Genomic DNA, 144,179 nt, shown 5'->3' with positions numbered 1-144,179 from the left:
GCATTGAATCCAGTCTGTAGGGGGAAGTCATGCGTATACTCCAAGACGATTCTGGTCTACGGGTGATGCGCCTGAAAAACTTGCCGCCCTGTTGCCATGGGTGGAAATCCAGGATGCTTGGTTTCTTCAGCCACAATCCATCAATTCGTCGGTTATTGAAGCCGCGACAGGCGCTGCGTAGGTTTCGGCAGTGACGCTGCGATGCGTGGAGATTAATCTTGCACGGTGGTGTTGCAAAGGGAAAACAGCCGCAAGAAGAGCGATGCTTCGATTTCTGTGGTTGTTCTTTTCTTCCAGCTCCCAGCAGCAGGGACAACCTCCAGAGGCCCACAACTGAAATAGGCACCTCCTGGCAGGTCAGAACTCTCAGCAACAGAGTTCAGGGTAGTTGGGGTGAAGTTTTTGTGTGTGTCTCTGAGACTTCAGAACAGGAGGCCAGCAACCACAGGCTCTTGGAACTTCTTCTTCAAGCAGGTTCACAGCAAAGTTCCAGTTTTTGTCCTTTCCTTGGCAGAAACAGCAACCCCACACAGCACACAATAAAGGCGCAGTACTCCTCCTCACAGCTCTCCAGCTCTTCTCCTTGGCAAATGTTTCTCTTGAGTCCAGAAGTGATTTTAAGTTCTCGGGTTTCAGGTATAATACTTATACCCCGAAATGTATTTGTTCTCTTTGCGCAAGGATCTCTGAGCCCAGTTCAAACCAGTTCTGTCCTCACTGGTGCAGTATAACCACAGGGGTTGGAGACACCGTTGTGCAAGGGACACTGGCCCTATTCTGGTGCAAGGAAAACTCCTCCTACTATTCTAAATTTAGCCTAGGTTGATTCAGCTCAGCTCTGAGTCATCTAGGAAGGCCAGGCAAACCTCCACCCCCTCAGTTGCTATCTACAGTCCCTGTCACTCCAAAACCAGACAGCCAATGTACAAACAGGTAGAGGCACACAGAATGGTTAAAGAAGAAAATGCTTATTTTCTAAAAGTTTCAAAACTATATGGTGCGCCGTCACACACCAGCTTCATGTTGCACTACCATTCGACTCAAGTTTAAAAAAGGTCAAGTAACTAAAATCCAGTGTTCATCCAGGTAATCCAGGTTTATTCAGTATTTTTCAATCAATTTTGAAACAGAGGCAATGTGCACAAACTCAAACTCAAGTTAACCATCATGCACTATGCCTAACTACACCAACATGCTATGTGCTCTATGTTAAAAAATCATCGCTATCAAAAAATATATATAAACTACAGCATGTGAATAAAACAAAGATAAAAATAAGGTGTCTTATATTCCGTGCTGAACTAAACTTTGTGCACAAGCTTAACAATAAACTCATGTGGTCACTGATGTAAAATATCAGCAAAGTTGTATGTGAAATAAACTGCTTGTTTAAAACCCAATGTGAACCCCCCAGGTACAACCAATCAAATTAAGTAACTCACGAAATGGCAAACCAAAAAGGTAGACATAGAAAAGTGAACTAAAAAAGGTAAACATAGAAAAGGTAGACGTGCAGAAACTACTCATTCCCATCGCATTCCTACAGAGAAAATTAATTAATGTATACAGTTAGAAATGTGGTGACAATGAACATCTCTACAAAGAATAAAAGATGGTAATATGTGTAAAAGTTTACAGTCCTCTACGATCGATAATTTGAGGTTGTCAAGCATTTCTTTCAGATGAAATTTGATGTAACCTCATGTTTCCAGGGAGCCTCCGTTGTAAGTGATGTTGTACTATTTGTTTAGTGAAACTTTGGGGACAAACTGTCTGAGGGACAATATTATGACAATAAGAAGAGGAAGTAGTGGAATGCACTCCAATTATACTCGACGTATACAGTTGAGAAAAATCTTCAAAGATACATTTTTGCGTGCAAGCTAGAAGTGTGCTATGTCCTAGTAGCAAATAATATGTTAGAACTATCTGGTGCGTCGTCACGCACCAGCTTCATGTTGCACTGTCATTCGACTCAAGTTTCAAAAATGTCAAGAAACTAAAATCCAGTATTCATCCAGGTAATCCATGTTTATTCAGTTTTTTTCAATCAATTTTGAAACAGAGGCAATGTAATTCTGAGCTTCAAATGCCAGAGAAATGTCCATCCAGGCACATGGTTCGGTTTAGTACGGGAAAGACAACTTTTTATTTCATCTTTGTTAGACCTGCCATCATTGTCGTGGGCCTCCTTTCCATTTTTTGCTGTTGCCTCCTGTGTTTTTGCTATTTTTTTGCTGGTCTAGATGCTTTGGGCACTTTGTCACGGCTGCTCAGTGCCAAAGTGCAAGTGCCCCCTATTGTAAATTGTTTTAATGTATTAGTGACTCTACGACTGGCTTATTTGATTTACTTGTCAGACCCTAGTACAGAGCTCATTGTTTGGCCATAGGAAGGGAGGCCTTTCCACATATAGCGCGCTAAATTCCATTGTTGAAGTAGTACCCTTGGCTTACAAGCTAGCTCCTCCAAATGCAATGCAAGCACTGTGACTGACATCTCGCAAGCAGGACAAAAAAGAGGACATAACCCTAATAAACTTCTATCTACACCCCAGGGAAAAAACCAAGGGAGCACAACAGCTGAAGGAAGATCTCACAAAATTAATAAAAACTGAGAAAACGACAGCTTGATCATTACAGGGGATTTTAACTTAAATATGCTCAGCAATCCAGTGTCTGATAGTATCGATGACGAGGTCCCCTTTGCTTGGAAGCCAAGCCACCAAGACAGCACCTAAGGAGGCAGAAGCTCGAAAACAGCTAGTTGTTTACTGGCAAAACTAGAAGAGCTGGGCTTCCGAGCACTCAATGGTAGATTCCAATCTGCTACATTTCACAGCACTATGGCTAGCTCTACAATCGATTTCACATTCTTCTCTCGCAGCCTGTATCAAAGGCCAAGAGATTTCCATATCGGTTCGATGGATTAGAGTGAGCTTCTCCCTCAGGAAATCACGATTGAGGCACCAACAATACTGAACCCTCCTGGCGCCAACAGACTAGGCTTAGATAAACGAAAAGCAGATAAATTGCAAAATTAATGACCCACAAAGCCTTTTATTTCAAGCGAAACAAGCATTAGGAGAGGCACAATCAGCATCCTCAGATTTAATTATATGCTGGGAGGCGTTCACAAAACTTTTAAGAGAGAAATCCGGAATAAATAAAAGCGCAAGGACTGATGGAATGGTCAAAGCTCCGAAACACAAGAACCATCAAAACTTTAGAAACGACATCCAGCCAAAAAAGTTAAAGACCCAGATCAACAATACTCTTCGAAGAGTAAGGACAGACCCTGCCGCCTGTCAAGCGCTGAGACAGTTAAAAGATAGCCGCAGGAAACTGATTTGGCGACTTAAAAAAGATGCTGATGAGGTCTTTTGGGGAAAACTCCTATACGACGCCAAAACGAATAACAGCGCTCAGTTGTGGCAAAAGATTGATAGTTTGATCAATGAGCGAAGCCAGGCGATCGAATCCCATGCCACTGAAGAGGCCTGGATAACTTTCCTCGGTACACACTTTAATCATGCCCAAGAACTGTGGAAAGAATCATGTAATCCTAAAAATGTTTCCGAAGCATGAAACTCTCAATATAAAGAAATACTCGCATGTGATGAGAAATTCCCAATCACGAACGCACAAATATGCAATAGAATCTCGAAAGGGAGGCATGAGGGAGCACCAGGCCCAAACGGCATACCCCCAGTCGTATTCAAACAAGAGCCAGAATATTGGGCCGTCGTTTTCAAACCAATGTTTGAAAAAATCTTGCAGACTTCAACAATCCCACGATCCTGGAGGGGAGCAATTATCTCCCAATCTTCAAAAAAGGAGATAGGAATGACCCAAGAAGCTATTGCCTTATAGCCTTACTTGAGAATGAAGCAAAATACTACGCTGGCCTCCTACTCCAGGAGTTAACATCTTGGGTGGAAGATACAACAGCAATCCCATACAATCAAACCGGCTTCCGGAAAAATATGGGGACGACCACTAATATACTAGCCCTATCGATTTTGATTGACTCAGCTCTTGTGGCAAAACAACCTCTATACCTGTGCTATATTGATTATAGCTCTGCCTTCGATCATGTAAACAGAAACATGTTGTGGCAAAAATTAAAGAAAATGAAAATTCCATCACTGCTGCTGAACCAACTAATTCTCTTGCACAGCAATACCTTGGTCCAGGTCAAACTAGGAGCAGGGGAATTTTTATCTAAGAAGATCCCCACAAACACAGGGGTAAAACAAGGATGCATGCTTGCACCAATGCTATTCAATCTTTTTATGGCTGAACTATAAATCTTGCTGAATGAAAGCAATTCCCATGCACCCAAGCTAGGAGGCACTCAGCTGTCCAACCTATACTACGCGGACGACCTGGTGCTGATCAGCGGGACTCCGATAGGCCTACAGTGGCTGTTAGGTATCACCTGGCAATATTCTAAAACAAACAAACTCAGTATCAGTCAAGAAAAAACGAAAGTCATGTGCATCACTTATAGTAAAAAGAAATCGACGTCCAGCTGGTTCTTGGATACAAGGAAGCTGGACGTCACAAGTAAATACAGATATCTGGGGGTCACCATAGACCCCAGTGGCAGCTTCAAGTCACAATGCGAGGAAATAAAAAAGAGAGGACTAATGACAGCGGTATCTCTAAGGAACTTAAAAAATAAGATCGCTGGACCAAACCTCGTTCCTCTAATAAAGGTTATTCAAGCAAAACTGATCCCATCCATCACCTATGAAAGCGAAGCGATCAGAGGAAGAGACGCTGAAACGGTAGATGGAACAATAACAAGAGCGCTGCGTATGATCTTTGGCTTGCCGAGGTACACTTCACCCGCACAGATTAGACTCGAATTTGGGCTGATAAAGGAAGAGTTGGCAAGTAAAGGAGTATACCTAAAAAGCTGGTATAAAATAAGCAGGGTAGAAGCAAACACACTCAATGCTCTCCTTTGGAAAGAACTGCAAATTAAAGAACCCCCCGGCAAGGCTTTTCCTGGAGGACGCAATAAAACAACTAGGGGTGCGTCAACTGTGGGATCTACAAGGTCCTCTGGCAGGCTTTAAAAAAGCAGTAAACAACATTGTCAGAAAAGAATCTCTCCTGCAGGACAAAGCTTTACTGACCGAGCGAGCACTTGGCTGGCTAACTATACAATCTTATACCAAACTTAGACCACAAACATATCTTCAGACCAGCTTCACCAAAAAAACAAGAGAAATTTTTGAAATACCGGCTAGGACTATTGCCCTCTGCAGACCACATGGCCCATTAGCTGCGTCCCTCAAAGCCAGCAAAGTGCCGCCTTTGCGAGAACGATGAGGAAAGCATTTTACACCTCATTACCATCTGCAAGGAGCTGCAGCAAGATCGCCGGAATCTTCTGAGACAATTGTTTAATAAAAAACGGATCAGGTCATGCAGGCAAGCGGTCCTGGCATGTTTTTCAGGTGATGAAGTACAAATGACCTGCCGACTGGTAAAATACATAGAAGTTGCAGAAGCCCGCCTCAACAAAAAGAAAGAACAAACAGAAAAAGCCAAGCTGATGGAACCCAGAGCATCACTTGCATCCTCAGAGCTAAAATAATCGGATTACACTGAGGCCCAGCAGGCACTTTGGAACGCACCGGGACTCATTACTACAAAGTATAAACTCACGGAGAGGAGAATGTTTTGCCACCCATATGGATTACGGACAGCAATACTCAAAAGTATTTTGAAGGGGAAAGTAGCCTAACTATGCAAAACTTTTCAATGGGAAAATAGAATTGACTCAGTAGTGGGCCAATTCTCGTTCCTACCTGCTTTTTTTAATAGTTTTAATTTAAGTATCTTTTAATTGTAGTTTTTTACAACCTACCACAGTATTAATATAATTTTCTATGGTGCTATAGACATACAAAACTGTTTTCTTTGATGTTGGTTTGTAATGGTTTTTATTAACTGTACAATAAAGTATTACCTTACCCTAGTACAGTGCACCATGTGTGCCCAGGGCTGTAAATAAAATGCTGGTGGTGGGCTTGCAGCCCTGGTTGTGCCACCCACAGAAGCAGCTTGTAAAATATGTCTCAAGCCTGCCATTGCAGAGCCTGTATGCAGTCTGGGACCACCATGTCGACTTGGCAAGTGCACACCCTTGCCATTCCCTAAAACCTCCCTTTTCTACATATTGGTCTCCCTTAAGGTAGTCCCAGGGTACCCCCATGGGCAGGGTGCATTGTATGTAAAAGGTAGGACATGCCCTGATGTGTGTGGCATGTCCTGATAGTGCATTACAGCCAAATCCTTTTTTCACTATTGCAAGGCTATCTGTTCCCATGGGCCAGAATGATCAGTTGAGAATTACGAAATAAACATGGATTACCTGGATGAACACTGAATTTTAGTTTCTTGACCCCTTTGAAACTTGAGTCCAATGGCAGTGCAACATGAAGCTGGTGCATGATGACTCACCAGATAGTTTTCACATATTTATGTACTACAGGGACATAGCAAAGTTCTGGCTTGCATGCAAAAATGTATCCTTCAAACCTAAACTGTATACAATGAGTATAATTGAAGTGCATTTTCAAACACACTGTTTAAAAACCATCTTTACTAAAAGATGTGTTATTACATTCTGAGTTCAGAGAGCCTAAACATTAAGTCTCTATCATGTCCCCATGGGAAGTTATACTTGTAAGATGTTACAAAGTATTTCCCATTCTATCCTATGGGACAGATAGCCTATTAATAGGGACTAACAAAATTGGCTATATGTCACTATCAGGATATGTCACACACACACCAGTACATGTCCTACCTTTCACATACACTGCACCCTGCCCAGGGGGGGTACCTTGGCCCTTCCATAGGGGTGCCTTACATGTGGGAAAACGGAAGATTAGGACCTGGTGTACATACCAGGTCGACATGGCAGTTACCAAACAGCACACAGACACTGCAGTGGCAGGTCTGAAATACCTTTTCAGGGCTACGTATGTGGGTGGCACAATCAGTGCTGCAGGGCCACTCATAGCATTTGATTCACAGGCCCTGGCACACTCAGTGCACTTTATTAGGTGCTTACCAGTAAATCGAATATACCAATCAGGGAAAACCAATTGTAAACACAATTTACTCCGGGAGCACTTGGACTTTGACACTGATCAGCAGTTGCAAAGTGCCCAAAACATCTAAGCCAGCAAAAACTAAATCCAGCACAGCTCAAAAATACAGGAGGTAGAGACAAAAAGTCAAGGAAAACCATGCCAAAGTAGCCAAGTCTAACAAGTGCCCCCTACAGCTGAAAGGTGGGGAGAACTACCCTCCCTCTTGCGAGTTCTCATCACTAAGGCAGAAGAATCAGGAGAGACCATCAGCATTTTTGTGTTCTGTACCAGGGCGGTGTTCCACTGCAAAGTCAATCCCTATAGGGAGATGGACCACCTCAACAGTTTTGGAATCTCACCCCTCATCTGCATCAACCGTATGAGGGGCCTGTGGTCTGTCTGAACCCTGAAGTGAGTCCCAAACAAGTAAGGTCTTAGCTTCTTCAGTGCCCAGACCACAGCAAAAGCTTCTCTCTCAATTGAACTCCACCTCGGTTCCATGGGAAGTAGCCTCCTACTAATGAAAGCTACAGGTTGGTCCAAGCCCCCATCATTTACTTGTGAGAGTACTGCTCCTGCACCATGCTCTGAAGCATCTGTCTGCACAACAAAGTCTTTGGAGAAGTTGGGTGCCTTGAGCAGGGTTGCCGTGCACATGGCTGATTTCAGGGCATCACAGGCGGTCTGACAGGCATCGGTCCAGATCACTTTTCCTGGCTGCTTCCTTGAAGTCAGCTCTGGCAAGGGGGCGATAATGGTGCCATATCCCTTGACAAACCATCTGTAGTACCCGGTGAGTCCTAAAAAGGCTCTCACCTCTGTCTGGGTCTTGGGAGGCTTCCAACCCAGAATGGTGTTGATCTTAGGCTGTAGGAGCGCCACCTAGTAACTTCCTATTTGGTTTCCTAAGTACACCACAGATCCCAACCCTACCTGGCACTTACTTACCGTGATAGTTAGGCCTGCCTTCTGCAGAGCCTTCAACACTGAACAGAGGTGTTGCAAGTGTCCTCCAAGCTGGAGCTGAACACAGCAATGTCATCCAGGATGGGGCGCTGAATTCCTCCAGCCAGGACAGTACCTGGTTGACTAGTCTCTGGAATGTGCTAAGGGTGTTCTTCAAACGAAAGGGCATGACATGGAACTGGCATTCCCCTCTGGCATTGAAAATGCAGACCTCTCTTGTGACCCATCAGACAAGGCAATCTGCCAGTACCCAGACATTAGATCAAAAGAACTACGGTAACGGAAAGCTCCAACCATATCATATGAGCTCATCAACTCTAGGGATGGGGTGCACGTTAGTCCTGGTGACGCATTGTTCCCACAGCAGTCCGCACAGAAGCAAAGTTCAGGGGTGGCACCGGGTGTAGCAGCTTTTAGAACCAGGGCCACTGGGCTAGCCCAGGGGCTGCTGGAGGGCTGTTTCATCCCTAACACCAATATTTTGGACACATCTTCCTTAATGCTGGCCCTGACTTCGTCAGTTACTCTGTAAATTTTATGTTTCACAGGTAAACTGTCCCCAGTGTCCACATCAAAGACACACCAATTGGTGATTCCTGGAGTCAGGTAGATCAGGGAGGCAAACTGTCCCAGCACCCGTCGACCGTCCCTCTGCTGCTCTGGGGTCAGGATGGGAGAGATGTTCACTCTAACCAGTAATCCATCATGTTCCTTGGCTGACAGGAGGTCAGGAAGAGGCTCACTCTCTTCTTCCATTTCATTTCATCATCTGTTGCCAGGAGCATTCTCTCTTCAGACCTCTCAAAGTGAGGTTCCTGGGAGTCTGCAAGTTGACCAAGTAGGTCGCATCACTCTTGCGCTCTGCCACTCCAAATGGATCAGTCCACTTGTCCTGGAGCGCACAGGGCTCCATTGGTGCCATCACTCACACTTTTAGGCCAGGCAGAAACTCAACCAAAGTGGTAATCTGGTCGTGCCAGCATTTCATCTCCTCGTGGCTGGCTTCCAGCTTCACCTGAGCGGTTTTCCTGCAGTGCAGAGTCGGAAGGCCAGCATGTAGCTGAACACATCTTGGGCTTCAGGAGTTTTCTCCCAGCCCTCCTTCACCAGACTCGAGGTCCTCTCTCAGTGTGCCCATCAGCAATTCAAAGGGATTGAACTCTAAGGATTTTTGCGATACCTCCCTGTAAGCAAATGACAGGCATTGTAGTAAGACGTTACACTTACGTCTCATGGGTTCTTCAAGACCCTTTATCATGCCTTTCAGGGCTTGGTTGAATATCTCAAACAACACTTTTCTTTGGGGATGATAAGGAGTGGTGAAGTTTTACATTACACCGCACTCCTCCCACAATGACTTCAGATACCCAGATATTAAGTTGGTATTATGGTCAGATGCCACATCTGTGGGGAACCCCACACGAGAAAAGATCCCCATCAATGCACAGCTTACGACAGGGGCCGTTATTGTCCTGAGAGGGACAGCTTCCGGGTACTGGGTAGCATGGTCCACCAAGACCAAGATAAATTTGTTGCCTAAGGCTGTCTTGTGTTCCAGTGGCTCCAAAATGTCGATGCCCACCCGCTCAAAAGGGGTACTCACCACAGGAAAGGGTTTAAGGGGAGCCTTACACTTCCCTCCACTCTTGCCACTTGCCTGGTAAGTCTGACAAGACCTACAATGTGTGTCAACGTGCCTCTGCATTTGGAGACAGAAAACGTGGGTGCCAAGCCTGTGATAGGTAATGTCACACCCCAAATGCCCTGACAAAGGCACATCATGAACCACACCCAGTAGAGAGGCCCTGTAGCACGCGGGCACTGAAGGAAATGACCCATATAGGGTAATTCGGGTTACTAAACAACCTCTCGGCCTTACCTATATTACAGAAGAGTTGGTCAGCCAGTAGAGAATGTAAACAAGCACTTTATTATCAATACTCTGCAGAGGAGCCCAAATACAACAAGTTGCATGCAATGCCTGCTACTGGACTGAATCAATAATCATGCGCAGCATAGTATAATACATCAAACACGTCATAAACCTCTAGAGCACGCCTGTAAGGGAAAGGTACAGGTTTGGGATGCGTATTCTAGGGAGGCAGAGGGGCGTACATCACCAGCCCCAGACGGGCACCCGGTATCTTTCAGTCAAGGTCAGCTAGCTGCATCCCTACTCCTCCCCATGTAGGAGAGGTGCTGTGGATAGCACATTGCTTACACACAGAGAAAGGGCCTATTCATAAGCGAGGGAGTGCCCTTTGCTCAATACACAAAACGAAACTGGACGTATTCTTATAAGGTGAACAACAAGTGTCATGGCGCAATATCTGGGCCTACCTCGTTCGCAGTTTAGAGCTTACCGTGTGCTTATATATAACTAAGATATAAAATGTCGGCCGGAATACAAAATGGATACAAGACTAACCTATACTATAAAACATCATCTTTATTATTATAGCTCAGTGCGTTGTAAATATAGATGCTTACCACTGTTATATTTAGCTATATAAGACTAATCTAAATGACGTAACATAAGGGACATAGCCCTATGATTATTTTGAAACCTACAGACCCTCCTTTTAGAGTTATAAGCTAAATATAAATATGCAGAGGCCATCAGACTTACTCTTTATCATTTATCAGCATGAAAACCCCTTAGGTTTTCTAAGGGGTATACAATGCAAAATTAGGGTGAGATTCAGTGGAATTTGGATCTTCTGTCCTCGAAAATACCTTAGTTGATATCCATCAATTCTATGGTGTTCTTTCAGCACCATAATCGCATCCCTGGCTTTAGACTCACTTATGGGAACAGAGGGGGTGAGTTTAGACATGCAATAAGTGCAACAGGATGGAAGAAAATTCACACAAAGGCAACAAGTGAAGATGATCCCTGCAAACCCTATTAAACCCATGAGAATCTTCCGTCCCATGCAGACATCAGACCCCAGAACCACTGTGTCAGAGACCCTGTACCATTATCTTCATGTTTGGCAGAGGCTAACCTATGGAGTTTCTGAATAGCTGAATACACAGAAGGGGAGTGGTCTGGAATGTAAAAGCAGCAGCTCCTGCTGATCTCACGACAGGCTGAACCACTATCTGCAAGGATGGCTTCAAGGACTATCCGATTTTGCAGAGCAATGAGCCTGGTAGCCTGAAGCTCAGATGTAATATTTGTGAGTATACCAGCTGTATTCTTAATAACAGCTTCCACTACTCTAGTAAGATGTCGAATTTGCCTACTATTATACATAGGTCCCCATAGAGGCAACAATCCCTCCATGGCATTAAAAAGTTGCTGCACTATAGTATCTGTCTGATCAACATCTTCAGTGTCGATAGTTCTCTTTACTCTTGTCAATGAGGTACCGTTTTTCTGCAACTGATGATCCTTATGATAATTGGATGGGGATAAATAAGCTGGGGGTAGAAGGAAAGAAACATAGCAGCGTCCTGCCCACCCCCTTGGGAGCCATACATAAGCATGTTCCCCACAAACAAAATATATATTTGGGGGTGTAAGCAAAGGTGGACTACTATTCGTGGTCACCGTAAACATGTAATTACAATGACCCTAACCCACAGGAATACTCCCAACTCCTACACAAAATAGGGATGATGTATCAATTATCGGTATGGGTATAGCCTCACTATCTGGGGTATTTATCTCATGGAAGGATCTAAAATACTCTGTGATATTGAACCCCTGGAACTCTGTAATTTCATCTTTTTCCCAGGAACTATTTGCACTTCACTCATAAACATTCATACAGGCATCTGGGTACACGGAGTGTGTCCCAGGTGCATCACTATGTATTCCAACACTGCTTCATAATCTTCCTTATTCAGGTTGGCAGTATCAGCGTGTGAGTGGGTATACACTACAGTAAGGAGGGGAACAGCGTTTACAACACAACTTTTACCACACAGTACCTTTACCACGCAACTTTTACAACGCAAGTCGTTACAACGACTTGCGCTGGGGGGCGCTGTAGGATAGGGAATAGTTTAATTTACTATCCAAAACCTTCCCTACTATCCATGGGGACTGGAGTTGGAATAGTAAATTAAACTATTCACTATCCAGCACCCCCCAACGCAAGTCGTTGTAACGACTTGCGTTGTAAAACCTGCGTGGTAAAGGCATGCGTTGTAAAAGCATGCTTAGTAACGACATACATCCCATTAAGGAGCTGGAACCATGCTTCATATGACAGAGGCAAGGATATAAGGAGATCATTCTTATGAGTCATAGAAGGGAGTACATCACAAATCCAACACTTTGTTGCATTAAGCGTTTGGTGTACTTTATGGAGCATCTGAAGAAAAGCATTTCCAAAAATATGTCTGCCTATGTCTTTCTTCATGCGGAGCTAGGGAAACAAACGAATGCTCAGGTGGATCAGGGTAGTCCCTATCAGAATATGCATTGGGTGCTTGTCTTCTAAATAAAATATAACACCAAACAATATAATCATTAAAATAAAAATACAAGTAAGACCACAACTTTAACACCAATTTTATACAATAGTACTGGAGTCACTTGCGACCTGCTTCAATCAGTTAGGCAACTACGCCAAAGTAAGTTCTAAGCCTCTTTGGTAGGCTTCTATTGTCCATCTAACTGTACCAGTTGTCTTCTTCCGCGTAGGGCCTCACAGTCTTAGTATCTGTCAGGATGCCCTCCTGGCAAGCACTCACAGCTCACTCGAAAGTCTAAGTGTTCAAAGTAGTGCACCAGTGTCTCTCTTTTGCGCAGGCACTCCAAATATCATGCTCCTACTATAAACTTAAATCCATGACTCTCTATTTCCCTCTGGTGCTCTTCGTCGGTCATGGGCGCATGCCATATCGTGCAGACCCAGGTACTGTTTGATCAGAAAAGAGCAATGGAGTTTCAGGCTTAGTAACACTCTCAGACTCCAATACTCGTTGTTCAGTGTCAGAAGACTCCCGGGCTGCCCTTATTTCAGGTGGGGCAGCTTCCAGAAGAACATTGTTATTTTCCTTTTCTGTCTCCGTCCAAGTTAGGTGGGCATCCGAAAAGGGAACAAACTGTGGTACGTACTCACATTCCTGATCTCTGATTCATTCTTGGACCCACAGATCATAAGGGGGTGGCAGCGGAATTCGTTTCGGGTGGTGGGCAATGATTCAGTGCTTTCTCCCATCCACTTTCAGCGCAGTTCTCGTGGCCAACAGCACTTGTTTCGGCTCGGGCCAGCGAGGCACAAAAGCCTTGGTCCTCGCAAAGTTTCAGATCAGGACCTAGTCTCCGGGCTGCAGCGTGTGCCCAGGACTCTCAGGAAGTTGTCGCAGTGACTCCTCGATATGCTGATAAATAGAACAAACATTTTTTGTTCACTCATACAGATAGTCTATCATCATCGGCTACTCAATGTCCCTGAACCTCTTGGACCTAAGGACACCCCAAATTTTGGCGGGGCACCCAAAAACTTACCTAGTAAGGAGATAGACCTGTCCTCGTGGGTGCAGTCATTCTTGTGGATTAAAGGGCTAATGGTAGCGCATCTGGCCACTTCAGACCTGTGCTCTCCTGTATTTTGGCCAGTTTTAACTTAATCGTTCCATTGTATTTCCCCATAAGACCTGCAGATTGGGGGTGATTTGAGGCATAACATTTCTGATTTATGTGCAACCCTTCACACACCAACTGCATAAGTCGGCATTAAAGCTGCTGTTGTTACTCCAGATCCCCCGAGGCAATCCGTAGCGAGGAAAGAACTCTTTAATGAGTGCTTTCTCCGTGCCACTAGCAGTATTTTCCTTCATAGGGTATGCCTCCACCCACTTACTGAAAGTACACACTACCACTAGGACCTACTTCCAATTATTCACTTGTTCTAGCTCAATGAAGTCCATTTGGAGAACCTCAAAGGGGAATGAGGGTGGTGCAAAATTCCCCAGAGGCACAGGAGTACCTTTTCCAGGATTATGCTTCAAGCAAATCATACAAGTCTTCACTAATTCTACAGCTACCTTGGGAATAAGTTAATTTCGCCACACTGGGTCTAGCAATTTACAGATCCCTTTTGCCCTAATATGAGCTGGACCATGGGCCATAGTAATGACTGGGAAACCATAAGCATTGGGCAGCAGCCATCTCTGGCTATCGGACAGATCAGCCCATCACCCATCTTCATCTAGAGTGCCTGTCCGTTCCTGCCATACAGCCACTTCATCTTCCGTGGCCTCATTCTGTATGTCCTTAACACTATCTACAGTGTTCTTGTACATTTTATGGTCAGGCACCCACCTAGCAGGTCCTGTCACAAAGATCTTACTTATTTCTAATCTACCAGCTTCTCTAGTTGTTTGGTCCGCAAATGCATCATCTGTAACTACCTTGTGGGCGCTGCATTTTATTATTGCCAGCTTTTTTAGGTAACAGCAACGCAGTCAGGAATCTGTGGACCAACGGACCATGCTGTATCTTCAACCCATGGGATGGTAGGAACCCCTATACAACAACAAAAGAGTGACAACAGAGGTACAAAATAAGAATTATCTAGTTGTGACCTACTTCTAAACTAAGCAAAGTATCATTAAGCATGGAAAAGTGTGAATTAGTGGAAAAACTTTAAGTTTTTAAAAGGAACCCTCACTCACCAACATAGTTGGTGACATGCTTCATCATAGGGTTCCACCAAGGAGACCGACTGTCTCCCTGGTGTGCTGCAACGCCTTGATTTACAGCAGAGCTGGTTTTTCTTAATTGAACTGGTGAATTAGTGCCCAAAAATGATAAAGTAAAAGTGAATTAAAAGAAGGCCAACTGTTCCCTCTACCAATTTTAATAATGGGACAGCCAACGATCATTAACAATCATTAAAAACAAGTGAAGCGCACACTTTAGTGGATGAATACATTTGAACCAATATGTCCTATACAACTATGGAGGTCAACATGTTTCTGTTGTTAGTGCTAATTGTACTCAGCATTTGTCAGGACCAGGATATATCCCCTGTGGTCTACGCACGTTAAGGCATACCCTATCTGTGGGGATATGTGAAACTGAAATACAAACTCACAAATTTTACTTGTGTGGGCTCTCCCTGTATTCCCAAGGGCCTGAAATGTTAGTTGTCATAAGTTTTACATCATGGGCATATCACTGCAGGGGAAACCTTCACTCTGAGTTATATTTTAAAACGGGCGACTCCCCACTGGTTACCTATTTTCAACACATCTGTGGCCCGAATCACAACTCCAGTTTCTCTAGCTGTTTGGTCCGCAAATGCATCATCTGTAACTACCTTGTGGGCGCTGCATTTTATTATTGCCATCTTTTTAGGTAACAGCAACGCCAACAGGAATCTGTGGACCAATGGACCATGCTGTATCTTCAACCCATGGGATGTCAGGAACCCCCTCTCCGCCCAGAGCCTCCCAAAATTATGAGCAACTCCGAACGCGTACTGTCTGTCGGTATAAATATTAACATCCATTCTCTCACTTAACTCACAAGCTCTCAACAGGGCTACCAAATCAGCAGCCTGCGCATATTAATATGGGACGCTGGAAGTCTCTAAGACTGTGCGCAATGTGGTGATGGCATATGCGGCAGAAGTAGTGCTATCTGGTAGCTTAATGCAGGAGCCATCAACATATAGTTCCCCTTGGGGTTCAGATAAGGGAACATCAGTCAGGTCTACTCATCCCCTCGTTTCTTCCTCTGTTCTGTACATACAGTCATGTGCATCTGCATCATGACTTGTCGAAGGGATGGGTAGTAATGTGGCTGGATACAGAGTGACACATCGTTTAATGGTGCCACCGCAGCAGCGGCTCTCAGACAGCTCGGGAGCGCTCTAGCAACATTGTCAAGGACTGCAGAAAAATAAGCACGGGGCCGGTACTTACCACCAAAAACCCTTGTCAACACATTCAACGCACAACCATCCACTTCGTGAACATACACTACAAAAGGCTTCCTTTAGTCAGGAGTACCAAGGACAGGAGCAGAACACAGCGCATGATTCAGCTGTTAGAAGGCATGCTGACACTCAAGCATCCACGGCAAGGGTTCACACACATCTTTTGTAGTTAAGAAAAGGAGAGGTTTCACAAACAAAGAATAATTAGGGATCCAATGTCGACAGTATGAGGTAATTCCAATGAAAGCTCGCACTTCTCTCTGTGTCTTTGGCATGCTCATATTATTGATTGCAGAAAGGCATTCAGGTGTCAATCTTCTACCCTCCTTCGATAGGAGGTGACCTAAATAGGTAACCTCCTGTTGACAAAACTGAAACTTTGAAAGGGATGCTTTATGTCCATTTTATGCCAAAATGCATTAACAATTTAACCGTTGCTTCCTTACATACTTCCTCAGTATCAGAAGCCACGAGGAGATCGCCAACATATTGCAACAATACATTACCAGCAGGAAGGACTAACAATTCCAATTGCGCTTTCAAGGCTTGACTATATATACTAGTACTTTCAGTATACCCCTGAAGAATGCAACAGAAAACAAAGGTTCTCCCAGATAGGTTGAAACCAAAAAGATACCTTGAATCTGAATGAATCGGAATGCTGAAAAACACATTCTTCAAATCTATCACTGGAAAATAATGGGCTGTTGGAGGGATCATTGTCAAAATCGAAGTAATATCGTGAACAACAGGAAATTGTGGTACGACTATCCTATTAATTACCCAAAGTTCTATAATAAAATGATACACATCTAGATGAGCATCAGAGGAATCTGTCGGGACCTTCTTACGAATCGGAAGAATAGGGCTGTTGCACACATTAGACACAGTTTCCTCAACTATTCCAGATACAATTAAATCATGTATTATTTTCAACAGAGCAGTCTCCCCTGCTTGCGATATTTTATACTGTGGAATACGGGGCAGAGAAACATTGTCCTTCATCTGAATAGACACTGGCAGTACCTGTAGCAGTCCTATGTCAGTGTCACCTGTAGCCCACAACGTACTAGGCACGTCCTTAAATTCATCAGGGAGAGGGGCACCATTTGCAAAGTGCTGTTTTGCCTGTGTCACATCGGGTCCAATCGTCATGTAAAAACCGTCTGGGGACCAATAAATGGTTGCATGCAGCTTTATCAACAGATCTAGTCCCATTAAATTTTCCCCAAAATTTGAAGTAAAAAGAAACGAAGATTTCACTGAAAACGGACCAATTGTCAAAGCAAGGCGCTTAGAGATCGGACTGACAACCGGCATGCCTGAAAATCCCACCGAAACATTATTCTTGCCAGACAGAGCTGCCCCAGGAACCAGCGAATGGGAAACAGAGCTGTTCGTAGCACCCGTGTCAATCAAACACTTTTGGAAGGTACCAAGCAAACCTGCAGCAACATAGTGTCCACTTTGATCTACATTCACCCGAAACTGGTCCCACACCCTGCCCGTCGCTGTCCTAGCTGTTGATAGACCTCTCTGTTCCGTCATCTATATCATAATCCCCACGACAATACTATCGTCCTCTAGGATCATTAAAATAATTCTGATCCTTTTCAACATTCTCAAATCATTCTGGTCTTCTTTCACCCTGTCCTTCTGTTCCTCTACCTCGTCCCCGAAAACCTCCTCTCCTTAGGATCCCACCAGCCTGTAACCATTCAGGGCACTCATTTCACCAATGCCCCCTCCTTCCTACAATGCGCACATTGATTAAATCCTACAGTAACATATGGAACACTCTTTTCACCACCTCGCGGTACAGACCATCGCTGTTGCACTTGCGGCTGACCCCTTCCTCTTTCACTACTTCCCTACACCTGCTGTAACAAACACCTTTGCTTTCAATTCCTTCCCTTTCTTCTCTACACTCTGTTTCTGTTCATTCTCTTACGTTCATAATATTGCGCCATACTCAATATTCCCGAAGGAGTGGATGTGGACCAGGTACTTTCTGCTGCCTCCATCCCGGCTGCAATCTCAGGAAGCAAATTATTAACAAACCTGTCGACAAACAGCCGGATTCCACCATCCACTGACAAATCCTGTCCACTGAAATCCAAAAACACTCCCTCATACCTAGTAAAGAAATCTGACACATTCTCATCTTTCTTTTGACAACATGCCGGAATCTTATCCCAATCCACTTTCTTTGGAGCAATAAATGAATGCATATACAAAATAATTTGGTCAGGTAAAGCTAACACTTCCGCTCTTGGCTTCTCACCTGGCTTACGTTCTTGATCCCATAACTTTATCTGATCCCAAGTCGCTCCTAACTCTAATACGTGATCCACCAAGTGCACCTGTCTCCATATATCAGTCGGCACCAAAAGTCCAAAAAACAACATTTTGTCAGCTAACGTCATAACTGTCAAGTCGGCCGCCTCAGCCAGTTCTTTATAGTGAGCAGTCAGATTCTTTCTAGGATCGGGCAATGGATTTTTAAGAGAAAGCACTTCACTTCTCTTCCAGGGGGTATAAACCCATTGTTCTTGAAATCGTGCCCCCAATGAGAAGTCAATGTACAACAGTGTCAGAGAAACTGTTAGCGATTCCCAATGTGGTCGCAAAATGCAAGGCTCATGAATATTAAGGATCCACTCGCAATTTGCGACTTCATTGGGAATGGCTGGCCCTCCCAGAGAAGGTGGCCTGCTGGGCTCAGCAAACCTCTAAGTCTGGGAATGCTTTTCAATAAAGCAGTTTTTTTAAATGCACCCCCTTTTCCTTAAAAGAAAAACAAAATAAATGTTTTCGCTTAATTCTTTGAGGGCAGGTAGTGGTCCCTGGGACCACTGCCTGCCCTTAAAAAATATTTTTAGTGCCAGTCACAAAGGGGAAGGGGTCCACTGGGCACCAGTTCCCATTTGCGACTCCATTACCACCCTCTTGAAAAGGGTGGTACATTGCATGTGTTTTGCAATCGCAACTGTGGCAAAACATTCATACATGGCTTGTGAGTTGCTATTAGGAAGGGAATGCCCCTTCCTAATATTGAGTCGGAAAACACTATTTTGCGAGTCGCAATTTTTTGCAACTCGCAAAATAGTGTTAGTACATTGGCCAAGTAGGTTTTTCAATGCACAAACGGGTCGCAAACCTGTTTGCACATGCAAAACCTGGTTGTACATCTGGCCCCTAGTCTGTTTAGTTAACCTTGGCCACCAATAGTGTTGTTTCAGTAAAGAAACTGTTGCAGTAACTCCTGCATGTGCAGAACCGAGGCCATCTTGTGCAGCTAGTATTAAGCCTAATCTGCGATCCTTGTTTGGTATTCATCTATCCCCCACTCCTGGAATTTGAACATACAGTACGTTATTTGCATCTAACTTGTATGAGTACTTGAGAGGAAATTTCTTTGGTATAGCAGAGCTGTTTTTGCGTGAAGCAATGACAGCTACCATTATGTCTCTGTCTATTCTCGTTCTAGAACAAGTGATTGCAGCTACGGCAGCTCATGGTAGTTCGTTTTTCAACTCAGCTACCTGTTCCCAAAGTAATTTAAGCTTAATTGTGCAACCTTTTGAGTCTTTAAACCCATTCTGACCCCTGTACTGAGATATTTATTGTATAACTGGACACAGTAAAACGAATCGCACACAATATGTGTGGGAAATTCTCGATCCGTATTTATTAGTGCCAGTAGCAGGGCCTTTAATTCTGCCAACTGTGCTTTGTAATCTCCTAGAGACTGTTCGACAAAATGGTTCAGCACACCATATAATATACAGTGACAATATCAATGTAGTCAAAAAATATCAATAAGCCATGATGTATTCTCTTCTTTCTTTATTTCAAATCTTCACAAAGTAGCCAACGCGTTTCGTCCGAAGGACTTCTTCAGGGCGAAATGATAAGATACTGTTTTGTATTCTGGACCTTAACAGTAAGAAAAATCTCCAGGTACTGTGATGGCACCAGTCTCCAGGAACTTGGATGGCAAATATCCTTTTGTTATGTAATGGATGGATAAAGTTTTATGAGATGAATATATTCCAGCAGAAAGGAAGGATGTCAAATACACATCCACGACAGGTGATAAAAGTATTCACCTTTTAAAACTTTATCCATCCATTACATAACAAAAGGATATTTGCCATCCAAGTTCCTGGAGGCTGGTGCCATTTTGTCGAATTGTACACAGTGCCTTTGGCATTGACTCTGGAGGCCTAGGGGTATAGGGCCTCAGGTTCTTGGCACCCACTTATAGGACTAGACCAGGATTCATTAGATTGAGTGCAGTCAAGTGTCTCACCCTATACCCCTGTTCTAGTATCACAAAATCTCCTAGAGACTGTGTCTTCGTACTGCTAGGCTGGAACTTGTCTTCTTGCATACAACCATTTACAATTGCACATGCAGCACTGTATTGTTGTTTACTTCCTATGACCAGCTGGGCAGATCCATCAGTGTAAATAATATACACATACTGATCTAGAGGCATTATTTCATTTGGGAGAGGATATTCTTGTTAATTTTACAGGAATGCTTGCGTTTTAAGTGTAGAATCAAATTTGTAGTCTACATCTGTTGCAGTGAGAGAATTAGCCCATTGTATCCACTGTGGGTGTAAAGCTTTAGCATTTGGAAAGCTTTCCTTTGTGACAGCCTCCAAGGCTGGTAGTGGAGTCACGACAATTATTTGTTTCCCCTGAGGGAGTGCTCTTTCTCTCACTACAGCAGTCTGCACTACTGTCAGAATTGTTTCTGTGGAAGCAAAACGCATTTCCGCGTTTGTGTACAAGTGTGATTTATATGCTATAGTTGCCGTTTCTCCTTCATTGAAGGTTAGGTAAGTGTTCCCTGATTGACCCGCTATAACCCAGATCACCAAATTTGTGGTGTTTACACGTGTGCGTAGGTGTGTGGAAGGTATCATGTCAGCTTATAAGGAACAAAGGATATCTGTGTGTTCCTGTATCCAATGTCAACCTGAAAAATCAGGTCTTATTAGGTAGTAAAACGGTTTTACTTTTTCTGCATAATCTAAAATGTAAGTTCTGCTAAAATTCAGGAATCCGAACATGGATTGTTAATTTTTAAGAGATTTTGGAGGTTGGAGCAGTGCACACTTTTCTAAAAATTTAGCTGCCAGGCTTTTCCCTTTACTTGAAAGTTCATATCTCAAAAAATAGGACATTAAGGTGGGCTATTTTTGATTTTTTACAGTTGAATTTGTAACCCTCAAAGGCGAACCCTAAAATGATGTTCAAGGTAAGAGGTGGCTGTAGGTCCGTATTAATTGAGTAGAATCTGGGTAAAGTACTTGTCCTTGACAATGGGAGACCCCCTCCCCATTTGAGACAATAGGTTTACAAGGAAGTCAGGACAAGTTAGGGTTTGTCTTGATTCGGGGCAAAAATTGCAATAATGCGATTGCTTAGAAAGGTTTTTGTCTGGGATGACTCATTTTTGAGTTTTCAGAGTAAAATAGAGAAAGGTGATGGCTAACACGTGTTTCGCACCTTACATGGCCGTACAGCCAGGGACTTCCTCAGGGCTGTACAGTGCATGCATAAAGTTTTAAGCATATATATTTACAGTGCAAAATGATAAATCAAACATATAATATACCCGTTTTCAGGATACAAATCAGTGCCACAATGGTGGTAGTCACAAAAGAATATTAAAAAAATGATGAGAATGTTATAGCGGCATTAGTAAGATGGAGAATGGGAGAAAAGATTTATGCAAGATCAGGAAAAAGAAAAAGAAAAAGAAACGGGAAAGAAAAGACCAATTGGCAGTCATTCCGGAAATGATGGGAGTCACACAGAATTTAATATTTGTGAAAAGTTATAAGATAGGTGTTGAAAAGTGACGAACAATGGAAAAAAGATTGTGATCAAGAGGGAAAAGATAATTAATAAGGAAAATAGTGAGTGAAGAACAAATCCGAATAGAATAATAATAATATTGTAACCAGGAGTAGTGCCATGGGTCCCAATTTACTTTGCCATAGTTAAATATCAATATTCATGTAAGAGCCATTTAAGCTAATGTATATATAAAGATAGACATATGAAAAGGAATATATTTACAATTTTGAAGTGATCATCCTGTCATACAGTCAGTGTTCACGGTACAGGATACAAAGAAATTAATGAGAGGTTTTTAGTGACAAATTTAAAAGTGGAATGAAAGGTGGACACAGGCAATAGCATGTACAATGATTGACATAGCCAGTCTCTCCAGTGTGCCTATGATAGCTAAAGTCTACAATGTGTGGAGGTATTTTTGGCACGTGTATCGTATAGTTCGGTGCTGTATATATACATGTTTTTAAATGGCTCTTACATAAATATTGATATTTAACTATGGCAACTACATTGGGACCCATGGCACTACCTCTTTAATCATCACAAGATAATTACTATTCATTCATACTATCTAACACTATTTTTAACCTTGACATTATGATGACCTTTCAATGAATTAGTTCTTTGGCATCATAATAGTTAATTTTACTTTCACGTTTTGCGTTTACACACTTTTCAACACTGCATATTGTTTTTCAGCACCACTGTATCTTCATTGTGGCTCTTTTACATCACTGGTGGATCCACACTAGGCTATCTCACGATAACAACTAGTGAGATACCTAGAAGAGATACCAGTTACAAAATCCCAGATGATGATGCTCCGCCACTGGGTGGGCTGATGGGTTTCTCTTTTTCCATGTTGTGTATATCATGAAGATACAAGACACCTTTTTTGCCACTGTGATTTCTTCTCTAGCCTCCTAGACCACTAGTATCCCTGTTTGTTATTAGTATAGTTGGATTGGGGGATAGAATACTAGAGGGTCGGTAATCTCATTTCCCCTCGGACCCTTTATCTAAGTTTATGTTTACAACTACCCCTGGTTACCCTATTATTCTATTCTGATTTGTTCTTCACTCACTATTTTCCTTATTAATGATCTTTTCCCTCTCGATCACTATCTTTTCCCCATTGTTCGTCACTTTTCAATACCTATCTTATAACTTTTCACAAATATTCAATTCTGTGTTACTCCCATCATTTCCGGGTTGACGGCCAATTGATATTTTCCTTCCCGTTTCTTTTTCTTTTTCCTGATCTTGCATGAATCTTTTGAATGCTCTTAATTCTCCCATTCTCTATCTTACTAATGCCACTATAATGTTCTCATTATTTTTTTGAATATTCTTTTGTGACTACCACCATTGTGACACTGATTTGTATACTGAAAACGGGTATTTTGTATGTTTGATTTATCATTTTGCACTGTAAATATATATGCTTAAAACTTTATACATGCACTGTACAGCCCTGAGGAAGTCCCAGGCTGGACTTCCATGTAAGGGGCGAAACACATGTTGGCTCTCACCTTTCTCTATTTGACTCTGAAAACTCGAATATGAGTCATACCAGATAAAAACCTTTCTAAGCAATCGTATTATCAGAATTTGTGTCGCGAATCAAGACAACACCTAACTTGTCCTGACTTCCTTGTAAACCTACAATTATGTTGCCTACCATGGTCAAATGATCCATTAAATCATCCATCAGATAAATATAATCTACATTGGACAATGCTTCCTCATCCAGATTTTAAAGTAACTCTGTTACCCTAACTGAGAACAACACAGGGCTATTCTTATACCCTTGGGGGAGTCTACAGATTTGGCTCTGAGAACCGAGCGCTGAAAATGCTGTCAAATATCTGTTTTCAGGTCCTATATTTTGGCAGAAAAATCCATTTGAGATATCTAGTGTTGTTTTGTATTTTTTCCGCACAATGGGGGTCATTAGGATCGCGGACGGACTTGAGTCCGTCCGCGACCCCTGAGTAGGAGGGAACCTCTGCATGGGCTGCGGAGTTGCCTCCTGTCCAATTAGGATGTGACCGCCACCCTGGCGGTCACATCCTCCATTTTTAACATTGCGGTGGGTGCGGCTTCAAGCTGCACCCGCAGCAATGTTAAAAATGCACGCATTGCATTTGTATGTAGAAAGCGGCAGGCACCGCGCGGTGCCTGCCGCTTACTGCATACAAATGCTGGGGGGTACCATAGGTACCCCCCATGTGCACCCCCCACCCCCCCTTCACTTAGGGGGCCCGCAACGGGCCCCCGCAGTGAAGTTACACATGCTTTTCCACGGCGGAAAAGCCGCCGCGGAAAAGCATGTTTCCGAGCACATCCTAATGTGGCTGACGGTGCCTGAGAGACACCGTCACCATATCAGTGCTTTTCCGCCGCGGTTGTAAGCCAACCGCGGCGGAAAAGCCGCTGGCGGAAACCAGGACCCACCAGCCATCCTAATGTGGCGGTGGGTCATGGTGGGTCCGCAGAGGATTTTCCGCATCCTCCAGGCCGGCGGTGGTTTCCGCTGGCCCTGAGGATGCGGAAAATCCTCCATCCTAATCAGCCCCAATGTTATTCTTTAATGCGGCACTGTGTGCATTATGTACAGCAAATGTTTTTGTGCATGTGCTCAGATGTCTGTAGTCTAAAACTAGATGGTATGAATTATTGAGTTTCATTACAATAAACAAAGGATTATACATTGGAGAGGTGTAAGTTTCTATTACACCCTGCGATTCAAGTTGATCTAAGATCTCCCTGACTTGTTTTTTTTTATTCTTTTTTTATTGGGTACTGTCTTTGTGGAGTTAGAGTATTTTTTACTGGGATTACATGGTGAGGTGACTCAGCACCCCGCTCTACATGGTTGCAATATAATGCTGGAGCAAGTGCTACTGCCCACTCCTGCACGTATTAATATTTTAAGTATACTGCAACGAGGTCAGAAAAAGCTAGTGAAATTACTGTTTCTCCCTTTGGGCAATCTCTAATGATTTCAGGTGCCCAATCATGTTCAGCCAAAAGGATGTCATATCCAAAAGTGAGGTTCTCCCAAAAGAGACTTTTCATTTTTCTGGGGTTGTCCCCCTCCATTTGGAGTGTTATCTCATGTAACATATGTGGGACACTTCAGGTTCAGGTGACCTATTGTTACTTCTGCTGCACTGTCTAGCATTGTTATAGCCCATTCCCCATCCAGACGTTAAGTCCTCAGTATCTGGGCATGTCTCCCTTTAAGACCTGCTTCTTTCTTCTTTTTAAATTGAGGTTTTATTTTTTGTTTATCTTCTTTTTTGGAAGTGTAGCCTGAAGCATGCTGCGTGTCTCTGGACTTTGTACTCTCTTCTTGTCTGTGTTCTGACCGTCCTTCCCTCTCTGAGGTTTTTGATGAACCCTGAAAGAACGAAAGGAACGTGTATCAGTATCCTGATACCTGTCCGTTTTTTTAATGTTATCAGGATTTCCAAGGTTATACCTCCTTTCGGAGTGCTCCTGTTGAAGAGACCACTCCTTGATTGTAATCTATTCTTTCTATTCTTTTATGTTTTATTATTATTATCCCATTTCTTTTTTAAAGAATCAGGTGCTTGCTTTGTGTTATCTTGTTCAGGACCACCCATTAATTGTGGTTTTGTTGCTCAAGCCCCCAAATTATCTCCACCTAATTCGGCATATGTGTCTTCAATACTTTTAGGTAATTCCCACTCCTGCTGAGCAGGATTGAAATCCCTCAAACGTTGGCGTATTGCCACCGCTGCTGCCTCCCCTTTTATGTTTGCTAACATAATCGTAGATACCTGGGCAAAATTGCCTAACAATTTCATCCCTAAGTTCAGAGCACGTTCTGCTCCATACTCATTCTGTATTTGTCTTAATACGTCTGGTATCACTTCTATTAAGGGAATACCATATGTTCGGATATATATGGCAGTAAAAACTGTACCCCATGTGGTATAATCTTCTGTCGGGGTAACTATCCCCATTGGCAAGCGCATTTGTAGCTTTCTGTGTTTTTCTCGTGGGTCTGTGTGTGGAACACTGCCTCTAGTTGTGTTATTTTTTGAGCTTTCCAAATTGGCATGTGTTCACATTTAATGGGCATTTTTCCCATAACTGCGTTCCGTGTTTGTGGATTTATTTTAGTTGCAGTACCTCGTATTTGTCCTGTAGGTGTAACCCTTGTAGGTTGAAGTGTGAGAGTTCTCATAACAAATTGTGTTAAATTTCTGTATAATTTTATTATTTCTTTATGAAGTGGAAGTAAGTCTGCTACTGGCATTGTGTCAATGTCTGGATGCGGTGTGTAAGCTGCTAGGAATGGCCAAGTTGTGCCATCTCTTCTGAGCGTTCCGAGTCCCACTTTTTCTTTTTTGTGTGGGAGGGCACCTTTTAACCAGTATATGTGCTCCTGGTAAATGAGCGGAACTTCAATGTCCTCATATGGACAGTATGCATGTATATGTGCGTGCATCTGCTTGTGGGAATTTGACCCATGAATAGAATACCTCTGTCTTGAATGATTCGTGTGCCTCTATCACAAATGTAACTGTCCCACCTAATGCTGAGGGTCCATAGTCTGCTATTTTAAGAGTAAGTGCATTCCTAACATTTTCCGAAATGTTTATTGTCTCTTCTAGCTCGCCTTCCTCCACTACATTCGCATGTTGTGCTTTTGCAGCGGCGACTTCGTCATCCATTATTGAAAATAGTTTCAAGGAAACTGAGATAAGGTTTTATACCCAACAGGGAACTACTTATCCTTCAAGCTTGATAAACCTACAGTTAATACATAGGATATGCCTACCCATCTGCAGCGTATTTTGTCCCTCCCCACCCCAGCTGTCTCTGGATAAATGTGAGTAGGGATCTCTGAGAACAGCATGACTGAACTACTCAGATTTGACTGTTAAGTAAGAAGCAAACCAACGTTGGGCTCCATGTTGTGTAGTTCCTATAAATCTATATAGGATCTGTGCATTTAGACAACTTAAACTATGGGATTGATATCCAGACTGACTCCAGATACCCCCACAGGATAGGTTAGTCTGTAGTCCTGCGAGCTCACAGTGCCTCTATGCGCTCCTCTTACCAAGGAGTGAATAGCCTCTGGCAAGTATCAAACATGACAACCCTGATCCCTCAGAATCGTGGAAACAGTGCAGTACTTTTTGTTCAGTCACTTGTGCACACTTCATCTCAGAGAAATACACAGACTAAATGGTGCGGACGTTTTCCAATAAGCATATATTGAACCAGCATCATTGTAATGTAAAATAGGTGTGCTGAAACAACCATAAGCAGAAATAGATATAAATGATTGTAAGCACCAATAGAGTAAAAGGATGGTAGATTCCTACCACAGTGCTAAAATAATGAATACTCGCAGCTATTAAAATACATGACAGTAAGAAGGTGCTCCCCTACGATGCAACCCTACCTAGATGTACCTACGGGTACCTAGCATGTATGTAGGTGTAGAGCCAAGAATCCCCATAGGATAAAGCCAACCCCAGTACCTGAAGTGAGAGATGGTGGGAACCTGTCCTAGTCTCGAGATGGACACCCTGCGAGGGATGTCAGACCACGGCAAGCTTGGAGCGACTGCGTGCAAGAACCTCAGCGTCTCAATTCAGTATGTCAGCATGGAAGTCCTTTTTCTCCTCTCTTTCTTTAGCAAAGATATGGTGTTTATATACCCAATGTGGTACCCTCAAGGGATTTACCTTGCTGTGTCAAGTCGGACTAGGATGACGGAAGGAATGACCCTAATACATAGTTATTATGCAGAAGATGGTAGTCCCGCTGAGATTCCAAGAATCCTCATGCATAATGTATGAAGCTAGTTTTTGTAGAAAACCCCACGTCATTTAAGCCTTACCGTAACTAGATAAAAGGTCAGTAACAAGAACCGTTATTTAGTGTAATGGCAGAGGAAATATAGGTGAAAGGTTTAGTTACTAACTGAGCATACATAGGGGTACCTGTATGAAACATAACACTACCTGGACAGACCTCTTTCCTGCTGCCAATGGGTCAGCTCAGGCAGGTGTCCCAATTCGGCCACTTGCTCCCCTGTAGGTTCCAGGGCATTCCCCTCAGGTTCTGCCTCCTCCTGGACCATGGGTTTCCCAGACCCCCTGCCCCTTCTCTTTCTAGAAGTTACCTGGGCCACTGTTTCAGGCTCCAGATCCTCTTGAGAACCTCTACTGGCTGACATTGACTGAATGGTCACACAGGTCCACTCAGGCAAACCCAATATCTTTAGAGGAGCCTGGACCTCCACTTCCTTCCAAAGGGAACTCTACAGGTCATTGCCAAGTAGACAGTCAACAGACATGGATGAGTTAGGCTAGAGCGGTCGACCTCGAAGCTTGGGGAACCGGGTTCAAGTCTTGACAATGACGCTCAACATCCAGTGATTCTGGGCAAACGACTTACTCTCCCCGTGCCTAACAAAGAAAAAGAAAAAATGAATGTGTCCTCATGTAACGAAACTGGTGCTCATGTAAAGTGCTCTGATACCCGATGTCTCTGGTCTAGTTCACGCTATATAAAACTCAAAAAACGACCTTCAAAGACCCTGAAACCCCCCACTCAAAGGGAACCTGCATCACTTTACACAGATGCTCGGAGTTGTCTGCAGCAACTATAGGGTGAAGCACATTGGGGATGACTTGCTCTTCAGACACCCATTTATACCTGACAGATGTCACACTGGCTCCTGTGTCTCTCAGAGCCACCATTCTTCTGCCTTTGATGGTCACTCACTGCATGTACTTTTTAGTGTTATCTGGCAGGCAGGTTTCCTGGACCATCTCTCTATCTCCTAATGAGATAAGGGTCATCACAGGTTGCTCCCCACCCTCATTAGGAACCAACTCCTCTCCCAGCACTACACAAACTAACCCTGGTGACGGTGCACCAGTGGGTGCTGGTGGTTTCTTGGGGCACTTGGGACCATTCTGCATGTCACCCTTCTGACCATATCTATAACACTTGCGGGGACCCCAGTTGTTTGGCCTACCCTTAGAGGGCCATGGCTTATTAGAACTGGGGGGCTGGGGATCTTTACCCTGGGAACTATTTTGGGGCCCTTTAGGGAACTCCTTCTGATTACCCTTGCACCCCCACTCTTCTGCTGGGGAAACTGCCCACCTTTGGCTGGGATTCTCCACATACCCCATGGGGACCCCGGAACTCGTTTAATGGTTCGCCTCCTGAGCAAGCTTCCTGGGGTCAGTCAGCATACTATCCATCAGATGCTGGTGCAACTCTGAGACACAAAGACTATTCAAGTGCTCCCTACCAATCAAATTGTATAACCCCTGGTAGTCAGTTACCTTGCTGCCCTTTATCCAACCATCCAGTGCTCTGCATACAGATTCACACACTCAACCCACATATTGGATTCAAGCTGTTTGAAAAACCTAAACTTTTCCAGGTGCTGCTCCGGTGTTAGCCCATACCTGAAGCATTAATCCTCCTTCATACTGGGATAGGTCAGAGCACCCTCCTTGTCCAAAGGTACCAGGGTGTTCGTCCCATTAGCCTCAAAGTGTCTTCATGGGCCCGCCCCCCCAATTTTTCTCAGGGACCTCATTCATTCTCAGTGCTGCCTCATAAGATGCTAACCATGCATAAATATCCGCCCCTTCTGGAAATTCTGTAGTAGGCCCTTGGGAATGTCAACCGTACTCCCTTGCACTGGCTGTACGCTGCCACCATTTGTACTGGACTCCACCTGTTTGGCCCTGATGTTGAGTTCTCTCATGCTCAACTCATGTGCCCAGATCAATTTCTTTTCCTCTAAGGCACAAGTGTACTTGCTCTCCTCTGCCTTGGTCTGGAGCCTTAAGATCTCCAACTCATGATCCCTAGCCCTGCACATTTATTCCATTTCCTCTGGAGCCCAATTCCTGGAAGAATGATTGCTTCCTGCCCCAGAGGCTGCTCTTCCAATAGGCAAATCCTGGGATCTGAAATCACCTTCTGGCACCCCCATCCACATCTGCATCATCTGTCTCCTCAGCTTGTCGGGCCTCCCACCAGGCCCCTAAGTCCTTCTGTACCTTCTCTTTCCTAGAGTTGCTCTTCATGGGACATCCAAAGCTTTTGCAGAACTGCTTGAGTTGCTCTATTTTGTAACTACTAACCATTCAATGACAAACACCAATCCTGCAGCCTGTCTTGCTGGTTTACCACTCAGAGACATGGCTCGTGGATACTTTGAGGGTCAGATCAAACATAGACCAAAAATAAAACACAGGATGTGGTTGCATAGTGGTCTACACTAAACTAGAGATGTACACCAATCACTGTGGGTCAAGTACAAATGCAAGTTCAAATCCTCACCACTGATCACCAATGTTAGAATTGGCAGTCTCTAGTTGGCAGAGGTAGGTACCTTTGTCCAAATATGGACCCTAGCTTCTAGTCAGGGTAAGGGAGATACACACTTTAGATAACTCCTGCTCACCCCCTGGGTAGCTTGCCACGAGCAGACAAAATTATCTCAAAGGCAATGTGTAAAGTATGTGTACTCAAAATACACAGTAATACTGTGTTAATACCACAAATTGACACCACACCAGTTTAGAAAAAGAAAGTATCTTTTATCTAAACTCAACAAGACCAAAACAACAATAATCCAACAAACATGTAATAAGAATATGACTTTAAAAAGGTTTCACACAACTTAGTCCATAAAACATTATGGATGTGTGATTTCTCACAAAGTACCTGTAAAAGCGTCAAAATTCACCTGGTCATACAGCCGCAAAGATGGGGGGCGTTGAGAAAGAAAGAGATGCGTCAATTCCTGAGAACTTGGGGAGGCAATGCAACAGTTTTGCGCCACCCAGGAGAAGTGATGCTTTGAATCCGGTCTGTAGGGGGAAGTGATACGTTGACTCCAAGACAATTCTGGTCCGCGGGTGATGCGTCCGGAAAACCTGCTCAGGTGCGATGCGTGGAAATCTGGGATGCGGCAGCGATCGATGCAGCAGCGCTATGTTGGTTTCTTCAGCCACGATCCCTCTATGCATCAGTTCTTGCAGCCACGACAGGCGCTTTGTCGTTTTTGGCAGTGGCGTGCGATGTGTGGAGATTCTTCTCGCATGGTGGTGCTGCGTTGGAAAAAACAGCCGCAAGAAGAGCGATGCGTCGATTTCTGTAGTTCTTATTTTCTTCCAGCTCCCAGCAGCAGGGACAACCTCCAGAGGCCAACAACTGGAATAGGAATGCATGATGTTACAACACATACATTCACAACGCAGTATTTTACATCACGTTTGTTACAACGCAAGTCGTTATCACGACTTGCGTTGGAGGGGCTTGACTTAGGAATAGTATGAGTTACTATTCCAACTCCAGCCTACGTAACAGTAGGGAAGGTGTTGGAATAGTAAATCATACTATTCCTTAGCTTAGAGCGCCATCCAGCGCAAGTTGTTGTACTGACCTGCATTGTAATGCCCTCGATGTAATCATACCGCGGTGTAACAACCGCGTTGTAAAGGTCGTTCTCTCTGGAATAGGCACCTCCTGGCAGATCAGAACTGAACTCTCAGCAACAGAGTTCAGGGGAGCTGGGGCTGAAATCTTTGTTTCCCTGAGACTTCAGAACTAGAGGCCAGCACACACAGGCCCTTGGAGATTCTTCTTTAAGCAGGTTCACAGTAAAGTTCCAGTCTTTGACCTTTCCTTGGCAGAAACAGCAACTGCAGGTCAACCCCACACAGCACACAGCAAAGGGGCAGTATTCCTCCTCGCAGCTCTTCAGCTCTTTTCCTTGGCAAAAGTTCCTCTTGAGTCCAGAAGTGATCAAAAGTTTTGGGGTTTCAGGTATAATACTTATACCCCAAAATGTCTTTGTTCTCTTTGTGCAAGGGCCTCTAAGCCCAGTCCAAACCAGTTCTGTCTTCACTGGTGCAGTATGCCCACAGGGGGTAGAGACAGCACTGTGCAAGGGAGACAGTTCCTATTTAGGTGGAAGGAAAACTCTTCCCACTACTCTAAGTTCAGCCAAGGTTTATTCAACTCAGCTCTGAGTCATCCAGGCAAGGCACATCTCAACCCCCCAGTGGCTGTCTACAGTGAATGCACATGGATCACTCCAAAACCAGACACCCAATACACAAACAGGCAGAGGCACACACAATGGGTAAACAAGAAAATGCCTACTTTCTAAAAGTACAACAAGGGGAAGACCAGGTGTCCTTATTAATTATGGATTATTTGAAACAACCACACTATATTCTTTTAGTGATTGGGTTATTTAATCACCCTATTCTTTCAACTCTTATTTATATATGAAAGGACTTTACATCCTTTTCTTGGAACATATAAACAGTAACATATACATATATACAACGATTTACACAACATTTATCACGATCTACAAAACCATTATTTTTCGACAAACATCAATTTGACGTAATTTTACATAAACATGAAAACAACACAATAACCAATGTGCCATTTACACTCCACTAGGACATATTATGAAGTTTCATTCAATATTCTGATAATTCAGTCCCAATTATTTTCCTGAATCAATTGAATTTCCTTTTTATTTCCGTTTCTGCCAACTAAATAGCAATTGCGGACGCATTTCGAGCCACACTGATTCTCAATGGGCTCTCATCAGGGCTTCTTACCCACAACACATTGATACAATCTATAATACAAATGAAAACAATCTGTCACTCATAAGTGTCGACCCCTGCCTTTTTCTTCTTGTCCCTTTTATTTACATATTTGATCATACCTGCCATTGTTCTGTACACCTTTTTCAATAGTCCTGCGTCTTTCACTCTTTAGAAAATGGACCGGTGTTCTCAATCCTACGTGAACAATAAAGTTCATTTTGAAAACAATGCTGAGGCAAATACTTTCCTTGCCCCCTTTGATATTATTATTATTAGATACTTATATGGTGCACAGCTACCTCCAACGGAAGTGTCCCGGTGCAAATTCCTAGAAAAAAAAAACTGTACTGTTTTTCAAAGCAACCAACATACCTTTCTTATCTCATTATGCTGAGGGTTCACTATATTGGGCAAATGACTATTTTAAGTTGTAAATCCAATCCTGAAAAAATCAACATGCTTTTGTCAAGTTCTAGACTACAAGTTATTAAACATATGAGTGTGCCAGGGGTTGGTTTAAAACCACATACCTCCATGTCCTGTAACTGGTGAATTGTTCCCCAAACGAATATTCCATGACCTCAGCTCCTCGACCAGTTTTTCGTATTCTAATTAAACAAATCACACAGCGGGGCTTGTTACTACCACACGCGTGAACAACCGTCCTTATTACATTAATCCCCCAAAGTTTGCATAGTCCTCACCTTCTTTTCTTTTTGACAACAATTTGCCATTTCTCCTCGCACTCTCCCGTAAGTTCATTAACGGAAGTCACTGTCCACTGTGATCTTCCGGTATTCATCTAATCGCGCTCATGATTCTGGGCAATGTAGTTGATTCTATCCTTTCCCATGTCATGTGACTTGATGGGGCTTTTTCCGATAGAGTCTCTTTACTTATTTTCATATGACAGGGAGTGTGGCACCGTCAATTTATAAGAATGGTATTATCACTCTGCTTACAACCTATGAACCCTTAGCCCTCCAGTATATTCTATGAACTAAATCTATAATTGTGCTTCGCATCTTGGTTATCCCTGATCTTCTGGTATAATCGAATCGCGCTCATGCTTCTGGGCAATGTAGTTGATTCTATCCCTTCCCATGTCATGTCACTTGATGAGGCTTTTGCCGTTCGAGTCTCTTGACTTATTTATATACGACAGATAGAGTGGCCCCCTCAATTTATAAGAATGGGAATATCACTCTGCTTACGACCTATGAACCATTAGCGCTCCAGTATTTTGTATGAGCTAAATCTCTATTTGTGCTTCACATCTTGATTTTCCTTGGTGTATAGCGTATGTGCACCCGGCCTTCTGGGAGTTGTGGTTGCTTTGAAAAACAGACAAGTCATATGTATATCATTCAATTGAAACATCCTACTGGCAATCAAATGTCATACTTGAACAACCTAGGGCATGATCATTAATTCCGGACAGTTTTATACATTGTTGAACACTTTGATGACACTTAATAGAATTGCATGCAGACCACTCTGCCGTTTCTACAAGTTGCGGTTTAAGCATTATATTCTTGACACTCTGACATTTCATTCAATCCTGAATGCACACTGTTAAATGTCATGATCAGATGGGCCTCTTTTGTCAACAATAAAGATTCCACATCTGTAGTTTTACTAGATGAATTCAGTGCACTCAAAACAGTCCATTTGAAATCATGTTCCAAATGCATTTCCTTCACAAAGTGATCCACTGTAGGGGCAGTGATCACCTTCTTTTTAATTCTGGATCTGTGTTGTGTTATCCGCTGGTTAATTTGTTGGTTTCTCTTGCCTATGTATAGCTTGGCACATGGACATACTATAGCATACACAACGTTTTTGGACTTACAGTTAGTAAACGTTGTGTATTTCCACCATAGGGGCAGTGATCACCTTTTTTTCAATTCTGGATCTGTGTTGTGTTATCCGCTGGTTAAGTTGTTGATTTGACTTGCATACTATAGCATACACGATGTTTTTGGACTTACAGTTAGTAAACGTCGTGTGTTTCCATTTCACCTCTCTATGTACAAATTCAGTTCCCTCTATCATGGATTCACAAGCAACACATGTTCCGCACTTGTGGTGGGCTTCCAAGGGTGTCATACCCCACTGGCTTCGCAAATCTTTTTTAGTTTCTTTTGGAAAAATGTCTGACCTAACAATCTCTTGGCCAAAACTTCTGTTCTTTTTCATCGCGAATAGTGGCCGAGGAAGAGGGCATTCCAGATTTTCCAATAGATGCTAGCTTGGTTCGTAACACGATCTGTTTCAATTTGTTAGTGTCTGACCCAAATGTTGAGACACATACCACCGATCTAATGGTAGTTTTATCTTTTTCTCTAATAATGTTTCACGCGGGGTGAACCATGCATGCTTTTTTGCATGTTTTAGCATTTTTTTAGTGTATCCTCTAGCTAACATTTGTTCACAAAAATTTCCTGCATGTTGTTCAAAATCGTTTTTGGTCGAACAGTTTCTACGGATGCGTAGTAGTTGGCCATAAGGGATATACTCATTTAAACTTCTCGGATGTGCGCTATTAAAATGTAATATCGTGTTCTTGTCGGTTTCTTTTTGATGTAATGAAACTGTGAGTACATTTTTGTTTTGGGATAACATCCACGTCCAGAACTGGTCTTACACTTAGTGTAACTGAATTTGATGTCATGATGCCTGGAGTTTATCCACCCGAAGAAACTCTCCAAAGTCTCAACTGGGCTGGACCACAGGCACCAGACATTGTCAATATAACAAAGCCATTACTTGATATTGTTCGAGAAGGGATTGTTATCAAAAATGAATTTAGGCTCATACTGGGCCTTCACGAGGACCGCCATCTCCGGTGCAAAAGGACATCCCATGGCAGTCCCCTTCATTTGCAGGTAAAAGGCATTATCAAACTTATATACCACTCAATGACTTCCAATGCTTCATCCTGTGGTATCTGGGTGTACAAGTCAAAGGTCACCATCCACTGCTTTGACTCATCAAACTCTACTGCTTCAATCTTCTTGATAAAAGCAGTTGTATCCCTCAGATATGACTGTACTTCCAAGAGAAATGGCTTTAAAAATATATCCATGTATTTGGATATAGGCTCCAGAACAGTCACAACCAGAGACGATTGGACATCCCGGTGGCTCTGTTATTCGTTTATGAATCTTGGGAAGAAAATAAGGAACTGGGACCCTAGGGTATTTTTTAGATAAAAATTCAAACTCTCTAGGGCCCAGCATCCCTTGTTCGAAACCTTCTTTGAGGATCCCCGCAATCTGCCCTTGTATAGCAGCTGTGGGATCATCCTTGATCATTCGATAACATTCCTGATTCATCAGTTGAGTTGTTCCCTCCTCCATATACATCTCACAAAGCCAAATAACAAGGGCTCCCCCTTTGTCCGCCTGTTTGATGATTACGGAAGCGTCATTTTTGAGGTCACTAAGAGCCTTTTGTTGGTTTAACGTAATGTTTCTCTTCCAATATTTCTTTCTCTTTTCTAGCTGTATCAAAGAAGACATGACAGCTTGTTCGAATGTAATAATCTCTTTTGGATGCCATATGAGGGTGGAATACATTTAGATTTGTTGGCAAGCCCTGTTACTTCAGTATTGCCCTTGTACTCTTTGTCTGCAAAAAACGCCTTAAGGAGTATTTTTCGGCAAAATTCGATTGTTTCCATTTTCAATTTGGTAAAGTCGGTTGCCCTATTGGGAACAAACATTAGACCAAATTCCAATACTGACTCTTCACTTTTAGATAAAAAAATTTGGGACAAATTAACTATAGAGCTTTTTTTCATGACTTGTAATATTGTCTCCTTGTTCGCATTTACCAAGGCTGTTGTTTGAATTGTACCTTTCCTTTCTGCTCGCCTTTGTCTAAAAAAGTATTCTGTCTATTCTGTGGTCCCGGTCGTGAATCAGACTCACTCGAAGATCCAGAAGAAGAGGTTTCAGAAAAGGTCATAAATCTATTTCGTGAGCAACCTTGGTAATTTGTCAGTGCTCGACGTGATTCTGTGGAAGTATAATGGTCTTCCTTTAAATAAGGGAAAGCTTGTTCCAAACTGAATGCTTTACTGTCTTTCTCGATCTTAGATGTCTTATAGTTAATTGTATTGTCTTTAAAAGTCAATATCTCCTTCTTGATTTTCTCAAGCAATGCCTTTGCTCCACTATCAGAATGATTATTTTTTAAGTCCTGTGTTAATTTCTACAATTCCTCTTCTTCTTTTCTACATAACCTCTGTGCTGTCTTTATTGTATGGAACATGAGGTCCCTACTGCATTTTGTACTTATGCAGCTGAACCCTTTCTTATATTCCGGATCATCTACAAAGTTGACCGGAGTGTTCTTAGCTTGCAACCCTCACGGGATTGTACCACCTTTAAGGTGCTTCAGAAGAAAATGCCCATGTAACTGTTCTAATATGTTTCTTGCTCAACCGTGTTAGACTATCCACCTCGCTCTGCTGTTGGACTTGAATACTCAACGTGACTGAAGAAAAGGGTGAAGGGGCCGTGACTCTGTACCATCACGAGTAAAAACCTGCTCAAATAATTTGAAAAAAGGGGGGTCAGGCCGGTTTGAACAGGACCCAGGTAGCGCCTATATATAAGTACAACAAGGGGAAGACCTGGGGCCCGATGTAGGTAGGGCTTTACCGATCGGTATTGGCCGAAAATACCGATTTTTGGCCCTTACCGATCGGTAAACAGCCATCGAGATGTAGGGAACCAAAAACAGAACGAATCGGATAGAAAACCGATTCGGAATGTGTACCGAATGTGAAAGAATCCGATACGTACATACCGAAAATCGGATATGTAACGAATCGGAAAAACACCGATTCGGTTACAAAGACCGAATCGGTCCATGTACCGAATCGTTAGTGACACCGAATCGGAAAATCACCGATTCGTTAGTGACACCGAATCGGAAAATCACCGATTCGGTCCCACTACCGAATCGTTAGTGACACCGAATCGGAAAATCACCGAATCGGTCCTACTACCGATTCGTTAGTGACACCGAATCGGAAAATCACCGATTCGGTCCATGTACCGAATCGGAAAAAATACCGATTCGGACATGATCCGAATCGGAAAACATGCCGATTCGTATGAATCTCCGATCGGGAAATTCCCCGATTCCGACAGTTGGGGAGATGTAGGGAGGCACAGAAACACCGAAATCGGCTCAAAATCGGTAGAATTCACTCGGTATTTACCATGGATTGCAATCAGGTGGTAACCAACTCCAACCCATATAAACAGTCCCAAAATGCATTGCAACTTGCAGGATGGCAGCTTTCTATGTCATTGCGAGGCGGCTACGGCTACAGCAGGAAGGACTGAGGGAATGGCTAAGAAATGAACAGGTCTACAGACAGAGGATAACCCTGTTCATGCTCACTGAGGCTGAGATCCTACAGAGATACAGGCTGGACTCTGACACCATACTTGAGCTCATCAGGGACCTTAAGCCATACTTGGACCACCACACCCCAAGGGCACACGCCATCCCTGCGCACGTCCAGGTGCTATGCAGCCTACACCTGGTAGCGTCTGGCAGCTATCAAAGTGGAGTAGCAGCAGCAGGAGGGGTGAGCCAGAGCAGCCTGTCAAGGTTCTTCCACATATTCCTTGACGCCATGATAGACAGGATGGACCAATACATCTCATTCCCTGCAACCCACGCAGAACTGCTACAAACCAAAGCGGACTTCTACCAGATGGCACACTTTCCCCAAGTCATCGGTTGCATAGATGGCACGCATATTCCGATTTGCCCACCAGCGGACACCGAATACATATACCGCAATCGGAAATCGACACACACCATCAACGTGCAGGTGATCTGCAATGCCAAGTGCACCATCACAGACCTGGTAGCAAAATTTCCAGGGAGTACCCATGACTCCTATATATTCCAACAGAGCGGCATATATGCACGGCTGATGGCTGGCGATTTTGGAGAAGGATACCTCCTAGGTGAGCCACATCATCAGACCCCCATAACACATAGTAGGTAGGTGTAATACATGTATGCATGTGTCTAATGTGACCCCTTTCTCTTCCAGGCGACAGTGCATATGCCCTCCGCTCATTCATACTCACCCCCTACCTCAACCCCTCCACACCCAGCCAAAGGAGGTATAACCGTGCCCACATACGCACCAGGAATGTTGTTGAACGGACCTTTGGCATCTGGAAAAGTAGATTCAGATGCCTGCACAAGAGTGGAGGTGCAAGGCAGTATACCCCCATCACCTGCTGCAAGATCATAGCTGTATGTGCAATGTTACACAACCTTGCGGTCAAGAAGGGCACTGAGGTGGAGTTGTCTGACTACGAGGACTATGACGACGACGAAGCTGTGCCACTGACACAGCCAGCTGGGGTGTGTACGCCATGTGATGGCAGATACAGACGTGAGGAGATCACTGAGAACTATTTCTGACTGAGTACAGATGCAAAGACAGCTAAATGTTGCTTGGAAAATAAAATTTTTAATAGTGATGCACCACAGTTACATCACTGAAGTGCATCAAAAAATGGAGTCTGTCAAAACAAATAAAGTCCAGGGTTCTGGTTTGATCATCCCCCCTTGCCAGCCTATTTTTTGGCCCGCTTTCCAGACCCACTGGGGTGTCCCTCGGCCCCCTCCGAATGGCCTGCAGCATCGGCGGATCGCCTGGTGCTCCTCCTTGGCTCTGATGCAGCGCTGGCCGGGCTGCTGCGGCTGCTGCTGTCTCCAGCATCACCCAGGTCCAGGGCAGGATTGGAGGCGGCGTTTGATATTAACATGGCCTCCATGGCCGTGGTGATCCTGGCCATCCCCCTGGTCAGCTCAGCCGTATGCTGACTCAGCACCGACTCCTGATTTGAGCTACGATGGCACAGCTGTGCGGTCGCCGCTGCAAGGCGGGCCATGGCCCGGTTGAGCACCCGGGCATCCCTCCTGCGCGCAACCTCATGCTCCTCCTGCCTGGCAGAGGAGTGGGTGATGGCAGTGGTCAGCCTGCCCAACCCTGCTGCCACCTCCTTGTTGCTGTCCACAACAGCCTGGAACCCCTTCACCAACTCCCCCATCTGCAGGTTGTGCTGCAGGAGCTGGCGTTGGCAGGCCATGGTGGATCTGGCCTGTTGGCGCTGGATTTTGACCATCTGGCCCTCCAGGCCCAGGAACACACTGCCCTCCCGTGCTGGTGCAGCAGTGGTGGTGGTGGTGGTGGTGGTGGTGGCACGGCGTCTGGCACTGCTGCCTCCGGCCTGCTGAGTGGGCTGGGGTGCCACTGGTGGTGGTGTGGTGCTGGCCGGTCCCGGAGCCCCTGCTCCCAGGACAGGTAGGACGGGTGGCAAGGCCACGGTTGTGGCAGGAGCTGTTGTCGGCGGAATGGTCTGCCTTGTTGGGGAGTTGTATGGTGAAAATTGCAAGGGGGGTGAGCTGGGCAGTACTGGGGAGTGCACTGCCTGGAAATCAATCACCAGGACTCCCTCCATTCCAAGCCCTGGGGTGTCTCCTTCCTCATCCTCTTCCTCCTCCTCCTGGCCAGGCTGGCTGGTGCTCGGCCCTGCCACTGCAGTATGTGATGTCGAAGCTCCCTCTGCTGCCACAGTGGTGCCGCCTGATGGTGCCCCTAGGTACAAAGAAGCATTTGTAAACTGAGTGCCGATGTATTACAGTCAGTACAATTATGGCATTCCACATGTCCTTGCATCTCCTTACACCGTGTCACACTGTTTCCTGTCTTGTGATTCTGCACTGACATATTTGGCTAACTTCTGCTGACTACATGTACCATGATGCTTGTCTCTTGTATGTTGGTGACAGTACAGTGCTGGTGTTTGCCTATGCATTGTGTCTAATGGGGAGGTGTCTGGTAGGGTGTGTCATGATGCGCATGCTTCTTACCTGTAGCTGTGGCCATCGCAGTGCTGTCCAGGGTCCCGATCCCTACGATGCTCTCCCTCTCGATGGTGCTGGAGACAATTTCCTCCAGCTCGGTGAGGGGTGGCGCCGGGTTCTTGCCTCCTCCGGTGAGTCCAGCCTGCCTTTGGAGGTCGGCCAGCTTCCTCTTCGTGAGGCTGCGGAGGTCATAAAACCTTTTCTTAAGTTCCTCAATGGACCTGGGGGTGACTCCAGCAGCATTGACCTTCTGGGCGATGTCTGCCCACAATCTCCTCTTGGTGCTGTCTGGCACGTTGAGGGACAGCTTGCCAAAGAGCTGGCGGTGCACCCTCACCACCTCCTCAACCAGCACCTGTAGTTCTGTGGTGGTGAATTTGGGCTTCCTCTTTTGGGAGGACTTCTGGCTTCCTGCCTGATCTGCCATATTCTCTTGCTCCTGCTCAGTCTGCAACCTCCTTCTCCCACTGCTGCTAACTGTGTGTTGGGCTCAGGCAGGCTTTCCAGAAACTTCTAGAAACTTCTTAATTGGCTGCACCTGCCAGGGTTGCCACTCCCTGTTTGGGTGGGGGAGGGGGAGCCACCTCATTGGCTGAATCGCCTATTGCCGAGTCTGCTTTTACCGATTCGGTAAAATCCGAATCGGTAAAATCCGATTCGGTATTATCCGATTCGGTAAAAGCCGAATCGGGTCATGCAATGCATTCCTATTGGCTTTTTCGCCATGGGTCTATGATTGCCGATTCGGTTTTTACCGAATCGGCTTTTACCGAATCGGTATTCGCCGAATCGGAAATATCCGATTCGGTGGTAGCCGATTCGGTATTTTCCGATTCGTTGTTGGCCGATTCGGTAATTTCCGATTCGGACCGAGCTGAATCGGAACGTACCGAATCTCATTACCGATGCCGACCGAATCGGTTTTCATTCGGTATTTTTTTCCTACATCTCGTTTTCCGATTTCAGAATACCGATTCGGCCCGCCTCGGTATTTTGAAATCGGAAAATCCCGTTTACCTACATCGGGCCCCTGGTGTCCTAATTAATTATGGATTATTTGAAACAACCACACTATATTCTTTTAGTGATTGGGTTATTTATTCACTCTATTTTTTCAACTCTTTTTTTATATATGAAAGGACTTTATATCCTTTTCTTGGAACATATAAACAGTAACATATACATATATAACGATTTACACAACATTTATCATGATGTACAATACCATTATTTTTCGACAAACATCAATTTGATGTAATTGCAAACTTTGGGGTATTAATGTAATAAGCAGACCCTCCAGTTTATCGCGATTTCGCGATTCACAAAAAAATCGCGAAATCGGCAAATTACTGCGATGGCCGCGATAATAACCATATTGGCCGCGATATTTACTAAGAAGTGTCTCTACCGGGAGACAACAAACAATGCCTTTTATTGGCTGTGCGCCGCCCCCCCCCCCCCCACTCGTGTGTGTCAGCAGCTGCCCGGGACGCACACAGACAGTCAGTTTTTAAGCTGCCAGCCGCACCCGAGTACTTCGCAGGTCATTAAAAGACCTTTCACTTGTTAAGAAGGCTTTGTTTTTCACGCCCCGACTGTTATCCTCGGCTCTGGCAGGTGACAAAGAGGGAAAGGGGCATCATAGAAGAGTAATATCTTCACCTCTTTTCCAATGGGCAACAGGGTTGGGGGGTGGTCCTGATGGATATAGGGATGTCGTTTTAGATTCTGGATGTATAAATGGAGGCCTGTTGCCTTATGTTTTAGCTTTGTAGCGCGTCTTCATTTTACGTGCTGGCAAGAAGAACGAGTCGAGTGCCTTTATTGTGGGCGTCATTTGGTAGTAGTTTCTTCTTGTCTCAGCAGTAAACACTTTTATTTGTGCTGCTATGTACAAATTTCGAGCAGACAACCATTTATTTTACTTCAGAAGTATAGAATCAATTTTCACTGAGTTACAGAAGTTGTGATAAAGAATTACAATGGTGCAGGAGCAAGTAGATGAACAATATACATTTTCTAGTACAAAAAGTTTACGATGTTACAGTTTCAAACATTCAATAAATCACTGGTGAAAGATTAAACAAATAATCCAATATTCTGTACCATGGTAGGAATAACACTCGTCAAAGTGACGTCTCCATAGACTGAAAGAACTCTAATTTGATTTAGTTCTGTCACGCGGTGTTTGAACTGCAACAGATGTTCACCATTGACGGCCACTTTGAAACTATCTGCCTCAAACAAAAACTGGATCTGGAATGATTTGCCGCATTCAAATGGAAACTTGGGAGCTTGTCTTTCTTCGGATCCCCAGCGATCTTTTATCAGGGAGTTACGCACAATAACTTTATGGGATTCATCAAAGCGAACATTGAAGTTGAAAGCAATGTCGTTTTGTCTTTTAAAATCAAAGGGGAACCTGCGAGTGTTCTTATTAACTGCACCATTACAAGTAATTAACAAACGTGGCATTATTCCTGATGTCAGTGGCAAGTCGAATGGTATTTTCAGTGGTGCTGCAGGCCCAGACTGTGGCGTAGGCCCACCTGGAACACCTGGTTGAGGGGCACTTGGTCCAGTTGGTGCTGGTGTAGGACCAGAAAATCCAGGGAAAGACTGTCCTGCACCAGGAAATAGAGGAAATGTCATCCCGCCACCAGGCGCTCCAGGGAATTGGCATCCATCACCAGGTGCTTCTGGGTATGGCTGCCCGGCTCCAGGTGCCCCTGGGTATTGCTGCCCGGCTCCAGGTGCCCCTGGGTCTGGCTGCCCGCCTCCAGGTGCCCCTGGGTATGCTCCAGGTGCCCCTGGGTATGGCTGCCAAGCTCCAGGTGCCTCTGGGTATGGCTGCCAAGCTCCAGGTGCTTCTGGGTATGGCTGCCAAGCTCCAGGTGCCCCTAGGTACTGCCCCCAAGGATTTGGAGAACAGTTAGGAGGTTGCTGTGGGTTGGTCCCTTGCACAGTAGGTGCTGCTCCTCCAGGCACTGCATCGGATAGATCAAAGTCGGACATCTTTCTGCCGCTGCGGAATTGCTTTAACCGTATCTGGAGCTGTGGGGAGGCCTGGAGGATGATCCGTGCAGCGCGAGCTCCGCAAGGAAACTTAGACGGCTCACTCATTTGGTAGTAATTACTGAAGCCTTTGCTGAGGCTGTGTAAAAGGCAGTTGTGTCTGGTTTCAAGGTGGAGCCATAGGATTTTGATTACATTTAGAACCCACTGATTCACAGATGTCCTTATAAAGGAGTTTGTAGATTTTGTCTCAGGCACGGGGCTTCCCTTTATCCACGGAGGACCAGCATCTTGAATTCCTGTTATTGAAGAGGGCCCATGTAGTCCAACTCTGTCTTTCAGAAGACTTTCAAGAAGAGAGGAGGCAGGGAGTGCCCATGTTTCCTCCTCACTCCAGACCTCTATTCAACCAATTCCAGGGCATGCACTCGAATCCCAACCCATAGAAAGGATCAGCTCACAAGAGTGGGCTGCTTGACCCCACTAAAGTCGTCAGGCTGAGATCAAGCTCCCAAGTGAAGAGATGTGTCAAAACTAGTAAAAGTTTTCCAGAAAGCTGGGGACTGCGCAGGGCAGCAAAGCTACTTGGCTAGCAGGCAAAAACGGAGGACAATTTGGTGTCAATCTGTCACCAGTAGGCAGTGAAATAGAAACACAGGATGGACCCGGGACAGGCATGCAGCAATAATACTACTGAAAAAGTCAGGGGGAAGCTGGAGACCTCGTAGGACTGCTGTGCCAAGAGTGAGTGTATGCTAGACAGACCCTCCAGTAATTCTGAGGCTGGCAGGTGTCAGGGGCTTGCAGTGGTTTTGGGGTCGGTGTGTGTCATTGCACGAGAAGCCAACCCCCTGAGTCCTCCCATTAGGGGCATATTTTTCTTTTATGGCTGGAAGGGGGGGCCGCATTCTTTTTATCCTTTCCAGGCCGGGCCCCCTGGTTACGACCTGTGAAGCGCCTCGTTGTGGGTGTCGTGAGTTGCACGGGGGGGCCCATCCGCAGTCTAGACTCGCAGCGGGGCTTCTAAGCCCTGGCACGGCCCTCCCTAGGAACAGGACTCATTTCCGCATCATTTGTAGTCTGCGCCTGCCCCTCGGATCCCAGGCAGGAGCCATGACTTCAGAGGCAGGAGAGCTTTGGGGCAGAAACCAGACATGCATGGGGGGGGTCAGGTGTGGGTGAGTGCCTGTCACTCAATCCCTGCATTGCATCCGCGCTGGGGCGGCCCTGATGGAGACAGGGATGTTCTCCCCGATTCTGGGTACACGGATGGAGGAGGCCTGTTGTCTTGTTTTGTCTTTATTTCACTTATTAGGAGGGCACAGGTCCTAAAAAACAGAAGTGGGGGAGTCTAACCAAGTTAGGCATCATAGCGCGTGACATCACATTGAGTGACATCATTGAGCGCGACATGGCACGTCGCATCACAGGAAGTGGCATCAAGACCCATGACCTCACAGGAATTGACAAACAAAACAGGTGATGGACAGAATGTGGATCAATGTCACACATTCACCCCAGTCCAAAGATCTGGGCCCAAATCCATCGTTTTTTTGCACTCCACACCACCCTGGGTTAGACAATGGCGATATGCAAATCAGCTCTGACCCTGTGCCCCATGGGAACAGTCCAGTCCGAACTACAAAAGCCATGTCCTTCCCAGAACGGAATCAAGCATCCGAGGACCGGACCGGTTTCGAGGTAACACCTCTCATCAGCCCGGCTAGCTTGACTCCAGTGGTGTGGAGTGCCTGGGACCCACGTCTGAGCATCCCAGCGCACTTATGGCGGAATTTGCAAACAAAACAGGTGATGGACAGAATGTGGATCAATGTCACACATTCACCCCAGTCCAAAGATCTGGGCCCAAATCCATCATTTTTTTGCACTCCACACCACCCTGGGTTAGACAATGGCGATATGCAAATCAGCTCTGACCCTGTGCCCCATGGGAACAGTCCAGTCCGAACTACAAAAGCCATGTCCTTCCCAGAACGGAATCATAAAGCCAATATCTAACCCAGGGTGGTGTGGAGTGCAAAAAACGATGGATTTAGGCCCAGATCCTTGTACTGGGGTGAATGTAAGACATTGATCTACATTCTGTCCATCAAATTGTTTTTTGTAATTTTCTCCCTGAGTGTACTGGGGTAGCTCAGACGTGGGTCCCAGAGCCTCCAAACCACTGGAGTCAAGCTAGCCGGGCTGATGAGAGGTGTTACCTCGAAACCGGTCCGGTCCTCGGATGCTTGATTCCGGTCTGGGAAAGATATGGCTGTTGTAGTTCGGACTGGACTGTTCCCATGGGGCACAGGGTCAGAGCTGATTTGCATAAAGCCATTATCTAACCCAGGGTGGTGTGGAGTGCAAAAAACGATGGATTTAGGCCCAGATCCTTTTACTGGGGTGAATGTAAGACATTGATATACATTCTGTCCATCAAATTGTTTTTTGTAATTTTCTCACAGGAATTGACATCATAAAATGTGTCACAAAATTTTAGACCTCACACTTCTGTTTAGCCCAATTGGCATATGAAGAATTGCAATTCCAAGGGATAACAGCCTTAACCTGTGGGCTGCTTCCTCTATTCCATATTCCAGATTGCCTAATCAAAGTGGAATACTCTGCTAAAACAGTTTCCATTGATTTAAGGCTGAAAATGAATGCTTATGAGTAAAATAAAGTGCCGCTAAAATGCCGCTAAATTTCCATATTTGTGCCGCTAAATTTCCATATTTGTGCCGCTTAATTTGCGAATCCATGCCACTATATCCTGGGGGGTCTGAATAAGGACGGTTGTTCACACGAGTGGTAGTAACAAGCCCCACTGTGTGATTTGTTTAATTAGAATATGAAAAGCTGGTCGAGGAGCTGAGGTCCTGGAATATTCGTTTGGGGAACAATTCACCAGTTACAGGACATGGAAGTACATGGTTTTTAACCAACCCCTGGCACACTCATTTATTTAATAACTTGTAGGCTGGAACTTGACAAAAGCGTGTTGATTTTTTCAACAGAGATGATTGGATATATAACTTAAAATAGTCATTTGCCCGATATAGTGCACCCTCAGCATAAGGAGATAAGAACGGTATGTTGGTTGCTTTGTAAAAACAGTATCAAAGGGTGCAAGGAAAGTATTTGCCTCAGCGTTGTTTTCAAAATGAACTTTATTGTTCACATAGGATTGAGAACACCGGTCCATTATCTAAAGAGTGAAAGAAGCATGGCTATTGAAAAAGGTGTACAGAACATTGGCAGGTATGATCAGATATGTAAATAAAGGGACAAGAAGAAAAAGGTAGGGGTCGACACTTATGAGTGACAGATTGTTTTCGTTTGTATTACAAATTGTACCAATGTGTTGTGAGTAAGAAACCCTGATGAGAGCCCATTGAGAATCTGTGTAGCTCGAAACACACCGGCAATTGCTATTTAGTTGACAGAAGCGGAAATAAAAAGGAAATTCAATTGATTCAGGAAAATAATTGGGACTGAATTATCAGAATATTGAATGAAACTTCAAGTCAAGTCAAGTCAAGTCAAAACCACTTTATTCGATTAGTTAAAATCATAAAAGTATTCTAGGCATATATAAGACAATTAAAACATATTAAAATCAATTAATACAGTATTAAACATGACGTAAATTTAAAAAACGGTTTAAAAAAGAGTATTTACACAAAATTCATTTCAGTTTGCGCTCAACAGTACAGTAGACAGGAATTGATTATCTATCCTCAATTGTGAATCCAATCTTGTCCTTAGTCTCTTACTTCTTACAGATGCAGCCAGGAAACTAGCAGTACAATACATAATTACAGGAGAATCCATCATCTGTAAATATAACAGTGCGGGCTTGTACTGCGTAAAACCCATCTCCTTCAGAATTGGTTTTAGGTATCGAATCCGAGGTTCACAATAAAAAGAGCAAAAAAACAAAAAGTGCGCATTATCCTGGGTGGAAAAACCGTCACATTTACATGGGGACGACTCCTCAAGCCTACACCAGTCTTTCTCGTCCCACAGGACCATATAAATTTGATTGAAGCGGAACTTGGTCAGTAGCCACCTATGAAAGAAATTTGTGACCACTACCAGGTAAGGAGCCAGCTCAAGGGATGAAGTTATCATTACATGTGCCCTCACAGAGGGTTTGCATAGCTCAACCGCTTCACGCTCGGCAACACATAGCCTAATAAAGTTAGTCTTCACCCACGTTAGATCAGCTTTACACAGGGATTCTGTGGTTAAGGCTAAGGTTCGGATTTAGCCAGAGATTGATCCACATCAGGAGCGGAGCTAGATTTATTGTGTCTAGAATGTAGCCCAGGCCTAGCTCAAGGTGTAGGGAATAGGTAGCAGTTGACTGAGGTAGGCCCAGCAAAGATCGAAGGAATTTATTTTCCTCTATTTGGATACGGTTAGAATTAGCATATCCCCAGACTGCAGCCCCGTATCTAGCAATAGCGCCAGTCTTGGCTTTGTAGATGGCCAAGATAGCCTAGATTGGTTTTCCCCCTAGTCTCTTTGCGAACCCCAGAATTGCAGAGGATGAGCTTCTCACCGCGTTTACTTTGGATGGTAACTGCGGTGACCAAGTACCCCTTCGATCAAAAATAACCCCTAAGTAGGTAAAAACGTTCACACTTGTGATAACCTCACCGTCACAGAAGAAGGTTTTTTCTTTTATTTTACTACAACCTGCTGTCATAGTGTGGGATTTACTCTTGTTAACCACCAAGTCAAGACTAGACATGAAATTTCCAAATGAATCAAGTAGCTTTTGCAGGGCAATTGGGGTCCTGGCTATTAGCATCGCATCATCGGCATAGAGGAGCACCGGAATTGGTGCGCCCCCCATGCTCGGGATATCCTGCGTGACTGCCGTTAGGTCATCCTCCAAAGAATTCATGTATAACGTGAATAACATTGGGGCCAGTATACAGCCCTGACGGACCCCTCTAGTTGATCTGAAGCTTGCCGTACATTTCCCGTCTGTTGTCATTCTAATGCAGGCTCTCAGATCTTTATGGAGCTCCTCCAGAAAATGTACCAAGGAGCAATCAAGGCCCAACTTCAGGAGCATTTCCCACAGCCTAGATCTATTGACAAGATCAAAGGCTGTGGACAAGTCCATGAAGCCTAGGAATATCATACCCCCTTTTGCCCTTGTATATTTGGAGATTATAAGGTGGAGATTGAGGCAGTGATCCTCTGTACTCCTCCCTGACCTGAATCCATATTGTGCCTCGGACAAAATATTGTTCCCTTTGGCCCAGGAAGCTATTCTCGCCAGGACAACCTTCCCTAGAATTTTAACCGAGGAGTCCAGCAGAGATATAGGTCTATAACATCTAGGGTCTCCTCTCTGCCCTTTTTAAAATATTGGTACTATCGTAGCTAGGGACCAGGTATAAGGAAATCCAACTGCTGCAGAAGCGTTAAAAACTTTCGTTAAGATATTAGCCCAAAACAGCGGATTTGCCTTGAACATATCCGCTGGTACCCCATCGGGACCCAGGGCCTTTCGTCCCGCAGTGTCCTCTATTGCTCTGAGCACTTCAATTATGTCAAAACTCACAGACTCCAGGGGGTTATCAGAAGAAGGGACTACAAAGGGTTCCAGCTCCATGTTGCTACCATAAATGTTTTCAAAATGGCTAAGCCAATCTGCCTCAGATATATTAAGTTCCAGCACAGAATTTTGGTCACCTGAAAGCAGAGGAGTATTAATAATTGACCAAAACTTTGCACTGTTTTTTAAGGTGGCTTTGTCCATAAGTTCTGCCCAGGCATCGCTCTTTAGTTCATTTTTACGCGTTTTAATTGCCATAGTAAAATCCTTTCTTAGTTGCGCAACTAGACCTTTGTCCCTTGGGCGAGTATTGAGTGCTTTCTTAAGGCGGTTATGGGCTTTACTGCAGTTGTTATCGAACCATCCCTTCACCGGTTTCTGTTTGCCCCCCTGACCTTTAGCTGTTAGGTTTATAGCCACAGACCGACAAACACCTTCAAAGGAGGATATAACCTCCTCGCTCCTAGCGAGGGGATTGGCACAAACATTCAAATCTTCAGCAGCCAAGGAGGTTAAGTTTAAGAAAAAATCATCAGGAACTACCTTTTCCCATTTAATTCTTCTCCCCTGGTCCTTAACCTTTAGTGGCAATATAGCCTGGGGGGCAACAAACGATTTTAGCAGCAAAGAGCTGTTTGCTAGCTCCAACCCCACAGGATTATGATCACTCATTGGCATAGCGATTGCATTATATGAAATCACATACTTAAGGAAACCTAATGAAACAAACATAAAATCAATTATCGAGTCACTGGCCCTTCCCGTGTAAGTAGCAACCCGTGTACTGTTATCATAAAACTCTGTCTCATACAATTCATTTTCCATTAATACATTTCCGAGGAGCAAACCCTTCTGAGTATGTTCTAGATGAGGGGGGGAAACACTATCAGGCCCATCTTCATCCGTTAGAGCACAATTTAAACATAGATGTACATTAAAATCGCCCATCAAAATCAAACGACAATAAGTGGTTTGCTTTTCCTTGTAGAGAGTTAAAAAGTCTGCTAACCATGTAAGGTGCACAGTTTCTGGGTATCCTTTCGGTGCATTGTAACAATTTACAAGAAGCAGTTTACAACCATCATCCAAATTTATCTCTAGGACAAGAAAATTGTGAGTGGCACAGTCAATCATAGTAATTTTGCCCTTGATATTCACCGATACCAACGTCAAAAGACCTCCTCTGTTCCGGCCTGCTGGGGAGGGCAAGGCAGGTACAAAAAAGGAAGTAAAGCCATCCAACCAATAATCACACTCCTTGTCCCAGGTCTCTTGGAAAGCGATAATGTCATAAAGCTTTACAAAGTTCGACCAGTTTGGGTCACCCTTCTTTGACCGTAAGCCAGCAATGTTCCAGGATAGCAGCCTAACCATGTCCCCTTTTACAGTACTGATCTCAGTTGAATTGTTACCATCCTCACCGGAAGAAGGTACAGGAGCCGTGGGGATAAAATCCACTATAACTTCATCCACTGTACCCTCTCCGGCGCCCCGTCAGTCGCAAAGATCAAGTCCTGAAAGAGCATCGAATCTATTGTGAGTTGCAATGGGGGGTCCAAAAATAAAGAGATTATCACTTCCCTGATTCTGGCTTTGACATACCGACCTGGGCCCAACCGGAGTAAAGGGACTTAGTCCTTGTCTAGGGGTAGAGGCTATAGTGAGATGGTTGTAGAAATACCCCAACGGACGCACTTGAATACCGTTGCCGTCATTCGTCAATGATGCTGCCCGTAATAGAACTGTGGCCACGTGTTGTGGGTATTTAAAGTTTACTACCACACAATCCCCTCTACATGTTTTTCTCGAGGGACCGATCCAATTTACCCTCCTGGTCGTGATGATTTCTCCGGCAAATTTTGTGGGAAAACCACAGTTTGAACTTAGCCAAGCTACCACTTTGTTTTTAAGAGAATCATGATATTCCTCGTGGGGCTCGGGTGTAGCCGGGTTATAGGCCGGGACGTTTGGCAACACAACTACATAGGGAGCACAGTCCGGGGGTAGGTTGATAAAATTACTTCGCCTACATGGTATGGCATTTGGGTTTTGTGCGATGCCTGGCTTAGGGTGTATAACAGAAGTGTCTACTGGCAAAGGACAAGAAGCTGAAGGGGCAATGAGACTATTATCGGCTCTGCTGACCTGTCGGGTTGTGTGGGATGGTTTAGAGCCCGTGACAACATTTTTCCCCACAGCCTCGGAGCTCACTGTACTAGTTGAAGGGAGGGGGGATTAACCTTAACCTTATCTGGGTGGGTCAGATGTAGCTCTAACAGGCCTCCTAATCTTTTTATCTCAGCATTAGCAGTATCCAGTTTGACCGCTAGGGAATTAAGGGATTCCTCAAGTTTTAGATCAATTTTGGCTTCTATAGTTTTAATTATCAAGCCAAACTGCTCAGGGCTCAGGGTAATACTTGACTCTTTTTTGCCCTCCAAGTTCGGGGTCGCCTTTGGGGAGATGTGGCTATCAGGCAAGTAAATGTCTCCCCTTCTCTTGTGGGTGATCCTACCCCCCTTTTTGCTTTGAATGAAACTTCATAGTGTCATAGTGGAGTGCATATGGCACATTGGTTATTGTGATTTTTTTCATGTTTATGTAAAATTACGTCAAATAGATGTTTGTCAAAAAATAAGGGTATTGTACATTGTGATAAATGTTGTGTAAATCGTTGTATATATGTATATGTTACTGTTTATATGTTCCAAGAAAAGGATATAAAGTCCTTTCATATATAAAAAAAAGTTGGAAAAATAGGGTGAATAAATAACCCAATCACTAAAAGAATATAGTGTGGTTGTTTCAAATAATCCATAATTAATTAGGACACCGGGTCTTCCCCTTGTTGTACTTATAAATAGGCCGTACCTGGGTCCTGTCCAAACGGGCCGAAGCCCCCTTTTTTCAAATTACTTTCTAAAAGTAGCATTTTCAAACACACAGTTTAAAACCCATCTATACTAAAAGATGTGTTATTGAATTCTAAGTTCAGAGAGTCTAAACTTAATTATTCTATTGTGTCCCCATGGGAAGTTATACTTGTCAGATGTTACAAAGTATCAGGACATGTCGCTCACACTAGTACATGTCCTACCTTTCACATACACTGCACCCTGCTCCGGGAGGAACCTTGAGACTCCCATAGGGGTGCCTTACATGTAAGAAAAGGGAAGGTTAGGGCCTGATAAATGGGTGTACTTGCCAGGTCGACATGGCAGTTAACATACTGCGCACAGACACTGCAGTGAAAGATTTGAGATACCTTTTCAGGGCTACTCCTGTGGTGGCACAATCAGCGCTGCAGGCCCACTAGTAGCATTTGATTCACAGGCCCTGGCACACTCAGTGGACTTCACTAAGGGCTTACCAGTAAATCAAATATGCCAATCAATGAGAACCAATTGTAAACACAATTTAGACAGGGAGCACTTGCACTTTGACACTTATCAGCAGTGGCCACGTGCCCAAAGCACCTAAGCCAGCAAAAACGAAATCCAGCACAGCGTCAAAAATATAGGAGGTCGAGGCAAAAAGTCAGGGGAAATCACGCCTAAGATGCCAAGTCTAACACCTCCCATGCATTCTCTGCTCCCTCCCAGGAGGAATAAAAGGGAACCTACCTCTGAGTGCTCCCTCTGTGCCATATGTACTATTCCGTGGGGGATCAGGGTTCACCAGTGTGGAGTCAGAAGACTCCCCCTGGTCATGCTCAGAATTAAGGTCTCTAGGGGGAACCCCTCCTGACCCATCTTTTGAGCATCCCCACCCACTTTGTCCGGCTCTTCTGACCTATTAGGATTCTGGAGGTCATCCAGCAGAAGCAGCTATAAGAGTTTCTTAGTGTTAGGGTTGCTACCTGTCTTTAACTTTCTAGTGGCACACAGGGTCCTTAGTACCTGAAACTTAAGACCCCTGTATCTAGAGGGTTGGGACGACCTCCTGGGATACACCATCAAAGACATAGTGACTATGTGTAGTGTGGTGTTGCACCTATCTACCCTACTGAAAACAAAACTTCCATAGATTGGAGAAAGGGTTGTGCTAGGCCTTTAACAACCAATCTAAAAGTTCAGTAGAACTTAATGCTACAAACATATTTTATATGTGCCTAATGATAGTGATGGTATTTTATTTAATCCACTCCTAGATTTGCTGGTAAAACAGTGCAGGCTTAAATCCCAACCACTGCACACCAATGTAGGAGGCTGGCTTAGTGTATGGTGCACACAATATTTAAGTGAAGCACCTTAACCTAATCCAGACATGCCTTATTGTGATTTTAGTGGTCTTAGACACCCATCGAAAGCCCTCTAAGTAGTAGCTGTGGCGAGCAGCCTTCAGGCTTAGCCCAGAAGGATTGTTAATCAGCTTGTTTTACCACAATTAATCATATATTGTAGGTTGAACGAAAGAGAACCTCACATTGTAGTTATAAAAATAAGTACATCAATTATACACATGCACTAACACATTTGTTTATCTCCTACCTGGAGATAGCAACACAATACACACATTATTTCAACTGTAAAAAGGTAAGTAAGCACAAATACACAGTGGTATCCAGGGGGAGGCCAAACCATATACTAATGAAGTAGAATGCGAACTGCGACAGAAGTCGGGACTTGGACTAGAAGACTCAGAAGAGCTGGGGACACAAGAAACAAGCCGAGGTAAATACCCAGGAACCTCACGGATGCTGTGTGCAGAGTGGAAACACAATGGCATACTCAATGCAAGTCACTGGGAAAGTTGTGATTGCAGTTTTCAAGAAGAAGGATCATTCACAGTGGACTATGAAGAAACCCCGTGAAAGATGGAAGGTTGGAGAGTCACCCCCCCCCCCCATGGATACCTCAGAAACCAGGATACCTGCACCAGGGAAGCCGGGTGCGTAGTTGCGAAATGACTTCAAAAACCACCATAGACTACAATGGAGGACATCAGAAAATATGCCGCTGGGGAAGAAGGTGAAAGAGTCCAGTGGAATCTAAGGATGGATTCTTGAAGAGAAGTACCTGCAAGCAGAGGGGACATAGTCTATGCCACTCTGAAGTGACCATGAGGCACAGAGGAACAATAGCCACAGATGACGGAAGATGAGGCAGTGATGAGGCTTGTTGCTGCAGCTGTGAGGACCAGGCGATGTTGTGGAAGACCAGAAGCCATTCACGAGCTGTCCCATGTTGGAAGTCAAGTACCAGGGGCTTGCTGTCTGGTGAGAGCACCAAAAAGCCTTGGCAGAAGAAACATAGGTGTAGCGTTGGGACCAGCAAGGTCCAAGGGACTCACCAAGTGCAGGAGAGTCAGAGCAGGACCCAGGCAAGTAGGGGAGCCTACTGAAGCCAAAGAAGACCCTCAAGAGGACCCACAGGCCGAAGGCACAGCAGTTGCAAGAGGACCTCGAGCAGCTCACAAAAGATGCAGGGCCACGTTGCAGAGGATGCAGTCAGGATGAAGAACTTAGCAGGAGAACATGCTGGAGGCTGGAGATTCTTATAGCCTGAAGGTCTCTGGAGGACAGAGTCAACAAGCCTTGGCAACGGCAAGTCGACACAGTGCATAGGAGTTCTGTTATAGCGGTACCGACAAGGGATACTGGCCTCAAACTTGCTGAGAGGACAGGTGATTCTCCCAGGTGGAGGTAAAGACAGCAATATCATCTAGATATTCTGCACTGCAGGCTTCCAAATCTGTGAGAACGTTATTCTCCAACCTCTGAAATGTGGCAGGTTCATTTTTCAGACCAAAGGGCATCACAATAAATTGATAATACCCACTGGGAGATGCAAATGCTGTTTTTGTCGTGACATCCTTGGCTAGTCCAGTGGCCAGCAGTCAGGGCAAATGTACTCAGATATTTGGCTGAGGCCAAAGTATCTATGAGCTCATCTGCCCTTGGAATAGAGTGGGCATCAGTCCTAGTGACTGCATTGAGGCCTCTGTAGTCCACACAAAACCTCATCTCTCTTTTTCCACTCTTGGTGTGAGGTTTTGGTACCAGGGCTACTGGACTAGCCCAGGGGCTATCTAAAGGCTCAATGACCCCCAATTCCAGCATCTTTAGGACCTCTGTCCTGATGCAGTCTCTGACATAGCCAGGCTGTCTGTAAAGGTTGTTTATTACTGGCAGACTGTTGCCTGTGTCCAGCAAGTGGTTTGACTGGGTGTCAGAAAAAACATGTGCTTGCACTGATAGAGGACCTTCCTGCAATCAGCTTGCTGCTGGTCAGCGAGGCTGCCTGCCAAGGCTACTTTTTCAACTGACCCATCAAGAGGGCCCTGAGACAGGAGATCAGGGAGAGGGTCACTCTCTTCCTCCTGCCCTCAGTGGTCATGAGCAAGTTCATGTCAGCCCTTACTACAAAGGCTTCAGGTGGGTCACATGACGTACCCTGTGGGGACTTCTTGGAGTGCCTAGGTCCACCAGATAGGTTACCTCACCTTTCTTTTCAGGATTGTGTAAGGGCCACTCCATTTGTCTTGGAGAGCTGATGGGGCCACAGGCTTCAATACCATCAAGATCTGGCCTGGCGTGTAAACTGTCAGGACAACCTTTTGGTCATGCCAAGCTTTCTGAAGCTCAGGGCTGGCCTCAAAGGCTTTCACTTGCCTTCTTTATATACTCAGGTATATGTGAACGCAGGCCAAGTACGCAGTCCACAATATCCTGTTTAGGAGGTTTGAGAGGTTTCTTCCAGCCCTCCTTAACTAGACAAAATGAACCCTTAACTGGATGTCCAAACAGAAGTTGAAATGGGCTGTAGCCAACCCCCTCCGGAGGAACCTTTCTGTAGGCAAGGAGAAGGCAGGGTAGTAAGACATCCAATCCCAAGTGTGGCTTTGCCCAAGATATCCTGCAAGGGGAATGTCATGTGTGAGAGAGAGAAGAAAACCCCTGAACTTCTAAGTTATTACCAACCTCCTGGTGGCACCTGGCTTGGGGTCTCTGGACTCGGAGAACAGGAGTCCATCTTCCAAATAGATCCTATGAGACCCACTGACACTCCCAGCTTGCTGTCTGAGCTGTTCAAGAGAGGGACAGGCTTTCCTCTCCAAACCCAAGCTGCCCTGGAAGGCCCCATGCCCCTAAGAACTCTGCCTGGTGAGGCCCAAGTTCTTCTGCACAGTTCCTTCACAGGAGCTAAAGTCATCTCCCTCAGGAGACTGACTGTCACTGGGAGTTTGGGAGGAGAAGAATTCCTAACCTTTCCTGCTCCTTCTCTTAGGAGCCAGCTGGTCCATTCTTCCAGGATCCATAGCTCTCTCATTGCCTAGCTGTATGGCCTGAGCCCTGGTGACAGGTAAGGCAGTGGCAGAGACTCCTATCATCTCTGCGTGTGTCCTGAACACCACTTAAGACCAGGATGATGTTTCTAAATCATTACCCAAAGGACAGTCTACAACTAGGTCTGTGAAACCATAACTCTTTTAGTGCCAGTTACACCTTCCCAGCTGAGATTAACAACTGCCAAGGAGTGATCAGTCCTGACATTGCTGCCGTTGGTCATTTGGTAAAGTTAACCAAGTAGGATTTGTTCAGGGAACACATGTTTTTCTGTCACCATTGTGACACTGGCCCCTGTTTCCCTGTAAGCCATAGCTTTGTGACCATTTATCAAAGACTGTTGTCTGTACTTGCCCAAGTTAGTGGGATATACAAGCAAAGTGGCAAGGACCAAGCAACTGTCACAAACATGGACAGCCTGAGTGTTAGATCTGACTAGGCCAGAACCCACTTCAGAACGTAAGGTTAACCCTACTAATCCCTTGCTGGCTGTACTACCACTTCTACTGGTGCTAGGGGGGCAAGTTGCCTTAGGGGCAGTGGTAGTAGTATCCTTGGTGTTGGCCTTAGAACAATTAGCAAACATTATTTATGCTTAAGTTTCCTCTATGTCTGTAGGCGGGATGGGGACGCGGGTAGCAGAAGGACACACCACATGTAAATAGTACAGGGATTTCAGGGGTTTTATTCTTTTATGTGACAATGGTTTCCAAGCTCTTTGGTATCTCAGTTCCATAAGGTCTAGATTGTCTTTTGAACAAAACAAAAGAAATGGTCCTTTTTTATGTCAGGTATTAACAAATTAAATGGAGTAAGGACTTTTGTAGGGTTTCTTCTTGGCCGTCCTCTCTGGCTTCTCAGGGCTTGGTCCTGGTCTGGTTGTTCCTGACACGTCTTCTCAGGGCATTCAGAGGCAAAAAAGGAGGGGAGAATAAAAAATTAACACGTTTTAATATCAAAGCTCCTTGCTTCTATATTATGGGTGTGCACCTGTTACAACGCATTTTTTACAACGCACTACTGTTACAACGCATCCATTACAACGCAGATACTGTTACAACTCATGTTTTTACAACGCATTTTTTTACAACGCAGGTACCTTTACAACGCATACCATTACAACGTAAGTATTGGTAAGTATATGGTTATATTTTAAATGTTATATGTTTGGGGTAAAGGGGTAATTTTAGGGTTTAGGGACAGTTTGGGGTTTTTGGGTAAAGGGGTATTTTTAGGGTTCAGGGTCAGTTTTCAGTTTTTGGGTAAAGGGGTATTTTTAGGGTTCAGGGTCAGTTTTCAGTTTTTGGGTAAAGGGGTATTGTTAGGGTTCAGGGTCAGTTTTTAGTTTTTGGGTAAAGGGGTATTTTTAGGGTTCAGGGTCAGTTTTCAGTTTTTGGGTAAAGGGGTATTTTTAGGGTTCAGGGTCAGTTTTCAGTTTTTGGGTAAAGGGGTATTTTTAGGGTTCAGGGTCAGTTTTTAGTTTTTGGGTAAAGAGGTATTTTTAGGGTTCAGGGTCAGTTTTCAGTTTTTGGGTAAAGGGGTATTTTTAGGGTTCAGGGTCAGTTTTCAGTTTTTGGGTAAAGGGGTATTTTTAGGGTTCAGGGTCAGTTTTCAGTTTTTGGGTAAAGGGGTATTTTTAGGGTTCAGAGCCAGTTTTTAGTTTTTGGGTAAAGGGGTATTTTTAGGGTTCAGGGTCAGTTTTCAGTTTTTGGGTAAAGGGGTATTTTTAGGGTTCAGGGTCAGTTTTCAGTTTTTGGGTAAAGGGGTATTTTTAGGGTTCAGGGACAGTTTTCAGTTTTTGGGTAAAGGGTTATTTTTAGGGTTCAGGGTCAGTTTTCAGTTTTTGGGGTACAGGGTAAAAATAAATTAAAATTATTTTTAAATTAAATTATTTAATAGAAAATAAATTAAATTAAATTACATTGCATTATTTTTGGGGTTGAGGGTCAGTTTTGAGTTTTTGGGGTACAGGGGTACAGGGTAAAAATAAAGTTTAATTTTTTTTAAATTTACAATAATTAATTTAAATTATATTTAATAAAATTACTTTAATTCATTTTTGGGGTTTAGGGTCAGTTTTGAGTTTCTGGGGTACAGGGGTACAGGGTAAAAATAAAGTAATATTAATTTAAATTTCAATTAATTAACGGAAATTAAATTATTTAAAATTACATTACATTATATTTTTAAAAATTAAGTTACTATTATATTATTAATTTTAATATATACTTACCAATACTTACGTTGTAATGGTCTGCGTTGTAAAGGTACCTGCGTTGTAAAAAAATGCGTTGTAAATACATGCGTTGTTACAGTATCCGCGTTGTAAAATCCGCGTTGTAACGGTATGCGTTGTAAAAGTCCGCGTTGTAACATCATATATCCATATTATGTGCCACCATCACCAGCCGTGGTGTGGGAAAGGGATAGGGTAAGCAGTCAGGGTTGGTCCGGTTACCGCTTTAGCCCAATAACGTGTCTTAGGACCCTGCACCTTCCCACCACCCCCAGCAGAATGCTCTTCCTAACGGTACTCGCCTGGAGCCATGACCCGTGCTCTGGGCCGTGGCTTAGGGACTCAAGCGTCCTCCCTTTTCTCTGGGCCGCCGGGTTCGTTCGCTGTATCCGGACCTCCTCTGTTCTCGTGCCTGCCGTCTCTTTCGTCCTCAAACTCCTCCGTCACTCCGCTCGCTTCTTCTCGCACCGCTGCCTCAATATCGGATTTCTCCGCTCCTTCCACTGTTGGCGCCCTGTCCTTCCGGATCTCCCTTTCTTTGTTTGTCCCCTGTGGATGATGTTATGGGCTCTTACGTCTTCTTCTCCAGAGCAGATAGACCGCTGACTGACTTTCCTGTTAGGTGCGTGTTCTGCTCGATTTTATTCCGCTTCCGGTCTTCCGGATCGTCCTTACAATGTCATACATACATATCAGTTTGCAGTACAGTAATGCAAATATCAGTATTCTTGTAAGAGACATCACATAATTTGCATATATTATACAGAACGGCCAAGAGGTGTTTGAGCAAGGCTGGTGACTATAGCTCTGTGTTAAAGTGCAGCGCCTATGTGGAACCCAGTTGACTCAGTTATCTTTTGATGTACGCCTGGTATTTCCATTGTGCTGTACACTGTTGCCTGGGAAGCTGACGGTGTGTTTGATTGTTGGATATCAGCCACAGTATCTCGCTTCCTCAAGTAATCCCTCTGGGCCAACAATATATATCTGGTCTGGACTTAGGGGGCTGTAGTTCTGCTGAAACTTGGCTAGTAGTGTCACAATGGATCATACTTTTGATCCATTTCTCCAAGTTGGGACCTCGTTTGCTGCCCCAGTGCAAGGCTATTTCTCTCTTCACTAGAAGGAGTGCCATCACCACAAATCTACATGACGCTTTAGGAACTTTGGCTACATGTTCCAGTAGTGCCACCAGTGGGGAAGGTGATAAGTGCAAAGATGCTGTTCCAATATGTAGCAATTCATGTGCGCAAAGTCCGCTGCATGCGTGTTACATTTGGGGCACCTCAAAAAATTAACATGGACTGTATGAATCATTAGCACTGGTGTGGTATATGTCCTCCACAGGAATATGTAGTGCAGTAGCTTATGCCTGTGATCACAAGACACCAATTTGGTTTCTGTGCAGCATTCTAACCAGACCTTATCTGTAAGTGGATGCCCCAGATCTGCCTCCTAAGCTGCCCTCAGTCTAATGTCATGTGCTGGCATAAGGGCTAAGCATGCCCAGTATAGCCTAGATATGAGGCGTCACCATTAGTATTGGTGATAGGTAGTGTGAGTGGTGGGAGACTGTCTGGCTCTATTGGATTTGTTGGTATTCTGTCCCTGAGGGCTGCCTGGAGCCGAGCCAAGGCAAAGTGATCAATGTAAGGGCCGTCCTGGAAACAAGATTTTTCTGTTTGGGAGAATGTGTGGCCCCCGGGAACAAGATCTCTGAACGTGTGTAGCGCATGTAATTGGCGGGTATGTTGCACTAGGGATTCCAATGTGATGGGTAGCTATGGATTAGCCATCAACGTAGATGCTGATGAGTATATGGTCATGCCATCTGTCTTTCTTAATAATTTCGTCCATGCCCATCAGATAATGAACACAGTTTGAATGCCGTTCCGGTCCACCTGCAGTCAAGCTGACAAGAGGGCCTCCATCAGCGTGGGGGCTACTAGATCCTTCTCCAGCTTGGCGTAAGGAATACAGGCGTCCAGATGGAACCAGTGCCATTAGTAACTATGCTGCAAACTATGTAGTAAAGATGTATTTCCGGAACTCCAAATCCCCCACATTCATATGGAAGGATGAGGGTGCTCCAACTGATGCAAGGCTGTTTATCTCCCCGAATGAGACGTGTCAAGATTGTGCATATTTGAGCAAAAATGGAGGAGAGTCGGAGCAGACCCGAGCAAGCAGGGGAGCCCACTGAAGTGAAATAAGACCCTCAAGAGGACCCACAGGCCGAAGCACAGGAGTTGCAAGAGGACCTTGAGCAGCTCACCAAAGACGCAGGCCCAGGGTGCAGAGGATGCGTTGGGGATGAAGATCTTGGCAGGAGGAGATTCAGGAGGCTGGAGTTTTCTTGTAACCCCAAGATCTCTGGAGGACAGAGTCAACAAGCCTTGGCAACTGCAAGTCAACATGGTGCACAGGAATTCTGTTAAAGTGGGTTCGACAAGGGACACTGGCCTCAAACTTGTTGAGAGGACAGGTCAGGCCTCAAGGGAGTTGCAGAACCACCATCTGTGTTTCTGAGCGTGTTGAGTCTGTTGGACGTTTGAAGCAGCAGACTGGTTGGCTTCGTTGTGGTGCCTCAGATACAGGGGAGTGACTCCTTCCTGGAAACAAGCATCCTGGGACCGGTTTCTGGGTATTACTCTTCATCGCCCTAAGTGGGATGGATATGCCCAGACGTGGGTCCCTTGCTCACTGTGCCACTTGATTAAAGCAAGCCCGGCTGATGAAGGGTGATATGCCCTGAAACCGGTCTCAGGATGCTTGTTTCCAGTCCAGGGAGGACCTAGCTTGGCAGTTCGGTTTGGACTGTTCCCATGTGGCACAGGATCAAGACTGATTTGCACATCACTGGGTCCAAACTGAGGTGGCATAGTGGGCACAAGAACAATGGATTTAACCCAGATCTCTTGACTGGGGTAGAATGTTTGAATCATTCAGCATTCCATCCATCATTTGTTGCAGTTACACTTTTTGCCCTAAGGGGTATGGGTATGCCCAGACGTCAGTCCCTTGCTCGCCGTGTCACTGGATTCAAACTAGCCTGGCTAATGAAGGGTGACATACCCTGAAACCGGTCCCAGGATGCTTGTTTCCAGTCGAGGGAGGACCTGGCTTGGCAGTTCGGTCTGGATTGTTCCCATGAGGCAGAGGGTGAAGACTGATTTGCATATCGCTGGGTCCAAACTGGGGTGGCATAGTGGGCAAAAGAACAATGGATTTAACACAGATCTCTTGACTGGGGGAGCATGTTTGAATCATTCAGCATTCCGTCCATCATTTCTTGCAGTTACATGGTTCTAAAATAAAACATAAGTATATATTTTGTATACTTACCTGATTGGTCTGGAATCTGTCTCTGAGTGTTTGTAATCAGTCCTTGATTGAGTGAATACAATAAATGTTTAACACACCCTCTGGATAAGCCTAACTGCTCGCCCCCACACAACCAGGAAGAGAGCTGTTGGTACTTACCTAATTTAGCCTCTGCTGTACCTCTGGGGACTCCCTGGACTCTGGGAATGCTTAAAACCAGGTAGCTAATCAAGCATGTCTTCTTCCTCATAGGTATTGAATAAGGGCCCTCTCTTACTTTCATCAGAGGGGCGCAAAAATAATCACTGAAAGATGCCAGACGCAATCTTCCCTTCCCTGTCAATCTTTTAACTAGACAGAGGTCCTCCCCTGCTTTCAGAGAGGCACACTTAATAGCGTATGTCTATATAAAAAATCCCACAATTTGTACTATTTCCTAACGTCACCTTTTTGGCTCAATGTCTGAACACACGTTTTCTTAATTTGAGATTGTTCGTTTATTAAGCGAGACCAGTTTAACAGGAAAAACTGAAACCCCGGACTCAGATATACCACAAGTGCCGTAACCGACGTTCGCAGACATAGCACATCAGGCAGTCAAAAAACTTACCCGTGCGCTGTTCTCTGTGGTTCTGTCAGGAAAGAGGCACGAAGGTCAATCTCAATCCGTGGTCACAGTGGTCTCCTGTCAGCTGGAACTGCATATCACAACTCTGTGCACACTATTCCTTACTTTTGTATAGTATATACAGAGCCAGCTTTCTACAATGCTTTGTTGTGATTTTTTCAATTTGACAATTACAGCACCCAAGATACCTTACAGCAGTGGTCTTCAAACTTTTTGATGTCGAGACCCCCTTGTCAAACCTTTTTAGGTGCAAGGACCCCTTTCTGACAAAATTTTCTAGAAATTGGTTCTTCTCGTCATGAACATATATCGATAACTATAAATGCCCCTGTTATACCTGCCATCTTTTGGCTTGTTTCTCTTGTTTTTTTTTCCTTTCTGACCTAGTTTTGACTCTGTTTTTGCTGGTTCAGTGTCTCTGTGCACTTCCTTTTTGCTGTTCAGTATTAAAGCACAAGTGCTCCTATTATAAATTGTATTATGGACTGGTGTTTCCATGATTTCATGTTTGACTTACTGGTAAGTCCCTAGTAAAGTACTCTGAGGGTGCCAGAACCTGCAACTCAAATGGTGCTGGTGGTCCTGCAGTACTGATTGTGCCACTCACCCAAGCAGCCCTTAAAAGGGTTATCAGCTCTGCCACGGCTGTGTCTGCGTGAAGTTTGTAACTGCCATGCCGACCTGGCAAGAGCACCCACTTGCCAAGTCTTCTTGCGGCGCTGCCTAATTCCAATGTGAAAGGGCAGGAATAAACTATAATTATGAAATGCGGTGCATTCGAGTTCTTTTCCCTTCACAAATTGCTGTCTAGCACTACCGTAGGCAGAATTGTTTTTGTACGGGAAGAGACACCTTCCTTCACGAAAAGAATACTGAGAGGTGTTTTCCTATTTCTATGAGACTGCAGAATGCAGCTGTCATAGAACATTTCTCCTTGTTACTCCTCTACTGGAGAGGTGTCAGTTTTTGGAGCTGCCCCAGGTTTACATGATTTTGTAAATATGGGGCAGCATCAAAATCCATAGGCTTTGCGTGGGAACCCCTCCTTGACGCAGAGTAAAGCAACGCCGTGACTTGCGCTGCTATGTCTTACTGATTACTCTATAGGAGGCAATGCAAAGCTATGCAGGGTGACTTTGCACTGCCTCATAGGTATGGTTGAGATGGTTGCGCCAGCAGAACATCAAAAAAAGGGATGCTCTGGCGATGCAAGCCTCTCATAAATAAGCCTAAAATATTCTTACGTTTTTTAGGTATTTCACCTTCAGGTATCTACATATAAAATAATGGGCAGTGTAAATGAAAAATAAATAAAATAAGTTATTGCTCAGTGGGAAATGCACTGTAGTACATTAGGAAAACATCTATTAGTTAAAGCACTGCAGAGGTCTGTGTGTAACCAGAGACCCACATAATTAAATCTTGATTGATGCAGTGGAGTATAGTGATGTATATGTTTAGTGCTACAAAGTCACAACCTGTGACAGAAAGCACTGTGAATATGCAAGTCAATTTTTTATACTTGCATTACACACAGGGTAAGATACAATGCTGCAAAATGTGTGAATAGTTTTACCATAAAATGGTGCTTTCAAAATGTAGGTTTTAATAATACCAGACCATATGTAATGCAGTTATTTCTTTTTGTTTTTACATAACTGTCCCTCCAACACCTCTTTAGGGGCACAAAGGACAGTGTAAATTCAGGCAAAATTAAAAGAAAGAACTTTCCAGCCCAGTAGTTAACTCTTTGCACTTCCACTCAAAACAACACACATCTTTGTCGTCACAAAGAGCCAGAACTGCTCCCAAGCATCCTTCACACTGGCAGATTACCAGCGCATTTGCTTTTCATTCAGGCAAACAGCTGATAACGATCTCAATTAGCCATCTCAAAACAGCAGACGGCTGTCTTTTTACAGGAACAAGTGAAGCTGGGGAATCTGCGAACCCCTTCCTAGGACTCCAGGACCCCCATGGGGGTCGGGCCCCACAGTTTGAAGACCTCTGCCTTACAGTGTTAGTGCGAGAAAGTTTTTACTCTCAATAGGCAAACTGAACATCACCAGGAACAGCAGCATACATGAAAACCATACCTTTTATTTTTTATTTATTTTCATCCTAATGAATGATAAGTATAACGTTGTTGTCTGCATGCAGGCAAAGGGTCCTGAGTATACGAATAGTCAGTAGAAAGAATACACACAGCATCTAGTAGTAGGGAGGACCTAGCTCCTGACATCAACATACCCACAATCCATTGCATAATGGTGTCATACATATACTGCTATGCAGATACTTTCAGATGGGCAGCGGTACAACTGTGCAGTGCTGTGCTCCTATTCTCGTGGATATGAAAAGATGTATCAGGAAACAAGCACAAAGTATCCCTTCTATACCTGGGGTGATTCTTAATATCAGTTCTTGCCACATATGCTCAAAGCCCAACTCCGACTCCATCCTAGCGCCTGTTTCAGAGAAAAGATATGCATCACCGATAAGCTTACACTGTGCTAAAAGTTGTCGAAAGGCTGCACTCACACTACAGTGCTTTACAAATTTGGATCAATCTTTGGCGTCAGACCCACTATTTGCTTTTTTAAAAAAGATAGGAGCATTTCAAATTAAGTTGTTAGAGCTGCATTGCCAAAACCAAGGAGGAGCACTTTACGGGATTTTATAGGCCTGCCTCCAGTGACTGGACATCATAATTTTGGGACATGCGTGTGCTAGAGGGATCATTGTTTTTCCACAACTCAATTCATTGGGAACATGACACATTTTTGAACTGTAAGCCAAAAAACGTTGCTTATGGGGTGATTTGCCCCTGTATGAAACTATACATAGGTAAAACAAACCAGAAAATCCAGTATAGAATTTCTCAACATAAATCAAGGATCAGCAAAAACGTCCAAACAGCACCATTAGTGAATCATTGGAGGTTAAATACACACACTGAGAAGGAACTGAAATGGACAGTAATCTCTAAGGTGGAACAAGACTGTAGAGGCGGAGACTTGGACCTAAAATTAACACGACAGGCAATGCTGATTGTGAAATTCAATACAGCAGTTGACAGATTGAATGAACTCTCAGAGATTTTTAAACTGTAAGGTATTCTTTTAATACAGCAGGGGACTGAACTGCTAGGTGCATTGAGACTCCATCATCAACGTTGATTATAGGCACCACGTCCGCGGATCTGGTTCTGTAATTTTCCACCAAGCTTGTGTAAATTCCAGAAGTGAGGAAATTGGCTACACTGCCATGCTCAGTAGATTCCGGTCGTTTTTTTAGTATAACCGAAAACATCACAAAATTCATCACGGTCTACTTAAACATTGCAAACAATGCCCAAAAGGTTTTTGGGGGATTGGTGATTTGCATACTACTCCACAGTACCGTGAAGTATTCGGGGAGTGAGAGTTATTCGAGCCCAGACTACAATTCCCAGAGGGGAGTAGGACAAATCAGGAATTGAGCTTGCATCAGCATTTAAATAACTTCCGCTTTCTCATGCGGTCACCACAAAGCTCCTTGTCGGCCCGCAACGACGTACTCCGCGGTTAGAAAAAGAGCCCAAATGAAGTATCGTGCAATTTAGAAGGAGAGGCTCAATGGGGCTGTGCCCTTCTCATCTTGGTTTAAACTAGACTGTTTTGGTCGACTCGAGCATAAAACAGGGTTGCGCTTTGCTCGCTTCTGTTTAAAAGACCGGCAAATGCGTTTGGGAGATCGTTAAGTTACTTTTGCACCTGAGTCCCTTTTTCACCTGAGACTTCTAAAATTGGTCTTTGTTGACCTTCTCTATTACAGGAAACACGTAGCGACACACACACAAGCGTTAACAAAATTTAATCAGACGGCGGAGGGCTGACTACTTTTTTTTAAAAACTGGTAGATGAACCAGTTTGTTGTAGCGCGTGTAAATTGTAGCCATCACATTTTCTTGAACTAATGTGTGATCCTCTTTCTGTTGTTCCCTCGTTTTGGATTCACCCCTAAAATCCACAACATCGTACCTGTGAGACTTCGGCTCTCGGTCTTGCCGGAATGCAGCAAAATATGTAAGAATCTTTTACATACACAGTTTAGGTATTTCGAGTGATAAAAAATCTTGTGTTCTGGGACATTGGTGTGCTGAGACTTTTTTATTGTGACTACAGGGTTGTTTTGGAGGCTGTTTTGTCTTAGTGAAGCAGGGATCAACTGTAAACTCTCACGAATTTACCGAAAATCCGCAAATTCGCACGCAGTGGATTTTTTTGCTTGGTGATACAATATTGCGGCGTGCGGCGTTCACTTACCGTCATTCAGCGTTTGCCAAGTTGTTTTTCTCGATATTTTGCGAGTGCTGCACAATTTTGGACCTTGCTGCGGGATCCCGCGGGAGTTTGGCGATGCATCACGAGAGTTCACAATTGCGTACATGTAGATGCGGCGGGCAGCAACAATCTCGCACTCGCGAAATTACAAAATTTGCAATTCTGCACAAGAAATCCACTAGCAAGCAGCATAAACTTTCTGAAAATGATGATTTTTATCAGAATAACTCCTCAGGTTGACATTTGCCTGCACTTTTTTGGATTTGAGGCCTTTTTGACTTTCTTTGGATCACTTTTGGATTAGAAATCAACTTTCACAAGTAAGTTTGTTTGGGGCATTACAGTTGCTGTTCTGCAGAAAAACAAGTTTTTCAAAACTGAAAGCACTCAGCAGGTGCAAAAGTTCACTCATCATTAGTAACCATTCCCTGTAGTGCTTCCTGAGGGGCCCCTCAAGAGTTCAGTTGCCTATGTTTGTTTGGGGCATTACAGTTGCTGTTCTGCAGAAAAATGAGTTTTGCAAAACTGAAAGCACTCAGTCAGCAAGTGCAAAAGTTCAAACTCATCATTAGTAACCATTCCCTGTAGTGCTTCCTCCAGAGTTCAGTTGCCTACTTGCAACCATTCTATGACCCTGCTCTGACCCTCACAGCAGGCTCATAGAATAGCTACAAGTAGGCCACAAAGGTCCTGGGAAAACAAAATTGCACTGCAACAGAAAGCAAATTACAGATAAGGAAGCAGGTGCCAGACAGGTAGTTTAAATTCAGTGACACATTAATCAACCCCAAATTAATTCATGTCAGTTGAAGCAGGGCAGGTGTGCTTGCTTTTCCCCCCATAATCTACAGTGATGAATCAGAGGGTGGCAGTGATGTACCAGAGGGTGGCATGGGTGAATCAGAGGGTGGCAGTGGTGAAACAGAGGGTGCTGTGATTGAACCTGTGATGATGAACCAGACGTAGAAACAACAAAGTCGCGACCGTTGCAAGCCGACAAGTAAATTCGTAATTGCGAACTGGTACAAAACCCTCGCGTACTGGCAGAAACCCTTGCGAACACAAAAAAAATCCCCAAATTTGTGAGAATTCGCGGATTTTGCGAATTGCGAGTTCGCAAATATGCAAATTTGCGAATGCCAGATTCGCAAAATTCGCCCATGCTTAATCAGCTGATCCTGCAGCATAAAACAATGTAAGTAGACTCTTGGAGTTGTGGCAGATTTGAAGGAGTGAGGCTTCTAGATAGGAGGGCAAAAGTTTAAGACTAAGGGGCCGATTCCGATCTAGGTCGGAAAGCACTCCCACTGAGCAGGATCCGGGGTGTTTTTCGACCGATCCAGACTCCTGCAGTCCGACTGAGCGAGTACAATGCGGTCGTATGCTGTCTGACTCGGTTCGGTCGGACTCCCATAGAAGTAAATAAGAGCTGGTCGTACGACGTGTACATTGTATTGTAGTGTAATTGCATTTATATAGCGCTTACTACCCCTGGCGAGGCATCAAATCGCTTTTTTGGCGAGTAGCAAGCTACACTGGGACCCATAGAGGATTAGTATTGAATTAGTATAGTGGAACATGCAAGTACATATTAAGTGGTGGATAGGTTAGTCAGTTATTTAGATTTGGAATTATAGCAGAAGGATAAAGGAGGAAAAAGGTTTGTATTTATATAGCAATTGTTACCCCTGATGGGGTGTTGACGCACGCTATTCAGGAAACCCATAAAGGATTAGTGGTGAATTAATATGGTGAAATATGAAGTTATTTCAGTGGTGGATATTAGTCAGTTATTTGGAGTGAGAAGGATAGCGGAGGGATAATAGTGGGAGAAAGGTTTGCATTCATATAGCACTTGTTACCCCTGATGGGTGTTGAAGCGCTTTTTTCTGGCGAGCAGCACGCCACTCCAGAACCCATAAAGGATTAGTGGTGAATTAGTATAGTTGAATATGGAATTTGAGAAGTGAACATGTTAGTCTGTTAATTTTGATTGAAAAGGATAGTGGAGGGATACAAGAGTGAAAGATGTTTGTTTTTTTTGGTATTTTTTGTTTTTAGCAATAGGAGGAGGCTTTTGGATGAGTAAAAAGGAGTTTTGGAGGGGAGGAGTCAGAGGGAAGAGCTTCGAAAGGTTTATTTTAGGGGATCGGTATAGTAAAAGAGGTGTCAGATGATGCAAGAAGGGGTAGAGTAGGAGAGAATCTAGAAAGGGTATTTTGGGGATCATACTAGTTGTATAGGGTTTGGGATAAATGATAGTGGATGTAGAGGATATATTGATAGAAGTATAGGATGAGAGATAGGGTAGTGCATTGGAAAGAGTAGTAAAATGATGTTTGAGATGAGTCAGAAGGTTGGGCTAGAAGATATATTGAGAGAAATATAGGCTGAGGAATAGGGTAGGGCATTGGAAATGCTACATTAGAAGAAAGTGATAAATATATAGATCCATAACTACCATAAGTACCTCTCTCGCTGACGTTTTTCAGGGCCGGGACCATATCACAGGTGCGGCATTGCTCCTTCGTTTCTTGACTTGGGTCACTACCTGACCCTTTGCTGTTACGCTACGTTAGCGGTACACACACTTTGGACCTCTTAAATTTTGGACCGTTTACACCGGCCGCCGTTTTAATACGAGAACTCTTGCTGAAGACTTCACGATTCTTCCGTATTGACTGTTTCCTAACTTGGGGCCATCAATAGCACTTGCAACATATTCGACTTCACCGCACCGACTGGGACTACTCGAGTTCATCTCTACTAGGGCTGATATATATATATATATATATCTATGAATGTGCATATCCTGTTCCTTCGGTTAGGTGCTCCTGGTTCCTGTTGCCAATTTCATATATACCCGGAAATTAGTGCTTCTTAGTCCATATTTTTTACAAAATCCTTTGAAGCCCGTTAAACGACCATCTCACTATTGACTTAACAGCGTGAGTGGGGCTGGTCTGATCTCATCCCACAGTCTCATTTTCCTCACAAACACAATATGCCCAACAGGAAAGGGCTGCGTGAAGACAGCAGCTTTATCATCTCCGTGGGTTCCTTCTCCGGCACTAGGACGATCCAGAATATAGTGGAAGTTGGTGGTCATGTTAGACCTGGCTTCTGTGTTTAAGCTGCACCCAACTTGGAACTAATATTAGTCCTCACATCTTTCTGGAGGTAGTGGTCACGCCTGAAACCACTCACTTGGAATATTTTCCATTCCAAAGTTTAAAGCCAACAAGACGACCAAATAGTTGTATGGAACATTTCCGTCATCTTGGCATCCTCTTGATGGTGCCTGTGAAGGCAAAATTCAACAAGGTTAGTCGTGCTATGAGCGACCAACATGAAAAACATTCACAATAGTGTTGTGGTACAAATCAAACTTACATTTGACTCTAGAAGACATCTGTTTCTGCCTCTCGTTCAGTTCTGTGAAAAGAATGAGATGCTGTGTAAGTGTTACTCTGTTCAGTACAATAGGCCTGCAGTTGTGAATGAGTTCACTTGGTGGGGCAAACAGTGATGCAAACATATGAACAGTTGAACACTACGACTTAAGGAGTTGCAAAGAGAGCAACAGTGTAATAATTGTTTCTTTGCTACACAGTATAGTTGATGAACATAGTGACTCTTTGTGAACGCATAAGAGTAAAGAGAATATGGACTAAGTAGAACCTCTTGCACTAACACATTTATGGAAGAGTAGAGGTGAATAGAGAATACAGACGTATTACAACTGAACGGCATATTTGGATTTGTCAAGTCCCTAATGATCTTGTTCTGTTATTTCTAATTTGAATAAGGTTGACAAATAAGTGCCAGACTTGAGCAGGAGACAAAGGGGCTGATTTAAATTTAGGCGACTGGAGTAATTACCATTGCCAAGGCAGAGTACTTTACTCCCTCTATGGCGAGGGTATTCCGCCTGCCATATTTAGAGATGCCCTCTGCCCCTACGGACATCTCTTGCATTTTCAGGAAACCCCATTATGGCAGTTCCTGGAAATGCATTGTAAGTTGGATGGACGGCTCCATCAACATGACGGAGCCTCCATCAAACTTAACATGTTTTTTTTATTTAAAAATAAAAATGCCAAAGCGTGATTTTCTTTTTAAAAGTAAAACAAATAAATGACCATCCTCACCATGGAGGCATTCTCCCATGGCGTGGGGCTCATTTAAATATTTTCACTGCCCCTCTACTGACATATTCTTCATGGCAGTGATAGGCAGTGAAAACGGGGCATGTGTCGGACAGCTGAGATGGAGTAGTTCCCGCATTGTACACACTGAAGGCCTGCCACACTTTAAATGTGGCAGGTGGATTCAGGTTGGTGGAAAAAGTACTAATGTAACAGAGTATCCTTTCCACTAACATCTAAATCAGCCTCAAAGTCGGTACAAAAGCCGTCGTGCATTCAAAGAGCAGATATCACTATCGATGTTCTCTCTGTCACCACATTCCTTTTCCCCCACTTGTCACTGCCCGGCTATCTGTTCCTGCTACTAGGCGGTCAATGAATTCCTGCTCAGGTTTAGATATTGGTTTTTGCACGCAGTTTTGATAATTATGACCCTCTGTTTTCAGAACTTTGATCCACACTGACCTACTAGAGAGACACCATGGTAAAGTAAAATATTGTTTTTGTTAAACATTCTATTTGGTATATACTCTCTAATTAAAACGAGTCACATTGTACTGATCCACAAATATTAGTTGTCTCTGCACTGACCCACAAATATTAGTTGTCTTTAAACATAGCCCGTAACTCTGACCATCATATCTCCCTGCTTCCAGGATCACCTGAGTATGGTTAATGCTATTCTCGTTAACCTCTCTCCCCATTGTAATATCTTCTAAATCGAACCTAGGGGCATATTAGCAAGGCCGGCGATATGAAAATATCGCCGCTTTTGAAACCGTTTTCGGCCAAGAAGCGGCGATAATTTCATTGCCCTATTAGCAAGCTGTCGCTAACAGCAGTTAGCAACAGTTTGTAGGCGATAGCGAGCGGTTTGGGGTCCGCTTTGCATGTCAGCGATTTTTTTTGCTAATGACCTGCAAAGTGGGGGTACCCGACCTGTTAGCGACTAAAAGCAGTCGCTAACATCGCTATCGCCTATTATCAACGCAGGCGTATCGATTAAAAAATGTGCGCCAAGCTCGAATATCGCTGAAAACTAACGCCTGCTCAGACCACTTCTTAACCTGTATATCCAATGGGAGGTGGATATTCAGGTTAAGACCCTATTGGCGTTAATGCCTGAATATCGCTGGATTTCCAGCAAAATTCATGCATTGAGCTGCTATCTCCGGATATTTGATCGCATTTGAGATAAACGTTGCTAATAGCACGTTATCTCTGCGATAATATCCGGCGATGCACGGCAATAGAAAAAATGTTGCTAAGCTTATTTAGCGATAAATATCGCTAGTTGTTGATAATATGCCCCTTAATCTTTTAAAACAGTCTCCAGGGATCAGCACGGGCATATATTGTAGGTTGTATAGTACTCTTGGTGTCGTAATCTTTTTAGAGAGCAAAATGCACTCCACCTAAGACATCAAGTATAGCCTTCCCTCTACTGTTCCTTTATCTTATACATCATTCCCATTTTTTTCTGTACTATACATACATACAGGCTAGGCATCTGATATTGTATTTGTCATCTTCATCCCGGGAAAACTTCAATGTATAGCAGCGTAATCCATTTTATGAATGTCTGGCCTGGTATGTACCTGAAAAGTTCCTCTATCATATAATTCCATTACAATTAATCAAATTCCATGTGGGCATCCACACTGTATATGGAGTCTCTTATATGTTCAAGTAGCATGCAGGCCCTTCTAATATTGCAAATTGTGTCTCTCAGTTCTATGAATCCCATCTCGTTTTCTCTCACCAGAGTATACATGATCTTAGAAAGTTCCCTGCTAGAATGTTCCCCAGGATTTTATTATCACCATTTATTATTGAGATGGGGGAAAAGGAATCACACATGAATGGATCCATTCGTAGTTTAGGGGGTGTGTGGCAATTATTTAATAATAATATGCTTCAGAATACATCTACAGCAGTGAATTGACCAGTAGTTGACTGCATGTATTATATAATTCTACTGTCGATCCATCACCATGCTGGGTCTTTGCTACTTTCAATTGTGTGATTACACATTTAATGTTGTAATAGTTCTGTTCAATACCTCATGTTGGTTGTCATCTACTACCAGTGCAGTTCTTATACATTTACCTCTGATGATTACCTTAAGACCTCCCAAATTAGTCCTGCTGAGTCTATAGAACCTTTATTGATCTTAAAGAAATCTTGTATTGCCTCCTTTATGTAACCCCAACATGGTGCAACTTATTGTGCTGTAGCCTGCTATTTCCCTCGCATAGAAATTAGGTCATCTCCAGTAGAGCATGGTCTGATTTAGATCAAGGTGTGAATACGAATTATGTGGAAGAGAATAGACTGAATATCCTTTAATATTTCCATGAGCCCTGTAGAACAACTCTATTAAATTAATTTTAGCCTGAGGGAGCTGAATGTTCCTCCTGCCAGTCTACTGGTAGCCCCAGAACTATCCAACTCCAAGAAAAAATTATGCTTCATCACCAACCTACGCCCCAAATCTCGATCTTCGGTGTCAACCTCCCAAATGCAGAGGGCGCAGCAATCATCAGGACGGGCGGTGACATATGTCCCGCAGGGAGCCAACTCATCCGCAATAGAAAGTGCTGATCCACAGAGAACATTGCCCGGGCATGACCTGATTAGATCAATCACTAACGATCACCTCCCCTCTGTTCATACTCACAACTAAGGCCAAATAAAAAAGTGTGCAGGTGAGAACCGACCAACTAAGCTGGCCCTCATCCCTCATTATCCTTTCTGAAGGAAGCCACAATGTATAGAACCACTCTAATATATTAAGGTTGGCCAGGCCATTCCCATTCAGTCGAAGATAACGTCTGAGGACATTTTGAGTGTGGAATTCAAACCCACCCCAGGGTAAAGTAATGGGAGAGAAGTCACACTCTTAACATTGAAAACAAATTCACTTGCAGAAGTTATATTAGACTGCAAGGTTATCCTTGAGGAATGGGGCATAGGCGCGCCTAAATATGCAGCGCCTCTAAAAGAGCTACTTGACCCATCCAATCCAAAAGCTCGCTCCTACAGCATACTAAGGGGGGCCGGTTACTCACTGCATCACCAATAATTAGATGACATATACATAGCTTGCTACTCATCAACAAGGGACCCCTCAAGAACATTGCAACAGGACAAATTGGGGAGAACATCAATCCGACTGGAACTGGGTGCCTCATATCTTGTCTGGTGAAGCCACATCTTATTCCTAGCAATGAATAGTGTTTATCAGAACTAAAACAATGTATAACTCTTCTATCATGGAATGTAGCTGGGCTTTCAAGACTTTTAAGCTTAAACACAGCAAAATCACTGTAAACTGCATCCGTCGTTCTCTGCCTACAAGAAACATGGTCACTAACTCCATTAACAATTGCTGGCTTTCAAGGGGTCAACCAAGCAGCAAAGAAAAAAACATCTTTGGGAGGCCCTCTGGAGGATTGTCAATTTACCTTAACCTGAACATGAAAATAACAATAAACTCAATTCCAACTCAAGATGAGATGCTCCAAACCCTCGTATTGGAGAGTCTCAAGACACCTGCCTCGCGAACCAAGATCCTCCTGATTAACGTCTACTCTAACAGCTTTGGCTCAGTACGAGCTACAAGACTGAACCAGCTGAGCAACAATCTGGATCAAATTCTTTGTGATCACGTCAACCTTGAAATAATAATCTGTGATGACTTTAACCTGAGACACCTAGTATCACCCAATACCATCTGTTCAATTTTAAATTCCTGAAATACTCAATTAAACAAAACACTAAGAAAACATGGACTTAAGTCCGCACAGAGTATAGATAATAACTTTGAGCTATCAACACAGCTTTTGAAAACCTTTAGGGGGATAAGCACCATTGTTTACATTTTTGCTTCTGAAAAACTCATGAACCATCTTGTGAGTTTTAAAGTGCATCCCTCGAATGATAGCGATCACCTTAATCTCTGTACAATTTTTAATTTTCAGCTACCTAAACGCAAGAGCCATAAGGTTCTGGGACCTCCTGAAATGACGAATTAGTACATTTAATCCGTAAAATAAAATGGGGTCACGTCAATCCACAGAAACTGGTAACATGGAAAGTCATCACTGGAGAGTCTCTGCAGGCCAAGGTGGCAAATATTTATTAACCCCCTGGGCATCTATAACCAGGGGCATCCAAGAATCACTGAACTCCCGCCCAGGCCGTGGGCGCCTTCAGTATAACATTTCTAATAAAAATCAATCTATATTGACTAGCTCAATACTTATTCGAAAGTTGGCAAAGGCACGCAAGAAAACCCAGAATGAACAAGTCTATACTGAGCTGCAACTGGAACTTTGAGGCGCAAGAAAACAAAATAAGCAATTGATATGGCAGGGAAAAAATCAGCAGAGGGTAAAGAGATTGACAATATGTTTACTTGACAAGGAGTAAGCATAACCAGCGGATTTAGTGAGGCACATAAAAAACACAACATGTCAGGAAGTTATAAGGAGTAATGCCATCAATGAAGCCAGGTTGTCCTTGCATGTAAATAGAGCTATATGTAGTTGAACAACCAAAAGTTTTTCCACTCGAACTTTATGACCCCGTAGACGACTCAGAGGGCTGTGTCCCTATGAATACAATCAACAGCATTCAAAAAGTAAGTAAAACACGAGCCTCAGGTGCACCTGGCTCAAATGGCCTCCCTGGCCAACTGTTCAAAGAAGATTTAGCACTTTGGCCTGCAATACATTCCCCACTGTTTACCATCTGCTTTAAGTTCCATCAAGTGCCTGACAGCTGGAGAGGTTCAATACTGTACCCAATTTTTTAAAAGGGCGACAGAGAGAAACCCAGCAACTAATGCCATATAGCCTGATTAGATAATGAGGCCAAAATCTATGAAGCTGCAATTCTAAATGATATTGAGACCTGGGCAACAACAAACGCCATAATCGCCATAATCCCTTTCTGTCAAACAGATTTTAGACCCAATTCCTCCATACTGGATAACATAATTACTCTATCCTAACTTGTCCATCAGGCAAACAGCCAGAAATCCTTAGCTCTTTATGCATGCTTTGTGAACTATTCATCAGCATTCGACCTGGTGGACATAGGTATTCTATAGAACAAACTCCATGAGTGGGGCATTCCAAATGACATTATATCTCTTTATTCATCAATGTGGGTGAGGGTCAAGTTGTCAGATACTGCGTTAACCAGGAAGATCAATACCAACCAAGGGCTAAAGCAAGGGTGTGTCCTTGCTCCAATGTTGTTCAATCTATACACGGCAGACATGTCCCGGACACTTAACAATGCTAATCTAATCCCTCCAAAAATAGGTAAAAATAAGATCACAATACTGCAGTATGCGGATGACATTATTCTGCTCGACAACTCAAAAATCGGAATCCAAAGAGCATTAAACTCCCTTCACACATACAATATAGCAAATAAGATGATAGTAAACGCCTCCAAAACAAAGGTGTTATCTTTCGGAAGGACCCCAAAGCAAACAAGCTGCAACTGGTCTCTGGATCCCTTAAAAACTCTCAGGAGCCAAATCATACAACTACCTGGGTACATGGTTCTCAGCAAATTGTGCACCTACAACACACATGCGTCACTTAAAGGATACTCCAGCATTAATTACCACCAGACTCTGCCAATTACACACAGCCCTTGAAAGCCCTACCTCAGCCCCAATCATAAAAGTGCTGTGGGACGAATTACCATCTGAAAATCACTTACAGCAGCGAGGCCTTTCCGGGTCAACTCACTAAAATTATTGAAAAATTACATCTTAAAGTCTACAAAAGAGTCTTCAAGTTGCCCTATTACACCAGGGGTCCCCTGGTGAGACTCAAATTTAGCATGGAGGGCATTGAATGGTCTAGTATGGGGGCATTTCTAAAGTATTACCATAAATGCACTACGGTGATGCCAGGCACCCTGAAATGTAAAAACAACCCTTAGTCCATTTATTTTTTGGGGAATTTTATATAGTGCTAGACCCGGAGGTATCGGAGCGCTTTACAACATTTGTCCATAACAGTCTAGTATACCAAGAGTGCCCAGGAAAACAGTGATTCCAAGGAGGTTCATTAATCAGTATACGTCTAGTAGCATTCAATGCAGAGTTGAAAGTTTGTGGTAAAAGTAGGGGGGAGTACTATGCGGGACAGGGGGAAGGTGTTGTAAGGAGTGATCTTTTCATATTCACTGGGTCCTCTGTCTTGAGGTAGAAAATTCAAGTAGGTCCGTTGTCACTTCGTGAGGTCTCGATTGAGGAAGAGCGCTTTGAGCTGGATCATGAATGCTTTGAAGGAAGGGTTCATCCTGATATGTATAGGGATGGCATTACAAATACTGGGTGCATTTCCGGTGAAGAACCTGAATAAGGTCTTTTGTTTGCAGGTTTTCGGGGGGATGAGTATTAGAGAGTTGGTGCTTCTGAGGTTTCTTGTCTGTCCCGCTTTTTTGAGTTTGGAAGCTAGATAGGTGGGTTTGCCAGTGTGCAGAGCTTTGTGTGTGAGACAAGCAGTTCTGAAATTGTCCCGCATTTCTATTGGGAGCCACTTAAGCTCTTTTAGGGGGGGGTAGATGTGTTCGTATTTCTTTGCTCCCGTCACCATTCTGGCTGCTGCATTTAGGGATGTTCTGAGAGGGCCAAGGTGTAGTTTAGCGGTGCCTGTGAGGGTGGCGATCCCATGGTCTAATCTGGATAGAACGAGGGATTGCGTGATTTGCTTAAGGTCAGTTGGTGGGATGAAGGGCTTGATTTTGTTCAGTAGTTTTAAGTTGAAGAAGGCACCTCTTGCGGTGTTCTTGATGTGTTGATCATATCCAGGTTGGGGTCTAGAGTGATACCCAATTACTTCACTGAGTCTGCTGGGATGAGGGTACAGTCGAGAGCATCAATAGACTTTATGCATTCCATGATTTGGGGGGGTCTGTTCTTTGTTGGCTATGAGGAGGATTTCTGTTTTGTCTTGGTTTAGTTTCAGATGGTTTAGGGACAGCCACTTTTGGACTTCTATTAGGGTATTGTTTAGTCTTTGCATGTCTACTATGGAGGAGGTTTCTAGGTAGATCTGGGTGTCGTCGGCATAGAGGTGGAAGGGAATATTGGCTTTTTTGAGGATGATGGTGAGTGGCTCTATGTTAATGTTGAACAGTGCGGGTGAAAGAACTGAGCCTTGGGGAACACCTCTGATTAATGGGTGTAGGTTGGACATGAAGTTTCCGATTTTTATTCTTTGTGAGCGGTTTTGTAAGAAGGAGGTGAACCATTGTGAGACCACCCTTTTTGCTCCTACCCTTTCTTGGAGAATGTTGATGAGTAGTTTGTGGTCGACCGTGTCAAAGGCCGCCGAAAGGTCAAGAAGTATGAGTAGACAGCAGCGGTTCTTGTCCAGTGATTTGTGCACGTCATCTATGACATTTAAGATGGCAGTCTCTGTGCTACATCATTTTCTGAAGCCTGATTGGTGAGGGTTGAGAAGGTTGTTAATGTCCATGTGGTGGGTGAGTTGACGGAGAACACATTTTTCTAGTAATTTTGCTAGGAAAGGAAGATTGGAGAAAGGCCTGTAGTTGTTGAGATCGTTAGGGTCGGCACCTGCTTTTTTTAATGGTGTTACATGACCTATTTTGAGGCAGTCAGGCATGATTCCTGTTTCCAGGGAGCTGTTTATAATCTGAGTCCAGAGAGGGGCTAAGGAGTGTTTGAGTTTTTTTGCGCACATTATAGTAAAAAGTATATAGAAAAAACAGATAAAAACCCTCTCAAAGAGCACGGACATGGAAAATATCAAGTCCAAACAGCTGCTAAGGGCCCTGGTAGCCTCACAAGACAACGACAGCAATGATGGACTTCAGCACGATCTTATCTTACTTGCACAATCGGGAAAGCTTGCCTAACCCAAATTTTGGCAGTAAGGATGTTGGCATTACAAATGAAAGACTTCAACCCAAACTGGCCACTGCTCTCTAAGATTGTTAAGTGCAGACTATGCGGCTACAAATCTGAAACTTTTATACACTTACTTTGCTGCTGCCCAATGTTGCTTGACTTTCGGCGAATGCTATTAAAGCTACTCCTTTTACTTCATGGTATAACAACACGTAACAACGAAATAAACTGGATTTTTAGTACCATTGTTCCCCTTCAACTGGCAAGAATAGGTAAATTGTTTTAAGTAGTGCAGGACCTACTTAAAAATACACAACAAATCACAGAGATGACCCCAGATTGATAACTCTAGGTGCTACATTACTGACATTAGGCATTGTAAAGTCTGATCCTTTTGTAATTTAGTGTTAATAATTGCCATGCAATTAATCCAATTTGAGGCTGATTTAAACCATGTCTACTTTTATTTCTGGTTTATTTATTAACGACCTTAAATAGCCAAAGTACCCTAATCTTAACCAAGGTCAACTGTACGCAGTGAGTTTTATCTATCGGCACAATGTGACAGTCACACTAGGGGGTATTGCAAGAACCCATCGATTAGATGGTCATTTGTATAACATGTCTTTTAAAAGTTTTATATATTGTTATGGTTTTAAGTAACTACACAGTAATTTTGTATTGACTTGACAATCCAGCATTCCTATAGCATACAGTGGAAACCGCCCAAACCGGAAACTCGGCACTCCACCAGTTGGAGTGGAAAATACACTATTTGTTTATTGTCAATGTTAGGAGTATAAGACCCTGATTTAGAATGTGGCGGATGGTTCTCTGTCGCAAACGTGACCGATATCTTGTCTGACTTATTACAAGTGCATTTGTTATGTTCTTGGCGGGATAATGGTGACGTTTGTCAGAGCCTTAGTGTTCAAGTGCAGTATCCCATTTCCATGCAATGACCCTATGATCTTTACATACCTCCTTCCTGAACCTTTGAGGGACGTTTGGACATCTGTTCTCAGACACAGAAGCACTCCTCTGGCAGATGATTCAAATGAGCAGTGCCTGTAAGAAATTGGGTTATTGGTTGAGGGAGATGGGGGGGTTGAAGTCCACCTCTGGCAACAAACACAATCCTTGTCAGGCTGAACCCCAAAAGTCACTACGTTTTTTTTTGTTTTAGCGCATATCTATACGCATCTATAATTTTATTTTTATTGTTTATATATATATTTTTATTGATTTTAAATGTTCAAACACAACGCTCTGAATTAGCCATCCGTTTCATGTACAAATATACATACACAGTATCTTCGAAGGGAAAATATACCATCTTAAAAGTGCAAGGAAAACAATGCAAATCCCCGACATATTATCGAATGTATAGTGCCGTAGTAGAATGTATACTGATCACTCTTTTCTAGAAAGAACATGGCATCTTAACACTAACTGTCCCTGTCCCATCCATCCACCCCTTAGTCACACATAGAAGAACTCCATCCTGTTAGTACAATGACAGGCCAGATACTGAATAAAAATAGTAATGTCTTACACTGCGCCCTGGGTATGCAAGGCCTGAGGACAAGCATCTTCCACAGAGGCATCCTCTCCAAAAGTCACTAAGTTAACCCATGTTTAACCCTATGGAAGTGTAACACAAAAGCATTCAGGCTAAACTTAGAGGCAATATATGAAGTATTTATGAAGCACACAAAGAGTAAGAATGTGAAAAAACACAAGAACAATCCCATACCAATTTAGAAATATAGGGCACATTTTAATAAATAAATAATACCAGAACAACAAAAATCAAACCAGTAGAACTGGAGATAATCAGTTTTAAGTAAAAATAGCACCAAGAAGCACACAGCTACAACTGTGGGCATCTGGACGCACTGGAATGGGACAAAGCCACAAGTTTAGTCTGATCGTGATGGAGCATGAGACAGATACAAGGACCAGGTTAGTCCAGCTGAGAAATGTACCTTATGTCCTTGATGAGTGACTTCATGTTTCTCGGCGTTGGTTCCCATCAAAAGCTGCTCAGTGCTGCAATGTGAAGTCCTAAGTCAGGTTGTGTCGTGTTGCCTCCATTCCAGTCAGGAGCAGCGAGAGCTGAGATACAAAGTTGTGTGTTGAGGTGCATCATGTTGCATCGGTTTTGGACATTAGCTGCGAGAGATGAGATGTGAGGGAACCACATCAAGTTGCATCATACTGCATCTGTTCTGATGAGGCCATCAATCAGGAGCTGCAAGGTGCTGCAATGCAAGTTCCTGCATCGGCTAATGTCGCTCTGTGTCTGATTTGATGGAACCCACGGTTAGACAAGGAGGAGTACACTCTGAAGCCAGCTAAGGGTCCAGGACCTGGGGGCACCTCTTGGGGTTCAGGACTCACACAAGGCTGAGGCTAGCGGCAGGAGTCAGGCTGGTCCAGTTGTAGGTCCGGTCAGGTCCAGTGCAGCGGGTCAGCTGGGCAGTTGAAGGAAGGCCTCTGAATCTTGTTGTTTCTGTGTAGCTCACACAGGAAGTAAGCCAACTGACCCTTGGAATCGCTCCTGTTAGCATGGGATGAAAACACGCAGATCCAGTATTACTTAGACAGCAAGGCAGTCCTTCAAACAGCAAGGCAGTCCTTCAAACAGCAGGGCAGTCTTCTGACAGCAGGGCAGTCCTTCTTCTGTAACTTGTACAAGTCCAAGGATGTATACATGGTGACAGTATTTGTGTGTGGGGGGAAACTATGTCCTACTCCCACATGTGATGGTGGAAAGTTCTTCTCCTCCCCAGTCAAGGTTCTAAACTGTCTGAGAGGACAATAGACTGGGGTCAAGTTCCTTTGTGTGTGCTGGAGGCAAGCACTTTGAAATGTAAGTCAGGTAGAGCACAGCTCCGCCCCAGCCATTCTGGCAGGATGGCTCACCCTTCCCACACCTGGTCTCCTTTGTGTCACTGCCTGGGTGGAATACACACATCCCAGCAGAAGAGCAATTCACAGTCATGTGACTCAGTATTCTGGAAGAAGGCACAAATGGCTAGGACAAGAAAATGCCAAATTTCTAAAAGTGACTTTTTCAAAATTGGGACTTAAAATATGACCTCACCATTAAGGAGGGTTTTAAATTACAATTCATTTGAATATAAACAGCATATCTCTATCTGCTCCCAATCCAAGGTTGCACTTACTAAATGTAATAAGATAACCCAGTGTTTGTCAATGGGAGAGATGGCCAGTGAAGAACGATTTTAAGATGTTTTCACTGCCAGGACATGTTAAACTCAAACCCACACATACTACATTTTAAATACCATGCACACTACCCTATGAGCCTTTAAAGCCTAACTTAAGGGTGACATAAGTAATAAAAACGAAGGTTTAGGCATTCAAACGGTCGAAATTGCAGTCTAAAACTGCACTATAGGCTGCAATGGCAGGCCTGAGCATGTTTTAATGTATTGCTTTTCTAGTTAGCACAATGAGTGCTGCAGGCACACTAGTATCATTGAATTTTCCAGCCATGGGTACATGTAGTACCATATACTAGGGACTTATAAATAAATGGAATGTGTCACTCAGGTGTAGGCCAATTTTACCATGTTTTGGGGAGAGTGCACAAGCTCTTTAACACTGGTTAGCAGTGATAAAGTGCACAAAGTCCTAAAGCCCACAAAAATCTAATTCAGAAAATCCGGAAGGGAGAAGGCAAAACGGTTTGGGGAAATACTGCGTCATGGATGTCAGGGCTAACAGTGCGTATATTGACCTCCTCATTTAGTGCCTAATTTAACATGTTCCCTATATATCAGATGTGTTTTATATAACATCACAATCTACCACCCTTCTGGACAATCTCACCGACCTCGGACTCAAACAACTTGTTAATACCCCCACTCACTACGCAGGCCACACACTCGACCCCATCTTCACCTCCAGCAAACATATCTCCTTCAGTCACACCACAGTTCTCCATTGGACGGACCACAGCTGCGTTCACTTTTCCTACAAAAAGACCACAACCCACAACCATCCTCAACCTACTCTGCGAAGAAACTGGAACAAAATCACCATTGACCAGATCTCCTCATCGCTTCTTCAAAACCCCCCGGCCCACTCTCCAAACCCCAACCAAGCAGCCATTAACCTCACTCAATGGCTAACCAACAGCGCCGACAACCTAGCACCTTTGAAAAAACGTCAAATCAAACTAGGCAGCAAAAACGTTCCCTGGTTCAACGATGATCTTAAGAAATCCAAGAAACTCTGTCGCTCCCTTGAGAAGGGCTGGAAAAAAGACCCAAACACCAGCACCAGGGACGCCTTCAAAAACGCCACCCGCATACACCACCAACTGATCCGGACTGCCAAGAAAGCCGCATTCAAAGACCGACTAGACAACAACGCCCACAACAGCAAGGAACTATTCAACATCATCAAAGATTTTACCAACCCCTCAGCCAACTCCAACGACATCACTCCCTCTCAAACCCTTTGCGACTCCCTAGCTTCGTTCTTCCACAACAAAATCGCAGACATCCACAACAGCTTCAACAACCAACCCGGAGACCAACCCACCCAACCTTCTACCGCACCTTCACCCCCCTTGAACATCCTTAATGACTGGAACCCAATCTCCACTGAGGATACCATCCGCCTGATGAACTCCATCCACTCAGGATCCCCCACAGACCAATGCCCTCACCACATCTTCAACAAAGCAGACTCCATCATTGCACCACACCTCCGAGACGTCATCAACTGCTCCCTAAACTCCGCCACCTTCCCGGAAAGCTGGAAACACGCCGAACTCAGCGCCCTTCTGAAAAAACCCACAGCAGACCCCACCGAACTCAAAAACTACCGCCCCATCTCTCTCCTTCCTTTCCCGGCCAAAGTCATCGAGAAAGCTGTCAACAACCAGCTCGCCGCCTTTCTCGAAACCAACAAATCACTCGACTCTTCACAGTCCGGATTCCGAGCAAAACACAGCACTGAGACCGCACTCATCGCAGCTACCGACGACATTAGAACTCTACTGGATAATGGAGACACAGTCGCCCTCATCCTCCTTGACCTCTCCGCAGCCTTCGGCACAGTCTGTCACAGCACCCTGTTACAACGCCTCAGAAACATCGGAATCCAAGGAAAAGCACTGGAATGGATCACCTCGTTCCTTACCGGAAGAACTCAGAGAGTCCGCCTTCCACCATTCAAATCAGAGGCCACTGAAGTCATATGCGGCGTGCCACAAGGATCTTCACTCAGCCCCACCCTCTTCAATGTATACATTAGCCCCCTCGCGGCCATTACACGCCAACACAACCTCAACATCATCTCCTACGCTGATGACACTCAACTGATCCTCTCACTCACCAAAGACCCGAACACAGCCAAAACCAACCTACATGAAGGAATGAAAGAAGTAGCCGAGTGGATGAAGCACAGCCGTCTGAAACTGAACTCAGACAAAACAGAAGTCCTTATCTTAGGTACCTCCCCCTCCGCCTGGGATGACTCTTGGTGGCCAGAGGCCCTTGGAAAAGCACCAATCCCGACGGACCACGCACGGAACCTGGGCGTCATTCTGGACTCAGTCTCGATGAACAGACAAGTCAAGGCTGTTTCATCATCTTGCTTCAACATTCTTCGCATGCTCAAAAAAACATTTCGCTGGCTTTCCACCGAAACTAGAAAAACGGTCACCCACGCACTGGTCACGAGCCGCCTGGACTACGGAAACACCCTTTACGCCGGTACCACCGCAAAACTTCAGAAAAAACTCCAACGCATCCAGAATGCATCAGCCAGACTCATACTAGACATCCTGCGTAAAGACCACATTTCTAGTCACCTGAAAAACCTCCACTGGCTCCCCGTTAATAAGAGGATAACATTCCGCCTCCTAACCCACGCTCACAAAGCACTTTACGAACTTGGACCCGAATGCCTCAACACACGACTTTCCTTCTACACCCCCTCCCGCCAGCTACGCTCCTGCAACCAAGCCCTTGCTTCTGTACCTCGCATCAACAAAACCACCATGGGAGGAAGATCCTTCTCCCACCTGGCAGCTAAAACCTGGAACTCACTTCCCACTCACCTTCGCCTCACTCAGAACCACCTAGCATTCAGAAAGCAACTTAAAACATGGATTTTCGACCAGTAATTCCCCACCCTTCTTCAAGCGCCTTGAGACCCTCTGGGTATGTAGCGCGCTATATAAATTATCTGACTTGACTTGACTTGACTTGATGTTTCTTCTATGTATATAAGAACAAATCCTATGTCTAATGACTACCACATTAATAACCTTCTATGACAATGTTGCGTAACTAACCATTCTCTTTAGTTTTTAACCTCAGACCTGCCACTACTCAATGCAGTTCAGTGTCTGTTATACTGAATAGTGTTGTTGCCTTGTACAAAGCTTTCTGACATTCTGACCTTATACCCACCCATGTGATTTAACCCCAAACTCTGTTAAAATACACCATTGATGTTGGACATGTGTGATCTGTTAGCAAGGAACATCCCTTAGCAAAAAAGTACAGTTGAACACAGTATTCAATGAACATGTTCCTCTTTATAGTTCTGACCTTGCCCCACCTCAACCATCAGGGAGATCTGGGAAGCAATATCAGAACCTGCTTGTAATACCAAAGGAACGAATCAATATTAGTTATTAACCATATACCTACTTTGTGACTACTTTCACACCATCATACATATTCTGTGTAACACACAACTGATGTTTCAGAAGCCCCTTCCACATTTAAACATGTAATAAGCATTAAGCACATGTTCACTTAATCCTCTAGCATGTTTCATGAAATAGTCACAGCTATTCCACATCTTTAGGTTTCTCATCTGAGTGATCAAAGACATTTCATTTACCCTGTATGTTTATTTTCAACTTAGCATGAGGGAGTAATGCATAAACAATGTTTTTAATTTACAGTTTACATCGCACCTCATCAGACGTTTTATGCCTGTTCTGTGTTCCTATTTCAAAATCAGGGTAAAAAGACAGTTTGTTGCTGTTGTAGGGAATGTCTTTTTGTTGATGTGTTACTGTCAATATCTATCTTTGTATCACTACAAGCGGATCATTTTCTGTGAACTTCCAGGTGGTGGTCTTTGGGTATGAGTCCTTTGCACTCTGTCCTCTTGGAAGCCACTCAGTGTTTTCTGATCTGCAAAATGTTTTGGCAAGTGGTGTTTCCTCAAAAATATGTACATTGGGTGCTATTATGTGTGCTCTGGCACTCCTAGGAGTCTTACATTGTTCCTCCTATGACCTACACTCTAGGTCCGCAAGTTGATGTTCTTGTCTCTAGACCATATGTTGTAATTTACTTCTATATATTGTGTAGGTTATAGTTGTATATAGTTTATGCATATCGTGCCTCAGTATGTAATGTTTATGGCCATGTTATCAATCTTTTCTGTAATCTGCTTGTCACCATCTAAGATTGCTTTAATTGATTTATCAGTCAGTAGGATGTGGCTTGTTACACCATTCCCAGCTGCTATTGTCCTGCTCCTCGAGGGTGTCTGAGCCATCCCTGCTTCATCTTTCTTTATGGTGTTGTGAGTGCACCTTCAATCAATCAGGTGGTTTATAAAGCGCACAACTCACCCATAAGAGTCTCAGGGCGCTGGGGGGAGGAGGGGGTTAAGGGCACAGCTCTGGTTCAGTCAAAGAATCAATCAATCGGGGGTTTATAAAGCGTGCTACTCACCGTAGCTTATCTAATCAGCTTCATGAAACCTCATCTTGAGAATTTCACCATCTCACAGTGCTGATATCTCCGTTCCCTGTGATCTGCGTAATGCCCTGTTAGGCTGTCCCAGCAAGCTGTGATACTCCTCCAGGCTATCGCCCATCAGTCATTGCCCAGAATAACTACACACACGCCAGGGAACACAACTCACATGGACTGTCTCATCTTCCCTGGAATGTCCTCTCCAATGTTTCTCTGCCTTACTTCTTCCAGCTCTTTCTTCAATGCCTCTCGGGTCTGCACAGTCTTTTGGGTGTCAGGAGATGTTGTAGAGAACTATGGGAATACTCTGTTTCAGAGGGTCACTCCTGCGACTGCTGGGCATATGTGCCTTGTTTATATTTCAGCAGTGCAGTGGAGCTGTCACAAGGGATATCCATCCTCTCACACAGACAGTCTTAAATCCAACCATACAAGTGGTCCTGGATGCTGAACCTCGTCCTCTTCAGAATCATCAGGTCATAATCAAGACTAAATTATGTCATACAACCTCAAAATGAATATTATTATGCTATGCAAATGATGCTGTCAGTCCTGCCCTACCTACCCTCGCCTTCAACACATCCCCCTCCTGTCCATTGGTTCCCTTCCTCTTCTTCCCAGCTATTCCTTGCATCTCATTGTCACTTAATTTACATCAGTTTTTCCTTGCCTACCTCCCTCTCTACTTTCCTACTACTCAAACTCTCCCTCTACCACACTCTTACCCTGCTGTTCCCAACTAGTCTAGACTGTTTCACCAACTCTCTCCTTGCCCACCTGACTAAACACCATTTCCAATTACTCTCTGCTTTCTCCCTTCTTTCCATCACTCATTCTCCCTCCTCTGATTTCTTCTGCATTCACTCCATACTTACCTGAAAATCCTCTTGTGGTTTCCCCAACTCCCATCACCCAGCTCCATTCCCCCATATGCATTGCCCTGTGCAGACATATCTCAACATTCTATTTATTTATTTTTTATTTAATTCATTTCTTTAAATTGAATTTTATTATGTGTGTGGTTAGTTAAAACCATTACATCTATTTGCAAAAAACCACCAAGATTATATAAAATGTTTTGGGTTGTAAAACACGCACTGATTACTACACACATATTGAATGTAACGATAAGCCAAAGTGGCCTTTGGACTTATGACAGTGAGAAGTCCTACTTGTGTCGACTGTTATGGTACTATGTCAAATTGACAAGAAAGTCAGAGTAGTTGTGCAAAAACCAAATAGCAGTAATATCGCAATCAACACAGCTGCACAGCTGAAATAGCAGAACTACCTGATTTGGGAAGACAACCATGATAATATAGATGCTTTTCAAGCGAGTAAAACGATCATTGGATAAAAAGTTAAAAATGACATGAAGCAGGGGCGGCCTTAGGCATGTGCAAGCTGTGCACCTGCGCAGGGACGGCAAACCACAGGGGCCACCACGCCAATATATATCCTTAATATAATAATCCTCTGAGGATGGATACATATTTGCGTGGCGGCCTCAGGCAGGGATTTGATGGCCTCCGGCTCTGTTCCACTTCCAAACACCCCCCCCCTCTTCACGGGCCTCCGGGCCTGTGTTCCTCCAGGGGCCCCCTACCTACGCTCCCTTCCCAGGGCCGCCATGAGCCTAGAGCTGCCCCTGCATGAAGGCACCTGGGTCCACAACTAAGTGCTTGTGCAAAACCGATGATAGCAGCAGTTCCTCTGGTTAAAAGGTGCAGCCAAACAGGTTTACATAACATAAGAATTATTGACCCTTATTGGAGAACACACAACGTTCAATAGTTGACAACTAGTCTTCGAATGCGAGAAACCATCTTGCAGCATTTGATAACAAAGGAGTCACCTTGTATGATAGCGGACGGGCAAAGAGGTGTCTTCTCACAGTGATTGAGGCAAAACGACATATACTCGTTTTGGTGAATATGCTAAAGACTAAAAGAAAGGACTACTGTTCGTCAGGCGAGAAGTGCAGTATTACAGAGTGATCAAAGAAAATAGGGTTGAGGAACAAGTTGATAGACACTCCAGAGCTCCGGACAGGCAGGAGCGTCCAAGTGAAACTAGATGTCGGGTCCTCCCGGCTAGATGGAGCCTGGCAAAGGAGGGCCGGGGTGGGGAAGCGGGCCCCCCAACGAGGCCCTTGGGGCATCTAAGCCAATTTAGGGCGAGGGAAGCAAATTTAGTCAACACAATGTTTAAAGAGGTATTGTCTGGATTAAGGAGGCTTGCTGACATGAGCGGACCCCCAGATTGTTACACTCTCTCCTTACTCTGGCTTTGCACTCATCCAACAGAGCAGGGCTGAGGCAGAGGACGTGTTTGAGGGATTTCTCACACTGGCCACAGCCCCTGCAGGTTGTTCCTTCCATAGGTCGGTGTCAACTGGTGAGGTGTTTCAAGAATGGCCACTCGCCGATCATAAATCTTGCATTAAGATGGTTGGAGTAGGTACAGGCAAAGTAGGATGAAGATGATGCTGGCTGATAAGTAATAATGACTGCCAAGGTGTGCTTACGCTTGGCCAGTGTAGCCCTGGCAGAGTGGTATGACCGGACACAGTTTTTGACAGAGGAGCACTGGCATTGTGGCCCTCATAACTTCCAGGAGAGGAGAAAGGCTTGGCCCCAACAACAAGTTTGATAGTTTTGATTAGGTCACCTGGAGGACCAGGGCCTTTGCTTCGATTTCTTTCCATTGCCTTGCAAAGGAACCTATTGAATCAAAATAGACCCCCAAGTACTTGTACGATTTGTCTTTCATGAGCCCATTGCCATTGTAGAGCCTGCCACCTCCCCTTTCACTTTCCTTCCAAATGTTACTACTTTGTTTTTTTCAAGTTGACCTTCAGGTTATTGGTAGTTGTGTAGGAGTGCAATTGGTTCATCAAACACTGTAGCCCTACTTACGTGTAGCTGAATAGATCAAGATTATCAGCATATAACAGGTTACCGATCCATTCCCCACCAACCTTTGGTGGGTGACAGTTAATGGAGTTAAGGACTTTTGGGACAGATTGGCAATGAACAAATTAAAGTGAAGGGGGCTATCACGCACACCTGCTTTACACCCCACGTGGTGGCGATTTTTCTTGACACACAGGAATCATCACCTAGTTTGATGTGAATCCAGGTGTTGGAGTTCAGATTAAATATGGGCTCCAAGAGCTTTGGGGGGATACCCCATTTTGTTAGTTTGGACCAGAGTGCACCCCTTGGTACACAGTTGAACAGCGTTTTGAAGTCCACAAAGTACACGTGCAGCACAGAGTGCAAGATGGTTGCTTTATCCACTAGAGTTGATATTGCTAGTAAGTTGAATTATGTGCCAGATTTAACAGTGAAGTATTAGAACAATGGTCCTTAAAAGAACTGTATGGTCTTCAGGATAAATATAGACTCCAGTCAGTGCTATATGAAGAGTGTCCAGCTGGACAAACAATGTAATCATTCAAAAATGTAAAAACCAAAAGTATAAACACATCAATACAGTAGGACACAATCCTGCATCCTACATAAACACATGACAAGTACACTTTAGGACAGGAGCATATCAGGCAAGAGAGGGTAGCTTGTGGAATATTGAACACAATTTCTAACAAGCTAGAGGAAACAGTAAATACACTTTTTTATCGGATTCGATTAATATGCAAACTGTTTACACTAATGTAAACAGTTTGCACATTAATCGAATCTGATATTGCCCAATATGTTCCTGTCCTAAAGTGTACTTGTCATGTGTTTTTGTAGGATGCAGGATTGTGTCCCACTGTGTTGATGTGTTTATACTTTTTGTTTTTGACATTTTTGAATGAGTCTATATTTATCCTGATGACCATACTGTTATTTTAACCCGTTGCGTGCTCGTGACGGAACCGTTCCGTCACGAGCCTCGGGTGGGCTGTGCTGGTGACGGAACGGTTCCGTCACGGATTTCACGCCAGCGCGGCGCGTTCTATTAAGCGGGTGGGGCCGTGACGGAACTGTTCAGTCACAAGCACAGCCCATCCGAGGCTCGTGACGGAGCGGTTCCGTCACGAGCACGGGAGCGCCGCATGGCCCCCTCCCCCTTAGCACTGCGGCGGAATAGCCGCCGCAGCTAAGGGGTTAAGGACCTTTCTAATACTAAACTGTTACCCAAGGTCCTTATCTACCTTTCGGGTTCCCTTGTGTTTCTGAAAATAGGATTTTGCTGTGAAGCCTGTTTGGTTTTTTGGAATAAGCCCCTTCGAATCCACCCACTGCTGTAGGTCCTACAAGAGTAGACCAGGTTAGAATCTGGCTTTGTTGTCAAGAAGTGCAATTAGTCTGTAGTTGCTTGGATCTGAAGTAGTGCCCCCTTTATTAATAGGATGTGTTATGGCCCCACGCCATGATTCTGGTATTTTCAGGCTCCTCAGGCAGTAGTCAAAGAGTGACAAGAGCCTGCCTGCTCAAAAGGGAATGTCTGGTTTTAAGAGGGACTAGGAAAGGCCGTTAGTCACAGAAGCCCCGTCCGACCTTGCCTTCAGTATTACATGTTACAGCTTGCTTCCAAGGGGGTGAAGGTCCCCGAGAGGGGAGAGTGAGTGTTCTTGATCTTGGGACAAGGCTAAGATAACAAGGGCTAGGAAGGTTCCTGTGTGGTGTGCAAATAATATCCCCACTAGACAAGTGCTTGGAATGAAAATATGCCCATTCCGGTTTAGTGATGTTCGTGCTGCCAGGCCTACTGGCTCCATTCTTTTGCCTGTGAAGTTCCTGGAATTCGCTTTCTTCCTCCCACATAGGAGAGTCGCCCAGAAATGGTGTTAGCATCTTAATTTCTCTGTGTAGACTGCTTGCCTGTAGTTTTTCTGCTCCAAACTAAAAGCGATGATTGATTCTTTCGTCCCAGGATTCTTACAAACACATCTCTCATAACATAGTTGTGCACTTTCTTTAGGCGCTGAATCATTAGCAAGGTGATAGCTGGCTTGGTGAAACCGTGCAGCTAGGCTGGTCATGAGAATTTAGCGAGGAGCCGGGCGATGAGGTTTGTCCACTCGGTGGTCAGCGACACTTCACCCAGGTTCGCTTCTGCAGTAGGTTTAGTATATTTAGATTTGATGTTGCAACTGAGAGTGTTGCTCCATCCATGGCGCTTGAAGTTATCTGTGTTTGCGGCTTTGCATTAGATGCCCGGTGGGGCATGACATCAAATTGACCTCATCTACCCAGCTCATTTCAGCCTTACTACTCATTTTTCTAAGTCACCTAACCAGTCCACTCTTTCAGCTCCCCTCACCATTAGTTCCAATTGCACTCACCTACTAATTTCAGCTACACTGTACTCCCAGTCTCTCTCCACTTTTACCAAACCCTGTGCAGTCACTACATAGCTTGCTTGAATCAGACACTGACATTAATTTCCCCCTGAACCTGTGCCCCTATTCTCTATTCATCACCTCTCTTGCATCATTTTAAAAGAAAGTTCAATGAACAAGAAATATCTAAACATACAAGAAACAATATCTGACTGAGTCCCTGTCTTTCTTATCCATCACTAAAACCTTGTTAAATGACAATGCAGCACCTATCCTACGTGTATTTCAACCAGAGATTATGGAATGCTTATCAAAACCTGCCACATCAAGAATCTCAGGGGAGGACAAGCCATTTCCACGAAACATGTCAGCCTCCCCAGATTCATATATGAGTACTCTGCTCTAGAATGTGAATCCCTACATATCCAGTGCTCACATCCTCTATCCTTATTTACAAACATCCCCATCTATTCCCCCACTCTATGAACCTCTACTTGGTTAAGTATCTGATATCACAGTAATCGCTTAAGTATGAAGCCATAGGCTCCGACCTATTTCAATTACATCTGTACTTGTGGGGCATAACTTAGCTTAAAGCAGGACAAGTACAGATCAAAGCATGACAGGTGCCTGTGGAAAGAGCCGCCTAATATGCATTTTCCTGCCTGGGTCTTTCCTGAAAGTCATGGCAGTTCCAGTGAAAAAAAGAAGAACATATCCACAAGTTGCAGGGAGAAAACCATTATGCATCAGGGACATTTGTTTTTTCCGTTTAGAGGATTTGTTTATAAAATAGGAAAACACGTCAAGAATGCACTTTGCTCGGCATGCCCTTTACTGTTAGTGCTCTCTCCATTGTTCACTGCCGCGGCGACCATCCACAACACTCGGACTGCTGTTCAAACTACAGCAACAAACATTTGCAGTGCTCTCTCCGCTCCTCGCGGACTCCTCCACCGCAAACGTAATTCTTCGTGCTGGACTTTAGAAGGTAACTTTTTCAGCTGGACTGACTGGTCCCTGTATCTGGCCTGTGCTCTATCGTGGTTGGCCTAAACTTGTGACTTTCACCTGGTCTTGCATGACTAGATGAGCGCAAGTGACGCTTTGTGCGCTTAGGTGATCTACTTACCTTAAATCTTTGATATTGCACATCTCCAGTTCTAATTATTGGATTTCTGTTCTTTTGGTGTCAAATCATTATTTTATTTTTACTCTATTTTTAATAATTTGTGTAGTATTTTTCTTGTGTCGTGTTTTTACCTATTTACGGTACGTGTGCACGGGTTAATTTAGTAACTTTTTGTGGTTCACCCTGACAGGGATTGTGGCTGTTGCTTGAGAAGGGCTCACAACCCCCTCAACCAACAACCCAATTTCTCACAGGTCCCAGCAGGTTATTTAATTTCAATGGCCACAGATTTGTGAAGCAAAGATGGTGTACAAATGGACTCAACCTCACTTCTTTTATACCAGAGCATTTAATAACACAGTCTATACTTTTTCAGCCCCCAATCTTGGGAGGAATGATTCAAACCAATGAAAGCACATGGTTTATCTGAAAGACTGTTAGACCTGGCATCATTGACATGAGTCTCCCTTCCATTTTTTTATGGATTGCCTCCTCTGTTTGATATGTTTTTGCTGGTTATATGCATTGGGCACTGTGCCAGTGCTAATCAGTGCCACAGTGCAAGTGCTCCCTATGTTAAATTGATGTACTAATTAGTGATTCCATGATTGGGTTATTTGATTAGTCTGTCAGCCCATAGTTCAGTGCACCATGTGTGCCCAGGGCTTGTAAATCAAATGCTACTGGTGGACTGTCAGCACTGGTTGTGCCACCCACAGAAGCAGCTTGTAAAGTGTGTCTCAGGCCTGCCATTGCAAGGTTAATGGGCAGTCTAGGACTGCCATGTCGACTTGGCCAAGTGCACCCACTTGCCAGTCCCTAAACCTTCCCTTTGTTTCATATCAGTCACCCCCTATGGTAGGTTCAAGGGCAGGGTGCATTGTAAGTATAAGGTAGGACATGCTCTGGTGTGTATAGCATGTCCTAACAGCGAATTACAGCCATTTTCGTTTTTCACTATTGGAAGGCTACCTGTTCTCCATAGGCAGGAATGGGCAGTTAGATTATTACATTCTTATAATTCTAACTGACCCAGGGAACATGGTAGAAATTCGAATTTAGTATGCCTGAACTCAGAATGATCAAATACATCTTTTAGTAAAGTTGTTTTCAATATTCTGTGTTTGAAAATACCACTTTTAGAAAGTAGGTATTTTCTTGCCTTACTGTCCATGCCTGCCTCTGCTAGGTTGTGTATTTCTTGTCTGGGTTTGTGAGTGACAGGGCTCGGGTATTCCAGGAGACAGGCTGGGACAGCCCAGTGGTGAATAGAGAGTTCTGCATCTAAATGGGAGGGAGGAGCTGCACCAGGGACCTGAATAGGGCTGGGCCTTCCCTCTACAATGCTGGTTCCACCTCCTGTGGTGTGTCTGATGTCTCTGCCCTGCACTGTGAAAGGAGAGAAGGAATCATGTCAACAAAGTGCTCCAGAGCTGTGCCTTTCCTCCCCTGTGCTGGCTCCACCTACTGTGGGGCGGCTGATGTCTCTGCCCTGCACAGTGAAAGGAAGAAGAGAGTCATGTAAACGAAGTGCTCAGGAACTGGTTTGGACTAGGCAGAGGCCTCTCTGCCTTCAGACAACAAAGGGTTTGGGGTATAAATATTGGGACCCAGTCCCAAGAACTTTAGATCACTTCTGGAACTAGAAACCTTTTACCAAGGAAGCTGCAGGAGTTTTACTGCCCCTCTGCCAGAGTGTTCTTTTCTGGGTTGGCCTGCTGTGGTTGCTTCATTGCCAAAGAAAGGAAAAGGAACATTTTAAGGACTTTCATCATTTACAGTATATTGTCCAAGGGCTTGAACTGTGCTTGCCTCCTGCTGAAGTTTTAGGGACAAAAGACTTCATCTCCAGCTCCCCTCTGAATTACCTTCCTGGGAATTCTCAACTCCAGATATTTGCGTGTCCCTCAGAGCTGGAAGCACGACGCATCGAGAGAAAGTGTGTTGCCGCCACCTCTGAAATCGTCGCATCGCCGGAGAAGGGAGCCTTCGCCGCATCTCCCTGGAAACGTGTGTTCATCGAAGCTGCCTACTGTCACATCACCGGGAGAAGCGTGACGCCATCGAGAGAGTCACCATCGCATCACCGGAGAAGCGTTTTGCAGGGCCTGTCATGGCTCCAAAGTACAGAGTTGTTGCAAGGCTGCCAGGGCGTCTACGCATCGTCATCGCATCGTCGAATCAAGGGCGCCATCTTCTCGCATCGCAAATGGATCATCGCATCGCATCACATCAAAGGGCCATCTTGCGCACCGCAACAGGCCAGCAGGCTGAGAATCTACGCATCACCTCTGCACCGGTAAGGATCACGATGCATCCCCTACTCTGCGCAAGCATTGAGGCACGACGTATCATCTCCCCCGGATCACGGAACCGACGCATATCCCCTTTTGCAAGCCTTTTGGTACACTTTGCGTTACGCATCCAGATACTTTGTTGAGAACTTTGTCGCATTGATCATCAACTTGAACTAAGCAATGTTTTATCATCTTTAAGCAATCTTAAGTGTAGTATTGTGGATTTTTGGCGTTTGTGGTCTTGTGTTAAGTCTATATAAAGCATACTTATTTTTATAAAACCTGTGTTGGGTCCATCTGTAGTGTTTTCATTGTATTACTGTGTATATTCACAAATGCTTAACACACTGCCTCTGAGATAAGCCTGTCTGCTCGTGTAAAGCTACCAAGGGGGTGATCAGGGGTTATTAAGGAGTGTGGGATTTGGACTTTGCATTTGTGTTTCATATACAGTGATTGGTGTACACTACTAGTGAGTGCAGACCAACGCGACCACATACTTTTTTAAAATTCTTTTTCCTTGGACTGTTAGGTTTTCCTGAAAACTCCCAATTTTTACTACCATGAGTAAACCAGTATCTGTTGCATCTATGGATCTTGAATTTGAGGAAGAGAGGTTGGAAACCTACACTGTGAAACAGCTCAAGCATCTGTGCAGGAAATTGAAAGTTGCTACACCAGGCATTTTTAAAAAGCATGACTACCAGAAGGTGCTGAGGGCCTGGGTAGAGCAAGAAATGTCCCTGATCTTGTGGTGGAGCCAGTGGGGGATGCAGATGGGCCCATTGAGAGGGCAGTGTTTTCAGCTAGGGGAGGAGGACTCTCTCCACCTGGCAGCAGTATCTCTTTCAAAGACCTGTCCCCCAGAGAGTTGGAAGACAGGGAGAGAAATAGGGCACTCAAGCTGGAATTGGCTAAGCTTAAAATGGAGAGTCAGAGGGAAACAGAGAATAATAGGTTGTCTTTGGAAAGAGAGAGAATGAGAATGGAATATGAGAGGATTTTGAGGGAGTTAGAGATCAAGGCCAAGGGCTTAGAAATCAATCCCTCTGGTGGCAGCGCACCATCTGTGCCTTTAGAAGGCAGGGTACATATTCCCAAGGATGTCATCAAAGATTTCCACAAAAGTGAAGATATTGGACAGTGGTTTGCAACCTATGAGATAGCAATGTTGGCCCACCGGGTCCCTGAGAAGGATTGGGGAGCGGAGTAGTGGGGCAACTTTTTAACTGAAGTTAGGGATACTGTGTTAGACTTGCCCAGTGATCATAGGATGTCTTATGCCCACATGAAAGAAGCACTGATGAGAAGGTATGGGTTAACTCCAGAACTCTATAGACAGAGGTTCAGGAATTGTAAGAAGTTGGAGGGAACCACTTGGGTAGAATATGTGTCTTTCTTTTGCAGAGCTATGGATGGTTGGGTGAGGGGTAGCAATGTGGATAATTTTCAAGTGCTCTATGATTTGATTGCTAGGGAGCAATTGTCTGCTAATTGTTTTCCAGAGCTACACCAGCACATTATTGATAGCAAGTTGACTAACCCTAGAAAGCTTGCTTAAGAGGTGGACCGCTGGGTCAGATCCAGGGTCCACAAGGGTCTTGTGGGAGACTCCGCCATAGGTGGGCAGGGACCCCTGCAGAAGAGTGGGGGGACAAGGGTAAACAGAGGGAGTTCCAGAAAGGTCCCCAAAGTAATTTCCAAGGGAACCAAGGTAAGGGTTCCCAGCCTCTCCCTGAGAAGAAGTCAGGTCCCCCGACAGGTAAACCTGTTCCGAGGGGGCCTGTTACCTGCTTTCAGTGTAAGCAGGTGGGACACCGTTGGTATGATCTCCAGTGTCCTCAAAAGGGTCTGTATGTATGGAACAAGAAACCTTTTACCAAGGAAGCTGCAGGAGTTTTACTACCCCTCTGCCACTGTGCTCTTTTCTGGGTTGGCCTGCAGTGGTTGCTTAAGTGCCAAGGAAAGGAGAAGGAACTTTTTGAGGACTTTCATCATTTACAGAATATTCTCCAAGGGCTTGAACTGTGCTTGCCTCCTGCTGAAGTCTCAGGGACAAAAGACTTAATCTCCAGCTCCCCTCTGAATGTCCTTGCTGGGAATTCTCAACTCCAGACATTTGCGTGTCGCTGGGAGCTGGAAGCGTGACGCATTGGGAGGAAGCGTGTCGCCGCTGCAGCGGAAATCGTCTCATCCCCGGAGAAGCGAGCCTTCGCTGCATGTCCCTGGAAGCGTGTGTTCATCGAAGCTGCCTGCTGTCACATCACCGGAAAAGCGTGACGCCATCAAGAGAGTCGCCCTCGCATCACCGGAGAAGCATGTTGTGGTGCCTGTCGCGGCTCCAAAGTACAGTGTCGTCGCAAGGCTACCAGGGCGTCTACGCATCGCCATTGCATCGTCGCATTAAGGGCGCCATCTTCTCGCATCGCAACCGGATCATAGCATCGCATCAAGGTGCCACCTTGCGCACCACAACGGGCCCGCTGGCAGAGAATCTACGCATCACCTCCGCACCGGTAAGTATCACGACGCATCCCTTACTCAAGCATTGCGGCACGACGCATCATCTCCCCCGGATCATGGAACTGACGCATCTCCCCTTTTGCGAGCCTTTTGTTTAGTTTGCATTACACATCCAGGTACTTTGTTGAGAACTTTGTCGCATTGATCATCAACTTGAACTAAGCAACGTTTTATCATCTTTAAGCAATCTTAAGTGTAGTATTGTGGATTTTTGTCGTTTGCGGTTTTGTGTTAAGTCTATATGAAGCATACTTATTTTTATAAAGCCTGTGTTGGGTCTATCTGTAGTGTTTTCACTGTATTGCTGTGTATATTCACAAATGCTTAACACCCTGCCTCTTAGATAAGCCTGTCTGCCCATGCCAAGCTACCAAGGGGGTGAGCAGGGGTTTTTAAGGAGTGTAATCCCCTTATCCTGACTTAGAAGTAAGGGTCCCTATCTGGACAAAGGTGAATACCATTGCCAACTAGAGATCCCCAGATCTAACAAACACCAACAGAACCATGCCCAGCAAATATACTCAAGGACAATTTCTTCATTGGCCAGCCCAGACAGAGCTATCACCAACTACTCTTTGGAATCATTAATATTGTCAAATGAACTGAAGACTTCCTATATCAAATCTGTTTAAAAAAGAAAGACAGGACTCTATTAATCTTTCCAATTACTTGCCAGTATGTAATGACATGTTATTATTTAAACTCATTGAAACATCAAATTTCTTTGGATAACATCAAAACTGCTATTGGCCCAATTAAAATCACAACACTACTGTCACACCCATTAAAGCAATGTCGTAGACTTGTTTGCTTCCTTCCACTCTAACAGATGCTTCCTTATTCCACCTTACTCCTCAGCATCTTACCCCCCTACACGGGGAGTCCCTCAATGCTAAACCATTGCCCCTTTCTATTTATCGTATATTTAGTCCCGTGCATGACCACATCTCTTCCTTCAAAAATTGGTACTGAAAATCAATCAGATCTGAATCTTGCCTTTTTAGTCAGTGCTTTCAAGCACGTAAACACTGGATGTTAACTAACATTCTCAAGGTGAATCCATCAAATGATTAGAATGCAGCAGATAATCAACCTGTTCAAATGTCTTTGGTCCATTACCACCCCAATAATCCAGGGGCCTGATTTAGAGTTTGGTGGGTGGGTTACTCCATCACAAACATGGCAGATATCCCCCCGCAATATTACAAGAGCTTTAAATCATATGGCACTTGTGATACAGTGGACAGGATAAGAGTTACTTTTGTTATGGAATAACCTGTCTGCCAAACTCTAAATCTGACCCCGATTAAGCAACCTTGGGGTCATTATGGGCACTAATTTCTCCACTGAGGCAGACGTTAATGAAGACCAAAAATATTGTTTCACATAATGTGATGCCTACAACACCCAACGGTCTCACCAAGACTTTGGCCTTGGCAAAGACATATCTTTCCTGGGTTTTGAAGAGAGGATTGACTAAGCATGCATGTTACAGCTGTTCACTCGCACATGTTTCTGAGCCTGTTTGATTTTTAATGGCTTAAAAAGTATTTATATCCCTTCCTTTTCACCATCATACCATGGTTGTCTGTAATGTGTCAGGAAATAGCGTTATTAAGCCTATGCCAGCTGCATTATATGGTGGACAACATTATTCCCTGCATTCCCCCAGTATTTAATGAAATACCGGTTTAATGAATTGGCCAGGATAATATCAGGTGTTGGTCCCATGGGTGACCACATTATGTCAAGAATTACAACCATTGTGCCAAGGATGTCTATAACATGCGAGGAACTACCACCATTGTGTCAGGGTTTACATAATACCAGGGGTTGGTACCATCATGCAATGGATGTCCACAATATGCCAAAAATTGCTATGATTAAAACTCCCAGAATTGCATGGAAAAAGCTTAGGAGAGGTCTCAAGGTGGGAGGACTTGCTTTACCTGATCTCCTCACTTACTGTCACGCTTTCCATTTAGAAAATTTTTGATTGAATTCTGGCCAACAAAACTGATTCTTACTCATTAGATTTACTATTTCAGGCAATGTTACAGGACGTTCGGCAGGGGCAGGATTTTTTTCTCTAAAAGTTTGGAGATCGCAAGTTCTTCAAAAAAGTGAGACTTAAGATCTTGGAAACAGCATTAAAGAACTGGATTCATGTTAGAAGGGGTTTGAAAATTCCATACTATACAGCACAGGCTCCAATCTGGGACTCTCCCAGTACTCCTGAATGCCTCCAGGATCAACACTGTCAACCGCTTAAGTCAGCTGGTATTAGATTTTGATTAGATTTTGGGGAGACCTCCAGGAGGACTCGCAGTTGATTGGTTGGGAGTCACTCTTCAGTTTAACTTGTGGGACACTGACAAGATTTAAGTTTTATCAGCTATCTGCGTGGTGGGCAACGAAGTCCTGGGGCAGTCCTGGGGCAATGAGGATTCAAGTCTGAAGTCTGAAATTCCATTCAGTCTCTAGAACGGGCAGTTGAAAACGGGAAGTCTCGTTTTGGTACGGGCCCTTTTGGAAGCGGGTGAAGCGGTGGAATCGGAAGTCAGAAACTCTGGGGTAGGGATTTTGGAGGCAATGATCAGGAAGTGTGTAACCTCCGGTGTGACTCTTTTTCTATGTTGCAGGCAGTAGTTAAACCAGCTGCACTTCGGAAGATCATCTTTATACTGCCTACAGAGTTTATTTGACTCGAAGGAAACTATCTAAAGTGACCGGGAGGGTGTACAACTGTCCCAGGTGTAAGTATCCAGCAGCAGACGATTTCCACATGCTTGCGGATTGCCCGAGAATCAAACTTTTTTGGACCGAGGTACGTGGCTTCTTAGAAGACGTGTTGCATCAGCAGGTTGAAGTTTGTCCTAGGTCCATATTTTTTAGTCTTTTGACGGATTATCGTATGAATGCTCCGGCTTCTAAATTTGTTTTTTATGTAATAATCCTTGCAAGGAGGGAACTTTTTAGGGCTTGGAAATCCGAAATCCCTCCATCCTTTGCGGAATGTCTGAAGCATGTTATCTTTACCAGCGAATCTGACATGGCCTGCGTCAATACTGGTATACACAAGATATGGGCAGCTCTAGTAGCCTGGAAGGAGAAGTGAAGCCGGTCCTATGATTATGCCAGGGTACTGTCGGTCCTGTTCTCCCCAGTAACATACGGTCTTCTAGATGCTGTGAACCAGGGTGGGAAAAGGAAACAGTATTATCTTGAGGGAGAACTCCTTTTTTCATTCCATTGGCTTTACACAAGGGTTGAAATAGAATTGGCCTACATGGAATGGTTGGAGGTATCCCATCAAGAGCGTCCTTTAAGGCATGTAAGAGGACTAAAAAAAAAAAGAATTGCTATGATAATGACACTATTATGCCATGCGTCGATATCACTGTGCCATGCATGCACAGAATGACCACCCTTCCATCAGAGCCAGCATTATGCCAGAGATAGGCACCATTAAGCCATGGATGCCAAAAATATGCAAAGGATGTCCACCATCGAGTTAGGGACAGCATTTATAAAGTGTGGGCAATTTACTATAGATGACCACAAGTTCCCAAAATGTTCTAGCCTTATGCAAGGGCCACTATTTCATCAGAGCTCGGCACAAGGTCATGGACGTCGATCAATTCTCAATTATTTCTTTCATGTCGGCACAGGACCAGCATTTTTCTCAGAAGCAAGCAACAAGTGATAAATGTTGCAAAAAATACATATTCAGGTTTTAGATGATAATTTAATGATATAATATTTTTATAAGAGCTGTTGTTTCAAAGACTGTGGTCTAAATAAACCTTCTTTTTGACTAACTGACTGAGAGAGCCAGCATTTTACAAATGGATGCCTACAAATTGTCAATACTTGCCATAAATATTTGAGGGCAAGGAGTTATCACAAGTGTGCAATGGGCATCTCTCCGAGGATGGCAAGAAGTTGACAAGAATTACCTCTATTGTGCCTGGGTCCATATTTCACCAGGATAGGGAATGTGCTCCATCCCACAATATTACCTAGAATTACCAACATTTTACCAGGATGGGCAATAGCATCATCCCACGGGTGCCCACAAGATGCAAACCATTATCACCATTGTGTGAGGGTAACATTTTAACAGGTTGGGCAGTGTACACTACACAATCCACAAACATGAATGGGCACACACACTCTCTCGCTCTCTATCTCTCTCCCATGCGCAGACATGGGAAAAGGGACATGCATGTCCACACGCAGAAATCCACACACTGCCCAACTTCAGCTACTGTAATATGTCATCGCTCTTCACCTTCACAATGTCAATTGCTTCTCCCAATCTGTGTGCCTAAAGAGCAGAGAAGGACAGATGGGTGTGTCTCACGTAGCTTAGGGAGGGGCATACGGGAATACCAGCGGGGAGGGGGGAGGGGGGGGCAAGAAAAGGCATTTTGAGGATTGGGCAAATAGTGTTCTGGGTAAGTGAGAGTGTATCAGGAGACAGTGTTGTAAGGAAGCTAGCTTAGGACCTGAGGTTCAGTATAAGAAATTGGAATATTAATTGGAGTGGGTGACTACCCACATCAAGGAATAATCACAATCCTTGCCGGGGTTAACCCTTAAAGTCACTAAATTAACCTCAGCTTCAACTTAGGGCAATGTGTAAAGTATTATGTAGTACCAAAACAGTAATAAAGTTGAAATGCAAAACAATACAAATATAAAACTAAATTAGGAAAATAGTCTAAAATGTAATAAACCAAAAGACACCAAAATGACAATAATTCGATCGGGAACCAGAGATTTGAGTTTTTAAAGTGTTAAGTAGAAATAACGTCAAGAAATACAAATTGACAATTATTGTGAATTTGACTTTGAGCACAGTGGCGCACAGGTCAGATACACCTGCTAGGTTCATCCTGATAAAATATTTTACCATATGAATTTAGTCTTTTATGTCCCAAGCCACCACAGAAGTTCACTTCTAAAGCCCCCTAGGACCTCAGGGAAGCTAATTAGACACTCAGGATATCAGGCGGCATCCAACAGCAGGGTGCAGCCATTCCTGTTGACGCTGGTCAGCTGGGCATTTGCAGGAAAGCCCTCTTGTAGCTTTTTGAATACCTGGAGCTTGAATAGGATGTCAGCCTTATGAATCTTGGAATCCATGTCTTCGTCCTGGGTACAAGGAGCCGGCCCAGTACTTCATGGCTCCATTCAGGTCACAGATGACAGTTTAAGTCCTCTTTTGTTCTTCTTGAGGTCGAGGAGTGTTGAGAAGTTGGTGCCTCTTGGTGCTACATTTATGCTTGGCACAAGCTAGTGGGTGAGAATGACATCTGGGCACACCTTAATCAATGGGGTAAAGGTTTCTGGGGACAATCCTACCCACTTTGGGAATTTTCAAGATGGTGAATGTCTTTAGCCATACTAACCTTTGGTTCTGCGTGTGTGGGATGAGGGTACCATGGTAATAAAAGTGTTCCCCCGCACCTAACACTATAATCCAGTGTATGTAGGAAGCTGACTTTATATGTAGTGCTGCCAAGGTAAGGGTACAAAATGCAAAAAGTCCAGATGGCCCTTATATGGTTCACAGGGCTTACTTTAATAATCCCAAGAGCTCTATTTGTGGTAGTGTGGTCGAGCAATTTAGGCTTATCAAAGTGGAGTGTTAGGCATTTGTTGTACACGCACAGTCACTCAATGGTTCACACACTCAAGAAATCTAAGACCAATTTATAAAAATAAAGTTGATTATTATATGAATTTACACACCAAGATCTTTAGAATAGCTGTAGTACATTTGAAGATATCGATTTTAGAAGAAAAACAGGAAAATATTTCAAATAACAGTTTTGAGGCATGCGCCTCGAACTCTACCATGTTAACGTATGGGATGAAAAACACATTTTGCGAAATGATACTTGAAGTCGGAGATCAGAGGTGTGCTTTGGGACTTAAGGTACTAGGGGACCAAGATCCAAAGTACCACCAGCAGTTTCTCTTTACTTGCCTGGGTGTGTCTGAGTGCAGATTTGGATAGCAGCCTCAAACGATACTCTTGGTACAGTCAATGGGACCTAGAACAAAAGCTGCAAATGGGGGACTTGGGGACAAGTCTGGCTGAGACCAAAATATGTATCATAAATACATTTTTTTAAAATTCAGCTCCTTCTATATTCATTGCATTAGAGAAGCCGACAATGGTGGCATGGAAATATTTACGATAGCCTCCAGTTTTGTGGACCCTAAAGTAAAGGTCCCTCTTCCAGTATCCAATAAGTCTATTTACACATGGTAAAGTGTTTTTATTGTAGAAAGGATCTTGAAAATTCAAGTAAATATGGGAAGTTCCAACTCTATGTCTGCTGCTATAGCATTTAGTTACACTATCAGACCTACAGTGGTGAATAAGCTGTCACTCTTTGTACCCCCGACAATAGAGTACATGAGGAATGAGCTGTCATTATGCAAGTCGGGGTCACCCGAAGACCAATTTCTGAGGTTGCACAGTATATTGCCCCAATTTATCTAGAGTTGTTCTCTATGTCACTTCAGTTATGTGTGTGTGTGGGATACTTGTATAGCGCACAGTTACTCTACCCGAGTGTCCCGGCGCTGTAGACCGCTGGGGAACCCGTCCTGGTTTTCCCTGTGAGATGGTCCCTTTTGGGTATCTCCAGGGTGAAGCCAGGCATCCCTGGCGTCTGTGGGGGGCCGTTGTAGAGATGAGGCAAGCTAATGCCCAGAGTTGCCGAGTGTGCTCCCTGGTCGGAGTGGGCACCGATGCAAGAATTATCAGTCCGCTGATCCTGGTCCAAGACCCTGCCACGTCGGGAATCGAACCCTGGTCCCGGGCCGTTCTCTGCACTCGGGTCTGCCGCCTCTAGCCAGTGAGCCACACCTCAGGTGTTATTCCTGATGCCGGGAAGAGAACAAATATGATTCCCCTTCTTAAAAAGGTAAATGCAGACCCAGAAGAATCAGCCAATATTTGACCTGTTTCATTATTGCCTGCAGCTGCTAAAATCATGGAAAAATTTGAAAATCGTAAGTTAAATAAAATATGGGCCAAATACAAGCTGCTACACCCTTCTCAGGCCAGTTTCTGCACTCAACACAACACAGAAACAGCGCTGCTAGAAATCGATGAAGCGACTAGGTTGGTTTAGACACCGGTTTTAATGTGGCATTGGGGCTGTTGGACCTGTCAGCAGCATTTGACACGGTGGACCAGAGCATCTTGCTAAACAGACAAGAACATCTTAGTGTGGCTGACATGGCCCTTGACTGGATGGGATCATTTCTGGGAGAAAGGGAGCGGAGCAGGTGGTATGGATGAAACCTTTCTCATCCAAAGCTAAACAGCTGAAATGGGGGTACCTTAGGGTTCTGCCCTCAGCTCCACCCACACCCTTTTTAATATTTACCTGTCTCCCTTGGCACACTTGGTTAAATCATTCAGCATGAAAAATATTTCTTATGCAGACGATCCACAGCTCCTATTAACCTATATAGGAGTCTCAACAAGTGCCAAATAAACTTTTGCTCTATGCCTAAAAGTGCGCTTGGACTGGCTTAGGTAGAATAAACTTCAATGCAACCCAGAAAAGACTGAGGTCCTGTTGTTTGCATAACAAGGATTTTTGGTTGGCGCACAGGCTTCAATGTTTTGGTTTTGCGCTATTGTAGCGTGCTCCAGAGGTATCACTCTCTACCTCTTAGAGTTTTGTAAACATGAATGGTTAAAGCATCCTCTGAATAGGGGATGACCCGCTGGGCACAGCTTGCGATCCGCTATACAGCGTTCAAATTTCAAATGTAGTAATCCAATGGAAATTTACTTTTCAGAATATGTTTATTTCGAAGATAATTGTATTCATTAACTTCAAAGTTGGCTTCATATAGATGAATTTTACATGACTTTGTTTTTCGTTTTTCCACAAATATTTGCAAAGCGTTCCCAATGCATTTCGTGCACTAGGTGCACTTCATCAAGAGAATCTAAAGAAAAAGATCAATGAACTCAATGTGAGGATAATCTCCTACAAACATGTAGGTAAACATGGTTATACTATATCATCTACCTTAAAATGATATTCAGTGTGAATGAAGAGATTAGTTTGTTAATGTGCTGCGGTGTTTTAGCACAACACCTGAAGGGTGAAAATAATAATAAAATAAAATATGACGTGATGAGGATATTTGCGGTGGTGGGTAAATTATCAAAATGGGTTAACTAAAGTGATTATTATTCTAGAGGGCGTGAATTATGCGTTGTTAATTGGTGAGTATTGAAAAATGTGCAAGTTATCGAAGAAAGGTATCTCTGAACTCAGTGAATCTATTGATGATCTGGGTCTAAACGTTTAGGTGCTCAGTGATTCCGTGGTTCGTTACGAAAAATAATAAACTTGAAGAGTGTTTTACCTGCAAGGGTTCTAGTTCGTATAAAGTGTTCCTCTACGGTCCGGCATGACCATAGAGGAACACTTTATACGAACTAGAACCCTTGCATGACTGCAGGTAAGACACTCTTCGAGTTTATTATTTTTCGTATTTGAACAAAAGAATTAAGGATTACAGTCCTGGGAGATTGTTGCGCTCCAGTCCGGCTGGGCTATTGACAGTTTCCCTCTTTTTTCATTTATAGTCCTAGTCAAGGGCCTGTGGAACCAGTAGCCAAGACGTTTGCGATTAATGTCAGATGAGGGTGGTTTAAGAAAAGCGCTGACATCCCATCTTTTTCATAGGTATGGATGCTGGACTCTGGCTAGGTCTGCGCTATGATAGATCTTGGCTGTTTATGTTTAAGCGCTGGGGGACTTCTGGAGTTGCTGTGCACTATATAAATGATCATCATCTTTCATTAAATAAATGAACATTTTATTTTTTGCCCACATCGAATTTTGCTTTGACTTCTGTAGTCTGTTTTCTGTTTCCAAGCGAGGTGGCAAGTTTTCAGATGTTGATTGGAATTCCTGGGGCCGGTAGAGACTGTGGGCCATATGTAGGTAAATGGCATTTACCGAATCGTAAATACCGAATTTTACCGATTTTACCGATAGGCAATAACAGGCAGATGCATCAAAGAAAATACCGGGAGCAAACGGGCAGATTCTCAGAATCTGCCCGTTTGCTCCCGGTATTTTTGCATTTGGGATGCATCATCCCAAATGCAGAAATCGCAATTTAAGGAATCGCTAAATAGAGATTCCTTAAATTGCTCTTGCATTTAAGGAATCCCAAAATGAGATTCCTTAAATGCAATGCATGAAACCCAAAAAAATAGCGATTTCGCTAATAGGGGGAGCAAATTACCATGAAGTTGAACTTCGTGGTAATTTGCTAAAACTTTGAAAAATGCACTTTAGTGCATTTTTCAAAGTTACATGTTGCGCGCACACATGCCCTTAGGGCATGTGTGTGTGTAACATTTGTGCACAGGTCCATTTCAGGGGTGCAACAGGGTGTCCTTTGGACACCCTGGCACCCTTGAAATAGCGGAACATTAGCGATTCGGTAATAGCTAATCGCTAATAAGGAATGGCTTCCCCATTCATTCCTATGGGCCTAAAGGCCCATAGGAATGAATGGGGAAGCCATTCCTTATTAGCGATTAGCTATTACCGAATCGCTAATAAGGAAGCTTAAGGAATCGCTAATAACATTGAGATTCCTACATGCATCCCGTTTTGCGAGTCTTTAATAGCGATTCCTTAAAATTCGCTATTAAGGACTCGCAAAACATTACTTTGATGCATCTGCCAGTAATTCTTTTAAAATTACCGAATCGGTAATATTCGGTAAGGCCCATAGGAATCAATGGCAATTACCAAATCGGTAAATACCGATTCGGTAATTTTACCAATTTGTCAAGGGGGACAGGGTGTCACTTTGACACCCTGTTGCACCCTTGATTCTGGCTTGTGTGCAATGTGACACACATACATGGAAGTACAAATACCGGTCGGTAACGGCCGAAAACGGCCGTTACCGACCGGTATTTTGCCACCTACATATGGCCCTGTGTGTTTATAGATGACATCTTCTAACCCCTGGGTCCAGGTGCAGCCACTGTATAAATGCTGACTGAGTGCATCAGGTAAGATGTTTTAAGCCAAGTGCATAAATGCCTCAATACCCAGATCTCAGTTCAGCCTGTGTAACCACTGGGAGCATGCAGGCTCAGTGACATAGTGTGACAATGCCTCAAGGCATCTGGGACACGTCATGCCTAGGCGATTCTCAAAGAAATGGTGTTCCATCTTTCTCGCCACTAGAATATATACAGCTCTGGATGATACATAGTTGTATTGCTATTAAAGGACATTGTTTTGTTGATCTAGGACTGCCAAAGAACTTATCTTATAAACAATAAACAGTGTATTTGGGTCAGTTGCCTTCAACCATTGGCTGCTTTACATTTTTGATTAACGCACAGTAACAGTGTACAGATTCGCATTTGTTTTTACACCAATGACTGGAAAAGGAATTGCCCCATGTAAGAAATTGTAGTAGTAATAGAGTGGGGTGAGAACCCACCTAAATGTACCTGGCTCAAGGACTTCGTTATTTACAACATGATCAGGGTGAATCACAAAAGTTACTAAATAAACCTGTGCTCAACTTCCTGGTAGTTATGATACAGAGCAGCCAGTCTTAACTTAAAGGCAATGTGTAAATTATGTATGCAGTACTCAAACAGTAATACAGTGAAAACACAACACAAGAAAATTCCTAAACTACATGATGTGGTTGTGTCCCCACATGTCTGCATACTGGCGAGAAATTTAGACTGTTCTCGGACCTTACTAGCTCAGACCAATGGAGTAATCCGGCCCAGTGCCTCCTGGGTCTCCACCCTTGCCCCGGAGACTCGAAGATAATCCTGTGTTTTACGAACTTATCACTGATATTAGCGAAGCTCCACATCACGAGACAGTGGAAGTCTGAATTAGCTCTGCGATTGGAGTGTTGGGGTGAGGAGTTGGCTCACTGGGGCCTCACTGAGAATGTAGCTCTCTGGCGAGAGGAATACAGCGGGTTTCTGTAAAAATAAATCTCCCTAAAGTGGGATGCACCAATTGAAGGCTGCAAAACACAAGATATGTCACCAAAATAAGTATTGGTTATACCCTCCATTCGGCGTAGGGTGCAGTCGTGGGTCCCTATTCTCTGCACTTACAGTGTCCCGGTTGGATGGTCTCCTGTTCTTTACACTAGGAGCGCTGTCACTTCCTTTTGTCCCATCTTGACCCCCACACATTCCAGACAGACACTGCTATGTATACTCAGCTAAAAACATGTGCTACAGTTCATAAGTTGGGGAGTGGGATGGGTATAGCTGGAGTTTGTTTTATATTCATGTGTATTTGTAATAGCAGATTGATTACCTCATGTGTGTACCAAGTACAACTGATTTCTGTTATTTAATGCTCCATGTGCTGTACATGAGGACTCATGTAATCTTGTTTGCAATTTACTATGTACTACTGTTATTGAAAATACAATACAATGTGTGTAAAAAAGGTAAAATAGAAAAAAAGTTTTTTATAAATGAGACCAAAAAAATCAATAAGTTATGGATAAAATATGAATTTTTTTAATTTGAGGTAAAAATAGCATCGAAAAGCTGTTTGGGTCAAAGACAAAAGTTAAGGCCAATCACAATAGATCACTCGTTGGGTGCAGTGACAAGGTTCATTCCGGTGGAAAGTTTTTGTGCTGACTTAGAAGGTTTTGTGGAGAAAAAGTGGTTGTCAACGAGTCACTGAAAAGGCAAGCTGCAAGCTGGATCTGAACAATGGCTCATTGATGACAGGGATTTTTTTTTTAAACTTTATTTGATTTGTTAAAACCTTAAAAGTACATTTCCCACATTCCGTGATAAGAGAAAGAACAACCGCAAAACATGACAATATTCAGCAAAGAGAAAGAGCAGCAGCATAACATGATAATATTAAAACCACAATTACACCTCAAGATACATGTAGTTTAACTTCTCTTATTCCTTTTAAAATGGAGTATTATAACATTTATTTGTTAAAATCGCAAACATTTTGCCTATACATAACTTCTTCAGAATGCAGTTTTTACTTCTGTTATACCTTGGTATCTCTACCTTTATTCAAAGGTAAGGGCTGCACTATACATGTTCTTCTGCGCATTTGAGGAACAACTTAACTTTATTCATATATTTCCCCAACGCACAGGCTATATCTAAGTTCTCCATTTCCACCAAAAGAGTAGCAGCTTGCATTCTGTTCGTAATCTTATATTTTTTAAAAATCGGACATAAAAACTCCTTTCGAAAGTCTAAAAATCTTGTACAATCTAATAAAATATGTAAAATATCGCAGGTGGTTCCTAAAGTGCAAGTGCATTTCCCATTACATCCTATCATTAGGTTTCGGACCCCGTTATTCGCATAACCTGGGTTTATGCCAATTCGCATTTTCAAGACTTCTCGCTTCAGACTATGGCTGGGTAGCCGATCCACGTAGGGGAAGTGTTGGCTGCTCTCCCAAGCCACTTTCATGTGTGCTACCGAGGTCTTTTGAGCGAGGTAGTCCCGATCATAACTACGGGACATATTGACCCCTTGAATCTTTAATTCTTTTTTCCCAATTATTATGGGGTCTTGCGGCAAGCATACCTTCAAATCTAACACCCCATAAGCCTTGCTTATTGAGTCTCTCACCTCTTTTGCCCAGGGAAGCTCACTAATGGTAATTTCCTCCTTAGCCCATTGGGAGATTTTAGCAATTTCCCCTACTCCCAACCGCTGCCAGAAGCGTACAAGGCTCATACAAGCTGTTATAGCCCAGGAGGTTATTCATAGCTCCAGTCGTGCTGCCTGCACCATAGAGGATTTTGCCAGTGCGAATAAGCTTTTTAATATATTTGCCTCCTCTCTATCCCAGGAGGTCTTGCCACTGAGATAAATAACCTCGGCTCCATACAAAAATTGTGGGGGGACCATTGCTCTATAGGCTTTTAAGACCGGCCTATCTGACCTTTCACCATAGGTATTATTAAATCTTTTTAGGCCTTTGACCGACGCCAATGCCCTTATTTTTAATGCTTGCAGGTGTGTGTGCCATTTCAAGTTACCTGAGAACCACATTCCCAAATATCTGTATTTAGTCACCCTCTCAAGCAAAATTGTACCAAGATACCATGAGAACTTCACTTCCCTTCTCCCAAAACATACAATTTTAGTCTTATCCATATTTACCACGAATTTTTTACTCGTACAATATTCTTTCAACCTATTTAGTTTTCTCTGGAGGCCTATCTCCGTTTGATCCATAATTACTAGGTCATCGGCATAAAGGAGGCACGATATGCGCTTTCCTCCCAATTTCGGGTTTGCCCCTCTGACATCTCTTAATACTTGGGGTAGGTCAGCTAAAAACAGGGCAACAGCAGGGGGGCTAGGACGCACCCCTGCCTTAAGCCGTTTCCAATAGGAATTCTCCTGGTCAGTCCTCCATCCGTGTCCAATATTATCTGTGCCCAATTTTCTGTATGTAATGCTTGGATAAGGACCAGCAGGTCATCCTGTAGTTAATACCCTACTAGTGTTGACCACAGCTGTTCCCTGTCCACAAAATCAAAGGCTGCACGGAAGTCAACGAAACAGCAGAATAAATTACCCCTCTGATAAATTGACTTCCGTGCGATGGACCACAGAGCAAAACAATGGTCAATCGTTGAGTGGCCTTCTTTGAACCCCCCCTGCTCTTGGGGTATTATCTGTTTATCTTCCACCCACTCTTTTAGTATCCCTAGGATTACCTTGGAAAAGACCTTTTCACCTATATCCAAAAGGTTTATTAAGTGGTAATTTTTGGGGGAGTTTGCATCGCCTTTTTTATGGATTGGCCTAACAATAGCCCCTTTCCAATTTGCAGGGAATTCACCTGTATTTTGGATCCCTAAAAAGATATTTGAAAGGAACTCTGCCCACCATTCTATGTCTGTTTTTATTATGACAGATGGCAGGTAGTCAGGGCCAGCTACCCGTGTTAGGTTTAACCTAGATATTATAGTTCTGATTCGATCTGGGGAAAAGTGGGTTTTTAATTCTTCACTTATTCCTGGCCAAGCATTTACCATTATTCCCTCCCTCATTAGCCATTTACCATAAATTTCCTCTAGGTAGGTCAGCCACTTGTCCTCTGGCACTGAGCACTGCATGGCCCCTTGTGCTGACAGGGAGTTGCTGTGCTAGGTCTCAGAGTTAATTGGTGGCTGCTCGGTGTCGGGCCCACTGAAGCTGTCGACAAAGGTTGTCAGTGTCTATCGGCTGCTGTTCAGCATCGAGTACAGGGAAGCCCTCGATCGGGAGCTGCTTGGCATTAAATCCAGTGAAGCTATCGACAAAGTTGGCATTGATGATTGGCCCCAAATAAACTGAAGATTGTAGTTAGGCAGGAAGGACTATATTCTGACCACAACCTTGTCCAAGTACTTGGTATCCAGGCTCACTCCTAGAGAGGTCAACAGAGAGGGCTGTCTTGTCACTTGACAGGTGCTTGGCCAGCCCGCTGACAAAGGTTGCTGGCTGTTGTTTATTTCGTTTTTTTCTTTTAGAACATATGTTCCAGAGGCAAGAGGGCGCCCGTTCCGGACGCATAGGTGTATCGTTCTTGCTCCTTCCCATGGCTACAGTATAGAAACTTGCTACAATGAAACAACGAACAACGAAATAATGTTGCTGCTTTAACTTACGGCGGTTCTCTGTTCCTTCGAACAGTCTGGAGGCGGCTTGGATTTCGGACCTGCTCGGCTTTGTGGTGAATTGTTTGCGGGAACGAGCTGGGCAGCGGGATTTCGGCAACTTCGGCGGTCTGAGATCGGAGCCTCATGGGTGGAGTCGAGTAACCCGGCGCATGTCTGCTGAAAGACCGGTGCTCTAATGGCCGGCAGCTGATTCATTTTGCCTGTGGCTCGGCTGTAGAGCCTCCTTTCCAGAACTGCTTTGGTCGAGAAGGAACGAACGAGAGGCGAGAGGCGGGCCGCCCGACAGTGCTTAGGAACTCGGTGGCTTGCCAGCTGGTCGGGTGAAACTGTTGGCGGCCTGTGGCCTGTGGCAGCTGATACCTGGGAGCCTCTGTATTTTAACGTGAGGCGTCGATAACGTGGCAGCTGATTTTCAAGATGCCCCCCAAAGGAACACGCGGAAGACCCCGGGCACTTGACACAGATACAGTGAGTAAAGATGGCAATAGTGTCGACATGGGGAAAATGCCGGTGCTGGCCCGCGCACTGTAATGGAGTCTGTTACAACTAAAAACAAAGATGCGGCTGAAAAGAAAATACCAGCAATCTTTTCCGCAAATAAAGAAAAGCGCAAAGGTAAACTGCTTCCCCCCAATGTTAAGGACTCCACACAATTTAACTTAAATATAGATTCTTCAACTGAGGCCTGTGCATCCTGTATGCAGAGCACTGCTCTCCCCGGAGCTGCAATGGATGGAACTGAATGGGGAAATGGTGAAATTGCTCCTGAATCCTCCTCTGTCATTTCTACATCCCTAACTCCAGGTGGAGATACTATATGGGGAGACTGTGCTGTCACTGAATCGGCATGTTTAGGGGCCCCAGCAGCAGAGACTTTTGAATGTCCAAGCGGTCCTCTATATGCTGTATCTGATGATCAAATGCAGATGCATGATACAGAGTTTGGTGATTTTTTTTCGTTGTCCGACTATTCTAATGCATACTGTGAAAATTTAGTACTGCAGTATACAACGCAGATGAGCGTTAATGATGGCAGCGATCACAGTAGTTCATTCCTCGAGGATGCTGCGGGTCTCAATGAAGGGCAATCTCATACCGTACGTAAAAAATTAGAGCTTAATGAGGGTAAAGGTGTAGAAATCAAAACTCCTTCTCAGGGGTCTCACTGATACTTAGTCCTTTTAAATTGATAAAGAATTTGGCACAGAAGCTGAAATATAAAAAGAACATGTTTATTAAACTCAAATGAGTGAGACTACATCACACAGAAGCCTTAGCAACTGAATGAGGCAGTCTGGAGAATGCAGAAACCTGGGGCTTTATATATGCTTTAGAGTTACATAGTAAGCATAAATGCAAGAGGCAGTCCTGGCTCATGTGAGCATACAAAAATGCCTAATATGGACATGCAAGTTCTACTTGCTCAACCAAGTGGGAGGAGCTAACAGTTTTCAGAAAGTAGTAAACACATTCCCATCTGAAACTAATCAGGAACAGCTGCAGACCCTACCGGGCATGTCTGGGCATGCGTTAAAGTGGAGGAGGCTAAATATATCCTGTTGCTGGGCAGACTTTAGGCGCAGCTAACAGAAAGGTAGGACAAAGCACATGGTGAGCACATTGCAGCACATGACAGACAAGATGGCTGCCAGAAATACAAAATGGCTTTCACAAAGCAGATAAGATAACTTCTAAATACAAGATGGCTTCTGCTAACGCTAACCCATTGCTGCCAATTTACGACAGAGGTGCAGAGTATCCTGCTGAACATCCACAGCCTCTTGGGGAATAAGAGATTTCTCTGTCTACTATTTACCAATCAATTATGTCCCATCGGGCTGAAACACGTGAAGAGAGCCAGAGAGTCCAGAATATATGTAGGAAGTTACAAAAATCAGTTTGACGGATGTCAAAGTCCCAGGCGGATTTTGTCTCCAGGTTTAATGAAGCCGAAGCACGGATCTCCAATCTGGAGGATGAAGTGGCTCAGCAAAAATCCAAAACTGCTTCTATACAATTGGTTAAGGACGATCTACAATGGAAGATGGCGGATATTGAAAATCGGACTCGTCGGAACAATCTGAGAGCGATCTAGATTCCGAGGGGAAGGAAGGACAGGATCCACGGCGCTACATTGTTAAACTATTTACTAAATCCTTCCCGGAGTTGTCTAAGTGGGACTGGGACAGTGAAATTGAGAGAGTGCATCGATTTCCATTTAACAGGCGTGTGGTGGCTGGTTCTAGGATTGCTCAGCAGGAGGAGCGCCCTAGAGCTCTTCTAATTGCATTTAATAGTTTTTTGGCACGGGAGTATGTGTTTCGTTTGGCACAGCCCAACAAAAAAGATCTGGGGGGACTTTGAGTTCTTCGTGCAGCCTGATTTCTGCCGGCAAACGTTTGAGCTCAGATGGCAGTTTTGTTAGCTGATTTCTAAATTTCAGGCTAAAAGTACACAAGCATATTTGCTAAATCCAAATAAAGCTGAAGGTGATCTTCAAGGATCGCACAAATCTTTTTTCTAGTGAAAGTTCCGCTAATTAGTTTTTGAAATCAATTTAAGGGGCTTGTTTATCTTAGTTGAGGCACATTGTAGTGGTAATTTAATTGTGGTTAATTATTTGGTGTTGTTATTTTTAATTTGTGTTATGCTTCTTGTGGGTACAGCCATGAGTAGGGGCAACGGGGAGTACGATCACCTGCATCTACATTACCGTGCGTCCTAAAGCCTTGTTAGGGGGGTGGGAGGGGAGGGTTGGTGTGCTGGGATGGGGAAGGGGATGGGTCACTTAGGTGGGGGAAAAAGGGTAAAAAAAATCACAGTAACTCAAGGAGGAAATAAAGTTAGATATGCTTGGTTGGTTTGTTGGGCAAAATTTGTTGATGTCTTGATTAATATGATGGTGCTGACTGATGGGTTGCTAAATTGTTATTATGATGTCTAAGGGGGTAAAGATTTGCTCATTAAATGTTTGTGGTCTTAATAATTGGCATAAAAGAAACAGAATTTCAGCAGAGCTGCGCAGTATTTATCCAGATTTGGTATATCTACAAGAGACACATAGACCTTGGTCGCAGCGGGCAATTTTAGGAACACTGGAGTTTTCTTTAGTAGTGGCCTCTCAACAATCATCACTGATTAGATGGGCAGCAATCTTAACTAAATCTAATGTTGTTACTGTGGCCGCAGTTTAGCTGATAAAGCAGGTAGATTGGCCATTGTGGAATGTTTGATAGGGGACATTAAATATACCTTCTGTACAATATTTGGCTCCAATTTGGACGATGCCTCCATTTTGATAGAGCTTAATACAGAATTATCAACGTGGGGGACACCTTTAATAATCTGTGAGGACATCAATATATCTTTATCCACTGGAGAATTGCAGAAAGGGCCCGACACTATAAGGGACGTAAGCCAAAAGTGTTTAAAACCTTGCATTATCTGGTAACAGATCATGGACTAGTGGATGCTTGGGGTCATTTAAATTCTGTAGATCCTAGATATACCTATTATTTTCTCACCCACAAAAAGTTTGCATGTTTAGTTTATTTTTTTTTATCAGCCTCACTAATGGTGGGGGCTTCAATTCAAACTCTGCCAAGAATTACATCGGACCACTCTTCAATTTTGCTTGGGGTTCCTGTTCCTGCTCTTTTACTTCCGGTCAAAATATTTTCTTTCGAAATTATGCTTGAACGAAGATTTTCAGGGACATATGTTTGAGTGGATCAAGGATTTTTTTTCTATTAATCGGTATTCCATGCAACATTCAATAGTATGGGACTCATTCAAGGGATGTTTTAGAGGTGAGGTATTAAGCTTTGTCAGTTATCAGAGTAGGAAGAGAAAGCAGGAGATGCTGGAGTTGTATGCGAGGTTAAGAGACGCGGAAAATAAATTACTTCAGGGGGCAACTGCACAGGCAGGCAGTATAAAAGAGTTAGAGGAAGCCGCGGAGCTAGCGAGATCCAAAATTAAGGGAGTCTGGAATGTGGATAATGACAGGAAATACCTGGTCCCTAAAAAACAAGTTCATGAATTTGGTGAAACTGTGTACCGGTGTATGAGACAATCCAGGCGGCGTATTGGTGGGTTGAAGGTTAACCTCGGGACAGTTTGCCAGGATCCCAAAGGGATCTTAGCAATTTTTCATCAATTCTATTCAGAATTGTATATACAAGAGGTATCTTCCAGCATACTTACCCCATATACGATGAATTGGGCTATAGCACACCTTGAGTCTAGTGAAAGAGAGATGTTAGATGGATCAATCACTATGGAAGTGCTGGAGCAGCTGTTAATGGATTAGCTTTGGGGAAGGCGGCCGGACCTGACAAACTTCCGGCAGAAATATATAAGTTGTGTTTTAGCGTATTAAAACATGACATGCTACGTACATTTAGGGCAGCACAGAAGGGATCCGCCCCTAAATCATGGGCAGAAGCCACTATTGTGGTTTTTGGTAAAAAAGGTAAAGATCCAGAGTTGGTGGGTTCCTATAGGACGATCTCATTAATGAACAGTGAAAGATCTGTAGTGGTAGTCATAAATGTCTGTCAGTTTACTTTGGAGCATTAATTTTGGAATAAAGAAAAACAACCTATGTTGGATACATTGATAAAACGTATGAGTCAGCACTCCTAAGTTGGTGCCCAGTATTTGACATTATGAAAAGTACATTAATAAAACCACCCGAGAACTGACGGAAGCGGTTCTTTTGATGCTGTACTAAGCACAGAAAGAAATTAACACCAGTGGCAAATATATTATTAAGCGCCCGCGTTGAATAGGACGCAAACATCCAGCTAAGGAATCTTCCATAACCAAGCCTGGAAACCAAAAGGACAGCTATTGCGCACCACTGAATTGCGATAATCCACGCGCTCATTAGGGAACCCGGCGGGGTTTCCTAGTGAGTATTTTAAAATACTTGCACACATTTTTTTCACGCACACCACCCATATATCAGCAATTCTAAAATCAGATGTCCCCTACATTGTAGGTCCTGAAGAGACCCTACATCCATATTAGGGTCGAAACGCCGTCGACAACTGTGAAAAGTGAACCATTGTAACTGGCACTCAATCATCATATAGATGTTATGTATTTTGAAAAGAGAAAGTGGTCGCTTTTTGTAAATAATTAAGTCTAATTGAAACCTTGCACATATTGCTTCACAAATGTTATTCATATGTTTTGGTTCATAATTTCACTTGGGACACACTACACAAAATGTAAATAATTGTTACTATATCGTGTAAAACTATTTCACTGTGAATTTATCAGAAGAACTCAATCAGTGTGTCTGAGTCTCTTTCTATCTGACATCTGACTGTAAACCCTGTATATATATATGCGATTTTTTCGCTTTTCCTTGAAACTACTATTAAGTATCTCTTCCACAGGTGTTATAGATACGGGCTCAGAAGCAAAGAGGCCTCCAGGAGGTGCATTGAGTGTGCGCTACTGTGAGGTGGCACACAGTCAGTTCACTCCTCTAAGGTGCCACTCTGGAAGTGGAAAAGGAGATCTTGCGCACCCTCTCAGAAATCCGTCTGCAGGTAGGTGCTGTCACTCACTGCACCAGTCTCCAAGGGCTCTCTGTCCCCCTTGAGGCGAGGCCAGATGCCACCTGCACTGTGAAAGGTGGACCAGCTGCTTCTTTCATCAGTCTGTCTTTCACTAATACGCTGCTCCCTGGGGAAGCCATGAACTTGTGTCACTTATTATCATTTATAACTTGCCCTGTTTCTCTTTGTGCCTGGTGCACCTAGTTTAAAGGTGCACCTTGGTGCAAACAGGGACAGTACTTCATTTCATGTTTAAGTTGTATGTACAATGCCTGCAAATTCGTTGGTGGGTCAACATTCAATAAGAAGCCCAGTAAATAAGTGAAAGACTAAGGTCATAACTTTGAAAGGACCTACCTCGGGGATCAGGCACCTGCATGTAGGGAAGCCGTGAGAAGTGCCAGATCAATTTTGGGAATGCCAGATAAGACAGCGTTTCTGTGGTATCTCTTAGAAAGGACAAGGTTTGGGGTTACTTCTTTAAGCTCTAGTTCTTCTTCCACCACTAACATTTGGATCCCCTTAATTTAATTAGTCTGAACTAATGAATTACAATTCCAGCTTGTAAATTCGTGCTTGTAAAGACTAAGGTATTTACAACAAGGGGTGGTGAGGGATAGAGTCTCTGAATTAAGCAGAAAGCTCTCACCCAGTCAAGAGATCCGGGCTAGATCCAACACCGTTTTTTAGCTCACTGCACCATCCCAGTTTCAGAACCTGGCTGTATGCAAATTAGTCTGTTCCTGTCCCAGTGCATGATGGGAACAGGGCAAACCAAACTACAAAAGCCAATTCTTACACTGGGAAGGAAACAAGCTCCCAGGGACCGGTTTCTGGCATTACAGCCGTCTTCGGCCCGGTTTGCTTGAATCCTGATGGTGCAATGAGCAAGGGACTCATGTCTGAGTATACCCTTCCACGCTTAGGGTGGACAAAAATATTTACAACAAGGGGTGGTGAGGGATAGAGTCTCTGAATTAAGCAGAAAGCTCTCACCCAGTCAAGTGATCCGGGCTAGATCCAACACCGTTTTTTAGCTCACTGCACCATCCCAGTTTCAGAACCTGGCTGTATGCAAATTAGTCTGTTCCTGTCCCAGTGCATGATGGGAACAGGGCAAACCAAACTACAAAAGCCAATTCTTACACTGGAAAGGAAACAAGCTCCCGGGGACCGGTTTCTGGCATTACAGCCGTCTTCGGCCCGGTTTGCTTGAATCCTGATGGTGCAATGAGCAAGGGACTCATGTCTGAGTATACCCTTCCACGCTTAGGGTGGACAAAAATATTTACAACAAGGGGTGGTGAGGGATAGAGTCTCTGAATTAAGCAGAAAGCTCTCACCCAGTCAAGAGATCCGGGCTAGATCCAACACCGTTTTATAGCTCACTGCACCATCCCAGTTTCAGAACCTGTTCCCATGATGCACTGGGCCAGGGTCAGACTAATTTGCATATAGCCAAGTTCTGAGCTGGGATGGTGCAGTGAGCTAAAAAACGGTGATGGATCAAGCCCTGATCTTTGGACTGGGTAAGAGTGGTCTGCTTAATTCAGACACTCTGTTCATCACCACCCCCTTTTCTGAATCATGTAAAGACTAAGGGCCTGATTCCGAGTTTGGTGCTCTTAGAGTGGACTGCAACACCTGCACCACGCTCCAAGACCACACATCCGTAGTCAGTCGAGTTGTAATCCTGGCAGGCGGTCCTGGGGCAGCAGTCCCACAGTGGTGCCTTTCTAAGGCTCAAAGGTGCAATATAGCCCATTTCTGCACAGATAGAAATGCACAATGTTATCCAAGAACAAGGGGTGAAAAAATACGGTGGAACACAACATGAACCACCCTGCATGCACCCCTTGTGCACAGAGGCAACAGAGGCCTCTAAGGGTCCCCCTTAGTTTCCTCACCATCACCGTTTTCATGGCAAGCTCACCTCCATGAAAAGTGTTGCACTGAGAAAACTCATAATATGCTTGGTGGTGCCACAGCAGCACCACCAGCATATTACAGCCTCACACTTTATCAAGAATTAAACCAACTAATATGACACTTTCAATGTTGCTCGTTGAACAGTCAAGAATATTAATGGAGTCCAGCCATTGCTGCACATCGATGATGACGTGTGCGAGGAGACCACCAGAAATTAAATTGTGTTGGGATTAAAGGTCAGGCGGTGACCCATCAGCCAACACTTTATTTTTCCTAGAGTCAAGGCCAATGATGATATATTCGATCAAGAGGAGATCACGAAGTATATTGGGGTATTGTCAGTATACTACTAGTATGATATGCCAGATTTACCTAACTTTCTGTTCCAGATAAGACTAAGAATACAGTTTGGACTCATTTAGAGTATATCAGATATCTTACACACCATATGTGAATGTGTACAGCTATTAGACTGCAATCCTTACTTAGTTCAAAACTCATGTACCATGTGAGGGTGCAGATAATAGCACCATCAGCCATCCAACCATCCTTGTATAATAATATTAATAATAATAATAATAATAATAATAATACAGATTCGTGTATAGCGCGAACAGCTACCTCACGAGGAGGTGTCCCGGCACTGAAAAGAAACCGCAGCAACAGAAAGGAATGCAGGGTGAAGTACTAGGCTTTCTGTGCGAAGAGCCAAGTCTTTAGGAGTTTCTTAAAATTGGCTTCAGACGAGGCAGATTGGATGGCAGAGGGGAGGGAGTTCCAGAGCTTCGCCGTGCCTGCAGAAAAAGATCTACCTCCGAGTCTCGCCCTTCTAGCTCGTGGTGCAGCCAGTAGGATCTGAGAGTTCGATCGCAGGTGTCTCTCTTGATGGTAGCGGGGAAGTCGGAGTTTAAGATAGTTGGGACAAGTCCCTTTTTGTGCTCTATACGCTAGGGTGAGCGCTTTGAATTTTACTCTGCTCGCCACTGGGAGCCAGTGCAGCTCGTGTAGATGCGGAGAGATATGATGTTTAAAAGGAACGTGTTTTATCAATCTCGCAGCCGCATTCTGCACGCTCTGCAGGCGTTGTATCAGATATTTCGGGAGGCCAAGATAAAGGCCGTTGGAATAATCCAGTCTGGATGTGACTGTCGCATGGACCACCGTTTTCCGACAGTCAGTTGGTAGAAGAGAGAGAAATTTTCGGAGGTTGCGGAGTTTATGGTGGCAGCTAGAAGTGACTTGTTGTATGTGAGAGGAGAAGGAAAGCGTCTCGTCCCACCATACACCCAGATTTTTTGCCTTGGTGCCAGGGGTGGGCGCAAGACCCATTTCGGGGGGCCACCATAGGTCTGGGGAAGGGGGAGTACTTTTCCCAAAGAATAGTACCTCGGTTTTGCTAGCATTCAATTTTAATTTTAATTTAATATATAGCCCTGCTTGCGTGAATCCATCTAGCATCTAAGCAGTATCCACTTGTGTCTGCGTGGCCCTCTGGGACTGAATGCATGTGTGTTGGGGACGCTTGCACATATCACATATCACACAATAAATAGCACGTGGTTATTCCCAGATAGAGCTAAGCAAGCATGAGTAATTGACTCCCTAACGTTTATTCTCGTCATATGACTCGCATGGGCTCCTCCTAAAGCTTCGGCCCTGTTTTTCAGCATCTCGGCCTAAGAACATTTGATTCCGATCTTCCATCCTCAGGCAATCCTTTATGTGTAATTTTGGTGGAATATGTACTTATAACGTTCGAGTTCTCACACTGGAGCCCCAGGAGCGTGCTGCAATCAGCGAAGCACAATTATTCATCTATAACACTCCGTGGATATTTCCAACGAACTGGCCGCTTGCGTGGGCGGCTTGTTTTTGTCTCTAAAATAAACCCGTATTAAAGAAATGAAAGGATCCCGCTGCGACTGCAGCACAGGGCTGTATAGAAACAGCTTGAACCGCGCGTCCGGGCGCATTCAGTCTCCGCCTCCCCCCTGCCACCGGTGACTGAGTGCCGTGCATACTGAGGTGCTGCAACCCTCGCCGTGACATGTAGCGACACGTGTGCGCGCGCGGCTGTTCAAAGAGGCGATGACGGATGGATCCGCGGCTGCTTAATAAATGTTTGAACGTGGTTAGGGGCTGAGAAATGCAGATTTTTTTTTATTGTGACGATTATCTCATGTTTGTGGCACACTGTATTTGTGGTTAACATTTCTATAAAGTTGAGATAAATTAAAACGATCTGTCATCTATGGGGAATAATTATTTATGTTGATGCCAGTGTATGTCCAAAGTGACTCCACTTCTTCCCTGTATACCTTTTAATTGTAGCTGTTTGAAATAGGCCACCAAACATCACAAAATACTTACAGTTCTAGTCACAAACTGCATTGTGTAGCATGTAAAGTAGTACTACAGTAGTACTACATGCTATACAATGCAAATCACAAATCTACGAATGGAATTCTACACCTCGGTCTCTTCTAACTTTTCTATAGGGTGACCCTCACAGATTTGAGTTTACTACTTAAAAGTAACTGGAGAAGACCAGGGGAAGTGGCTAGAAGATGGATACAGGTTACTACTAAATGGGAGAGGTTTACGGTGGAGAAAAGAAGAATTTAAGGAGAGCTAAAAAAAAGGGCTAAGGGAGGGACAGATGCACACCCACAAAGGAATAGGGGCCTTATTATGACTTTGGTGGTCTCGGAGAGGGGCTGCCATGCTGCCGCCCTGTACAGAGACTGCCAACAGACAGCCCGCCAGAGTGCAACTTATTTTTACTCTGGTGTTCAGTTTTTTGGCAGTTCCACTGGTATGCCTTTGAAAAAGGCACCACAATGGGATTGTCAAAAGCAGTTTCTGCAGGGCATGGACTGTTAAGTCCATGCCCTGCAGGAACTGGGGGTGCATGCACACAGGGGGGCACAACATGTGCCCCCCTGCATGCACCCCATGGCGCAGAGGCACAAGCCATGAAACGTGTGGTGGTGAGGCAACTTGTAATATGCTTGGTAATTATTATAAAGTTTGATAACTTTTTTAATTTCCCATATGCTTCACTATAGAGAGATCTCCAATTGATGGCAGAGAACTCTGCCTACTCTACTGTTAATATATATATTCAATAAATATGTAGTGGCTGTCTTGACAATCTGATTAACAACTGTGTGAACATTGCTGTAAAGCCATTTGGAGTTATGCTATAATTTAGTTAATGCATATTGAGACCACAAAGAAGTTAATACACATATTAGTTGGCTCACAATGTTGTTTTATTTAAAATAGTATGTGCATTTGGGTACATTATAGCCCTTTGAAAATTCATAGAATTTGAGGGATGTTGGATGAGAAAGTTCAGATCTGACACAAGCAGATTTCAATAATTTTGCGGATAACAGTCCAGAGGGAGGATGAGAAATGTGTGGTCATCAGGTGGATTAGGTGAATTATCCAGAGTCACAATGTTGGCCATCACATTTTGGGTCTGTTAGTAGTAGGTTCATATGTGTTGGCCTCAACCAATAGAGCTCATCGACCCCTCCTATGGACCACTGGAGCAAGGTGAGCGGGAACAGTGGGGTTGGTGACAGGTGAGCGGCAGTGTCCCACTTTCGGTGATTCTGCCAACTTGAGATGTATCAGGCCAAACTAGCAGTAGATGGTGCTTCACCACAGAAGGTAGCACCTAAATCTGACACTGTGGTAGTCAGTGACCAGAAAGCATCTTGCATCATCACACAATGTAAAGCTTGCACACTCAACTCATATTCAGGAGGACGTTTTGGGCCCTTAGGGGCCCAGTTAGCTGGCCCAGCTGATCTCTGTGAATTATGACTGCACCCATCAGGTCTTGGCTCATGACGGTCACATTTCTTTTCAACCTCCCTCCCTGCACCAGGCCCTGCCTCTTTCCAAAGTCACCTGTGATCTTTAGTGGGTTGTCTCAGGTGTCGACTGTCCTGGTTGCACAGCAATTGTTGTGGCTGTGGTTGTTACTTCAGCCAGGAGTGGGGTGACCACATGTGTTTGTGAGTGATGGGGCCCAGGTGGTGTGCATCTGTACTAATGTTAGCAATGGGAGCAGTTGAAGCATGAACGCACTCCAAATCGGAAGCACTGCGAGAATGCCAGCAGCGTATCACAAATACACCAATTTACTCCAATTTTAATCCCATTTATTCCAGGTAATCCAAACTTTCATCTCAATTCATCATGTTACATGGTGGAAAATAGTATGATTAGCTTCTAAAATGGCAGATGTACCACAGGCTTCTTTCTGTTGCATGCCCCATACATTAATCATATCCTTAGTGGTTCTGTTCCCAGTGCATTTCGAGCTTATCTCATAGCCCTTTTTCAGGGTTTATTATATGTCCTGACTAAATTATGTGTTTCAACAAAACTTCATATCAAATTACCCCAACTTTCTAATTAACGTTTTCCCGCTGTGCGAGTTATAATGCGCTACGACCTCTCGTTTAAACAAGACTCGCCACAAGTTAAGCTCAACTTGTTTTACCTCTTTTCAATAGTTACACATTTCAATTGCACCACCCTGTTTATACACCCCCACGATCTAAACTTTCAAATGCGAGCAGCCTTCTATAACCATGAATACAAAACAGACAGAATGCGGCTGAACAAGGTTCAGCACATCAGTTCCAAAGTAAGAAAAAAATTAAAGTCTATGCAACAGCTTCCGGAGTTCGCCGCACTTCCACTCCACTGGAAACCAGATAAATAAATTTGTGTGAAAGGGAAGGTGCACCAGAATAAAGTATGTGAGCTCCAAGTGTATCTAAAATATCTTTTATTATAGTTGAGGTAACACATTGGACATCAGCCAACATGTTTCGTTCCACAGCTGGAACTTCGTCAGGGCTTAAATATTTTAATCCTCGTTCAATCAGTCTGTTCACATAGGTCAATGTACCTCAAGGTAAAACCAAATAAAGACAGTTCTAAGATCGCTGCCAATAGAGATAATGGGCTCGTCAGTCCTGTAGTGCCCCTCAATCGTCCAAAATGTTTAATTCGCAGAGATGGTCCAAAGTATTGACCTGAGTCCTCCACATCTAATAACACACAATAAAGTAATGAGTGATATTCCTCAGTGTCCCATGTATCAGGTAGCCAGTATAGCGGCCAATAGTCCTAGTTGACGTAGATGCCAGCAACAGACGTCCCTCAGTCCAAAAATATGTCCAGATGAGGGAAGTTTGTTGCTGTCTTTATTTGGTTTTACCTTGGGGTACATTGACCCATGTGATCAGACTGATTGGACCAGGATTCAAATAGTTAAGCCCTGACGAAGTTCCAGCTGTGGAATGAAATGCATTGGATGATGTCCAATTTGTTACCTCAACTATAATAAAATATATTTTAGATACACTTGAGCTCACAGACTTTATTCTGGTGCACCTTCCCTTTCACAGCCTTCTATAACCATCCTCCCTTCATACCTTCTTATCTTTGTTATTGCGATCTCTCGTTTTCACAATCCAACATTAACCTCATCGCTGCTAGAGATATTTTCCTCCTGTGCTGGGCCCCTATGAAAATTGGTGTGGTTGTGATGGAACCATTCCGTCATCAGCGCAGCCCAATCGTGACTGATGACGGAATAGTTCCGTCACAAGCATCGAAGGGGTTAATGGGAGCAGAACACTACTGGATTGCTTAGATCTAGAGTTTTCATGGAGAAGGAGTGGTCAAGGGCACTGGCCAGACAAACCTGATAGGCCAGGCTGATTGTATATGTCTCCACTATTGGTCGGAGTACAAATGCTCCCACTGAAGCATTGAGATATTGTTTCCTAAGACAGAGTGGACAACATTGAAGACTGAGATGACAGGAATCTTTACAGTCATCTGGAACAGAAATACAAACATAGAAATGGTTTGATTTTAATGTCACCCAAGTTGTTGTTCTTTATATTGCAATGATATGCTTACAGCCATTAGTCCTTTTATTGCAGAGTATAGACAGACAGATCTCGACAATCCCCTACCTCACCCTACAGATGGAATGGAGGGGGCTTGACCAGAATGTTTTGGGTTGTGACAGGTTTGAGATATCTTGAAGGGACAATTGGTATAGAGCAGGGTTGGACTAGAACAGAAAATAAACCTGGGCACCAAAATAAAAGTGCCCCCCAATTATTGCATTAGATAGTTAGAAAAAAGTGACCCATGTTTGCAAATGGGAGCAGTTTTTAACTTGTAGAGATATGCTGTATAAGTGTTTCACATGATATGGAAGGCTGCATGGATTTGAGCTTGCTGCATGCAATGTTTATTTTACTATCAGGGAAATTAACAGTAAACGCTGGTCCAGCAGACAATGAAACAGGCTCAAAAACATCATCAAAAATGGCTTACACACTGACCTATGAGATCAGACCATTGAGCACCGCCTGATTGCTCTGTAGGCCATCCTGACACTAGTACAGAATGAAATTCCATGACTGCATCTCCTACATTTCACTATCACTTTGGTCTTTGTTGAGAGACATACAGCCAATGTTCTATGGTGGGTATAGATTTTCACTTCTAGAAATGTTGAAAGTTACAATATCCTTCAAAAACTAATGACCCCTTACAAAATGGGAGTTTTATCCCACATGGGTATTGAAATCGGAACAACATTGGAGCAACAGAAAACCCAGCTCATGTCCGAAAATACACAAATTTTGGGAGGTAACTCTTCGAGACATAGACACAATTTACCACACGGATTTACCAAAACTCCCCTCATTTATACTTCTAGGGCTGCCCAATGCTTTGATGTACCCCCTCAAATCCGGTTGTGGCAGATCGATAGCTCAAGTGCTAGGTGCGGCTAAACATGTACTACTGGCTAGATGGGGTATGGCGGAGATACCGTTCCACTTGGACTAGCTACATAAGCTATGAGAACTACTGGGTATAGAAAAGACTACAGCAGGCCTTACACACTTCCTCTCTAAATTTAACAAAACATGGGGGACCACCATAGAATTTCTGTCCAACAAATTCAAGGAACTCACTTGCCCAAAGTATCTCAGAGTGCTCTGCCTCACTAGTGCCCCTCAACCACAGGAATAAGATATCACCCGATTCATCCCGCCCAGTCTAGATATAGGACGCACACCTGACCCGCCTCACGCACATACTGGGAATAGATCTCCTTACCCCTCCTCTTCTTTCCCATTTTCTTCTTTCTATACTTTTATCTTTAGCTACACTGAGCAATCCCCACTGGCCAGTGGATTTAGGTGGCAGCTATTGTATTGCTTGACCTTTTCAAATCTAATAAAAAGATTTAAACCATAAAAAAGTCCATCTTCCATTTTAAATCACAAAAATGTTTTTGGCACCTCCATGCTGCACACAGGTCATCACTTCTTTGGTATTCCTCTGTGAGGATTTAGCTACTTTTTTTGTAAAAAGTAAATAAAATGTATGACTTCTAAGTTGATTTCAATACCGCTCACACTCTTTTGGCTCCAACCCTCAGTGTGTGGGAAAATACAACCACCTTGTAGGAAAGTGCCCCTTTTTGACATGGTCACCACCACTTTTTGCCTGGTATTTGATGTAATTTCGACAGGAAGTGCATTGGGTTCCTTCTAAACAGGTCCCCAGTGCCAGATCTCTTTGTCAAAACTGTGAAATTCTACACCAATTGGCAATACCTTTAGCACTCCCTGTAAGTCCCTAGTAAGTGGTGCCTCTGGTACCTAGGACAAGGAGGATAAAGAGGGTTCATAAGGGATGTAACACAAATTTTGCCACCCTAAAGGACCCCTCACCAAACAAATACAGACTGCCACTGCAGGCTGCACGTCTTGGTGTAGACAAAAGTGAAAACATGACATGGTGCAAATCCCTGTGTGCCATGCCCACAGACATGCAAGCCTTTATAGGTAAGTCACCCCTACAGCAAGCCTTACAGCCCTAGGGCAGGGTGCACTATACTACACGTGAGGACATTTCTACATGAGCAGATAAGCCCAGTGTTGGACTTGGCCCTTTTTGCAGGGGTATCACCAAACTTTTTGCTTCTTCCTCCTATTTTTTCCAGACCTGTGTTTGTTGGTTTTAGGACTCTGGGCACTTTACCACTGCTAATCAGTGCTAAAGTGCATATGCTCTCTGTCTAAATTGTGAACATGATTGGTTAGCCATGATTGGCATATTTGACTTACTAGTCAGTCCCTAGTTAAGTTCACTAAGTGTGCCAGGGCTGGCAAATCAAATGCTACTAATGGGCCTGCAGCACTGATTGCGCCTCCCACATGAGTAGCTCTGAAAAGGTAACTAAGACCTGCCACTGCAGTGTCTTTGCACAGTTGTTAATTGCCATGTCGACTTGGCAAGTGCACCCACTTGCTAGGCCATAACCTTCCCTTTTTTTACATATAGAATACCCCTATGGTAGGTCAATGGTACCCCCTGGGCAGGGTGCAGTGTATGACAAAGGTAGGACATGTACTGATGTGTGTAACATGTCCTGACAGTGAAATACTGCCAATTTCGTTTTTCACTATTGAAAGGCTACCTTGCCCCATAGGACAGAATGGGGAACACTTTGTAACATTTTACAAGCATATCTTTCCATAGGGATGAGATGGAAAAATACAGGTTAGGCTCTCTGAACTGAGAATTTAATAACACATGTTTTACTAAAGATGGTTTTGAAATCAAATTGAAATTAAATTAAATTGTGTGTTTGAAAATGCCACTTTTAGAAAGTATTTAAACAACAGGGGGTGGTGATGGACAGAGTTTCTGAATTGAGCAGAATACTCTCACCCAGTCAAGAGATCAGGGCTTAATCCAACACCGTTTTTTAGCTCTCTGCACCATCCCAGCTCAGAACCCGGCTATATGCAAATTAGTCTGTCCCTGGCCCAGTGTATCATGGGAACAGGGCAAACCAAACTACCATGCCAATTCTTTCACTGGGAAGGAGACAAGCTACCGGGGACCGGTTTCTGGCATTTCAGCCGTCTTCGGCCCGGCTCTGGGCCAGGGACAGACTAATTTGCATATAGGCAGGTTCTGAGCTGGGATGGTGCAGTGAGCTAAAAAAACGGTGTTGGATTAAGCCCTGATCTCTTGAATGGGTGAGAGTATTCTGCTTAATTCAGAAACTCTGTCCATCACGACCCCCTGTTGTTTAATTATTTTGTCCACCATAAGCGTGGAAGGGTATACTCAGACGTGAGTCCCTAGCTCATTGCACCATCAGGATTCAAGCAAGCCGGGCCGAAGACGGCTGAAATGCCAGAAACCGGTCCCCGGTAGCTTGTTTCCTTCCTAGTGAAAGAATTGGCTTGGTAGTTTGGTTTGCCCTGTTCCCATGATACACTGGGCCAGGGACAGACTAATTTGCATATAGCCAGGTTCTGAGCTGGGATGGTGCAGTGAGCTAAAAAACGGTGTTGGATTAAGCCCTGATCTCTTGACTGGGTGAGAGTATTCTGCTTAATTCAGAAACTCTGTCCATCACCACCCCCTGTTGTTTAATTATTTTTTCCACCATAAGCGTGGAAGGGTATACTCAGACGTGAGTCCCTAGCTCATTGCACCATCAGGATTCAAGCAAGCCGGGCCGAAGACGGCTGAAATGCCAGAAACCGGTCCCCGGTAGCTTGTTTCCTTCCCAGTGAAAGAATTGGCTTGGAAGTTTGGTTTGCCCTGTTCCCATGATACACTGGGCCAGGGACAGACTAATTTGCATATAGCCAGGTTCTGAGCTGGGATGGTGCAGTGAGCTAAAAAGCGGTGTTGGATTAAGCCCTGATCTCTTGACTGGGTGAGAGTATTCTGATTAATTCAGAAACTCTGTCCATCACCACCCCCTGTTGTTTAATTATTTTGTCCACCATAAGCGTGGAAGGGTATACTCAGACGTGAGTCCCTAGCTCATTGCACCATCAGGATTCAAGCAAGCCGGGCCGAAGACGGCTGAAATGCCAGAAACCGGTCCCCGGTAGCTTGTTTCCTTCCCAGTGAAAGAATTGGCTTGGTAGTTTGGTTTGCCCTGTTCCCATGATACACTGGGCCAGGGACAGACTAATTTGCATATAGCCAGGTTCTGAGCTGGGATGGTGCAGTGAGCTAAAAAACGGTGTTGGATTAAGCCCTGATCTCTTGACTGGGTGAGAGTATTCTGCTTAATTCAGAAACTCTGTCCATCACCACCCCTGTTGTTTAATCACTTTTAGAAAGTAGGCATTTTCTTGTTTAACTATTCTGTGTGCCTCTGCCTGTTTGTGTATTGACTGTCTGGTTTTGGAGTGACAGGGGCTGGAGAGGTGCATTCTATTCTCTTAGGTAGCCACTGGGGGGGGGGAGGGGGGGGGTGGATGTGTGTCCTGCTTTTTCTGAATGAGTCAGAGCTGGGCTGAATAGACCTGGGATGCTTTCAGAGTAGGGGGGAGAGTTCTTACTAGCACCTGAATATGCCCAGTCTGCATTTAGAGTGGTGGGAGGACATTTCCCTTGCACCTGAGTAGGGCCTGTCTGCCTTACACAATGCTGTCTTCACCTCCAGCCGGACAGCTGCACCATAGAGGACAGAACTGGTTTGGACAGGGCTCAGAAACCCTTGCACAAAGAGTACAAAGTCAATTTGTGGTATAAGTATTAGACCTAAAACCCCTGAACTTTAGACTACTTCTGGAATCAAGCGGAACCTTTGCCAAGAAGAAGAGCTGGAAACACTGAGGAGAAATACTGCCCTTGCTGTGTGCCTGGGGTTGGCCTGCAGTTGCTGTTTCTGCCAAGGATAGGAGAAGGACTTTGCTGTGTGCTGTGTCCCCTGCTTGAGGAAAGTCTCCAAGGGCTTGAGTAGAGCGTGCCTCCTGTTTTGAAGTCTCAGGAACACAAAGACTTCACCACCAGCTCCCCTGAATTTCCTTGCTGGGAGTTCTGACCTGCCAGGAGTGCCTGTGACTGTGCGGGGCGTCTGAAGGTTCTTTCTGCTGCTAGGAGCTGTAAAGCAACGCAACAACAAGAAAATCGACACATCACTCTTCTTGCGAAATTTTTTCCTACGCAACGCCATGGTGTGAGAAAAATCCTTCTGCACTACCGCTCTGCTGCTGAAACCGACGCAGTGCCTGTCGCCGCGGTAAGAATCGATTCATTAAGGTATTGCAGCTGTAAAGGTCGACCCTGCGCCTCTCGCCACAGCTGCATCTTATGCCGATGCATCATGGATTTCCATGCAACGTCCCTGTGAGGCAAGTTTTCCCCCGACGCATTACCAGTGGGTCGGAGTCGTCTCAGGATCAACGCATCGCTTTCCCCTACACAGGGGACACAATGCATCGCTCCCCTGTGTACAATGGAACAGTCGCATTGCATCCACAAAGGTCTCAGAAACTACACATCTCTCTGTTTTTCAACCCTTCTCATCGCCGCAGCTGTTTGACTTGGTGAATTTAGTCGCAACAACAGTTACTTTGCAAGAAATCACGCATCCATAGTTTTCTATGGGCTCAGTTGCTAAACCTTTTGAAAGTCATTTTTCTTAATACTTGTATTTGAATTTTTGGCGTTTTAATCTTATAAGTTTAGATAAAGATACTTTATGTTTCTAAACCAGTGTGGTGTCCATCTTTTGGTGTTATCACTGTGTTACTGTGAGTGTTGGTACAAATACTTTACACACTGCCTTTGGGATAAGCCTGTCTGCTTGTGCCAAGCTACCAAGGAGGTGAGCAGTGGTTATCTAAAGTGTGTATCCCCTTACCCTGACTAGAAGCAACGGTCCCTAGTTGGACAAAGGTACCTACCTCTGCCAACTAGATACCCCATTTCTAACACCCATGTACTGGTCCGCTCTATTGCTGCTAGTACAAGTGAACAAGGAAGTCATTTTAAGTACATGTATTGGACACTGGTGAAAACAAGTTCCCCAACTACATGATCGCTTCACTGAAGATAGGGATGTTTGGTATCAAACATCTCATATTAATAAACCCATATTGATGCCAGTGTTGGGTTTGTTAATTCCTGCACGCAGAGGACACCTTGGAGATGCCCCCTGAAAACCTATTAGCTACTGATGTGCTGACTGACTGGTTTTCACCAGCCTGCCACCATAGACAAGTTTTCGACTCTCAGTGGTGAGGACCTTTGCTCTCAGGAGGTCACAAAAAAGCCTGCGTAGGCAGAGGGTGTTTACACTCCCTCCCACAGGATTACCTGAAGATTAGCATTGCAAACCAGGGGAACTTCAAAGAGCCCACCGGCTGTGGTATGCAACTCTGGCTTCTCTCACAGGAGAGGATGCTACCCCCCTTTCTCAGAGCTCTTTGGCACCTGGACAGGAAGGAAAATTAGCTAGTCAGATAGGTGTGTCCACCCTCCAGCTCGTAATATGCCTAAGGTGGGCTACCTGAAGTGGAGGTGACTTTTTAAAGTTATTAATAAATAGAGGGAGATGGAGGCAGACGTTAGGTTCATCCTCTAGTCTGTGGATAGTTATTAACAAATCTGTAAATGACATATCAGAGAACCTAACCAAAGGGAAGGGCTTTCGCTAAATGTGCGAAACAACGCCCCAGACCTAAGAAGAGAACATTCTCTTTTTGAGTCCCCTCACTCACCAAGAGTTGCCCCAAGGTGACACCCTTCATCAGTGGGGCCATCCCAGACAGCTACTGTCTGTGGCGTGCTGGCTAACTTTTTAATGTTAGCCTTCTTGGTGATGGCAAACCTAGGAAATCTGTCACAGGGTTATGCCCACCTCCCACAGAAAGTGGTCATGTAAGGTGCATAGTGACCCCAGGGGGTGGGTAGTCCATTGTCCACCATCCTACACTCCCCTAACACTCCTAAATTCAGTATTTAGGGGATCCCCTGGCACCACAACACCAGATCATGCTGACCTGCGAAGAAGAAGGACACTGAATAGCAGCAAAAGCAAAGACTGAAGAAGAGCAATTGACGCCACCAGCCCTGCTGGCCTGTCTGCTGTTTCCCATCAAAATGCACCAAAATCATCCGTCCTGCTAGCTGTTGGGCCTTCAAAACCTAGGAGGACTGCCTGCCTTGAATAAAGGTTCAAGGACTCTTGTGGAGCAGCGTAGCTTCTCTCCTGCATCTTGCAGGCGCCCAAAGAAAAACTGCGAGGACTCCAGAACTGTCAAAACTTGACGCCGCCAAGAACCAGTTCACCCGAGCCCTCCAGCCTGAGTCAAAATGGTCCAACGGTGTCAGCGTGGTCCCCAAACCCTCAATAGACAGAGTGCTCTTTGGTTTCACCCCTCGTGAACTTCCCAATGTCCCCTGCAGACTCTGTTTGCAGGACGCCTCAACCGCGAGTGCTCCGAGACGAAGAAACCTGACACCTCAAAGACCCTCTGCACCTGCCCCCCCCAGCCTAAGGAGAAGAGGAGCACCGGTGTCCCCACATCCCTTAGCATCGCAAGACTAAAACCCTCTGGTTGGTTCAGCTCGACTGGCCTCCCAGTCCAAACCTACAGTGTCTTTTCCCACAGACTGATCCCTATTGACTGGCATTGGGTACCCGACGCTGTATTACACCACTGCACCTGGCCTCCCTAGTGCCGCTGGAGATGACCTGCTGGTGCTTTCTTGTACCTTGCCTGATTCTTAACTTAAGTCCAGGAGATCGGTCTCGTAAATTGCTGTACTGTACCTGAATGCCGTACTTGTTTTTTCTCCCATAGGATAATATTGCAGTTTCTGAAAAATGCACTGTCGACTTTTTCAACGTAAAAGTACTTCTCTTGACAAATTTACTTCCCTCATCGTATTGATTCTGGTGCCTAAACATATATAAAGATATGTGTTATTTTTATAACTTAGTGTGGCTTTCCTTCTTGAGTCATGTGTTTCATGTATTGACTATTGTGTGTATTTGCAGATTTCTAACACTCCTTTCTAAGGCTGCTCGACCACTCTACCCCCTAGAAGACCACCTTGAGATTTCTAGAGCAAGCCCCTGTGCACTCATAAGGGAATACCTGGACTCTTTGCACAATATACCTAATTTTGGTATATCATATAAAGAGCCAGCTCCCTATATTGGCGGTGCAGCGGTGGGATACAGGACTTGACAGCTGCTGTACCACTTGGTTAATAATTCCACTAAGGTATCCAAAATTGTCATTAGTTACAAGCATTTTTTCCAATTTCAATTTATTCTAAAAAGCTTAAAACCTAACTGTAAGGGCCTTGTTTAAATTCCCACAGTTAAAAAATATTGAAGTGGGTTACGCCCTTTAGAAAGTGCTTATTTTTTTTGTAGTTTTCTAAAAAGGTCCCAACTACTTTAATACCATGTCTGAGGCAGGTCCTTCCCAGTAGCACAACCTGCGCCCTACAAGAACCTTACGTTGTGCCAACTTAAGTCCCCTTGACGTGAATGGAAACTTGCCTTGGGTTCTAGACTTGCCAAAGCTCATCTGCAGAAATTACTTGCATTAAATGCTTAGACCCTAGCAGGAGAGGAACACCCTCAGGGAGAAGGGGAAGATAATCCTGAAGTCAGTGGCGGCTTTTCCGCTAAGGCAGAGGAGCGACACCCCACTACACAAAAGGAGAACTAAAATTATAACAACATATCGTTATTACCACTTTAGTTTTCAATGACTCTCGGGGCGTGGCGGGGCTGGCCATAGTAGGGAGAGGAGTGGTTTGCATTCCTTAAGTGCGCAGGACTGCTTGGCCAGCCCTTTGGGGCTGGCCAGTCATGCGTACTTTGCATGTTCCCCTCCAGGCTTCATTACACAGCCTGGTGAGGTACATGCAAAGGTTCCCTGCCCCTGTCTGAGCGCCGACCCACAGCACTCAGCTTTGTGATAGGTTCGGGATAGCCTGGGTGCTTCCTGCTGCCAGACTGGGGACAGGAAGAAGAAAACGGAGGAGAGGCAGCGGCCTGCCATCACAGGTAAGTGGGTTTTTATTTACTTTTATCATCCCATCTCTCCCCCGCCCCACTACCCGGGTCCATTAGCAGCCGCTACTGCCTGATGTGGATGAAGCAGATGATTCAAGCAGTGGTCCTACAGTATAGCAACACCACTGAGAGTACTAATGGTAGTGCCCCAGAAGAACTAGAGAGGGGAGATGCTGATCTTCAAAACTAGCCAAGAGGATAGCCTTAGAGGCTAAACTCTTAGCTGTGGAAAATGAAAGAAATGAGATGGGTATAGGACCCATCTCTGATGGCAGCACAATAATAAATATGGACAAAGAAAAAGCTTTGGACCCTATGATCCCCAAAGGGATTGTTCCTAATATGCAGAGGGTGATAATATCACCAACTAGTTTACAGCCTTTGAGAGGGCCTGCAAAATGAGGCAACTCGACCAAAAGTATTGGAGCTATCTTCTCTGGGAGCCGTTCTCAGTAAAGTGAAGGGATAGGCTCCTCAAACTGAAAAAGTCAGATGCTGAGTCTTATGACCTCTAGAAGGATACCCTGATTGAGGGACTTTGACTCAGCACTGAGCAATACAGGATCAGGTTCAGGGAGACTTGAAAAACCTAGTCAGATCTGGGTAGATTTTATAGACTTTTCAATGAAAACACTAGGTGGCTGGTTAAAATGTAACAATGTCCACAATTATGATGGGCTTTATAATCTTATGAAAGAGCACCTGTTGAGTAATTGTGTTCCTAAGAAATTCCATCAGTACCTGGTAAACCTTTGTCCTCTTTCTCCTCAAGAGTTAGGGAAGAAGGAAGCCCGCTGTGTCAAGACAAGGATGACTGTAGGAAGCCTACTCTGTATATGGTATACCTGTAAGTGGTTAAATCGTGCACAGAGTCCAGAGATTCCCCCAGAACAGTTCAGGGCTCAATGTAAATCCAAAGTGCTATATTTGTGGTAGTGTGGGAGAGCAACCTATGCTTAACACAGAGGAGTGTAAGACATTTGTTATCAGGTTAATGCCAGGCAAGGTACAGATTGGTACTAAAACTGCACCACCAGCGGCCGGGTGCAGAGGTCAGATTCGGGGTTGGTGCCCAATATTAACCAATGGAGACTGGGGGTTCTCAAAGATGCTCTGCTCACAGGTGAGTAAAGCGGTATCAGGGCTCGATCTCCTGGAGTTAAGGTAAGTACAAAGGGAGCCACAAGACAGTACCAAACTTACACCCTCAGCAGCGCTTGTGCGGCAGGGCAGAGTGCCAATACTGCATTGTGCGCCAACACTGCATTTTGTGCCCAATGCATTCAATGGGGGAGATCGAGGTTGAAGAATGGCTGTAGACTCAGACCAGGAGACCGGACCAAGAAAACTCTCAGCTGCCCAGGTAAGTGAAGATGCAAGGGGATGTAGGAACAACATCAGCCAGGATCCCCAAAGCCCAGGAGCTTGGGTTGCAGGGTGTCCTTAACCGTCAGAAAACAGCTTACCAGGCCGGTTGCGGTCAGGGGGTGTCTTCGAGTTGAGGCTGCAGGCGTCAAGGTGGAGTCCAGCAGGGGTCAGCCCACAGTGGAATCATGCTCAGAAGTGCTGGGGAACCTTCACAGGACCAGTGGGCCACTTGAACTCAGACCGTGGGCATCGGGTGCAGAGCTGGATCTGGAGGTGAGTTTGTGGTTCCTCAGGGTAGAGTTCTTTTCTTTGTAGATGGTTTCTTCTGAACATATCCACTGTCCACGGGAGATTTGAAGTCATTATTGAAGGCAGGCAGTCCTCTCAGGGCTTTGGAGGTAGCTGGGCATGCAGGACAAATTGTTTTTTTTGTAGCAGAGGTGAAAGGCAGCAGACAGACCGGCAGGGCTGGCACAGAGTCAATCACTGTTCTTCTTCTCTCATGTAGGTATGGTTCTTCAGTGTCCAGGCTTCTTAGGTCATCGTAGATCTGATTTCAGGGTCTGGGGGAGCCACAGACACTCTAGTTTTAGGGGCATTACAACAGATTATGAGTGCCTTATCCGGGGTGTCTACACCCATTATTATGTCACTATCCTGTGGGAGGGGGGCATTGCCCTAACCCTGATTTGATAAGTCCCACCATCTTCAATATGGTGGGCACTGGTAAATGGGCTTTACTTCACCTCCAGCACCTGAGGGGTGGAGTTGGCGAAGAGGGGGCACACCTTCTATTCTTACTAAGTTTTCCCACAGGTTTTCCCACCCAAAAGTGGGGGTTTGAACTGGAGCTTGCCATCTGCTGCTAGCAGCAGTGGCTGGGCTCGCATTACAAAGGCGGCAGGCCGTTGAAGCTTTTCTATGAGTACTGTGCTCATCCTGGGGGAGGAGGTGTGACACCTCCGCCCAGGATGTGCTTTGTTTATGGCCACAGAGAGCAGAGGCTCTCAACCCAGGGGTCCAGAAATATGTCTTGTGGTGGCAGGCTGTCTCAAGACAGTCAGAGACCACACCAGGGTTAATAGGTATTCAGTAGGCACCTCTGAGGTGCCCTCTGGGTACATGGATTACAAATTCCCACACTGGCATCAGTGTGTATTTATTGAGAGGAGTTGTTTGGTACCAAACACTCCTGGGTTCAGTGAAGCTATCATGGTGCTGCGGAATTCGAGTTGTCGAGTTTCCAGCCCATGTACTCTCTAAGGCTTCCCTGGCACTTACAATATTAAGGAATAGACTTCAATATTGTAGGGGGCATATTTGCTCATGTAGATATGCCCACACCACACCTGAGATATAGTGCACCCTGCCTTAAGGCTTGTAAGGCCTGCTAGAGGGTGGCTTACCTATACCATAGGCAGTGCTGGTTAGCATTGCACACAGGCAGTGTGCCATGTCGACTTTGTCATTTCTCACTGCACTAAGGCATTCAGCCTACAGTCGCAGTGCCATGGCCTTAATGAGGTGTTCCTAGGGGACCCTCTTCAGTTCCCATGCACTAGGCACCATGGGTACCATTTACTAGGGACTTATAGGGGCTGAAGTTGCCAGTCGTGGTACAGTTTTAGGGAAGAAGCACTGGCACAAGGAGCCTGGTTGGTAGGGACCCTGTTCACTACAATTGAAACCACATCTTCTTCCATACCAAAAGTGGGGGGATAACCATGTCAAAAGAGGCATTTTCTCACAGTAACTAAGACAACTCATGTTGGGGTTGACCAAAATAAAGGGTTTACTAAGCCCCCTCAAGGGAAAGATGGTCACCAGTCTAAAAATAAAAACAAAGAGTCTCCTCAAGGCCCCCAAAAACCTGTTCAGGAGGGTGGGCCCTGAGCCAATACATAATCTAAGGATGGCTACCAGAATAAGAACTGGGATCCCAAGTGGTTTGGTGCTTTGATCGCAAAGCCAATGGGCACCGAACTGGAGACCCCAGCTGTCCCAACAAAAAGAACCCCCCTAGTGAGCCTGCATTAAATGCAGTGGTAAGCCTCCAGATGGGATCACAGGTGAGCCTGGACCATGTCAGAGAGCTCATTGAAGCAACTTTAGTCTCAGAGTGTAGGGTATATGTAGCTGCCCTGGCTGTCTGGCCCAGTAACCTAAAGAAATACAGACAGCAGCTGCATATAAATAGGATCGGACTTGAAGCATTGAGGGGTACAGGTGCAAGTGTCAGTATGGTGACTGAAAAACTGATATCTCTTGAACAGTATCTGACTGGTGAGACGTTTACATCAATGCTGACAACCAAACTAAGGCCCATCCTATGGCAATGGTGTCCTTAGAACGGGAAGGAGTTACTGGTCAAAAGAAGGTGGTGGTATCCTCTGCAATTCCTGTAGCCTGTCTGCTAGGAAATTATCGGGAGTCCTCGGCATCGGCTGAAGTTGAAAGCCTGAGACAGCAAGCTGCTGATCAGGAAAAGGGAGATATCAGTGGCTCCCACAGAACCTATTGGGAGGAAAGACTCTTTTACACTGAAGCCAGAGACCTCAAACCTGGTGCCACTAGGAGAGTGGCAGTGCCTCAGATACGTAGAGAAAGTTCTTGCTCAATTTAGCTCCCAACATCCCCTTAGCTGAGCATCATGGCCAGACCAAAACTTGGAGTAGGTTAATGACCCACTTCTACTGATCCTATGTCCCAGAAGGTGAAGGTGTTTTGCAACTCCTAGGCCACCTGCCAAGTCAGTGGCAAAGGAGGTGGCCACCCAAAGGCCCCCGTAATTCCACTTCTAGTGGTTGGGGCTCCCTTCAAAAGGGTAGGGGTTGACATTGTTCACTCCCTGAACCCTCCAACAGCACCAGGGAACAGATTTATACTGCGGTAGTGGATCATGCATGCCACCAGGTACCTGGAAGGTATTCCCCTAAGGACTGTCAGTGCTCCTGCAGAGCCCTAATTAGTAGGTTTTTTTACCAAGAGTGGGTTTTACTAAGGAGGTGATGTCAGACAGAGGTAGTAACTTCATGCCTGGCTACCTGAAAGTCAAGTGAGCTGAATGTGGGGTGCCATACAAGTTTACCACTCCCTATCACCCACAAACAAATGGTTTAGTTGAGAGATTCAACAAGACCAATAAAGGTATGATTGGTGAACCACCTTAAAAATTCAAAAGGAGATGGGATGACTTACTGCCATGCCTGCTTTTCACTTATAGAGAAGTACCACATAAGGGAGTTGTATTTTCCCTCTTTGAACTTCTGTTTGGTCAACTTGTAAGGGGACCATTGTGCCTAGTAAAGGAAGGCTGCGAGAGACCTCTCAAAGAGCCTAAGCAAGACACAGGGGACTATGTATTTGGCCTTCGTTCAAGGATGGATGAATACATGGAAAAAGCTTCCAGAAACTTGAAGGCAGCCCAGAGTCCCAGAAATTCTGGTATGACCAAAAGGCTGCACTAGGGGAGCACCAACCTGGGCAGAAGATGTAGGGTTGGAGCCTGTGGCTCCTAGGGTCCTTCAGGACAAATGGAATGGACCCTACCCTATCCTTGAAAGAAAAGGGTAGATCATGTATCTGGTGGACCTTGGCACTTGCAGGAACCCCAAGAGAGCCATCCATGTAAACCCATTAAACCCTATCATGACAGGGCTGAAGTGGCTATGCTGATAGTCACTGATGCAAATCAGGAAGAAGGGAGTGAACCTTTCCCTGACTTCCTCTCTCACAACCCTAAAGATGGGTCAGTAGAAGGAATTGTCTTTTCAGACACCTTCTCTGCCCAACAACAGGCTGCCTGCAGGCAGGTTGGGCAGTATGCTGAGCTCTTCTCATTGACCCCTAGTCACAGAGGCTAGTATAGACATGATGTTGACTATCTGTCAAAAATAAAATCTACATGCAGTCTGACAAAGTCAAAGAGAGCATCAGAACTGAAGTAAGCAAGATGCTGGAATTGTGTATCATTGAAACCTCTGAGAGGTCCTTGGCCAGCCAAGTTGTTTTAATCCCAAAACCTCACACCAAGGGTGGAAAAGCAGAGCTGTTTTATGTGGACGATAGGGGCCTCAATGGAGTAACCAAAACAGATGCACACCCAATTCCTGGGACTGACAAATTGATTGACAGGTTAAGTGCAGCCAAATTTCTCGGTACTTTTGGTTTGACATCAGGGTACTGGCAGATTGGTCTGACCCCAGGAGCAAAAGAAAAATCTGTATTCTCAACCCCAGGTGGGCATAATCAGTTCACTGTTATGCCCTTTGGACTAAAGAATGACCCTGCCACCTTACAAAAGTTGGTGAACAAAGTCCTTGCTGAGGTTAAGACCTTTAGTGCACCATATCTGGACAATATTGCTGTATTTATCTTCACTTGGCAAGATCATCTGATTCACCTTGGAAAGGTCCTTGAGGCTCTGCAGAACAGAGGACTCACTATCAAGACAAGCAAGTGCCGGATAGGGCAGGGCTCTGTTATATAGTTGGGGCACCTTGCAGGTGGAGGCCAAATTCAACCTTACAACCCAAGATCCAGACAGTTGTGAACTGGGTAGCTCCAACCACTCAGACTCAAGTCAGGGCACTCCTTAGCTTAACTGGGTACTCCAGGAGGTTTGTGAAGTGGTATGGTACTATTGTGTCACCCCTCAAAGATTTGACCTCTTAGAAAATGCCAAAGAAAGTAAACTCTATAGTGAGCTGTCAAAAGGCTTTTGACAGTCTGAGGGAAGAAATGGGCTTAGCACCCATTCTGAAAGCTCCAGATTATTCTAAGCAGTTCATAGTGCAGACATGTGCCTCTGAACATGGGATAGGAGTGGCCCCATCCCAAACCAATGATGATGGCCATGACCAACTTGTTGCTTTCATTAGCAGGAGGTTACTTCTCAGAGAACAGTGTTGGAGTGCCATTGAGAGGGAGACCTTTGCTGTGGTTTGGTCCCTGAAAAAGTTGTGGCATATTTGTTTGGATCTCACTTCCTTGTTCAGAATGACCACCGGCTTCTCAGATGTCTGATGCAAATGAAAGGTGAAAATCTCAAACTGTTGAGGTGGTCAAGTTTCCTTCAGGGATTGAACTACACAGTGGAGCACAGATCTGGGACTGACCATGCCAATGCAGATGACCTTTCCATATTTTTCCACGTAGAAGTTGTAAACTCTCTTGGGAAATGTTTGTCTCAATCTCTTGGGGGGGGGGGGTTATTTACTAAAGGGTCCCTTTTTGACATGGTCAGCCCCACTTTCTGTCTGGTATTTGATATGATTTGGCTGGAAGTACACTGGGTTCCTGCTAACCAGGGCCCCAGTATCAGATCTCTTTGCCAAAACTGTACCCCAATTGGTAATACCCTTAGCACTCCCTTTAAGTCCCTAGTAAGTGATTCCTCTGGTACCTAGGGCAAGGAGGCTAAAAAGGTTCCTGAAGGGCTGCAGCACGAATTGTGTCACCATAAAGGTTCTCTCACCAAACACATACAGACTGCTACTTCTTGCTGCTTGTCTTGGTGAAGTGAAAACACAACATGGCACACATTCCTGTGTGACATGCCCACAGACACGTTATGCAGTATAGGTAAGTTACCCCTACAGCAGGCCTTACAGCCCTAAAGCAGGGTGGCTGTTGGACAGGCCACATGAAGGGCCGCTCTCCCCCGGCCCAACCAGGCCTGAGCCCAGTCCCGCAAGTACCACACACCACCATTGCACGTCCTCCGTCCCCTCAGGGACCCCTGCCCTCGAGCCTGCCGACCTCGTGGGTCCGATCCACTGCCGGCCCACGCGCCCAGCCTGGGGCGCCATCTTGGACACTCCACCACGAGGCCGCCTGGCCCCCGATCGACCTCAACCCTGGGCCGGGCCCGGCCTCAGACATTCCGGCACCACCCTCCTCCCAGGAGGTGAGCGGGCTACTTGGCAAGTCAATGGGAGAAAGAGGTGCCGATGGCTCTCCCCCACCAAGTGCCGCTCGCCCATCGCCTCCCCGGGCGCTGGCTCCACCCCCCTGCTGGGTGTCTGGACTCCCCCATCCCGGACCTCCCGACCTCCAAGTGCGAGGGTCCGGACATCAAAGGGCACCAGCCCTATAACTGGGGCAGCTCCAGAGCAGGAAGGCAGTTGTATCTTGGAGTCGAGAGACGTAAAGAGGAACTCATCCTGGACGGACTACTGGCGCTGCCATAGCTCTGTCCTGTGCACCATCGTCCTGCCTGTTGGCGCTGCCACAGCCGTCGTAACCTTCATCCTTCATCGTCGTCGGGATCTGCTGGCGTGGCCGCGGACCGTTGTAACCGTCATCTTCTACCGGGACCTGCAGGCTCCGCCGCGGACCGTCGTCCTTCCTTCATCCATCTCGGGACCTGCTTGGCTCCTCCACGGCCCGATCATCTAGAACGCCGAGCTCGAGGATTGAGAGCTATTTTGTACTCATTGGTAACTAAGACTGTCCCGCTACCCCTTTCCTAAACCAGAGACTAGAACCGAGGGGACCCCTGAGTCCAGACCTCCTTGTATCCATCATCGTAACCTAAGAATTGCATATAAAGTCTCGTTAACCTTCAACCTTGTGTGGTGTCCGTCTGTGGGGGGGAAGTTACTTATCTGTACAGTCGTTGGAGACGGCTCTCCCTGGAGACCTCTCCCCGTAACCTCGGCCGACCCTCCCGGTCCGTCTAACATTGGTGGCCAGCGGCGCGATCCGAATCACCGCATAAACGTACAGAGAGTAGCTCACCCCACGACGAAGTCACAATGACCACGAAAGAGAGCGGATCAACCGAGAAATTCCAAATGGAGAAATTGGAGGAGTACAACCATCGTGAACTTAAACAATTCTGCATCGAACTGGGTATCGCTACCACCGGACTGAGTACCAAGGACGATTTTAAGCATGCCCTAGAATCTTGGGCAGAAACCGGGGCTGCCGGAACCCCTGATCAAAGCACCGTAGAAAAAACGACCACGGCCCCGGAAGGGCAAAGAACGGGTCTCTCGCAAGACGAGATCCAGGAAAGAGAAAGGACCCGACTACACGAACTAGAAATGGCCCGACTTAAAATGGACGTTGAACTTAAGTTGGCCGAACAAAAAATCAACTTAGAGCACCTGCGTCTCCGAGAAGAAAGAGAGGAGAAACAGAGACAAAGGGAGCTCGAGGAAAAGAAACTAGCGTACGAACACGAACGAAACCTAGCCGAGATCAACCTACGCAAGCAGGATAAAGAAGCAGGGGTGCCCGAGCGACCCCCCACCTCAGGGGCCACAGACAAAAAGGTACATATCCCCAAGGATGTTGTCCGAGAATACTTCAGAGAGGACGACATCCAGCAATGGTTTAAAGCCTATGAAATCGCTATGACTGCACACCGGATCGATAGAAGCGACTGGGGAGCCGGTCTCTGGGGAAGATTCCTCAATGAGGGCCGCGACACCCTACTACAGCTCCCGGACCACCAGATGACCTCCTACGACCATATGAAAGCGGCCCTCCTCACCCGCTATGGTCTCACACCCGAGATGTACCGTCAGAGGTTCCGAGACTGCACCCGCATCCCGGGTACAACTTGGGTGGACTATGTAACATACTTTAGCCGAGCCTTCGAGGGCTGGATCCGAGGAAGCAACGTCACGACCTACGAGCAACTATTTAACCTGATGGTATGGGAGCATCTGTCGAACAATTGCTTCATTGAACTCCGCCAACACCTCCTCGACAGCAAGTTAACGGATCC

The 144,179-nt window shown here is 44.5% G+C and overlaps 1 protein-coding gene across 1 annotated transcript; it reads right to left on the bottom strand.

Moving 5' to 3' along the window:
• Window positions 1-42,462: 42,462 nt before the first annotated feature.
• On the bottom strand, window positions 42,463-43,551 carry LOC147731012 (uncharacterized). Its single transcript, XM_086958668.1, has one exon. The coding sequence runs from the start codon at window positions 43,457-43,459 to the stop codon at window positions 42,524-42,526; it is 936 nt and encodes a 311-aa protein (XP_086814794.1). The 5' UTR covers window positions 43,460-43,551; the 3' UTR covers window positions 42,463-42,523.
• Between the last annotated feature and the right edge of the window lie 100,628 nt (window positions 43,552-144,179).

Source organism: Lissotriton vulgaris, chromosome 2_1 (genome assembly GCF_964263255.1).
Source record: "Lissotriton vulgaris chromosome 2_1, aLisVul1.2, whole genome shotgun sequence".
In the NCBI taxonomy this organism is placed as follows: domain Eukaryota; kingdom Metazoa; phylum Chordata; class Amphibia; order Caudata; family Salamandridae; genus Lissotriton; species Lissotriton vulgaris.
This window is presented reverse-complemented; position numbering and strand designations above follow the sequence as displayed.

What these genes read in the sequence shown, in the direction of transcription:
- LOC147731012 (XM_086958668.1), bottom strand. Translation starts at nt 43,459, where the DNA reads ATGTCCGACTTTGATCTATCCGATGCAGTGCCTGGAGGAGCAGCACCT.